Source organism: Pinus tabuliformis, chromosome Q (assembly GCF_031772625.1).
Source record: "Pinus tabuliformis cultivar Carrire ecotype Pingquan chromosome Q, CPIR1, whole genome shotgun sequence".
NCBI lineage: Eukaryota > Viridiplantae > Streptophyta > Pinopsida > Pinales > Pinaceae > Pinus > Pinus tabuliformis.
The window spans coordinates 60,700,323-60,844,501 of record NC_142296.1 but is presented as its reverse complement, the minus strand read 5'-3'; positions in this window follow the sequence as shown (position 1 = coordinate 60,844,501).

Here is a 144,179-nt window from a genome sequence, read left to right as displayed (position 1 = left end):
TTGCACAATAGAATGACTTGCTAACATGAATTTGATTTATATACCATACACTTTAATTTTTTTCATTCTCAACCCACTTTTCTAAAGTCTTAGTCACTTTTATAAAAACTCTGTTTTTTAGTTTGAAGTTTGACTTCTTTTCTTGGCAATTTGATGGACTAATGTCTTGATGCTTTTGTTTTTGCAGTGGCAGGAGTTGGCAAGGTGACCAGGAATAGTTGCTGAGTGCTTATTACATATAGAAACAATTAAATTACATGAAATTTTTACAAAAATGGAAAAACTTTGTTTTCACCTCAAAACAAAGTTTTGAGGTGAAAAGATTTACTGAGCATATTAGAAGTAAACTTATAACTTTATGAACCTTCATGTGCTTGCTGACCTCTTTATTAGGGCATGATTGAAAAACCCTAAAACCTAATGGAACTAAACTCTAGGACTACTTGTTATACATGAAATGAAACAGGATGATTTTGAATGACTAAAAAAAATGTGTAAACAGGTCAGCAGGTGGATGTCATGAAGGAAACTGACAAAAACCACTACCATCCGTTGATCCATGACCTAATGGAATGCAGCTGATCGAATGAGACACCTTATATGCATGAAAAAGATAAATTTGATCATTGATGGAAGTGTGAAGACACTGACACTAACAACTCCAAGCATCATTATTATTTTTTTTCCTTTCCATGAAAAAACATAGAAAAACAGTTTTTCAGTTTGAAACGAAAACAAAATAAAAGGAGGAAAAGGCACCATTAACTTTACCTGAAGCTTACCTACTATCCCTCCATCATTCATCTCCACCTCTGGCATCATTCTTGAGGTCCAAGCATACGGAAATAGCTGAATTTTCGAGGGGAGAATCAGCTACAAGAGCTCCTGTAGGAATTCCTGTAGCAGCTGATCCCATAGAAGTCCAACACCAACAGCAAGGGACAACGCATCTAAAGGTTGAAAAGGCACATGTAGCTCAGCTCCAGCAAAAGAATAACCTGTAAAAACACACAAAAACACATTAGCAAGCAAAGACAGCATGCATGAGGAAAAATGAAGGCATGTAGCAAAGAAAGCCACAACACCTCACAGTCAATGACAACAAATACACTTGGATTACAGGTAAGTAGCTAAGTCACTCCTCTATCTGCATTTGTGTAATTAGGAATCATACAAAGGCAACGAGATGGTTGAAATCAAAAGAGAGGAAGGTGGCCAGTAACTTTTCCACCTTCATTTAGTTGACTCCACTTAACCGAGGTATCACCCACATGTGTGCACAATCAACTCAAGCAAAAGATGCGAAGGACAGGTAGTGGGAGGAAGAGTTAACTCTGATGTAGTAATGAGGGGATGATTACGAGGGGGGTCATGATGACCAAGTAGGTGGGGACCAACGGTCCTAATCTAGGGAACGTACGCCTTGCCAACTCAACACTCATAACCGAAAACAACGATAAAAGGTAATGATCACTCCTTCCCACGCATTCTTACCACCTTTACTTCAATTTCTCCTCATAATGCAGCCACACAGCAGTATTCTTATGCTCCCACAGCCTTATATCCACTATCCTCAATTGATTTCCTCCATATTTTTTCTCTCTGCATCTTCTACAGGAGCCCTACAAGTTTTCTATAGGAGAACCTACAAGGAATCTACAGGAGGGACAACAGGCTTCTACCGGAGGGGTAGTGAGTCATTTTGAAGTGAGGAAACGTGATTTTTGGCACGAATTTCAGTCTGAAGAGGTAGGGTTCATGAATTACCTCTATTGAATATCAAAATGTGAAAGAGTTGGTCTCAAATTGAAGATAAAATGAGTCTTTAAGAGGGTAGAAATACATAAGAAAAAAATTGTTTAAAAAAAAATAAAAATTGTTTTTAAGAAAAAAAACACAATCCCCTCTATTTTTCTATTTCACTCAAAATTCTTTATCTCCACCTCCATATCTTGTTTTTCAAAAGAAGTATAGGTAGTATGACAGGGGGTTTATGAGAAAAGAGCCCACTAACTCCACTAGACTCCATGCACATCCTCAAGTGGTCGAAATATTTACAAGGGCATATTGCATGAATTTCTTTGAGAAGTTTAGAGGGTTTGATGATGAAATTGCCCATGAATTTTCTCTCTCTTTGGTCCCTCACACAATAAATCATGCTACTGTAACCATTAGAGGCCTCTCCATTGAAATAACCCCTGAATTGATCAGTAGGGTCACTACCCTTCCTCTTGGGCTTCCTTGGAGTAAAGATGAGAAAATAATTGGCCAAGCTGCCAAGAGGAAATTTTTCCAAGATAATGAAACCCTTGTTGAAGACAAAAATAGAATTAGGAGGGCTAGTGTACCATATCCCTGGGATGAGGTTAGCTACCAAGTGATCAAATACATTTCTTGTGAGGGGAGGCACAACATTGTTTATGGATATCATTTCAGAATCCTCCAAGAATTGAGATATGGCATGGATACCCCAGCACATCAAAATCTCAGTATCCCTTACTTTCTCCTTCAGTCCCTCATTGAATCCAGCACCAAGGTACAAGAACGAAATTCACAGCAGCTAGCTCACCATGGCCAAATCAATATCCTAGTAGAAGAATCCCTTCATACCCTTACAATCCCTATAGCATGGGAAGTTTTCAGAAATATGACAGCTGAGGATGACATCAAGGCATTAACCTATGATGTCAGTCCTGCTGTCAGTGAGGAGGGAGAACAACAAGGTTGAGAAGGTGAAGCTAGTGGTGACATATCAAAGTAATAGAGGAAGGAGGAAAGAAAAGAAATATAGGAGGGGAGAGTTGAAGAGACATAATAGGAGATAGAAAAAGAGACAGAGAAGGAGGAGGAAAAAGAGATAGAAGAGGGAGAAAAGGAGGCAGAGAGGGTAGAGAAAAGAGAAGAGTCCCCTGAAACTTTGGAAAGAGAAGCAACAGTTGCCCTCACTACCCTCAGTACACCAGTCAAGCAGAAGCAAAAGAGGAAAAGAAAAACCTCCATGTATTTCAGGGCAAGGAAGAGTACCAGAATTAAAACAGGCAAACCTTAGCCCTCATCAAAGGATCCCATTAACATTGAAGATTCACCACCTACCAAGGTGAAAGAATCTCCTTCCAAGAAACCCATAACCTATGAAAGGAGTACTACAAGATATTCTACATGGAAGGGAAAGGCAATTCTACAGGATCCCAAACTAGGCCTACATGAGGCTAAAACAGTCCTACAGGAGACACTGTCCAAACTACAGGAGACACAAAAACTTGAGGAAAATATAGGAGGATAGCCAAAGGTGAAAGAGGAAGCACAAGAGCTACAAGAACCTAACCCCTAGCCTAATATTGACTCCTATTATAGACTACTTGAGGGAGGCAAGATAATCCCACAAAAATTTGCAATTCCACTATTTTTCGAATTGGAAAAAGAAAGAGTGAGAACACATAGGTGGATGCAGATAGCCAAGTCCAAAGGAGTTGAGGATATTGACCACATGGAAGACAAACTCAGGGAAATGGGTAGGGAATTGAGTTCTCTTAGAGACATAGAAGCCATTACAAGAAGCCACCTTGAGAATGAGAATGAATTACTAAGGAGGTAGCTATAGGAGAAAGAGACTCATTTGGCATACATGGCCAACTTATCCATAGAAGCATTACAATGCAGAACACCAGCCAAATCTTATGGCCTCTATCTGAAGGATCAATGGCTTCAATTCCAAATAAAAAATTTGGCACAAAGAGGCCTAATGCCTTTCCAAGACTATAGGTAGTTCATTGATTTGTGTGACCAAAGCACCTCCGACAACAAAGCAAAGATGGCAGAGTTCTATCTACACAACATGGCCCTCACAGACCTGAATGTGTGGGACCCTGATGCCAAGCTAGGGTATCTACAATTAATGGCCATGGCATCATGGATGAACCATGAAGAATTGAGGGCAAAAGAAATGAAAATATTGTTAGTAAAAGAGCAGAATGAACCATTGATGATAAGAGCTGATCCATCAAATCCTATGGCACTCATCAGTACACACAACCTACTTGCAAATGACCCTCATATTTCCCCTAAATATCTAGCCAATCAGGAACAAGCCATTGCACACTTTGAAGATATGATTAGGCTACTTGGGGATGACTATGTGCATACATGCATGAGAAGATGGAACACCCTACCCCACAGCTTGCAGATAAGAGAATACCATTCCCCCATGAGGCTAAAGGAGGCATTGAAAAGATTGCCAATGTACAAGCGCTCCATGCAAAGGATGAAGGTCAACCGTATTGGCCTCAAACTGAGTCCTCCACTGATATTAGGCATGCTGGAAGGCAGAAGAGAAGAAGAAGAGAAGGAGCAGCGGAAGGACATAGACAAAAAGGCAAGATTTTATGGAGAACATGAGCAGACCACATTAAAAGCCTGGAGTTCTAAGGAGGCCACCTGGGCCATGAAATACCTAGAGATTGACTAGGTTCCTCATAAGATAAGAAACACCTTCAGTAGGGGGCTGATGATGAGCCTCAAAAATGGGTAATTATATGGGCTCATTTTACCTCCTAACCTAGTCAAATCAACCATTCTCTAAGCTTATTGTATGATTTTCTAATTATATTTATTCTTATAGGGTGAGTTGAGTTAGTTATTATGCCATGTGGTCTAACATGTATTTAATGCAAATTATTGATGGATTCTAAGGTCAAAGTAAAGGATCTAGTGGTCAAACTACAGCAATAACTCAAAGTAGACAGAGGAGAGGACTTATAGGAGGGAATCCCCCTCATTTATTTCTCCTCACTTTGAATTCCCCTTCATTCAGCTCAGAGTACAAGCAGCGGAATCATTCACTAGAATGTAGCCGAGCAAGTGGAGGATGATTGATAGTTATCTTGAGTTTTTGGAGCCAAGCCTCCCTGATTTTAAGGAAGCTGTTGGTAGCTTCAGATGTATAAGTAGAGAGGCCTAGGGCCTCACTAGGGTCAAAATTGTTTCTTGTGTAAACTCTGCTCAAATTTCAAGCTTACTATTTTATGACAGTTTTTATGTAATCTTGCTATTTTTTGATAATGAAGATGGAATCCTTTTTGAGCTAGCACTAAGTTACCTCAGAGGGATAAAGCTCTTGGTTTAGGGCCCGATCCAAGCATCGAAGCTTCTCTTTACTTGTATTTGTATTCTTTACTTCAGTTTGTAGATTAGTTTGATGTTAGATATATTTCTCTTATGGTTAAGAATAGGTTGCTTTTGATGATTTAGTAGCTTGCTTCCATTTGTGCTTTCTGTAGCAAGTTAAGCAGTGATCAAAGAAGATTCAAAAGGCTAGCAACAGTGGCTTGGCCTCTCTTCCTCCCTCTGGGACCATGATTTGAGGCAAAGACTCTCTTGCTGCCCCAAAAACACAGATTTTCCTCATTCCTAAGACTCCTAGTATTTGCAGCTCTCTAGTAGGTTGATAGTCTAGTTTTCTTTGCTTTAGATCTTCTTTATCATGTTCACTTCCTGATTTGAAATAGTCCTTTTGCATGCTTTCCTTTCTTACAACATTTCCCATCATTTCCTTCTATGCATCGTAGTTTAGGCCATTTTAATGCAAAACTCTGCTTTTCCTAGGATTCACTCATTTCATTGGTTGCTTGATTTTCTTGGTTGATTGTCAGTTTCTATGTAGTAGATATCTTCTAGTAGTAGGCCCGCTTACTAGCAATCACACCATCCATCTGATCCATTCCCTATATGTCTCCCAAGCCTCACCTCAATTCTACCCTAGTTTCCTTCATTTTTCATAGAACTTGTTCCTCTCTCCTTGAACAAAACCAATCATCTTTCTCTCTCTTGCTGATTCATGGTAGACCTTAGGCACCCTAACACCTCATTCCAACCTTCATCCACCTTTCCCACCCACCCTCACACTCTCAAAACAACGAAAATTGCTCTCGGCCTCCTCCTGTAGGCCTCCTGTAGTTTCCCTATTTTCCTCCTGTAGTTTTCCTGTGTCCTGCTGTAGTTCTCCCTGTAGGCTTTCTTTTGAAGGCTGAATGTGGGAAAAGCCTCCAGAAGGACACCTAAGACCTCCTAGGACCTATCCACACCATCCTACATCCTCCAAAGCTCCAAAACCTCCCTCTAATGCCACCTGTTCGCTGCCACACTCACACACAATAAATTAGATGCATGTTAAATTCACGTAAAAACACATAAAAATCAAAAAATATGTTTTTTGCTTATTTACTTCCAGAAATAGCATGGTTAGATGTTTTTTACTTCCTTGAGTAGGTAATGGAATTTCTTTCATGGTTTTCATAGTGTTTTTGGCAAAAGTAGAATTAGCTTGTTAATTAGGGTTTACTAGGTTTTGTTTTACATTCCAGTCTTTGTCCTTTCTGCAGTTAGAATAGCATCTGTAGAGTAATATTTGTTTCTTTTCATCACACATAGAGCTTCTTCTGAGATCTATAGAGGTTGGATTGAGCTCCTAGTGACCTCGTGCCGGTTGACCAAGTGACAACCTGCGGTGAGAACCAGTACTTGTGCATATAGCACCGACACTTCCAAGTTTGTTACGAACTACCAGGTTAATAAAAGTAAAGTTGGAAACCCAAGAGTTGCAGAATTCTTGAAGCAATACTGGCGCTCCCTAAAAAGCTACTGAAGTCTCTACTTTTTTGAGGGAAAAGGAGGAGAGGATTGCACAACTCGAGCAACAACTTGAAGTAGAGAAGGCAAGTGTGAATAGGCAAGCAGTTAAGCAGCTTGCCTAGTTGCAACAGAGCATGGAGGTCCTGAAAATAAGCCATGAAGCAGATATATCGGCTAAAAACATACAACTCCTAGAATTACAACAAGCCATGGAAAGATATAAGGATGTCCCTACTACTGAGGAGTTCGTTAAAGAGGCGCTAGAACTAAATTCCCTCCTGATGAAACAACAAGAACAGTTCTACCAAAAGATGTCACGTATTACTCCTTATCTAGCTACTAGCGATCAACTAACAGACAAGACGATCCACTAGAGAATTAAGATCACTGATCTAAACACTAGAATCTCAGAATTCATTGAATGGCAAGAGACAGAGGATGGAAGGAAAGCCAATTTGCGTGAGACAAAGGAGACACACAATAAAATTCTCTTCATGGATTGGGATGTAAGAATCAAGCATGCTGAGCTAGTAGTGGCAAGGGCAGCCGACATATCAAAGAATATAATCAAGGCAGTGAACCATAATCTATTTGCCACCAACCTGGTAAAGGAAGGCAATGTAAAAGAAATGCCTAATTTAGGTGCTTTTCATAAAAGTTGGCAGGAAAAGGCAGAGGCCGAAAAACAGGAAATCACAAAATTGACCAAGACAGATTAGGATTCGTATTGCCAATACCTCGTGAAGCTGCATAGCCAAATCATGACCCTTAACTGCTCAATTCATTCGACTCAACAGACATTGCCACCTCTCATTGATGCAATTTTCATAGGACATGTTAGGACACATTTCGAGGCACCTCCTCATCTCAAACCAGTGACCGATATATGTGATCTGAAGGACATGCTGGCAGACATCAAATCATCTTCTTAGTTCTACTCACTAAGCCACTGCTTATTTTTAGACTTAGATAACTAGTTAGGAGGAATGTTGTTTGAAACCTCGTCAAATTTTGTATAATCTATTTTTTCACATTAGTTATAATAGTATTTATACCCTTCTCATGCATTTAGAGAAGGGTCCATAATTTTATCAAAAACATTTTCAAATAATTCACTATTGTAAGTTTGTGAATGCTTTGGTGAAATTATGGAACGTGATTGTTTCTTTTAGATATCATACTACTTTCCTTTGTTGATGCACTATTGTGTTCTTGGGATATAATTTGATTTGAAGAAAGCAGTTGATCTGTGTCATTACTCAAATGAGCAAAACATCACACATATGTTACTATTATCTTGTACGATTGTTTCTGTTTTTATTTAATTAATGACAACACTTTATTCTGATGAATTATATCTGAGATTTATCTTTTATGTTAAGCGTTAATTGCATTATTGTATGATGCCTAGCTGAAATTTTTTATTTTCATATATAATTCATCACATATGCGATATATTTTATAAATTCCTTTGACTAACTATTTAGTCAAAGAAGTTATCTTATACGTTATCATCTATGTTTATGCATGATTGATATTTATTATCACATGTTAAACAAATATCTTTGTAGATCACATACCATATGGAAATACCTGGGTTTATATTAGAATAAGTTAGTTGGAGATTTGCATAATAGAATAGATCATTTATATTATCATTATTCTATTGTAATCACTCATCAACTACCCACTCTCATCTTAAAACCCACACTCGGAAAATGGTCCCATTATCCCTAGTTGAAGCCACCACTTTAAATGGAAAACGAGTTGTCTTAATGTCCAGACCAGGTGGTTATCCTCCATGTTGGGACAATAGAAATATGAAGCCGTAACATTTTGGTGCTAGAAGGAGGGTCATCTAACTATGAATGGCATATAAACCTAAATATCAATAAATAAACATTCATAAGAGTCAAAACCCCTCCATAACTTCTACACCCTCTAGGTCTCGTTCATAATCTCCTAATCAAAAATCTAAAGTTGTAGAAACATCTCCCTTGTCTCTTGAAGTAGTAAGACAACCACCTTCCCCAGATTACACTCTCGGGTCTCTCGAAGTCCGTTCTCTGATACAAAAATTGGAACAAATATCCATTTCTGTTGAGAACCCACAAAGGCCCGAAGTTTCTGAAGAAAGTGTTTCTTCATTATTACAAAAAACTGGTGTATTGAATAGATTACAAAGTGAAAGTCTTGGAGTAACCCTTTTTGAGTTCCCCATCCCTCTACGACGTAGGAAAGCTACCTCACCAAGGTCTGAATCAGATACCAGTGAGATCTCATCACCCCTCCATCCTTTCACTTCTACTCAATCCACGACTTCTCAACTATCCACTTCTCCAATTAGTACTGCTACTAGTAGTACTAACCCACTAGTAAGTTCTTTTCCATCTATACCTACTTATGGACTGACCTTTCATATTCTCAGTCTTCAATTCAAGTTATGGCCTATCAACGCGCTCAACCTTGGATAAATCCTGGCACTGTCTTGGTTTCAAATCCAAATGCACTCCCAGCAAACCCAGAAAAATGGCTGCCTAAGTACAATCTTGATGATGCTTTCTTGGGTGAAGAACATCTAAATAACTTTATGTTAGCCATGAATCTTAATGGAGTTGCACATGAAGATGTTGTAATCAGACTGTTCCCTTATACCTTCCAAGGATTTGCTGGATCTTGGAAATTTTCCCTTTCGGGAGGTTCAATAAGGAACTAGGATACTTTTCAAGAAGTATTTCTTGCAAAATTTGGTGATGAGAGGACCATAGCATCCTTGATCAATGATCTTTCTAATTTGAAAGCTAAATCATATGAAAAGATCAAAGACTTCAACTCTAGATTTAACAAGTTGTTAAATAAAATCCCTGCTACCTCAAAACCTACACTAGATGTACAAATAGAATGGTACATATCATCTCTTCCTTCTAATATTGCAATCTTTGTAGATAGAGCCAATGAGGCTACCCTTGTAGAAAACATGAAAGAAGATCTGTCTATAGAAATAAGGATTATAGCTTTGGAAAAGAGATCACAAACAAATGAGAGGAAGTCAAAGAAAGTAACATTTAAAGATGATTCTAAAAACAAAGCTTCAAAGGACCCTTTCAATCTCGAAGGCCTTCAAAAAGTGTTAAAAATGGTGTCTAATGAAATGGTCAAAATCAAGAATCAAGTCACAAAATCCTCTACCCCCAAGAAACCCTTTTGCTCATTTAAAAGAAATTCTCCTTCTACATCTCAACCCCCGAACACCATTTTAAATGTCGAGTCTAATCAAGTAGCAGAGGAAGACCCTCCAGTCGAAGAGGGAGATGAAATAGAAGAAGAAGTTGAATTGAATGGAATGTGGGGTTTCATTCTCCCAAATGAAGAAGAGGCACAATCTACACTAGTAACTAGTAGAAGTAAAAACTCTCCTCACATGTCTATCACAAATCAAAAACAAAAAACTACTACTCCTGTAAAGGAGAAAACAGTAACTGAGAAATCTAATGCTAATCAAACAGATCCTATTCCTCTAGATCCCCCAAATACTTCCAAAACATTGGTAATCTTAGAGACAGTGGAATACAACATAGTCGAAGACATGAAAAATACTAGAGAGAACATCTCATTGCATGAACTCACTAAACTCAAACAACAACATAAAATTTTAATAAGATAATTAAAAGCAGTTCCCATATCTTCTCTACCATCTGTTGTAGTTACTCAAGCTGCCTACGATATGGGAAAGCCTCCATCATCTTCTAACAAAGTAGATCCTTCAGATTTAGTTCTACTTGGTGATAAGTCTATTTCCCATATTCCTCCATTTCTGCTCACTTACAAAATTTTCAACAGGAATGTTCATAACTTCCTAGTTGATTCAGGAGCCTCTTCAAATATTATGCCAAGGGCTGTGTGCATTAAATTGAACATTACCCCTCAAAAATATGAAGTACACATAGTTTAGTTGGACTGGATGAGTGTAGAGGTACTTGGAGAAATAACATGAGTCTTAATTAGGATTTCCTCTAATCCGAAAGTTTCCCAAATAATTGATATTTTATTTGTTGATATCCCTGAATTTTATGGTTTAATCCTAAGTAGGGATTGGTCTGAACAGTTGCATGGTTACTTCACAACTGATTGGTCTCATATTTGGTTTCCACCTAATGGTAAACCAAACCAAATCAGGGTGGACTAAGAAAAGTTCTTGAACTATACAGTCAATGACCTTGAGGGAAGTAATGAGCCTGTTGCCTTCACCAATAACATCATTGGAAATTACTCGACTGAGTCATTTTTGGGATCCTTTAATGCTTAGAGGTATCCCTTTCTAGATAATGTCATAGTGTCTCAAATATGAAAAATTTCACAAACAGATGCTTCCAAGTGTGTAAATTTAGTAGATAAAATTTCAAATAATTCTTTGTTCTAGACTCTCTATTTTGACAGTCCCAAATTTGAAGACAGAGCATGCGCAGGATGTGTTATGATCAATCCACAAGGGAAGAAAACTATGTTATCCCGCAGACTTGAATTTCAGTGCACCAATAATATCGCTAAATATGAAGCATTGATCCAAGTACTGTATAAAGACATTGGACTTAATGTCATATATTTGTGAGTCTATGGCGATTCTAAAATAATTGTGAAGTAGGTAAGAAATACAATTCATTGTGTCTCTGGGCACCTTAAACACTATCAATCATTAGCCCATAACATAACTTCTCATTTCTCTGCTTTTAACATTTCTTCAGTTCCAAGACTGCAAAACCCAATTTCTGATCTAGTTGCTAATGTAGCATCCAAGGTTATACCCTCAAAAGATTTCAGTCCAGATAGATTCTCAATAGAGTTAATATTTAGGCCATATATTCTTGATAATGTAACAAAGTGGAGAGTATTCAATAAAGATGCAGATATAGTTAATATCCTTACATCTGAAGGGTCCTATGAGGAACAGATCATAGACGAACAAGAGCATGATTTGCAAATGAAAAATGATCAGAATCAAAACCCAATTGGGTTACTTCACTTCAAGAATATGATGTACAAATCCAGCCAGCTAAAATTGTCAGGGACGAAGGTTTTGGCAGGATGCTAACATGAGCTTCCCAGTTACCACCTGAAGAAGATCAAGGTAATGAAGCACAAATATCAGAGGTAATCCTCAATGATACAGAATCATAATATGCCGATTTGAAATTTTATTTGAAAAATGGATATGCTCCTATGCATCTTAATTATAAGACGAAACGTGCCTTAAGATTGAAATCAAATCAATATGAACTAGTCAATGATGTATTATTTAGAAAAAATTATGATTTAGTATTGCTAAGATGTTTGGAGAAACCTGAAGCTGAAAAGGTCATGCAGGAATTATATGATGGACCAACTGGAGGACATTTCATAGGAAATACCACAACTCACAAAATCCTACATGCAGGATATTATTGGCCAACGGTATTTAAGGATGCACATGAATATGGAAGAAAGTGTAGAACATGTCAAACCAAAGCTAGAAGAGAAACGAAGCCAGCATTCCCCGTGCAACCAGTAAACATCCAACAACCATTCGAAAAATGGGGACTATACATAATTGGTGAGATTGTTCCTAACTCTTCCAAACTACATAGATTCATCCTTACATCTATTGATTATTTTAAAAAATGGGTAGAAGCTATCCCTTTGAAGGTAGCCAATACAGAAAGCATTATAGACTTCATTGATCAGTACATAATTACTAGATTTGGCTTACCCTCAGCTTTAATGTTTGAAAATGCATCTTACTTTTCTGGAAATGCAATGGTAGAATTTACTCTAAAGAGAGGTTTTAAGTTAAAATATTTAGCCAACTATTATCCACAAGGCAATGGATTAGTAGAATCAACAAACAAAAGCCTCATCAGAATTATCAAAAGGACTATTGACCAAAATCATAGGAATTGGCACAAATCATTGATATTTCCTATATGGGTAGACAGAATTACATAAAAGGCCTCTATCAGTTCTTCTCCTTTTTCTTTAGTTTATGGAAAATAAGTTGTTCTTCCCACAAACATAGCAATCCCATCTCTTGCCCTAGTGAAATTCATCAATGTAAACCCTTCCTCTTCTCTCCAAGCTAGACAATTTTATATGCTTAAGCTTGAAGAAGATTGAGATAAGGCCAGAGTAAACCATTCCCATCATCAACAATTAGTCAAAGCCTCTTTTGTTACAACCTCTGGCTGTCAGAAAACTTTTGAGGTAGGTGATTTAGTTTTGAAATGGGACAAAGCACATGAGGAAAAAGGTAAACATACCAAACTTCAAAGACTACGGCTTCGCCCTTTTCAAATCATTGACAAAATTGGACAATCAACATTTTTCTTACAAGACTTATCAGGTAAGAATGACTATTTTCCCATTAATGGGAAAATTTTGAAAAAAATACTTTTCTTAGAAGATAACATCTTCCAATTTTGTAACATATCACCTTTAAGATTCTTAGGAAAATAAAGGTTAAGTAATATTTACTTTTGGATTTTCAAAATAAAGTATTTGATAATCTTTATGATTTTTCGCGTCTATAAGTAGAGTTAAAAGAAATAATTAGGACATTTGAGTACTAAAGTAAACCCAATTTCTTTGGAAAGACTTGATCTTTCTAAAAAACATTTATTCTATCAACAAACTCTTATCTTTCTAGAATATGAATATTTTGTTATCAGTCAAGAAAAGAATCTTTAATCTAGTAAGGACTTTCTGCAGATGAGTATCTTAAAAACTCTATCATTATCATCCAAAACTCCCAAAAAAGCCAATGGTTCACGCCATCTACTAAAATTTTCCTTTTTGAGAGTGTAATTCTAAAATATAAAAAACTTAGAACATAAAAAGTCTCATTACGAGCTTGTTTACCATGTTCATAGGGAAATAATTAAATTGATATTACCAATACTGCATATCAAAACAGGGTAATAGCTAATGATCTCGTCGATCAAAAGACAAGGGTTCTCATCAAGAGCAAGCTTGTTCAGTTTAGTTACAGCCAGTGAATGGCACTATCATTATTAGGTTACTAAGCCTAGACAATGTCTTTTAAGAAAACTAAAAGAAAAGATTATATTAAAAAAGGAAAAAGGGACAAGATCCAACTGATATTCAAAGCAAGTGAGTATCATTTTGAAATTTGAAAATCGCTTCAAATGGGACAATGAATCATTGTTGGTTAAAATATAACCCTGTCGAGGCTGTGAACGCTTGCTAGCAGCAGAGACTCTATCTATGATAAATGAGTAAACACCAAAAACTAATCTGTAGAAAACACTTGCTATATCACTTTATATCTTATTATTGGTTGATGCAAACATTTATATTTTTATCATTATGTTAGAGTCGGTCTGGTCATCCCTCCGTCAGAGATCAAAACTCTTTTTGCATTTCATGTTTAGGTGTCCCATCTCTCTCGATCAATTGCATTCTGTTAGGAGCATGCCATAAATCTGTCGAAAGGGCTTCTGTCATTCATCCCCCTCATGCTTTGCACTGCTGGCTCAGGTCGCGTCATCAAAATCAAATCTGAAAAGTCATTTGCCCTGTTTTAGTTTCTAGGTCATTACAGCCATTTTAGTCATTAGGTCTAGGGTTAGTCAATTTGGTCTTCGACAAGGTCTAATAAAGCCAGCAGGCTAGAGGGAGGTTCTTGAAAAGTTGTTATTTCAAAGATGTTTATCATCATATAGATGGATTATGAACTTTCTTCAAAACTCTGTTTTGAAGACAAGTCGACATTTTGTTATTTGTAATAATTTTCAAAAAAATTTAGTTCTTGAAATCTTCAAGCGCAGCCCTGGTCTCCTTTTCCAAATTCCATGATAACTATCCTTACAAAAAATTGCCAATAAATTCATCATTTCAACCAAAAATCAAGGAGGAAACAAAAAGTCAGAGTTCTATTAATTGTGAAAAAGTGTCAATTGCAAAACATTACAAAAATGGGTTTTGGAGAACCAAAAATCAAATTGATGTCTTTATAAGGTTTTACTATGAACATGAATGTCATTCTGCATGCCAAGGTTGGAGAAAAGCATTTCAAAGCGAATTTGGGAGAGCAGTGCGTGTTTTGGAGAGAACTTTTTTGCAGCTAGCCGACACGGCACACATAACAGGTGGCGCGGCGCACAGAGAGCGCGCAGTGCACTGGGTTTTTGGCGCAGCGCACATAGTTCAAAGCCAGGAATTGTTTCAAACTTCCCCAAATTTCTCATTCCTTGCGTGGATTTGCCAGGTAGGCTTGCTATCTTGATGTTGCATCAAAATTTATGATAAGAGATGGTGGTGTAAGGGTGATAAAGGTTGAAACAAAAATTCAACCCTCTTTCTATAAACACAAACAAATTTGCTGCCAGGGTTTTAGAGCTCACAGTTTTGCCACCAAAATCATTTCTCCTTCCCCTTGTTCCCTCATCTTCACCAATCCCTAATTCCCTATCACCTAAATTCATTACTCCCTTCTCCTACATACTCTATCCCAAATCCTCTAACCTCACACCTCAAAACCTATACAACTAATCCCAAACCCTAAACCCTATTCCCATACATCAATCCCTCAAACCCTCTCCCATATTTCCCTATTAAATTTCTCCCAATAATTCCCATTCCTCACTATTGTTTCCCCCTCCTAACAGTCCCTATTGCATTTGTTTTTTCCCTTGGTGGCAGAATTTGAATACAACATCAAAAAGAGCAGTCCAAGTACAGTTTATATATAGCAGTAACTTTGTCTTCAAGTTATTTTGTACAACAGTCATGGCATCCGAGCATTCATCAGACTATGATGTAGAAACTCAAAGTGACTCTCCCTTGGAAGAAAAGGCACCCCGGAGGCCTCATATAAGTGGCAGACATGTTAGGGAAGAACCGACCACCTTTACAGAATTGCAGGCCTGCCCTCTTGTTATGCAGTGTTTTCAACATCATTCATGCTACGAGTTTTGTCAAAAGGTGGCTAGTGTCCAATTTCATCATGAGTTGGCTCGTCTTTTTGTGTTGCACTTGCACAGAGATCAAGCTATCTTGGTTGGTGTCACCTTCACACTTACACCAAAATCTGTCTCATTAGCAACCATTATACCGAACATTGGTGAACCATGGCACAAGAAACAAAAGATTGACCAACAGCATTATGAGCCATACATCAAAACCAGTTTCTTGAGGCGGCACAAGAGAGTGTTTCTGTTCTGATATCTGAAAGATGAATATGCTCCACTCATGAGATTGATCATGAAATATTTCAGTTGTGAGGGACGGTTCTCTCGTCTTTATGCTTATCACATCAGGTTGCTCATGCATTTCACCAGGGTACGCATGATGAACATTTCGTATTTCATTTGCCAAAACATAGAGAGGATGACCACCTTTATATAGCATAAAACACCTCGGCAGCAACTTAACAGTGTCTATCATTTTGCTCTTATTAAGATTTTGGTGGTTCATCAGCTTGGATTGCAGGGCATCACTTGGGATGATTTCATCTCTCATGACTTCTTTAGAGCTTCATGAGGATTATCAGAGCTTAAGCATGAGGGTGAACCTTCTCGTCAGTATGAGCGCCATGAGACTGCTAGTTTGCCGGTTTTCATGAGGCACCAGACATTTGTTTGCAGCGGCAAAGCGAGTGTTATCTCCACGTGGGGTGGAAGGGGCCTTGCTTCCTCCATCAGCATCACAGGTATAGGACAAAGGCAAGAGGCCAACATAGGATGAGGGGCCTTTAGGTGAGCCATCAGGTGAAAGAGAGACTGACTTCATTCTCCTTCATGATACAGATACAAATACAGGTCAATAAAGCGCCAAACTTAGGGAGATCATCCAAGAGCAGCAAACAGAGATCGAAGCCTTATCCCTTGACTTGGAGAGGGCTAAGTGGACCATGAAGTACTTGGAGCAGGGGAACAAACAGCTTGAAGATTAGCAGGCAATCATGGAGCTACAAAACATTCGTGAGCATCGCCAAGCTGCACAAAGGAGAAGAGTTGAGCTCATGTCATTGGAGCAAGAGCTTAATGTGGATCGGGAAGCAAATCTTGAGAGAGTTAACATGCACTTAGAGAGGCTGCTGGACAAGTCCAACAAGGACCACGCATTGCTGAGACACATACACATGGATTTCCACTACATGGCGCGAAACAAGGTGTGCAAGGCCCAAATCAGGAATTTGAAGGCGAAATTCAGGAAGGCAATCAAGAAGCAAAAGAGGCAAAGGGAGCTTGATCGTCTTTAGATACTGGCTAAGGCCTCTTTAGCCTAGCATAACACTTGGTAAGGAAGCTCCAGCCCAAATTTCAAGAAATTTGGGGCATTTTTGGTACTTTTGTAAATTTTTGTGCAAAAAATAGGGTTTTTCTCCCTGTGCGTTGCGCCACATGGCGCGCGCTTATGATAGGAGGCTCCAAATGCAAAAAACTTTATAATTTTGTATTTTCCATGAAAAATCATGACTGTTGGTGTGTGGCCAAGAATTTTGGGCAGGTGTTGAGTCCTTAAGAGGTCAAAAACACCCTAAAAATGACCCCTCTGCCCCTATTTTCACACATAGGAAGTAGTCTTGGGAGATTGAAGTTTTGGAGGGGAAAATGGGCACCAAATTCAGAAATTCCACTTGCGTTGGAAAGTAGAGAGGTATGGATTTCCAACAAGCACACTTGAGCTCAATTTGGACTTCAGAAAGTGCCTGAAAATTAGCTCCAAAGTGGTGCGACGCATACAGAAATTGGCGCTGCGCACAGAGGTTTTTTGCCCAATGTTTCACCTTCCAACTCAGAAATTCAGCCAGTTTGACTAGTTTTGCTTTGCGATGTTATTTTTGACTTATCTTGATGTAATTGAGTAAACATGATGTAATTTTGGCACTTGGTTACTTTTTCTAGAAGATTCATTCTCTAAAAGGTGAAAATTTAATGAATGAATCAGTTTCCTACCTTATAGAGGCAAGTTGTTTTGACTACCTAGATTTTAGTGCTTTGTTTAGAATTGGTTGAAACAGCTCCTAGAATGATGAGCTCAACCCCTAGAGGCAAGGGAATAGGTTGGCTTGCCTATATTATGTAATTTCTTATTCATTTTCAGGGTTGGACTCTTGGGAAAAGTTTGGGCACTCTATTGTACATTCACTTCTGCATTTTTGGCTAAGGAAAGACTAGGGTTTTGCAGCACTGTTTGGGATCCATGTGGCTTTATGTTTTGATGGTGTGCTTCTCTAAGTAATTGTAAGTTTATCTAGTGTTATGTGTATCATTTTCTTGCTTCTTCTTCTGAATTTGAAACAAATAAGTGATTAAGGTGGAATCCATAACTGTTATGCTCTGCCTTTGAATTTGTTTAAATTTCCATGTTTTCATCTGTTTAAGGAGAATTCTTGAGACTCTCTTGCTCTCCTTAGCTCCTCACCGGTATGATATATCCATATGACTTGCTTTAAAGCATCAAAATGATTTCTTTCCTTGCCCCAATCGGAACTCTGCAGAAATTGTGCCTCATCCCCGAGCCCAAATTTGCCTTTCCCATTTTTTCAACAAAACCCTTAAAAAACCAAATCAAATCCCTACACTTAATACCTAGCCTAAGATCAGTTGCAAACTTAGTCATCTCGAGCCTTATTGATTACCTTTTGCTGAGATTGACCCAGAGAGAGCCCTCTCCTGTCCTCGTAGGGCTAGCTACGAGGCTGAGCGTGGTTTGATGTGGACCTAGAACCTTGTCTTTTCAACCTGAGACAAATCTAGGCTCTAACATAGTGCCAACCATACTGGGGAGAACATGGTTTGCTTGTTGTTGTCATTTGTTTTATAAGCTACAGATGGAGCTTGAAGTTATGCCAGGTAGCCTTCGAAACGCTTTTGCTTTGCATTAGCGGAAGTAGATAAACGCTGCTTCAGCCAATCTCCGATCCAGCTTGTAAACGTGACATCTAACTTGTTAATTGCCCCAGTACATGTATCAAGTTCAGATTTGATTGTTGATGGTGGAAAATGATCAGGCATAAGAAGGTTGAAATCATTCACCTCGTGACTTCATTCACTGAAAAATCCAGAGATCAATGCTTCATGGTGAATCCACTGCAGGAAGGTCAGTAGTTTTAGGATTTCCAGATGGATCAGGTTGCAAGAACATATGCTCCCATGAGCCGAGATCACATCCCAGGTTTTCCAAATAAAATGCCCAATGTAGATTGGTCAAAGAATTTTCCTATATTCAGAAATATGGAAGGTAATGACGCTGCTCTTCATCTGGTGAAATTTCACATTCATGTGCATAAATTAAAGATTGATTTTCGTGAAGACTATTTCATGAAAATGTTTATCGCTACTCTGGAAGATGAAGCCCAATCTTGGTATGAAAATTTGCCACCTGCTTCCATTTATTGTCTAAAAGATTTTCATATGATGTTCTTTGAAAGGTATAAAGAAACATATCCATCATTGACTTTGGTTAAGAACTGTTGTAGCCATGTTCGTTGTTTTACTGAAGATCTTGAGAATTTTTATGGACATGATAATTTCATGGATGATGAGATCATGGAAGCCTTGTATGAAAATCTGTTTCAGCAGCATACAAAACTCTTAGAGGAAACTTTGTAGCAGGTTGAAGATTTCCATATGGCTGAAAATGATGAAAGAAGAAGTTTTATTTCAGATCTGGTTGAAATAAAAGAGGATACGCAGGAAAATGATGTTCCAATCTCAGAAAATGATGATGATAAATCAGATCGAGAGACAGATTGTGATGAGGAAAAACATGTTGTTCCGGATCTCATAGAAGAGAATTGCATTGTTGAGGCTGCCTCAAATGAAGAAGACAGAGTTACAGACCTAACTGCCCTCATCTCATCAGAACACAACCTTCATAACGAGGTAATCCAGCCAGTTCATGAACAACAAGATGAGATCTTCGCTCAAGTAAGTAACGAGGTTTCTCTGGATGAATTTATGGTAGATGATAGACGCGATAGTGTTGGGTTTCACGAAACATCTGAAGTTTCTTTTCTCATGATTGATGAATGTAATGAGAATCTGGCTATCATACCATATGAAGATGACCTACAATATATTCAGACTACCGAAGATCAGACCATTCAGGATTCCATTTCAGATTCTTCTTCATATGTTTCATGTTTTGAAATGTGTTTTCAAGAGGAGATTCACTCATCAACCTATTCAGAATTTTCTGAGGATCAAGGACATACTCATACTGAAGTACATTATGAAGGAAAATCAGAAGAAAAGGAGAAAGACACTTTGCTCTTTCAGCAGGAGGACAGACTTCATGTTTTTCAAGATCCTCTGGCACATCTGTTGCAGTCCGCAGTGAAGGTGTTTATTACAGTATTCAGTGATGAAGGAGATCATGATCAATTATGTTTTTGGATGCCCAGTTACAAGTATCTATTGTTGACCAGAAGATCTAATCATGAGAATCAATCAAGAAGGCATCTACTTGATTGGTTGTATTGGAATTTTGATATAGTTTGATGGTATATTGCCTTGTAAGAAACACAGGTGGTCATGTACTACCACCAAGTTTAAGTTCAGGTCTTAGTATTTTGAGTTAGTGTGTTACAGTCAAGTTTTTTTAGTCATTTCAGTTTCCAGTCCAATAAATTGAGTCAAAATCTTGTATTGTTTGTCGAAATAATGATTCCATATCCCAATGGACGAAGGCACTGTCTAGCTCTCCCAGGGATCTGCCGTTCTTGGCACCTCCAAGGAGCTACCATCCCCATTGGAGCCAATGTTAGAGTCGGTTTGGTCATCCCTCTGTCAGAGATCAAAACTCTTTTTTCATTTCAAGTTTAAGTGTCCCATCTCTCTCGATCAATTGCATTCTATTAGGAGCATGCCATAAATCTGTCGGAAGGGCTTTTGTCATTCATCCCCCTCATGCTTTGCACTGTTGGCTCAGGTCTCGTCATCAAAATCAAATCTTAAAAGTCATTTGTAGTCCTGTTTTAGTTTCTAGATCATTACAGTCATTTTAGTCATTAGGTCTAGGGTTAGTCAATTTGGTCTTTGACAAGGTCTAATAAAGCTAGCAGGCCAGAGGGAGGTTCTTGATAAGTTGTTATTTCAAAGATGTTTATTGTCATATAGATGGATTATGACTTTTCTTCAAAACTCTGTTTTGAAGACAAGTCGACATTTTGTTATTTGTAATAATTTTCCAAAAATTTTAGTTCTTGAAATCTTCAACCGCAGCCCTGGTCTCCTTTTCCAAATTCCATGATAACTATCCCGGCAAAAAATTGCCAAGAAATTCATCATTTCAACCAAAAATCGAGGAAACAAAAAGTCAGAGTTCTATTAATTGTGAAAAGTGTCAATTGCAAAACATTACCAAAATGGGTTTTGGAGAACCAAAAATCAAATTGATGTCTTTATAAGGTTTTACTATGAACATGAATGTCATTCTGCATGCCAAGGTTGGGTAAAAGCATTTCAAAGCGAATTTGGTAGAGCAATGTGTGTTTTGGAGAGAACTTGTTTGTAGCTAGCCGGCACGACGCACATAACAGGTGGTGTGGCACACAGAGAGTGCGCAGCGCACATGGTGTTTGGCGTGGCGCACACAGTTCAAAGCCTGGAATTGTTTCAAACTTCCCCAAATTTCTCATTCCTTGCATGGATTTTCCAGGTAGGCTTGCGATCTTGATGTTGCATCAAAATTGATGATAAGAGATGGTCGTGTAAGGGTGATAAAGGTTGAAACAAAAATTCAACCCTCTTTCTATAAACACAAACAAATTTACTACCAGGGTTTCAGAGCTCACCGTTTTGCCACCAAAATAATTTCTCCTTCCCCTTGTTCCCTTATCTTCACCAATCCCTAATTCCCTATCACCTAAATTCATTACTCCCTTCTCCTACATACTCTATCCCAAATCCTCTAACCTCACACCTCAAAAACTATACAACTAATCCCAAACCCTAAACCCTATTCCCATACATCAATCCCTCAAACCCTCTCCCATATTTCCCTATTAAATTTCTCCCAATCATTCCCATTCCTCACTATTGTTCCCCCTCCTAACAGTCACTATTGCATTTGTTTTTTCCCTTGGTGGCAGAATTTGAATACAACATCAAAAAGGGCAGTCCAAGTACAGTTTATATATAGCAGTAGCTTTGTCTTCAAGGTATTTTGTACAACAGTCATGCCATCCTAGCATTCATCGGACTATGAGGTAGAAACTCAAAGTGACTCTCCCTTGGAAGAAAAGGCACCCCGGAGGCCTCATAAAAGTGGCAGACATGTTAGGGAAGAATCGACCACCCTTACATAATTGCAGACCTGCCCTCTCGTTATGCAGTGTTTTCAGCATCAGTCATGCTACGACTTTTGTCAAAAGGTGGCTAGTGTCCAATTTCATCATGAGTTGGCTCATCTTTTTGTGTTGCACTTGCATGGAGATCAAGCTATCTTGGCTGGTGTCACCTTCACACTTACACCAGAATCTGTCTCATTAGCAACCAGTATACCGAACATTGGTGAACCATGGCACAAGAAACAGAAGATTGACCGGTAGCATTATGAGCCATACATCAAAACCAGTTTCTTGAGGCAGCTCAAGAGAGTGTTTCTATTCTGATATCTGAAAGATGAATATGCTCCACTCATGAGATTGATCATGAAATATTTCAGTTGTGAGGGACGGTTCTCTCGTCTTTATGCTTATCACATCAGGTTTCTCATGCATTTCACTAGGGTACACATGATGAACATTTTGCATTTCATTTGCCAGAACATAGAGAGGATGACCACCTTTATACAGCATAAAACACCTCAGCAACAACTTAACTGTGTCTATAATTTTTCTCTTATTAAGATTTTGGTGGTTCATCAGCTTGGATTGCAGGGCATCACTTGGGATGATTTCATCTCTCGTGACTTCTTCAGAGCTTCATGAGGATTATCAGAGGTTAAGCATGAAGGTGAACCTTCTCATTAGTATGAGCGCAATGAGACTGCTAGTGTGCCGGTTTTCATTACATATCAGAGAGGGACTAGACATTTGTTTGCAGCGGAAAAGCGAGTGTTATCTCCACCCGGGGTGGAAGGGGTCTCGCTTCCTCCATCAGAATCACAAGTACAGGACAAAGGCAAGAGGCCAATGCAGGATGAGGGGCCTTCAGGTGAGACATCAGGTGAACGAGAGACTGACTTCATTCTCCTTCATGATACAGATACAGATACAGGTCCACAAAGCGCCAAACTTAGAGAGATCATCCAAGAGCAGAAAATAGAGATCAATGCCTTATCCCTTGACTTGGAGAGGGCTAAATGGACCATGAATTACTTGGAGTAGACGAACAAACAGCTTGAAGATCAGCAGGCAATCATGGAGCTACAAAACATTCGTGAGCATCACTAAGCTGCACAAAGGAGAAGACTTGAGCTCACGTCATTGGAGCAAGAGATTAATGAGGATCAGGAGGCCAATCTCGAGAGAGTTAACATGCACTTAGAGAGGCTGTTGGACAAGGCTGACAAGGACCATGAATTGCTGAGACACATGGGTTTCCACTACATGGTGCGAAACAAGGTGTGCAAGGACCGAATCAGGAATTTGAAGGTGAAATTGAGGAAGGCAATCATGAAGCAAAAGAGGCAAAGGAAGCTTGATCGTCTTCAGATATTGGCTGAGTCCTCTTTAGCCCAGCATAACACTTGATAAGGAAGCTCCAGCCGAACTTTCAAGAAATTTGGGGCATTTTTGGTATTTTTGTAAATTTTTGTGCAAAAAACAGGGTTTTTCTCCCTATGCGTCGCGCCACGTGTCGCGCGCTTACGATAGGAGGCTCCAAATGAAAAAAAATATATATTTTTGGATTTTCCATGAAAAATCATGACTTTTGGTGCATGGCCAAGAAGTTTGGGTAGGTTTTGAGTCCTCAGCAGGTCAAAAACACCCTAAACATGACCTCTCTGCCCCTATTTTCACACACAGGAAGCAGTCTTGGGAGATTGAAGTTTTGGAGGGCAAAATGGGCACCAAATTCAGAAATTACACTTGGGTTGGAAAGTAGACAGGCAGGGCTTTCCAACAAGAACACTTGGGCTCAATTTGGACTTCAGAAAGTGCCTCAAAATTAGGTCCATATTGGCGTGATGCATACAGAAATTGGCCCGCCACATAGAGGTTTTTTGCCCAATTTTTCACCTTCGAGCTTAGAAATTCAGCCAGTTTGACTAGTTTTGCTTTGTGATGTTATTTTTGACTTATCTTGATGTAATTGAGTAAACATGATGTAATTTTGGCACTTAGTTACTTGTTCTAGAAGATTCATTCTCTAAAAGGTGAAAATTTAATGAATGAATCAGTTTCCTACCTTATAGAGGCAAGTTGTTTTGACTGCCTAGATTTTAGTGCTTTGTTTAGAATTGGTTGAAATAGCTCCTAGAATGATGAGCTCGACCCCCAGAGGCAAGGGAATAGGTTGGATTTCCTATATTATGTAATTTCTAAGTCATTTTCAAGGTCGGACTCTTGGGAAAAGTTTGGGTACTCTATTGTACATTCACTTCTACATTTTTGGCTAAGGAAAGACTCGGGTTTTACAGCACTGTTTGGGATCCATGTGGCTTTATGTTTTGATGGTGTGCTTCTCTGAGTAATTGTAAGTTTATTTAGTGTTATGTGTATCATTTTCTTGCTTCTTCTTCTGAATTTGAAACAAATGAGTGATTAAGGTGGAATCCATAATTGTTATGCTCTGCCTTTGAATTTGTTTAAATTTCCATGTTTTCATCTGTTTAAGGAGAATTCTTGAGACTTTCTTGCTCTCCTTAGCTCCTCACCGGTCTGATCTATCCATCTCACTTGCTTTAAAGCATCAAAATGATTTCCTTCCTTGCCCCAATCAGAACTCTGCAGAAACTGTGCCTCATCCCCGAATCCAAATTTGCCTTTCCCATTTTTTCAACAAAACACTTAAAAAACCAAATCAAATCCCTGCACTTAGTACGTAGCCTAATATCAGTTGCAAACTTATTCATCTCGAGCCTTATTGATTACCTTTTTCCGAGATTTACCTAGAGAGAGCCCTCTCCTGTCCTCGTAGGGCTAGCTACGAGGCTGAGCGTGATTTGATGTGGACCTAGAACCTTGTGTTTTCAGCCTGAGACAAATCTAGGCTCTATCACATTACAAGAGTAAAGTAATTGAATAAGTAGATTAAGTGCTAATGATTCTAGAGAAATGTTTTTTACTTTATAACTCATGTAATTATCATTCCTATAACTTTAATTACTTTGAGATTCTTAGAAATTTCAGAAAATTACTCAGAGATAACTAGTTCTCCCAACTGAATCACCAATTGTTATACTATGAAACAACCCCCCTTTTATTAATAACAATAACTAAGGATAGAGATATAAATGGGGACCCTTTTTAAATTTTTAGGGTTAGGATAATAATACCTAACTCTAAGAAAATACATAGAAAAAACCTTGCAAAATGACCTAAGGATGAAATCCTCATCGTAAATCGTAAATCACACTTTTCGATGTGGTTGTCATAAAACACCTTTAAATAATTGTGATGAGTGATTAAATCTCCTGTTGTGATATCCCTATCAACAACACCTTGTCATTTCACAAATCGCACTTTGCACATCGCAAACTTCGCAAGTAATTCAGCTATGCCCTTACGATGTCCATTAGCGATTTTCGAAATGTGATATTGCGATATTCGTAATCGCATTTTTCTTTATAGATCTGGTAATGCTATATTGCATCCATTGAAATATTGTGACGTGCCATTAAGAGGGGTTAAGTGTGTGAAATAATTACATTTTTATATCAAAATGAACAAATTGACAGGTTAATAAATATTTAGCGGCCCGAGGAAAGATAATCATTTTCCAAGTTATGGGTAGTTAATGTCGAGTATCTCATTAAACCTTTCTCACGATCCAATGTTGTTTCAGAGAATATTTCAGTCTTAATTACCCAATATCGTCTGCACTCATGTATCTTGTATATTTCAGGCAAGCTACAAAAGACATGTCACTAAGAAAGGTGATGCAGAAATAGGGCAAGCAGAGCATTGATGAATGCAAGTTTACAGAGATGGATCCTATTTTCTCTGATATAGTCTGTGATGCTGCCGGAGGTGCAACAGCTTGGGAGGTCATATACAATAGGCTTGAGGATGAACGTCCTAAAATCACTGTCACAAGAGCAACAACTGACTCAAAAATGCCTTCGAGACTTCAATTCAGGGACACTGCCTATTCTTTCCTTCATAGGATAGGAGAAAGGTCTAAAATCCTCCCATACATGGATATGATCAGGGGGTGATCAAAAATCTGACCATTGTTAATAGGCAATTCAGGAATTCAAGAATGGAGTTGATAGAGTCATTCAGAGCAGAGGACTTGAGGAAACTGTACCACATACCTGACCCTCATGATATCTATGACAAGGCATTCATGGCCAACTTCGCAAAGAAGAACCCAGACCCCTTCAAAACGATTCAAGGTTGGAGAGTATTGGACAACAAATTCAAATATGAAAAATCGTGTATGTATGCTATAGCCTCTTTGGAAAACCCCTACAACTATGCAACAGCTATGTTATGTATATTATATGGGTTACCCAATAATAGTAAGTTTTCCATAAAATGGATTCCTGCGATTGATGCCTACGTTAATTCCCACAACATGAATTGGCCCTCCATCCTATCTGATAACCTAGCTACGATCATTACTGATTATTGACAGAAGAGAGCCTCCTCTCTAGAAAAGCTTCATCCATACTATTTTAGTGCCTACATTATTGATGCCATATGTTTTTGCACGACATTTCCAACCATGGGTTGGAAATGGACCTTACAGGACCCCTACCCAATCCATCTCAGCCATAAGCAAATATGGGAATCGAATTATATACCCCACTTCTATAGAATATGTCATGTTGTTATTCTACCCTTGAATCAAATAATTTTCAATAAGAAAGCCCCTAGGTTTTCCCAAGAAGTCGCAACAGACTTGCTAGCTGTCAGCAAATATTTTATTGAAGAATGGTTCACCCACATTAGGGTTTTTAGTAGCACATCCGATCCACATGTCCTTCCTTTATATGTTTCTGATAAATTATTGGCAAGAGCGATTTCCTACCAGACCATGGCAAAAGACCTAACTAAAGTTCACAATGACAACAAGAAGTTATTATCACCCTGTTTTCCTATCAAGTGCGGTTCTTTTTCTTTAGCAAATTTTGTTCATGCTACTAAGGAGACAACAAACATGGAAGCCCTCAGGCTTTATGTTAAGCCCCTATAATACTAGTGATTCCCCCATTACTATTGTCATTGTATCCCTTATTTTTATTATTGTGTCCCTATTGTCCCCATATTGTTATTAGTATACCCCATAGAAAACCACTATTGTTATTTTTGTGCCCTTATGTTACTACTGTTATGTCAGCCTGATTATATTGTGACCCCTTAGACTCATATATATAGAAGGGAGGTTTATTCATTTGTATCATCCAAGAATTGTCCATTCGTGTAATGTAAAGGAGGTTTCCCCCGTAAATAGGCTGAATTCTAAGGCGTTGATCTATCTTTTCTATCTTTTGTGAGTTGGTTTCCTAACATTTGGTATCAGAGCTTTGGATTCTAGGGTTTTGTTACTCGAAATAGGTCATCATGGTTTTTTCGCTATAACTTTGTTTCTACAACATTTCAGATGCTACGAAAAAACCCGTTTGGTCTGAAATCATTTTGAAATTTGGTTATGAATTTCAAAGCTTTTCTTGCTATATTTGAGGAGATATGATATGAGGAAGTTAGGGTTTCTGCAGACTCCTGAATTACATTCCAAACAGGTGACCTGGGTAAAATCATCATAACTTTTGTTTTCAGCATCAGATTGAAATTTCAGAAGAAGTTTCAGAAATATGACAGCTTGTAGTTTTTTGTGTACCAGTTTCAGGTACTAAGGGCGAAACAGGGACACGTGGCACGTCATACAAGTTCGCTCTAATGAACTAGTCTATAATCAGGTCACCGTGGGAGATTTGGCATAAATCTTCCTTGGAGAATCCAATATTGATCAGACTTGCAGGGTTAGAAAGAGGACTCAAAGAGATACCATAGGATGAGATTTCAAATATTCGAGATCTACCGTTATTAAGATAGAACAGATTCAATATCGAGCTCTTACAAAGTGAAAAAAAGGTTTGTAGTTGTTTTTAAATTTTGCATAAGATTGGTTTGAAAATTTGGTTTGAAGGAATTCAAATGGAATAGCATTAATTAATGCCCCGAGGAAAGAAAATGGAAACACCTAGTAAGAAACCTGAAAGCTCTAGCATGCCTCATGAAGAAGAGGAAGAAATGCAACATGATATATCAAAATTACAAGACCAAGTACAACAAATTTCACTCTCACTAAAGGTAAATGAAGCCAAGATAAATGGCGTGGAAGCTAATATGAATGACATGAAAGTTAAGATGGATGGAGTGGAGGCTAATATGAATGGCATGCAAGTTAAGATGGATGGCATGGAAGCTAAGATGGATGGCATGGAAGCTAAGATGAATGGCATGGATGATAAGATGGAAGAATTGAAGATAAATTTGAATAAGTTGCTACAAGAAATGGTCACTAATGGTGAAAGGGTGGTAAAGGAAACTCATGATGAGAACAAAAGAAATGTTAATTATGATATCATTGACTCTAATGTTGGATTGAAGTCCCACCATGTTCCAAAAATCAATATGAGGAATTTTGATGGCAAGGATCTTCGAACATGGATACTATAGATGGAGCAATTTTTCGATCTCCATAATGTGGAAAACACACTAAAGGTACGTATTGAAGCTTTATATTTGGAACCAAATTAGTTTGTATGGTGTCGATGGCTTTTCTCTCGTGAACAAATTGTCACTTGGGAAATTTTGACAGAAGAAATGATAGCACATTACGAGGATACAAAAAGAAACACCTTTTTTAGCCAATTGATAAATCTCAAACAAAAGGGTTCAATGATGGAGCCAATTGAGGACTTCCAAAAATTGAACATAAGGGTAAAAGATATTCCAGAGAAGCATAGAATGATGTGTTCATAGGGACTTTAAAGGATAATATCCAACATGAGGTTTTCATTTGGGAACTGGATTCATTGGAGAAGGCATTCAGGTTAGCGAGAAAAATGGAAAGCAAAATTATGGCAACCAGGAAGCCTACCACTCACAAAGATGGAAGTGTTGTTTTCCCTAGCCTTCCACAACCTACAAGGTTTACACCACAACAATTGGAAGAAAAAAGAGCAAAAGGGCTTTGTTACAATTGTGATAGAAAATACACTATAGGTCATAAGTGTGCTGAGAAGAAATCATTCTACATAGATTGTGAAGAGGAGGAAGAAAAGGAACAAGAAATGTCAAAAGAAAAGGATATACTCCAGGAACAAACCCTAGATAAAGAAGAAATGAATCCAACCATATCTTGTAATGCATTGGCTGGAATTACCACTCCTCAAACTATCAAGATAGAAGGACATATCAAGAAGAAAAAGCTAATAGTATTGACTGATTCGGGAACTACCCATAATTTTATTCATCGTAAGATAGAAAAGGAATTGAATTGCTTCCTATATCCAACACCAAAGTGTCAAGTGATGGTTGCAAGTGGAGGAACCATAAATTGCTCTGGAAAGTGCCATAATATCAAGCTATCCATGGGAAAATATGTATTGAATAGCCCAATGCTTTCCATTCCAATGGGTGGTGCTGATGTTGTACTAGGAGTCCAATGGATATAATCCTTGGGTACAATAGCTTTTAATTTCAAGAACTTTTCATGAAATTTTGTGTGGAAGGAAAGGAAGTTGAATTAAGGGGTATTGCAGGGAAACTAGGAAATATAATCAACTCTAATGGTATGAAAAAGCTTCTAAAGAAGGAACAACGAGGTGTAATTGCACAATTATGTTCGCTAGAGGTTCCCACATCGAAATCATCTATTTCTCTAGATCTCCAAAAAGCCTTGAAATATCATTCCAAGGTATTTGAGACTCCCAAAGGTCTCCCACCTATTCGTGATCATGATCATGATATTCATTTGATTCCATGAAGTGTTCCTCCAAACATTAGGCCGTACAGATATCCCTATGCCCAAAATTGTGAAATTGAATGTATGGTTGCAGAAATTCTAGAGGCTAGTATAATTCAACCTAGTCAAAGTTCTTTCTCTGCTCCAGTAGTATTGGTGCACAAGAAGGATGGATCATGGCCCATGTGTCTAGATTATAGGGAGCTCAACAAGCTCACTATTAAAGATAAATTTCCCATTCCTTCCATTGATGAATTATTGGATGAATTTCATGGATCAATTTACTTCACCAAGTTGGATCTTCATTCAGGATATCATCAAATCAGAATGAAGACTGAAGACATGCCGAAAATAGAATTTAGAACTCATGAGGGTCATTATGAATTTTTGCTCATGCCTTTTGGCCTTACCAATGCACCTTCTACATTTCAAGGTTTGATGAATTCCATTTTCAAACCCTTAGAAAATTTGTGTTAGTATTTTTTGATGATATACTAATCTACAGCAAGTCTTGGAAGGATCATGTTGAACATGTTGACAGGGCGCTCAAACTATTGGAGGAGAAACAATTATAAGCAAAAAGCTCCAAATGTTTCTTTGGAGTATAAGAGGTGGAATATGTGGGTCATATTATATCTCATGAAGGTGTTAAGGTATACCGTAGCAAAATTAAATCCATTAAGGAATGGAAAATCCCCACATCCATAAAGAGTTTGCGAGGATTTCTTAGGTTGACAAGGTATTATCGCAAGTTTGTTAAGAATTATGCGAGAATAGCAACACCTCTAACAACATTATTGAAGAAATATGCATTTTCATGGACTTGAGAAGCAACAAAGCCCTTCGAACATCTTAAAGAGGCAATGTGCCAAGCACTGGTCTTAGCTACGCCAGACTTCACAAAAACCTTTATTGTGGAATGTGATGCTTCAAGAAATGGAATTGGTGCTGTTTTAATGCAGGATGAAAGACCCATTGCTTTTGAAAGTTGTCCAATCAAGGGAAAGTATTTACACAAAGCTATTTATGAGAAGGAAATGTTGGCAATACTACATGCACTTAAGAAATTGTGACCCTACCTAATGGGAAGACACTTCAAGGTAAAAACAAATCATGATAGTCTTTAATAATTTTTAGAAAAAATATTATCCTCTAAAGAGCAACAAGAATGGGTCACAAAGATGTTGGGTTATGACTTCGAAATCATCTTCAAAAAAGGGAAGCAAAATGTTGTGGCAGATGCACTCTCAAGAAAGGATGAGGATGTGGAAGCATTGTTGTGCGCCATTTCTATTATTCAACCAGATTGGATAAATGAAGTAGGGGAGGAATGGAAGAATGACAAAGAAGTGTGGGCACTCAGTCGAAAGATACAACAATATCCCACTACATCTGATACATTTAGCTGGAAAAATGATTCGTTATGGTACAAAGATCACTTATAACTATGTAAGAATTCTCAACTCAAACAAAATATTCTTATGGAATTGTACACTTCTCCCTTAGGAGGGCACTCAGGATTTTTAAAAACTTACCACAGGGTTAAGAAGGAATTTTTTTGGGATGGCCTTAAATTGGATATTCAAAAGTTTGTGGCGGAATGTTTTCTTTTCCAACAAAATAAAGTTGAAACAATTAATACCCTAGGTCTATTACAACCTTTATTCATTCCAAGCCAACTTTGGGAGGAGGTTTCAATGGATTTTATCACAGGTTTACCCAACTCCAAAGGAAAGAGTGTCATCATGGTGGTAGTTGACAGACTTATCAAGTATGCACACTTTTGTGCATTATCACATCCATTTAAAGCTAGTACATTTTCTACTGCATTTATGGAAACAATTCAAAAGCTACATGGAAACCAAAAGATTATTGCAAGTGACAGAGATCCCATTTTCATTGGAAATTTTTGGACAAAATTATTCTCTTGTCTCGGTACTCAATTAACTCATAGCTCATCTTATCATCGTCAATTTGATGGGAAAACTGAGATAGTAAACAAATGTTTGGAAGGATATCTTTGTTGTTTCGTATCTGATAAATAGAAACAATGGGTCAAATGGTTGCTGCTGGATGAATGGTGGTATAACAATTCCTTCCATACTGCAGTAAAAATGACCCCATTTATGTCACTCTATGGATATCATCCACCATCCATCACATCATATTTAAGAGAAAATTCTAAGGTTCAATTAGTGGAACATCACATCGAGCATCAACAATAAGTTCTCCAACTCTTAAAGGATAACCTCATGTTGGCGCATAATAGAGTGAAACAACAGGCAGATCAACATCGCAGTGAAAGAAGTTTTGATGTAGGTGACTGGGTATTCCCATGGCTACAACCATATAAACAAATGTCCCTCAAGCAAGCTAAGAAGGATAATAAATTATCACCAAAGTATTATGGTCTGTACAGGGTGTTGCAAAAGATTGGTACTATGGCATACAAATTGGAGCTTCCTGCAGCTTCCCAAGTGCACCTAGTTTTCCAGTTTCATGTTTAAATAAGGTTATAGGTGACAAGCTCCCAGTTCAAAAAATATTGCCAGAATTTGATGAGGAAGGAAAAATCATATTGGAACCGGAAGCAGTCACAGAAATAAGAACTCGAAAGCTACAAAATCAATCAATTTCGGAGTATCTCATGAAGTGGAAGAACTTATCCGCTGAAGATTCCACATGGGAGGATGAGAATTTTATATAGAAGCATCTAGAACTACTCAAGCATTGAGGACAATGCTTTTTGGAAGAAGAGGGGCATCTTAGGCCCCTATAATACTAGTGATTCCCCCATTACTATTGTCATTGTATCCCTTATTGTTATTATTGTGCCCCTATTGTCCCCATATTGTTATTGGTATGCCGCATAGAAACCCACTATTGTTATTTTTGCGCCCTTATGTTATTACTGTTATGTCGGCTTGATTATATTGTGACCCCTTAGACTCCTATATATAGAAGGGAGGTTTAGCCATTTTTATCATCCAATAATTGTTCATTTGTGTAATGTAAATAAGATTACCCCCTTGAAGAGGCTAAATTCTAAGGCATTGATCTATATTTTCTATCTTTTGTAAGCTAGTTTCCTAGCACTTCATACATTGCCTAAAAGGTAATTTGATCCAGAAAAGGTGGCATATAAAATCACTACTGCAGTAAAGCTAAAGCCATACAACCATGATGATAACGATTTTGAAGACTTGTTACAGTCGGCCGAATCCTTCGAACAAGCGCTCGAATGGGATAAAGTGAACCTGAGTCCTGAAGGTTTTGATAGATTTCGGGAATTCAGAAATGAATAGCTTGAAGTAGTCCTAATGCACTTATTGAAAATTGAAGATAAGCCCACACCCAGTGTGATTGTTAATAGTGAAGGACCTAGTTCTCGGGTATATTCTTAGATAAATATTGATAAAGTACCAAATACAGGGAAGACTCGAGATATAGATAATATAGATGAGTCTAGCAGGAAGTCAGCTGAGAAATAGGTTATGAGCACCTCGACTACAGAAATTAGTTCAGAGGTCAAAGGCAGTAGTTTGGAGCAGGAGTGGGATCAGTTTCATTAGAAAATGCAAGAAAGTCCCAAAACAACAAATACCCAAGAAACAGTGTAGTGTAAAACTCCTCTGCATGTTCAGGAGGATACAAAGCCCAAGTCTATGGACAAACAACCCAAGCACATGAACGAGTAGTCCCAGCCTATGGATGAGTAGGCAACAACATCCCAACAGACTGATATTATCCCTGCTCTTCCCACATCAAAGATTGTCTTGAAGGTGACTAAAATTCTGCCACTTGATGTGTTCTATAGCCGCCCCACAAGGTTATGGTAAGAAGATAAAGGAAAAGGAAAAGGCCAAAAACACCCATGATCCCACCTAGAAACAAGCCAATGGACATAGTTTGGAGGGACATTTTTTTCAACCCAGCTGAGAACTTGACTAGATTGTCACAGTTCACGAGAGCATATGCAATGGCTACCATGGACAAGGATACTGAAGTCTCTACTTTGTTGAGGGAAAAGGAGGAGAGGATTTCACATCTCAAAGAAGAGAAGGCAAGTGTAAACACACAAGTTGCTGAGCAACTTTCCCAATTGCAACAGAGCATGGAGGTCCTGAAAATAAGCCATGAAGCCGATATATCAGCTAAAAACATGTAGCTCCAAGAATTATAGAAAGCCATGGAAAGATATAAGGATGTCCCTACTACTAAGGAGTTCTTTAAAGAGGCGCTAGAACTAAATTCCCTCTTACTGAAACAACAAGAACACTTCTTCCAAAAGATGTCACGTATTACTCCTTATCTAGCTACTAGCGATCAACTAACAAAAAAGGTGATCGACCAAAGAACTGAGTTCACTGAAATAAACGCCGGAATCTCAAAATTCATCGAATGGAATGAGAAAGAGGACAAAAGGAAAGCCAATCTGCCTAAGATAGAGGAGATATAGAAACACATTCTCTTCACGGATTGGGATGCAAGAATCAAGAAAGCTGAGCTATCGGTGGCAAGGGTAGCCAGTGTATCAAAGAATATAATCAAGGTAGTAAACCATACGCTGTTTGCTAGTAACCTGGTAAAGGAAGGAAATCTAAAAGAACTGTCTGATTTCGGTACTTTGCATACAAGCCTCAGATTCGTATTGGCAATACCTCATGAAGTCACATAGCCAAATCATGACCCTTAACTTCTCAATTCATTTGACTCGGTGGATGTTGCCACATCTCACCGATGCAATTTTTGCAGGATAGCTCAGGACACATTTCAAGGCACCTCCTCAACTCAAACTAATGACCATTATATGTAATCTGAAGGAGAAGCTGGAAGACAACGAATCATCTTCTTAGTTCTGCTCATCAAGCCACTGTTTATTTTTAGAGTTAGTTAACTAGTTAGGAGGAAGGTTGTTTGAAACCTCCTCAAATTTTGTATAATCTATTTTTGCACATTAGTTAGAATAGTATTTATACCCTTCTCATGCATTTAGAGAAGGGTCCAGAATTTTATCAAAAACATTTGCAAAGAATGCACTATTGTAAGTTTGTGAATGCTTTGGTGAAATTATGGAACATGATCGTTTCTTTTAGATATCAGACTACTTTCCTTTGTTGATGCACTATTGTGTTCTTGGGATATAATTTGATTTGAAGAAAGGAGTTGATCCATGTCATTAGTCAAATGAGCAGAACATCGCACATATGGTACTATTATCTTGTATGATTGTTTATGTTTTTATTTAATTAGTCACGACACTTTATTCTCATGAATTATATGTCAGATTTATCTTTTCTGTTAAGTGTTAATTGCACTATTATATGATGCCCAGCTGAAATTGTTGATGTTCATATATAATTCATCATATATGCTATATATTTTATAAATTTCTTTGACTAACTATTTAGTCAAAGAAATTATCTTATACATTATCATCTCTGTTTATGCGTGATTGATCTTTATTATCACATGTTAAACAGATATCTTTGTAGATCACATACCATACAGAAATACCCGGGTTTATATTAGAATAAGTTAGTTAGAGATTTGCATAATAGAATAGATCATTTAGATTATCATTATTCTATTACAATCACTCATCAATCACCCACTCTCATCTTAAAACCCATAATGGGAAATTGGTCCCATTATCCCCAGTTGGAGCCACCACATTAAATGGAAAAGCAGTTGTCTTAAGGTCTAGACCGGGTTGTTATCCCCCATGTTGGGGCTGCAGAAATTTGAAGCCACAATAGCCCAATAGAATCTAATAAAGAACAATATTTAAATAATGAATATATTTGTTGTCACTCATTGCTTCAGCAGTCACTAGTTTTTTCTAAATCCAAACAGCATTCATGTTTGATGCAAAATCTTGAGACAAAAAAGTTATTTGAGCTTGAGGGGACCCACTTCATTTCCAATGGTATATAGAATTCAAAAAATGAACTTCTGGAGCAAAGTTAGAGCCTACTGAATAATCCCTTTGGAAAGCCCAACAAACGAGAAAAAATGGCTAAGTGTTGAAGAAAAATCATAATCAGGGCTTGGGACAGTTCATCGCAATCGCATATCGGCCATTGACGGGGTCAAGGACTCACTCTTAAGGCTTATCAGTGGATGGGAAGGCCGATTGTGATTTATCGTTACAATTGTTGAGCAGGGACGATAAAGGCCTAACATAGGAAATGGCTACAAAACAGGGTCAGGCGGGCCATTTTCTCTCTCCTCCGTGGGGTATATATGTCAAGGCACAAGAAATATCGCACATCACCCATCAGTGAAGGCAAAGGGATCCTAATTAAGAGATATCACATGTTCCATTAGTCGATTGCCATTTTCAATTTCTCACTATTTCACCTGGGGAGGGCCGATGAACTCTGACACAGGAAAGGCATGACAAAATAGGGTTGAGCGGGCCCTTTTCTATCTCCTCCAAGAGACCACTTGGTGGCCTATGACTGGTCCATTGAGCTTACATGATAGCTGACATCAGTGATGACATAGCATCTATGGAAGATGACATGGCAGGTGGACACATTGTACTCATTTTTGGCATTTTGAGGGGTCTTATGGGATTGTTTCCAAGTGCCATGTGGCACCACCCACAAGTTGACATCTGGTAGTGATGACATCAGCAATGACGTGAGTAGTTTATTGGAAATCAATGATCGCAAGTTTCAAGGGGTAAAGAGATAAGGCCATAAAGAGGCACCGATTGCGATATGCAGGATTTCTCTTGGACACGATAAGAGTTTACAATTCAATTTATAAGGGTCCTGCGTCTAGACTATTGAACTTGTCCCAAGAAAAAGGTTGTATTGCACCACTGATTATGATTTGTGTGATTCTCCCATGTGTTGGCATTATGATGCATGTGTTGTACTTGATGGCAACCCTCTCATAGAAGAATATCTCACTTATGTATAACTGGATGAATCTTCAGAAGAGATATCAGATGTGACTGATGGAGGACAACTCAAAGGAATCAGATGATAGTTCTAAGTGTGACAAGTTAGCTTTGCCATCAAGTACAAAGGGGGAGATTGTTGGCATTATGAGATAAGTGTTGTCCTTGATGGCAAACCTCACTGATGACAAATCATAGTACAGAAGGTCAGCAGCAAGGAATTGATGATCAGACTATAAGAAGAAGAGAAAGTTCATACACGCAGGTTCGTTAAGCCCAAGTCGCGTGTACACGCAGGTTGGCTTCAGCAAAAGCGCGTGTATGTGGAAAAGTACCTTTGGTCCATGGCGGTTAGTCCTTGGAAGTTGTGCCTATGGTTTCGGACCATTGTGTCTCGACGGGCGTGTCGATCCCTAGTTTTGAAGTTGATGGTATTGTGTTACTATGGTTTTGGCTCTTGGTATTGAGCAAGGCCTAAGGCTATATAAGGAGAAGGAAATCATTAGGCAAGTGCATCTGAAATGTCTTGAATATCTGATGAAGCATTAGATCCAGTATGCAGGGTTATGGGTTGATGATGCATTGCTTGATCTGAGCTAAGGAGAGATCTCACCGGTTGATGGAGAACTAGATCTAAGGAGAGATCGGGATCAAATGGTTTGAAATGAACTATCTTTATGATGCTTATTCTAGATCTACATACTGACGCATGTATTGTTCTATAAATGTTATGAGTATGACTGATGTCTGGTACAGCTGCAAGTTATGAGAAATTATTTTTAGATCTGTACGCGGGTTGTCTTTGGCAAAAGCGCGTATACACGCGGGTTGTCTTTGGCAAAAGCGCGTATACACGCGGGTTTGATTCATCGAAGTAGCGTATACATTGTAAAGCTTGATATTTGAAGTTGCAGATGGATCTGATGGTTATTACAGAGTTCTGTGTCTGCTCTGTGTTCTGGTGACTGTTGTTAACAGGGTTTCAGTGATTCAGAGTTTGATGATTGTTTTGAGCTTCAATGATAGTTATGGGTCCAGTATGAAAATTGGATGAAAAGTGGCCTTACAGATTATGTGTTGTGCTTCAGTGTATCCAGTCTGAAAATTGATGAAACGTGGTACCTGGAGGAGAGAAGATTGTAGGCAAGCACCTACGTACTAGTATCTAAGCTAGTACAAAAGCTAAAGGAGATCTTTGGAGCATTGTAGCAGGTAGCAGCCTGCGTACTAGTAAATGAATCGGCTAGTACAAGAGCAAAGGGGGTTGTAGCTCCCGTACTGGTATAAGACTGCACCAGTACAAATATTGTAAAAGGATTTTCTTATTAAGAAGAAGATTGAGATGACTTGCAGCAGGTGGTTTTCACCCACATTGGGTTTCCACCTTATATCTTTGTGTTCATGTGTGTGGCTCTTGTGTGATGTTCTGTTATTCTGCACCTGTTTACTGTTAATATGCTTAATAATGATCTGATGCATTTACTGAAGATTAAGCTAACTGAATTATAAGATCTCTGGATATACGCGAGTTTCATTAGACACAGTAGCGTGTACACGCGGGTTCACTTAATTGAAGTAGCGTATATGTTTCTGAGTATGAAATTGAAAAGTTTGATTGATCTGATAATACTGATTCACCCCCCCCCCTCTCAGTATTATTTCCAACAATTGGTATCAGAGCAGGTCCTTTGATAGAAGCTTGATCGCTTGAAGGAGATCCGTGGAACAATGGGAAAGAAGCTTAAGAAGAAAGCTCATAAGAAGAAGAAGACATCTCAGAAGGACTATGACAGTGGGAGAATCGATTGGGGATTAGGTATAAGAGGCTCTTCAGATTCAGAATCAGATTCAGAATCATTATCAGGTATGAATGTGTTACCCTCTGATGTTCCTGCTATATTTCCTTGTGAAAGTGATGGAAGTGATAGTGAAACTACTGAACATGCTTTTATGGGTGAGCAAGAAAAGTATCAAATAGAGGCAGTATTTAGAAGGCTTACAGACAAAGTTAAAGATCAACAAGATCTATTGAACAAAAGGGAATGTGCTTTCAAAGAAGAAGTTACCAAACTAAAGGCCCAACTAGAAGAAGGAAACAAGGTAAGAAAGCTACTCAAGGACAAGGAAGACCAATGTCAAAAATTGCAGCATGAAGTGACATCATTAAGAAAAGAAGTCAACGAAAGAAGCACAACCATCAAGAAACTCAAAGATAGATCCAGCTACTATGAAAATCTTGAAGCTACGATCCTCTCACTAAAGGAAGATCTTGAAGAATCCAAGAAGCAGAATGAAGATCTACACCAAGCAATTGAAAAACAAGACAACGAAGTCATCAGCTTAAAATCACAGTTGGAATGTGCCTTCAGAGTTCGTCAAATTCAGCAGGATCTGTATGAAAAGCAAGAAAAGGAGATACTCAAACTAAGGGAACAAATGGAAGAAGGAAGGAAAGATGAAGAAGATTTGAAAAAGCAATCTCTTGAAAAGGAAGAACAACTTCAGGTTGAGGTAAATATCTTGAAAGGTAAATTAGAAGAAAAGGATAAACTTTTGAGATTTCAAGATAGTACTAAAGCCTTGGATGATATTCTTAGTAGTCAAAGGTCTCCTGCAATCAAGACTGGTCTTGGTTTTCATGAATCTATTGAAGGTGAATCTAGCTCACAAGGTGAGGCAAGGAACTCTAAAGAGAAATTTATAATGATCAACAAGGAGATGAAAGGTCAACCCCATCAACAATCAAGGAAAGAGACTCCTCAAAGAAAATCTTTTACTCCTCCTATGAATAATGTTGAATGTTATGTATGTCATAATCTTGGACATGTTGCAGCTAGATGTGGAAGAAGAAGGGTTCAAGACCATCATGTAGAAAGATCATCACATTCAAGGTACTTTAATGGATATTGTTTTGCTTGCAATACGTTTGGTCACAAAGCTGCTGATTGCTACAGGAGGAACATGAAACATGTTAGATGTTATGCATGTAACAAGCTTGGACATATAGCAAAGGAATGCAGGAACAAAGGATGGACATCACACAAAAGGAAGAAAACCTCATCACACTTGAAGATATGGAGGAAGAAGGAAGTACAGTCAGCACAATGTACTGAGACACAGCACAGCACAGACATATCAGACTCAGGGGGAGCTGAAAGTGTAAAACTTCAGTGTCCTGAATCTCATACGCAAGTTTCTTAAAGGGAAGTCGCGTATATACGCGAGTTAGACACTGAAAAATCGCGTATATATCAGTCTGAGGAAAAGCAGTGGGGACAGGCTCAGAAAAGGGATCTGACATGATTCAGTCCATTATTTGCTCTATTGGTTAATTGTTACAGTCTGTTGAGGATGTGTAAAAATGTTTTGATACCTGTAAGATGTCTAGAAGTGTTTTGATCCTAACTTGATGATGATGATGTCTGGATGCTTATTGCTGATATATGCATGATCAGATCTAACAGATGGCACAGGTTGAGGGGGGGCATATGCCTTTAGTAATTCGTTGTTGGCATTATGGTTAATAATCCTTGGTGATGATTCTTATATGGCTAAATGATATATCTTGCTATGATGTGGTTGTGAGTTGTCTATGATAAACTCTCATATGATTCTTGAAGTTACATAGAAGATGTTCAGATCAGATTTATGGTTGATTCTTTGATGATGCATATATGGTGCTTACATGGTGATCTTCATAAGGACAAGGAGACGTACAAAGCTTGAATACACATCTTCCTCACTTGATGATGAGTCACTCATATTCTGCTGTTGTCATATGCATAAAGATCATACAGTTATGATGCAGGCACTCATGTGGATAAGGATTGTTGCTGATGATGATATCAAGAAGCTTTGTCAAAAGATTTGAGCTCAAGATACATAGTGCTGATACATGGATGACTACTCAAAGTTGCTTTATTGAAGACATGGTGATGAGTTCTTATCTATATGATGATAGGTTGATCCTTACATATGTTAATTGATGCAGATGTTCCCAAGTAATGATACTTGGATCATGTAGAGCTTGATGAAATGGCTATGGTGGTTTCACACATGATACAATGTGAATGACTCTGAATTCTGTTCAAAGGGATGAATTGATGCAGACATACCTTGTTATAGGTTGATGACCTATTCTCTACAGGACATTTACAGGTTGCTGATATGGAAATTTGTGTACGCGTGTTGTTTAAAGGATATCCGCGTGCATACGCCGTTTTACAAGGGGATAGTCGCGTATATGGTGTACGCGTGTTGCGTAAGGGATATCTGCGTATATACGCTTGTTTATGTGGATGCAGACGCGTATATGGAGTTTTTGAAGGAAATCAGCAGGGACAGATGTTGGTTGCAGAAAGTCTGATATGGATCTGACAAAGATCATCTGGCACAGGTTCAGAGGGAGCAGATAATCTTCCAATGATGCATTGTTGGCATTATCTTAAAGCTTTTGGTTCTAGTTCACATTTGATGTTGATTTCAGGAGGAACAAAGGCGAAAGGAGAATAGAAGGATCTCTTGGTTGCTGATCTGAATGGTGATTATCAGATGCTGCTGGTGACTTTCATAAGTCTTGGTCTAGTTATTTCGTCTCTATGTCATATATCTCTTTTGTGGTATCTCTTTCATGGTGTCAAGGTCATGTAACGGCCTATTTTAGTTTCCCCACTATGCCTGGGATGATTGATGCAATGTGATTGGTTTCCATATGTAAACTTTTGATGTATCCCCACTTGGTTGGGTGGATGAGTCAATTTTTGTATATCCTCACTTAGTTGAGAGATGGATGTATGTATGAGTCTTTGGTGATAGGAAGGTCTTTTATGATGTATAGAGTCATGTTCTTCTTGAAGAACATCTTTTGCAGATCTTGCCTAAAGTCAGGAAGAGCATGTACAACACACTTCAGCGGTACAGAGATTCAGCATGTACTCAGGGGGAGCATGGACAGATTGGTACACCTTGGCATATACAAAGGGGGAGACTATTCAGAGATTTCAGTAGGTACTCAGGGGGAGTATGGACAGTGGAATGATTCAGCAAAGGAAGAGAATATCTTGGTCCACCCTTTGCCCTTGATGTCAAAGGGGGAGAGTGATTTGGTGTTGTTGCCATCAAGTCCAAAGGGGGAGATTGTTGGCATTATGATGCATGTGTTGTACTTGATGGCAACCCTCTCATAGAAGAATATCTCACTTATGTATAACTGGATGAATCTTCAGAAGAGATATCAGATGTGACTGATGGAGGACAGCTCAAAGGAATCAGATGATAGTTCTAAGTGTGACAAGTTAGCTTTGCCATCAAGTCCAAAGGGGGAGATTGTTGGCATTATGAGATAAGTGTTGTCCTTGATGGCAAACCTCACTGATGACAAATCATAGTACAGAAGGTCAGCAGCAAGGAATTGATGATCAGACTATAAGAAGAAGAGAAAGTTCATACACGCAGGTTCGTTAAGCCCAAGTCGCGTGTACACGCAGGTTGGCTTCAGCAAAAGCGCGTGTATGTGGAAAAGTACCTTTGGTCCATGGCGGTTAGTCCTTGGAAGTTGTGCCTATGGTTTCGGACCATTGTGTCTCGACGGGCGTGTCGATCCCTAGTTTTGAAGTTGATGGTATTGTGTTACTATGGTTTTGGCTCTTGGTATTGAGCAAGGCCTAAGGCTATATAAGGAGAAGGAAATCATTAGGCAAGTGCATCTGAAATGTCTTGAATATCTGATGAAGCATTAGATCCAGTATGCAGGGTTATGGGTTGATGATGCATTGCTTGATCTGAGCTAAGGAGAGATCTCACCGGTTGATGGAGAACTAGATCTAAGGAGAGATCGGGATCAAATGGTTTGAAATGAACTATCTTTATGATGCTTATTCTAGATCTACATACTGACGCGTGTATTGTTCTATAAATGTTATGAGTATGACTGATGTCTGGTACAGCTGCAAGTTATGAGAAATTATTTTTAGATCTGTACGCGGGTTGTCTTTGGCAAAAGCGCGTATACACGCGGGTTTGATTCATCGAAGTAGCGTATACATTGTAAAGCTTGATATTTGAAGTTGCAGATGGATCTGATGGTTATTACAGAGTTCTGTGTCTGCTCTGTGTTCTGGTGACTGTTGTTAACAGGGTTTCAGTGATTCAGAGTTTGATGATTGTTTTGAGCTTCAATGATAGTTATGGGTCCAGTATGAAAATTGGATGAAAAGTGGCCTTACAGATTATGTGTTGTGCTTCAGTGTATCCAGTCTGAAAATTGATGAAACGTGGTACCTGGAGGAGAGAAGATTGTAGGCAAGCACCTACGTACTAGTATCTAAGCTAGTACAAAAGCTAAAGGAGATCTTTGGAGCATTGTAGCAGGTAGCAGCCTGCGTACTAGTAAATGAATCGGCTAGTACAAGAGCAAAGGGGGTTGTAGCTCCCGTACTGGTATAAGACTGCACCAGTACAAATATTGTAAAAGGATTTTCTTATTAAGAAGAAGATTGAGATGACTTGCAGCAGGTGGTTTTCACCCACATTGGGTTTCCACCTTATATCTTTGTGTTCATGTGTGTGGCTCTTGTGTGATGTTCTGTTATTCTGCACCTGTTTACTGTTAATATGCTTAATAATGATCTGATGCATTTACTGAAGATTAAGCTAACTGAATTATAAGATCTCTGGATATACGCGAGTTTCATTAGACACAGTAGCGTGTACACGCGGGTTCACTTAATTGAAGTAGCGTATATGTTTCTGAGTATGAAATTGAAAAGTTTGATTGATCTGATAATACTGATTCACCCCCCCCTCTCAGTATTATTTCCAACACCATGGACGTGATAAAATATTAAAAGTTAGGTTTATAAAGCCTCTGCATCCAGACTATGGGCTCGCTCTGATAGAAAAGTGAAAAGTGCAGTGGAAGCACCGATATGCGAGATTTTTTTGTCCAGATGCAATAAAGGTTTTCAGTTTGGTATATAAAAGTTGGCATCTAGATTATCGATGATCGCAATGAAAAAGGAAAAAACAGGTTAAAGAGGCAATATGCAAGAAAAAGGCAATATAAAGGAAAAGGTCACCGAGACACACAGCCAACGACCTTAGTGCCTAAGGGCTCAAAACCATGTCTCAACCCCTATTCATATGAAGAAATCCACAAAAAGGGGAATAGTAAAAGGGACCAAGGGGAAAATCAAAATTGGATCGTTTCACTTGTTTTAGAGGAAAAACCCCACAACTATGTGATTACACTGTGAAAAAAAGAACATTTCTCAACCACCATGTTGGGGCATTGCATAAATCATACAGAGGTTAAAGGTGAGAGGGGTCTACAACTGGTTAGTTTAATGAAGGTATGGGGCACACTCAGGGAAGGACTCGACCTGCAGCATGCCTCCACAAGTCAGTGCCATAAGAATTCAAAGTGGAAGAGACAGTTAGCCAACCGAGCAGCATGGGCACACTCCGTGACACAAACAAGGCCTATTCTGAGGCTCTCACAGGGACAGAAAAGGACTCTTCCTCCATTCTTCCTCCCATCCCTCTTGACTTTATGTATTTCTATGTTTTCAAGAAGGGATTCGATCCCTGTTGTAACAGGCATGTAGCAAAGCCTTACAGGGGGGATAGCTAGTCTAGTATGGTAACTCGAGCGTCGACTCTTAGATATTTTTGTAAACTGTAACTCCATCAGCCCCCTCTTCTTATAAATAGGGGGATGAAACATAATACAAAGGTTTCATACTTTCTCACCCGCAAGGGCTAGACTCCGTGATACCATTTTTGGCTCATAAATATGTAAGTGTAGGACTTGTATTTCAAACTGTGTTACTTCACACAGGTAGATCTTTCAGACATAGCAAAGAAATGGTAGTGATTCCCCCTTCTAAGTATTATAGTATGTTATCCTCCTGTTAATTCCATTATGTTCATATTCTTCCCCACATTACTGCTAAATTACCATTGTTAGAAGTATTTCAAGACCTCCTTACAGATTCACTAGTATCAATATGTTATGCTTGTGCCTGTAAGTTCCTCACAAATTCATTTTCATTGACGTTGTTAATGCTAGTGCCTGTATGAATTATTGAAATTATATCTTTAACAGTTTCTCTTCATGAATCACAACACCCAACTTCTCTTGTTCCCATTATATCTTCTTCTGACTTAGATAATATCCCTACGATGAGTTACTATTCCTCCTCATCCTATATCATTTACCCAACAAAGACTATTAATTTGTAATCCCCTTTGAAGTAATCAGCCTTCGATGTTCTATGTGATATTTCTAGGAACTGTGTGTGTGAGGGAATACCTGAAGTACATAACTCATAACTTTGGATGAATGAACCAAACCCCCTCATACCTTTTTTGTGACAGTTGGAGTGCTGCAACCCATCACATATAACCTTATAAGCACTCCTCTATCTAAGATGTCCTATGCACTAGCCTACGATCAACCCATAGGTTGTCTCTAAGGATATTTCCTTCCCTCCTGTTGCACTCGTGATGTATGGTGCAAGATTTGGTGAAAACATCTTTCTGGCATCGTTGTCGGGGAATGGATTAGAATGTTTTTCCCTAGGTATGACAAAGCATTTTATTTCCTCTGTTATGTGATCATGGGAAGTGTGGGTTGAATATCTCTCACCTTGGAAACTCCACTCTCAAATTATGGTAAACAACTCGGCGTCTCCACTGTCAAATTATGATAAAAAACTTGGCGACTCCACTGTCCATATATCTATTTTGATCATCCTAGATTTGAAGTAGCCACATACTCTCTCTGATGCTACAACAATTGAAAACTCTCCCTACTTTCGAAGTTGAAATCAATCACATAGGAAGGTTTTCAAGATGGCCCTTCCTGCATTCCTAGCCAAAAAATTTGATGCACTAGATTTCTCTTCCATTGCTGGTTATCCTAACCATGTTCCTTCATTTCATGAGTGGGATAGCTATTTGCCTAAATTCAGTGGGAACTCAGAGAAAAGACCTGACCAACACCTCGAAGACTTTCATGAATGCATGGAGCAATAAGGTATTTATCTTAAAGATGTACAAATGAAGTTGTTCAAATTGTCTTTAGAGGGGGATGCTAGGGTTTGGTTTAAAACACTACCTCAGGGAAATATATCTTCCTTGAAATATTTTCATACAACATTCCATCAATATTAAAAAATAGTTTACCCCTTGAATGCTTTATTTGAATATTTTTGCACACCTTTTAATGATGAAGAAATTCTCGAGGTTTAATACCTTACTGAAGATGTTTGCAGAGCTCAACTCCAAGAAAACATCTACTTCCATCAGAAAGCATCACCCAATGAGCTAGAAAGTGAAGAAGGAGATATCACTGAGCTGTGAACAAACCCTCAGGGGTTTGATTAAATTGAACTGGATGTTTCTCCTTCCAGTGATAAATACAACTCTGTTGGAGAGTCAAGTGATGTAGAGCCACCATGCTTCCAGTCAAGGGAAGTTGCACAAGAAGAGGAAGCCCATTAGGAAGTCAGCGAAGAGCCTCCAGTTTGCAATGCTCATCTTTCACCTGGAGAACAAGACCAAGACCCTCCTCCAAAGCATGATTCATATTACCTAGAGGAGGAGGAAATGGTCATGGAGGTTCATAAGGAGTTGTTTTCTAGCAAGTGGAGAAAAACATCCCAGTAGCAGGCTTTTCTTGAAAAGGTTGAACTTGAGGAGTTGAATGATGATTGTAGTTGCCCTAGCCAAGAGGATATAAAGCAATACACTGCTCAGGAAAAGGAGGCAGCTGCAAATTTTCATTTTTCATTCCATGACCCTGTGGCTAAGTACATGAGCAGTTTCTTAAGTCAGCAGCAGTGGTTGTGTCCAGAGCATGCTTCAAGCTTTTCATTTGCAGATTTTTCATGTTGCATGCATGTTTAAAACTTTCCTTTTCAGTAGTATGAAGGCATGTGGTACATTACTCTTATGCTGGCCCGACTCTATTGGAGAGTTGAACATATTTAGCTTAATTAAGTACTATGCATAAGTAGGATTGTACATAAATAAGCTCACCAACTGAGCATTTACTTTTCAGTTGTTAGAATTTTTATTTTGCAGTTTAGAGTTAGGAGGAAAGTCCCATGGAGATTTTATAGACTATAAGGATGTATTTATTACTGACTCCATGCCCAATGGTGTAGGATATTGGTCTGCAGGTTATCAACACTTTTCAAGCAAGGCACTATCCCCAGTAGGAGCCAATTTTGTCACTCACTGCTTCATCAGTCACTATTTGCTTCCAAAGCCAAACAACAATGATGTTTGATGCCAAATCCTGAGACAAAAAATATATCTAAGCCGGAGGGGACCCACTCCATTACCTAGTGCTCGGAAAGAGCTTTCAAATGGTATATAGAAGCTTGAAAATGTACTTTCGGAGAAAATGTTAGAACCTACTGAACAACCCCTTTAGAAAGCCCAAAAAACAAGAAAAAATGGTTAAGTGTTGATGATTTGAAATGATCATAAGTTAAAACTAATGTAGAATTGATTAGCCATTATTGAATTGATTGTTAACAGAAAGTGTGGAAATCAAGGAAACTGCTTGAGAAGAAAGAATCGCTGACTAAACATAAGCAAGATGCATAACAGAAGTGAAAATAGTAAAAACATAGTGATACTAGACATCAAAATTGATTACGGAGCTCATCTCTGATGGACTACGTCTCGGGGTCCGCTTTCAAGATGGGTGACTGCTTTATTAGGATTGAAACCAAGGAGATCAATTACACAGAGAATAGACCAGACTGAATGTGCACACAGGCACTTCTGATCACTGTCAATAGGAAGCTCTCTAAACCATATTTCGAATTCCTGTCATGGTTCCCAATTCCAACTCTGGATGCTCCTGTTACATTGAAAACAAAAACAACCTCTAACCTGCAGAATCTGCATACAAAAACCAAAATATCCAATATCCCTTCAATGAAACAAAACTGCCTTTTTAACATCCACCAGTTGCATTCGAACTCCTTAGGCTGAGTTTGGGATGAACATGCTGCAATTTGGGGTGGTTTTGTCTTAGTCTAGTCACCTTGTGACACCTGATGAAGAGGTTACATGGTGGAGGAATTAATAACTGCATATTAAACAATATAAAAACCCAAAAATAGACATTGGATGGGCCTTGAATGCTGGTGGCTTTATTAACTGGGTCGAGGAGGTTAACCACCAATGTGAATAGGCCACAGTCTAATCTCCAATTGCCACCTTTGTAGTCTTCCCAGGTGGTTCTAGTGAGCATTGCGTTGACTATTCACATGTATAATGGTCCCGGTTAACTTCCCTACACGGTTACATAACCCGACGGTCAACTCTACCCTCCATTCACATGTTGTTACTCCGCTGCGGTGAGGAACTGGGTTAAGGTTGACCCAACGGTTACTGCTAACCCCACCGACTGATCTCTGCTCACATGAAAGCTCTGCGGTTTAGAACCCCACGTGGTCAGACCTGATGGTTATACAAACCCCGACGGTTTTCACATCTCCACATGTTCACATGTCACATGTTCTCCGATGTGGTTATAGTTGGCGGTTTAGGACCTATGTATATGTTATTTGTAATGTTTTATTTTTTTTTGTAATGTATTCACATGGCTAATAGTTAATACATGGTCTTTTATGTATTGTTTATTACATAGTTGTAATGTAAAGAGGTTCGGTAGGACTTAGGTAAGGTCTAGAGCTTAGGTTTATGTCTTTAGTGTATGGGTTTAGGTGTAGTTTTAGGTAGTATGGTTTATCATTAGGTTTGTACCATACATCTATTATGTACTAGGTTAGGTATTACATCAAAATAACCTATGTACCTTTTCTTCGTCACAAAGTGACATTTGTACCAACATCACAGGATGATAACCTATGTCGATAATCAAACCTTGAAAAAGGGATGACAAACCCCACATCAATGATCAACTATGGCGGAACTGTCGATGAACACCAATCCCGTGAGGCAAACGACAAACACATGTCGACGACCAAATCCTGGTGAAACTGAGGACAACCGCATGTCGACAACCAGGGACAAAACCATCACCATGAAAACCATTAACATCACCTGAACAACCTGAACCATAATCAACATTGTCAAAACTGAACGACACCGAACTAAATGCTGATGATTACACTGAACCGAATGGTGATGATGACATTGAACACAGACCATGAACCTGTGCAACTGATTTGACGAGATCCTCCTTGATCATTCCTCTCCACTTGAAAACTTTTGTACCACAAAAGTTGACTAAACAAATAGTCGATGAGGGTAGTGCTCCCTCACTTTCCACCTTAACCTGATGATGTACCAATAGGTTCGATAAATCACATGCAAGTGATGACCCCGATGATGCTGGCTGATATAGGTGGATCTCCAGACACCAGTGGCATGGAAAAGTCTCAAAATTCTTATTGGCAGGAAGACTTTGAACTTGACATCAGATCGAAGTGCTCGTCGCCCTGATTCCAATGGTGCAAATGGCACTCCAATCTGAGTCTGAATGAAGGAGATAGAGTCAGTCAAAGTTGGGTTGACTTTTTGATGACTGTGCAGTATTAATGAAGGCACAATTTATGCTCTTTCTGGCAGACAGAATCCAGCCAACTTCGGTCATATTTCAAGCAAAATTGTCGCCTGGATAAAATGACTCCTTCAGTCAAAATCCAAATTTTCAAAAATCTACAATTTGTTTTATTTATACAAAAAATATATATATATAAAAAAAGGAGTGGCGGGACACCAACCCCACCACCCCAATATGTACCATAAAAACAATATACATTGGTGGAGGGGTGGGCCATGAACCCCGACCCCTCACATAGAAACAACAAGAAACATAATGGGGTGGGCGGCGATGATCCCGCCACTTGACAACCCTCATAACTAAGAAACCCCACGACGTGGAGTTTTGGGTAGGGTTAGCCATTGGGGCATAGACCCAATGCCGACACATGCCAAACACTTCCTAAATAAATGTGATAGAGCCAACAGAGGTGGATTGGTGGGCCTAGCCTGAAAAAATTTTGTAATGTAAAAAGGAGGAGGTGGGGTTTGACCACCTGACCTCCTCTGTAATAAACGAATCCTAAACCAACTCAGCACAACTGATTTATTGAGAAATCCACCCGGGATTTAATATAAACTCTCATTTTCAGAGTGTACCCAGCGCAAATGGAGGAACCAGGAGCAGGCATGGCAAACGAGGCAAATTTTTTTTTATTTGATTCTTAATGCAGGTGGAACCATGACTGAGCGAAATTTCCAGGAGGGTGAAATTTTTGCAGTGTCCAAATTGGACAAACTTTATGTCAATCTTACACCTCTTAGTGACATGAACTTGATGGAATAGTCAGTTTCCTAATTTGAGAAACCGATTTGGAAAGGACTCGGAAGAGGGAATCTTTAAGGAATCTAGGGGAATCTAAAAGATTCCTTAAGCCCCAGATTTTCATTTTCTCAAAATTCAGAAATTTGACAGTAGATTTTTCACTATTCGAAGCCAAAAATCTGATGGTGTGTTCAGATTTTCCATTTTCTCATTTCATTTTTCGATCACTTTTCTAAGTGGAGTGTAGGTGTCAGCGTTTATGTGCGAGCATCCATTTCGATGCGATTCGATGCCATGAGATCGATGGTATGAACAACTTCAGTAGTTTGACATCCTCTTCTTTAGATGGCCTCAGGATGTGAGGTATATGCAGTGTATTCATGTACTTCTTTTGCTATGCATTGTGCTGCACAGATCACTATTTGATGTTTGATGTGGGATCTTGTCTCTTACTTGCTTTCATGATTCCTGCTTGATGTGTTGTAGAATCATTTGTGGGATGTACTTGTTGTCATTATTCATAATGTTTTATTTGAGATCCCTTTGTCGTCATGCTGATGGGATATTCATGTTGTCATCATGTATGTTTTCATTGAGATCCCTTTTATGCCATGCTGGCAGGATGCTCATCGTGCATGATTTATGTCATATTGATAGGAGTCCTTTTTTACTGAGTTCCTGTAGCGGAACATCTCTTGGAGGCACTCCTGCATGAGGGAATTTTCCTTGTATGATAGAAACATCACCTCTTATGTACATCATCACTATTGACAACACTTAACGCAGTGACTTACACCATCTTGACATTGGGTTTCGGAGACGTAGCCCCTCCTGGACAAACTCCATTATCAACGACTGATGTTTTCATGTGCTGATGATTGTCATGTTCCTCTTCTTTACAACATGCAGATGTATTCATTTATTTTATTTTAAAAATGCAATTTAACACATCACGAAAGTAAAAGGTCTTGGAAGGGTCCTTTGTCACACCCAGACCTGGATAAGTGGTATCAGAGAAGTATTTGCATGGATGTCAATTTCAAGTGTGAACAATGGAACGTGCAGCGACAGAGGATGAAAAAGTGACATACGAGACCATGCTCAAAATTTCCAAAAGGGTGGAAATATTGTATGAAAAACTATAGAAAGAGACAGAGGAAAAGGAGCGATTGTAGCTTCAGTTGCAAGCCATAGAAGAGGCCCTGGAAGAACTAAAGCAAAACAACCAAAGTCTTCAAACAGATAACATTGAATTGAAGATGCGTATACATGAAGAGAAATAGGAGAAACATAGTTTGCTACAACAGCTGCAAGCAAAGGACAAGGCCTTCGAAGAGCTACAGCGTGACCCATGTGAGGTAAAAAATAATTCTCTGAATTCATGTATGTGTCCTGATGATGATTTCCTTGTTTTTGAAAATCATACCACAGGAATTGGCTCCAAACTGTTGAAGAAAATGGGGTATGAAGGAAAAGTCTTAGGCATTAATGGCCAAGGCATTGTCAACCCCATCAAAGTGGAGGAATTACCCCATCAGATAGGACTTGAGTATGTCAGAAAGGAGGTTGGGGAATGCACCACGATAGTTAGCGAACCACCAACAATAGATGATGAGAAGACCTCATCAATTATTTCCAAATCAACAAAGGAGGTAAAATATGTTGATTTCCTTTCGGTTTCGTCTTCTCATAGTATGATTTCTGTTGGAGATTTTGAGATCCCAATTATAGGGACAAACATGAGGCTCTTTACAAGGATAAGGCACGAGGAGGAAAAATAAATTGGTGTCAATAACCAAGGCATAACTCAACCATTGGAGGTTGTGCAGAGACCTCAATTTGCAGGCTTGAAATACACTGAGGGAGAATTCTCAAAGGTGTTAGATGCTTCTGAGACATTGTTGATATCATTAAGGAAAGAGAATGATGGGAACACATCCCCATCATCCCATGGTAGTTTCCATTGCAGGGAAAGAGCCGAGGCAAGCTCTCATCGCCATACTTATGCCATAGACAGCAAGGAAAGGTATAGCCACTCTTGAAATTTGAATGTTCATTTCAATTATAATCATTTTGTTAATGATGGACATAAACCATGGAATCGAAAAATATGTACCTTTTGTGGATTACATAACCATACATTTTCTAAGTGTTGGGAAAGAATGGTAGCACACAAAAGGAGGAGGCATGAAAGACCCTCTCAACAGTAGGTTAAATAGATCTGGAGAAAGAAGATGTATTGCAGTCATTGCAATAGAAATGGCCATTAAACAGCCACTTTTTGGCGGCTTCATCCATAGTAGCACCTTAAAGACAAAGTGTCGATGCATGAACCAGATGAAATGATTGTTCGACAAGAAAAACCACCACAGGGGTTGAGCCATTCACATTGATAAGTGAAAAATGGTTTCTAAATATGTTGTCTTGTCATGGTCATGCTTTTGTAAATCATCTGTTTCGAGTTGCATGTTGAACTATGAAAGTGATGTCATGTTTCCGTCACTTGTCAAAACAATAATGTTTGGACTTATCTTTGTAAATCATGTGTTGCAGTGATGAAGTGTTTTCCATCTCTTGTTGGAGCAAAAATGATATGTTGGCCTTGTTTTCATAGCTGGGTTATTGTGTCCATCTTGATGTAAACTTGACCACTGAGTATGTGTTATAAAGTTTCGGATACTTGGGTCGTTAGTTGGTCATGTAAGACAAGCATTTAATTTGCAAAACAATGTACTAGAGGTTGCAGGTGTCATGTAATCGCTTAAGGCTCCGAAGAACAAAGGTGAAGGAGATGGAGCAAGACATTTTAGGATGCTTGTGATGCAGACGAGGTACAGAAAAGTTACATATTTTTTTTCATGCTTTTGGAGGACCAAAAGCTCCTCAGTGGGGAGGATTGATCTAGGTGGATCTCCAGACACCATTGTCATGGAAAAGGCTCAAAATTAAAAGTGGTAGGAATATGACGAACTTTACATCAGATCGAAGTGCTCGTCACCCTCATTCTAACTGTGCGAACAACACTCCAATCCGAGTCTGGATGAAGGAGATATAGGCAGTCAAAGTTGGGTTCACTTTTTAATGACTCGGCAAGATTAATGAAGGCACAATTTAGACTTTTTTCGGCATACAAAATCGGCCAACTTTGGCTAGATTTCAGGAAAAATTGTCACCTAGATAAAATGATTCCTTTAGTCAAAATCCAAATTTTAAAAAATCTGCAATTTGTTTTATTTAAACAAATATATATATATATCTATATATATCTATATATCTATATATATATATATATATATATATATATATATATATATATATATATATATATATATATATATATATAGATATATATATATATAAGGGGTGGTGGGCCACCAACCCTGCCACCACAACCCGTACCGTAACAACAATATACATTGGTGGAGGGGTGGGCCACGACCCCTGACCCTCCCACAGAACCAACAACCAACATAACGGGGTGGGCGGCCATGACCCTGCCACCCCACAACCCTCATAACGGAAAAACACCATGGCACAGAGTTTTGGGTAGGGTTGGCCCTTGGGGCATGGACCCAATCCCGACACACGCCAACCACCACCTAAATAAATGGGACAGAGCTAGTAGAGGTGGGGTGGGTGGGCCGCCGAAGGTGGGCCCAACTTGAACCATTTTTAAAATTAACAAATTTTGTTATGTAAAGAGGAGGAGGCAGGGTTTGACTGCCTAACCTCCTCCGTAATAAACGAATCCTAAACCAACTTAGCACAACTGATTTATTGTGAAATCCACCTGGGATTTCATATAAAAGCTCATTTACATAGTGCACCTAGGGCAGATGGAGTAACCAGGAGTAGGCATGGAAAACGAGGCAGAATTTTTTTTAATTGATTTTTAATGTAGGTGGAACCATGACTGAGCGAAATTTCCAGGAGGGTGAAATTTTTATAGTTTCCAAATTGGACAAACTTTATGTCAATCTTACATCTCTCAGTGACACGAACTCGATGGCACAGTTAGTTTCCTGATCTGAGCAGCTGGTTTGTAGAGGACCGAGAGGAGGGAATCTTTGAGGAATCCACGGGGAATCTAAAAGATTCCTTAAGCCCCAGATTTTCATTTTCTTAGAATTTAGAAATTTGACAGTCGATTTTTCACTATTCAATGCCACAAATCTGATGGTGTGTTCATATTTTCCATTTTCTCATTTCATTTTTAGCCACTTTTCTAAGTGGAGTGCAGGTGTCAGCATTTATGTGCAAGTAGCCATTTCCATGGGATTTGACACTGTGAGATCGATGGTACAAACAACTTCAGTAGTTTGACATCCTCTTCTTTAGATGGCCTTAGGATGTGAGGTATATGAAATGTATTCATGTACTTCTTTTGCTATGCCTTGTGCTGAACATATCCCTGTTTGATGTTTGATGTGGGATCTTGTCTCTTAGTTGTTTTGATGATTCTTGCTTGATGTGTTGTGGAATCATTTGTGGGATGTACTTGTTGTCATGATTCGTCATGTTTTATTTGAGATCCCCTTGTCATCATGCTGATGGGATACTCATGTTGTCATCATGTATGTTTGCATTGAGATCCCTTTTATGCCATGTTGGCGGGATGCTCATCGTGCATGAGTTTATGTCATACTAATAGGAGTCATTTTTGACTGAGAGTTCCTGTAGTGGAACATCTCTTGGAGCCACACTTGCATGAGGGAAATTTCCTTGTATGATAGCGACATCACCTCTTATGTACATCATCACTATTGACAGCACTTAATGCAATGACCTAAACCATCTTGACACTGGGGCCTGAAGACGTAGTCCCTCCTGGACGAACTCTGTTATCAATGACATGTTTTTATGTGCTGATGATTGTCATGTTCTTGTTCTTTATAGCATGAAGATGTATTCATTTATGTTCTTTTAAAAATGAAATTTAACACATCACAAAAGTAAAAGGTCTTGGAAGGGTCCTTTGTCACACGCGGGCCCGGATCACTGACCATGGCACATTCTGATTCGGTGACCTGTTACATCCATCTGCAGTGTGAACAACTTGAAATGATGGTCAAACAACCTATTATAACATGGCAATTGATTTCTTTCCATGAAGAGCCATGAGTTAGTGATTCATAATCATATTTGAAAATATTCTCTACTAGATATTGTTTAATAACATCAACATGTATTAACAATATATTTTGCGGAATAACAGAGACAATCAAAGATGTTTTTGACATCAAACCAGCTATACTTTCCTTCCTAATTACTAAGTGAACTTGCTTCCATAAACCCATCAAACTGTAAGGTAAAAACTGCAACTTAATTTGTCTTTGAAAGTATTGAATTACTTGTTGATTTGTGTGAATCAATTTTTCTTTATTCATTAAATGATGTTTCCATTGACTAGCACTTTCCCTTGATGCATAAGTTCCCCTTAGATACTTTGACACTGCTTTAGAAAAGGCTTTGATATGAAAACAAATGGGCTTCCTCTCCACTTGAAAATAGGTTTCCAAATTGTTTGAAACATGAAATGGTGACACAATACAAGAGAAATGTAACATTGATTTTCGCCAATACTGACTTGTATCCTTGTAACTGTTAATTTCCAAACTTGAACTAATTTGATTCATTCTTACATTAGGAAGAGGAGCTTTAGGCACAAACTGTAATTCATGTTGTAGTCCCTACTTATGAGTAAGATGTTTGGTTTTACATAGAACTGGAATAGTTTCTACTTCTTTAATCAAAACATCTTTAAGCTGAGTCTCATAATCTGAACAAAAATCATGTTGTTTCTTATGTTGTTCCTTTACACAAATGATTACAAATATTTTATTTGAACTTATTAATCACTTCATCTGATTAGCATTAATATTCAAATGATTTTTGTTTTGATGTTCCCTAACAATAAATTCAAGCCCATCATTCTTAAGGTGACATTTATGTTCTCTCCTGTAAAATACTGCATCACAATCATAAAGATAAGGACTTCCTAAGAAAACTCCACATATGTCTACTGGAACCACATCTAATTCCACTTCATCAATGTAATTATCTATAATGGAAAATCTTAATTGACACTGTGTGGTGACTTTTATCTAAGTTGATTTAGTTAGCCATCTTAATGGGTAAGGTCTTGGATGATTCTGTGTTTCCAAACCCAAATCATTAACTAAATATTTAGAGATTAAATTCACCTGTGATCCACTGTCAAACATTGTATCTATCTTTTTATGCTTAGACGTTATCCTTATGTTAAACAATTCAACTCTTTTATCCTCATTTGAAGGATTTATGTTTGATGAAGATGCAATAGTTTTTGAACTTGAACCAATGTCAGAAGTTTTGCCTATCGTAACCATGGCAGTTATCCTCCTTTCATCGCTTGAATCTGAAGCTAGATCTTGCTGGATTGCTGCAATTGCCTTCTTTTCATCCTTCTCCTTAAGGATCTTTTTGGGCTTAATTTCTAGATGAAGTTTCCAACACTTGGATTCATCATGACCGATTCTCTGGCAATGAGAACAAGTAGGTCTTTCCTTCTGAGCTATCACCAATTTATTTCTCTTCGAATTGTTCTTCCCCTTAATGTCATTGGAATCTTTGATTTCCAACTCTTTGGATGACTGTGATGAAAACTTGAATGGTCTACCACCTGATTCAATATGTATGGTTTGAACACACACTTAATCAAAATCATCGGGATTAAATATCAATAATGTATGCTACACATATGAATGTAAAATGTCGATGTATTTTAACAAAGTTTCACGCGTATCCAATGAAATACCAAGTGCCAATGCTTTCTTTCTAAATTCCTGAGTAAACTCCTAAACACTCTCCCCTTTACCTTGCCTCAAATGCTACCAATCAATAACATCTTGCTACATGTATCCTAAATGATAGAATTGTTTCCTAAGATCTTTTAAAAGCTTAGACCATGAAGAGATGACTTTTCCTTTTCACTTTACATATATGTGAGTTTTACTTTCCCACCAGATTAAGATTGTTCCCCCATTCTAAGTGTAGCTAACTGAATTTTCGTTTTATCATTAGAAATGTTTTGAATGTGACAATACACTTCTAACTATTTAATTCAGTTATCTAACTTTTCAGGATTCATTTCGCCATCATAAATAGGTAACTCAAATTTAGAATCAAGTTTTAAAAGAGTTGTTTTCTTAGGTTTCTTTTCTGTTTCAAATTCTACACTGGAAGAAGATGATGATGATGATGATGGAGATGATGGAGGTGAAGGTGGTTTATCAGCCTTGCATTTACCTTTGTCCTTCATCGATGGCTTTGAAGAAGACGCTGCATCTCTCATCTTCTTGTCTTCGTACAGTTCTCCCAACATCTGTTGCATAGTCAAGAATGCTTGCTGAAACTATTCATCACTCATCTTAGTTTCGGTGTTTTCACCTACATTAGATCATGTCATGGTCAACTTATGAACAACTCGTCGCTTTTCAATCTGTCGATCAATTTTCTCAAGGATTTATTCTCCTCGTTGTGACTTTGACCTGGTTAACATTTAATGGTAAATCCTACAAATGAAACCTACTCTGATACCAAATTATATGATCTGAAATGATCATAAGTTAAAACTAATGTAGAATTGATTAGCCATTATTGAATTGATTGTTAACTGAAAGTGTGGAAATTGAGGAAACTGTTTGAGAAGAAAGACTTTACGAAAGTTGATTAAACATAAGCAAGATGCATAACAGAAGTGAAAATAGTAAAAACACAGTGATACTAGACAGCAAATTTGATTACTGAGTTCGTCCCTGATGGACTACGTCTCCGGGTGGCTTTCAAGATGGGTGGTCGCTTTATTAGGATTGAAAGCAAGGAGTTCAATTACACAGAGAATAGACCAAATGGAATATGCATGTAGGAAATTCTAATCACTGTCAAAAGTAAGCTCTCTGAACCATATTTCCAACGCTTGTATTGGTTCCCAATTCCGACTCCGTATGCTCCTGTTACACTGAAAACAAAAACAACCTCTAACCTCCAGAATCTGCATACAAAAACTGAAATCTCCAATATCCCTTCAATGAAACAAAACTGCCCTTTTAACATCCACCAGGTGAATTCGAACTCCTTAGGCTAATTTTGGGATGAACATGCTGCAATCTGGGGTGGTTTTGTCTCGTTCTAGTCACCTTGTGACACATAATGAAGATTTTACATGGTGGAGGAATTAATAACTGCATATTAAACAATATAAAAACCCACAAATAGACTTTGGATAGGCCTTAACTACTGGAGGCTTTATTAACTGGGAAGAGGAGGTTGACCACCCATGTGAATAGGCCGCATTCTAACCTCCAATTTCCACCTCCACGGTTTTCCCTAGTAGTTTCGACGACCATTGCATTGATTGTTCACATGTATAATGGTCCTGATTAACTTCCTGAATAGTTACATAACCTGACGATCAACTCCAGGCTCCGTTCACATGTTGTTACTCTGCTGCAGTGAGGAACCGGGTTAAGGTTGAACCGACGATTACTACTAACCTCGCTAGCTGATCTCTTCTCGCATGACAACTCTGGGTTTAGAACCCCGCATGGTTAGGCCTAATGGTTATAGAAACCCTGATGGTTTTCACATGTCCGATTGTTCACATGTCACATGTTCTCCGATGTGGTTAGAGTTGGTAGTTTAGGACCTATAAATATGTTATTTTTAATGTTTTATATTGTTTTGTAATTTATTTACATGGTTGAGATTTAATACATGATCTTTTATGTATTGTTTATTACATAGTTGTAATGTAAAGAGGTTCGATATGACTTAGGTAAGGTCTAGAGCTTGGGTTTATGTCTTTACTATATGGTTTTAGGTGTAGTTTTAGTTAGTGTGGTTTATCATTAGGTCTATACCATATGTTTTATATGTATTAGGTTAGGTCTTATATCAAAATAACCTATGTACCTTTTCTTTGTCACAAAGTGACATTTGTACCAACATCACAGGACGATAACCTATGTCAACAATCAAACTTTGCAAAAGAGATGACCAAACTCACGTCGATGATCAACCCTAGCGGAACTGTCAATGAACACTAGATCCTGCGAGGCGAATGACAAACACATGTTGATGACCAAATCCTAGCGAAATTGATGACACCACATGTCGACATCCAGATACAAAACCATCACCATGAAAACCATTAACATCCCCTGAACAACCTGAACCATAATAAACATTGTCAAAATTGAATGACACCGAATTGAATGCTAATGAAAACACTAAACCGAATGCTGACGACGACACTGAACACTAACGATGAACCTTTGCAACTGATTTGACGAGATCCTCCTGGATCAGTTGAACAAAAATTGCAATCGAGGCTTGGTATAGTTCATCACAATCACATATCTACCATCAACAGCATCAAGGACTCACTCTTAAGGCTTATCAGCGGATGTGAAGGCCGATTGCAATTTATCACTGCAATCATCTAGGAGGACCAATAAAGGTGTAACATAGGAAATGCTTATAAAACAGGGTTTGGTGAGCCCTTTTCTCTCTCCTTCACAGGGTACATGTGTTGAGCCACAAGCAATATCTCACATCAGCCATCAGTGAAGGAAAAGGGCTCTCACTTAAGAGATATTGGTGGTTCCATTAGCCGATTGCAATTTGTGATTTTTCACTATTTGGCTCGGGGAGGGCCGATGGAGGCTAATACTGGAAAGGCATGACAAAACAGGGTTGGGCATGCCCTTTTCTCTCTCCTCCAGGATACCACATGGCGGCTTCTAATTGGTCCTGTGTGCTGACATGGCAGTTGAAGTTAGTGATGATGTGGTAGGTACAGAAGATGGCATGGCAGGCAGACATGTGGCACTCATTTTTAGCATTTTTAGGGGTCCCATGGGGTTGTTTTCAGGTGCCACGTGGCACCACCTATAGGGTGACATGTGTCAATGATGACATCAATAGATTATCCACAATCAGTGATCACAAGTGTCAAGGTGTAAACAGCTAAGGCCATAGAGAGGCACTGATTACAATATGCAAGATTTCTCCTAGATGCGATAAGAGTTTACAGTTCGATTTATAAGGGCCCCACGTCCATACTATTAGATTTCATCCAAGAACAAGGCTGTAGTGCACCATCAATTACGATTCGCCGAAATTTCCTCCAAATGGGATAAAAGATTAAAGTTGGGTTTATAAAGCTCCCATGCCCATATTAATTGTTTGAATGACTTTATTTCAATTATAAAGATAGAGCTTGACTTGGCTGGGAAAGCGTCGGGGAACATCTTTGGGTGGCATCTCGATGAGCATTGCGATCGATCAACAAAGTAATAATAAGGAGATCTTCATATCTAGCACTAATGTACAGAAGTTACCGAAGAATACCCCTTGGTCATTCATTGAGACTTAGAAGTTGATGCCTAGGGAACTTCAAAATCCTTCACACCCCAAGAGAGCATCTAGTGGCAAAGGGTGCCATTACCTAGCCACTTTTACCCCCATACCTATAGCAACCACTAGTATTGGATCTTGGATCGTCAAAAGAACTGCCCTCAGGAGCTACCTACAGCCAGACTCCATATAGTGTACGGACTTGCTTGAGTGGGCCAAATATCGCTATTGACTTTCTTAAACCTACTGGCATTACTTTTGTGTTACTTTTATATACCCACCCCTACTTCACCAACCTAGATTCATTGCCTACGCCTTACTTTAACTTACAACATTGTATTGATTGGATGGAAGGGCTTCACATAGAGCTTCTTGTACGGGCATAGATACAACACCTGCGTTCGATCACACTTCCTGTTGAAATATTCTTACTTTTGGTACCACTATGAACTATATCGTTGAGGAGCTTTACCAATATGATTCAGAATACACCGCATTCTAGGAAAGAATACACCTACCTACCTTTCACATAAATGCCTACACCTTCTAGTTAGTTACCCACCAGACTACCTCAAACTACCTATCCCTGTACACTTGCCTCATCCATGCTTAGTTGCTACTGCTCCATTAATTAAGATAGAAAACATTGCTAGGAAAGAAACTTTAGATCCCTACCTTGCCTGTCATTTTAGTGCCTGCTAATTGGGTACCCACCCTATCCATTCACCTATAGCTTCCAGGAATACTTTGTTGGTGATAGGCACTAGTCTATGAACTACCCTATCCTTTCCTTACCTTAGAAATTATTATGGGTGGGTGGTACCACTATCCAACTTCTGGGTATATAACCTATTCCGCTGAATAACCTATACTCTTCATCCATTAGAACCCACTTGAACCAAGTTTCATGGATCATACAATACTAGTTATTATGGAAAGATAGTATCCTATTACTAGTGTGTTACTTGTAGTGAGCTTATACATGTGGAATACTAGTGAGAAGCATAGTGATTACCATTACCTGTACTTGATTCTTGTATTAACCTTGACATATGACTATTGTGTACAAGCACTGTTCAAGCTATGAGTATTGTACTAGTTATACCAGTTCCATTGAGTGAATACACGTACTATCTCCTTTGTTTAAATCATCAATACTATGAGTGTAATACAAGTAGTGATGCTCATTATGAATAGTAACAAGCAGGAAGCTCCATAACTCTTACCAACTTTCATTACAGTTGGATAAGTAGTACTAGTAAGCATAGTGAAATCGAGACTATTATAGACATGTAAGTTCATCCCATTAGTTGTATCCCTTATATATCAGTAATAAATACCACTTAACTGTCACTTATACAGGTATAGATGTAATGAATCATAGTATCTAAGAGCTATGATTAGGCTTGTTCATGCCTTTGATATGTAATGGACTTACTTCATCTTATATGACTAGCTTGACTATACTATTTGCTTAACTAAGATACCATGTATAGCTACTCTTATCCAGGTTATGATGACATTATATCCATAATATGGAACTAGTATTTATATCAATGTATCCAAGCCATTGAATCGAAGGTAATGACTAGTTAAGCTTATCTGTAATATCACACCAACTAGCTAGCATTGGAACTAAGCTTTGTACTATTCATGTTGTTTTTCTCACCTAGTCAATTTGGATCAATATGGTTATGATTAGGTCATATCTAAGCTACCTGTTATCAACCATGGGTCTCAAACTAGGACATATGACCCACCAGTGGTATCTAGTAAGTCCAATCCCTCCGTCTCACCCTTCTAACATAGGCAAGGATCCTTTATTTAGGTCTTGCCTGAGCAGAGCTAAATCTTCATGTCATGCTTGTAAGATGAAGAAAGGACCCTATATTTCTTCCCCTAAAAGCTGGATGTCATTGAAGAGATTTTTCTCGACCAAGAACAAGCAAGCCTTCCTTCTTTTAGTGGTCAAATGATGTAGTGCACCTAGGGACTTGAGCAGTCTTAGACCTATACGTATGGAAAGCAGATTAATGGGAGGCATTGTTCCCTCTCAACCAACCCTCCCTTATATATATCAAACTCATTTGGGGAAGTTTCATCTTCTTTTTTCTCCCTTCAGCTAGCCTTCCTTGGGGAAAGCATCATAGTAAGATGAGATACGACGTGCGATATCATCCTATGCCGTATGTACTGAGCTTTCTTGGGAGACATGGGGAAAACACCCACATTCAGTATCAATTAGATGGGTGTAGGGAGATCATCGAGCTGGGTCAGGGTTATCAAATCAGTATTGTTGTTAGAGGGTGGATAAATAAACCACCAGTACTAAGTGCTTAGTAGATAGGGTGAGGTAGCTTAAGGTTGTTGGGCATGGAATACGCCCACAACATGTTGTGGGGGTCAAAGCCCGAGTTTTGGTCAAGTGTATTGTAAAACTTCGCGAATTGCGGGTTCGGAGCGCGAAGTATAGGTTGAGTCATAGGGTTGTTTGCCCTAAGTATTGTAAAGTAATGTAATGTCATGTCAGCCTACCCATGGTCCACGGACCATGGGATTATATAAATAGAGCGAGGCTCTAAGTTGTAAATATAACGAGTTAGAGAGATAGAGGAGTATGAATGGTTCAAGCATATAGTAAGAGTTTAAGTGTATTGGGTCATAGTAGTAGGAAGAGGCCTAGTAGAGTTTGCAGTTGAGTGCGTGGACCCTTATAGCTGAGTGTGCAGGGCAATGTCAAGTCTGTAATCTTGAACGAAGAATAATAAAGAGAAGTTGATTCCAATTTCTATGCATCTGCTTGTGTATTACCTTCTTTACATTTATACTATTTTGTTGTGTGCACTTATATGATTACTAGATATACTGTTAATTATCACTAGTCTTACGTAAATAAGTTAAATAATCGGGTAATAACAGGTTAAATAGTAAGGAACTTGGGTATAATACGGACCCCGCCTCGAGTAGGGCTGCACAAAGGCAGCATCACAAGTTGCGAGTGACTAATAGGTGCGCATAGTGACGTGCATGCAATGTCAAGCAGCTGACTGCCAGAAGCTCATCAGACATCCCCAGGGTGTGGAAACCTAGTTCTAGCTACCTCCCATACTACTTCAGGTGAGACCTCAGTCCACGCTCCATGGACTATTACCAAAATGGCCAGTAGTACTGAGATTTGTTTGGCTAAATCACCTCTAAACCTGGGTCATGCCTATACAAGGCAACAAATGGTTCCATTGCTGGGGCCGGGATATGCATAAGGGATGTCTGATGTCATGCCACTGAAATCTAACAAAGAAAGAAACTGAAGGGTGGTTGGATAAGAAAATTCATGAGTTCATGACATAGGAAAACAGAAATCCGTGAGTATCTAAGGAACACTAGTTGGAGTGCTACTTGTATATGGAAATCCATGAAATTTTCTTTGCATCCTTTCCTTCTGAGCTGTATGAGTGGATCATGAAGCTAGCAAATAGTGAGGGAAGGTGTAGGCTCAACAAACCAATCATGTGGACTCTGGAATTAGTGCGTAGAATAGAAGTGTCAAGAGATAAGATCGCGCAAGTTGTGGACCATTGGCTCAACCAAATTAAAGGAGGATTTAGCACTGAGTTCAGGGTAGACACAACTATCATCTACAATGAGGCGGAGTGACGTTTCCTCAAGAGACCACGACGTAAGTATATTAAATCTTTGAACACTTGGATTAAGATGCTATTGTGTGAAAAACGGGTTATGCGAAGAAATTAATGTTTGGGATGACGTGAAGTGGGAAGATCTAGAGAAGCTGAAGTAGTGAAGAATTGGAAACCAGTACCTTAATTTCCCCCTTGCAAGAAAGCGAGGAAGAGCTCGTGAAAGTTTCTCTGAGAAGCATGATCAGTCTGATAAGGCAACGCATTCGACGTTTACCACCTCCACCCACACCGCCTCCCGTCTCACCCTCCTCACCTCCATCTCCACCCACCCCTCCTCTACCACCACCACAATTCAATATGGTGAGTGCGATCAAAATAGCGGTATTTAGAGAAGTGGGGAATGAAGATTCGGACTAATTCTGGTTCTTGGTAAAGCACTATGGGAAGCAGAAGGTGTCGTGGATGACAATATCAAGAAGGCTACACTGGTGAGCACATTGTAGGATCACGCATTAACATGGTACATCAAGCATTCTAATGACCATCCAAATGCAGGAATCGTAGAAATCGAGGCTGTGTTGAATAGGGAATTTAGCAGGCCAAAGTCGGAAACACAATCAATCATTGGGTTTAAGGAGATCATGATGCTCCCAAGCAAGACCCCCTGGGATATAGACCAAAGACTAAAGGGTATGATTCCTGAAGCCAACATGATGTTGACAGATGGACATCACCATGCATGGTTTGTAGCATCACTAACAACACACTTAAGGACGGCGCTGTCACAACAAAAACTTTCCACCGAGGCTAAATCTTTGGAGATGGCGATGAGACTGCATGAGACCCCTATAGAAGACCCTGGTCTGGGAGTCCAACAAATCCATGCCCAGTTGCAAAATCTGTGTTTGGAGATGCAGAGTTTGAAATAGGACAGGACACCTCGGCCAAAGGCGCACAAGGAGGTATGGTGCATAAAATGCAAAGGCCAGGGGCATGACAAGGAGCACTATCCAGTGTTTGTGAATTACTTGGCAGGAGGAGGGAGGAGGGTTGATGCCATTAAGACCTAAGGCACAGGCAAGACCGAGTGTGGTACCTGCATTATGGTGCGTGATCTATCAGATAGGAGGAAAACACACTACGGATAATTATCATCTATTGCAGAAGTATACATAGACGTCCCAACAATTCTTTTGTAACTTCTGCAGATCGATAAGCCATGATTGGTGCACTTGCAAAAGCTACAAACTAATGATGGATCAGACTCCTACCCACAGGGTATAGACAGAAACACGAGCCCTCGACCCAAATGCAGGAATGGCACATGCTGGATTTGCGGCGCGCAATCGAGGTCGAGGTGGAATGGGACCAAAAAGGGGTCGCAGATAGTTAATTTGTTATAATTACAGATGGCCAAGGCACTATGCCCACAATTATACAAACATGACAATGACATCGTGCTTGTACTGTATTCAGTTTGATCATGAAACAGAAGATTGCCCTCCATTGATAGTGAGGCTGCATGAAAAAGGGGTACTTTAGCCCCCTCAAACTCAGAATTTGAAGATGACGAGGTTTGAATCACGTCAAGAAGATTTGAATGTAAACATGATGCTTAGGAGCAATGTGACCACTAGTGATGATAAAGGAAAACGGTCAGAAGAAAGTGTGTGGGTTCGCAAGGCTCCTATAAAGGAACCCGAATTTGATTTAGAACATGTGAAGGAGACATTTATGGAAGCTAAGAAGAGCTTCATGAAGGCCTCCACTTCAGGTAGTAAGGTTCAACTAAAACCAAGGATGGATCCTTCAATGCTCACTACCTTTTTGGAGACGTGCATGAAACTACTACGCGACAACAAGGTAGTAAAAGGAGTACAGAAACTTATCACTAGGTGCATGGGGTTAGGAGATTCGTGCATGGTCTGGAAACTTGAAAAGCATGCATTGCGCATAGGACGGCAAATGAGGTTGACTGCACAATCAACGAATATGAAATGGATCAGGTAATCCTAGATCTTGGATTGAATGCGAATGTACTGCCAAAGCAAACATGGGAATGCATGGGAAGACCTGCACTACAATGATCTCCTATTTAGTTACAAGTGGTGAACCAACAAAATATCTTTCCCATGGGAAGATTGCAAGGGGTAACAGTAGATATTGAAGGTGCAAGCATGCAGGTGAAGTTTGAAGTGACAGAGATTTTCGATGACAGTAATCCCTATCCTGCACCACTAGGAATAGACACGGCCACCGATATGAGCGGAGTCATAAATCTGAAGAAGTGCAAAATGATATTTGAGAAAAATTCACTACGCGTAGTAGTACCACTAGATCCAGCTGAAGGAGCACGATACACTGAACTAGTGCGTAACGATGATAGTGATGATGATCTCGATTGTATTTACAAGATAATTGTGTGAGAAGAGGATTGGGTGAATCCAACTGCAGATGGAAGGATTTTGTGGGAACAAGAGATAAAGCAATGGCAGAATCAGCTTCACGAAGTAACAACGCTTAATTGCAACATGATGTTTAGATCACTGTGCCACGTGACAATAGAAGTAATGGATCTGCTGACATATAATGGGTTGACAAAGGTGGATGAATTCCTGCACAAATTTGAAAGCACAGTACTAGAACAATAGTGGTTCGATGCGATGAAGTGGGCACTGCGATGCCCACACGATGGTGGGGCATGCATCAAGGAAGTTTTAAGGACTCGCGTGGATGTAGAAGGATGATGCACCTATGCTTTGGAAAACCCAAGCTTAAACCAAGAGCCAGTCAGCAGGGGTGGAACAACTTGTGCACCCACCTTTCCCGATGGGTGCGGATATATGTTGTACAACCCGCACAAATGCACACCACTCCCAGAATAGAGAATCATAACAAACCACAGCAGCAGGAAAGGCGATGCATGCTACCAATTATCCATGGAGAAGCATTCGATAGGGTGTGCGAAGTCCTGAACGGAGTTCACCAGGAAAGACGCACTGATTGGGTTTTCGTGTAGGAGTGGTTCAATGGGCCTATAGGACCATGTGCAAAAACTTGACCGCGGAAATGATTCCAAAGGTGCGAAATAGAGTAGAGACTGTAATTTCTGAAGAGAATGAAAAAATGAATTTGCACATAATAGCTCCCGTAGATGTGACGGTGTGCGAAGATCAAGACGAAGAAATTACATAGCTATGTGAGGTCGAACACATAAAGATTCAAGAAGCTATTCGACGAGGGAACATTAGACTTTGTGAACTTGAAAAATAACATGTGTGATTTAGGAAGAAGACAATTTTGATGGATGTTGAGATCAACAGACTGGAAAATGAGATCAAGCAAGCATGTCTCATCAATAAACCAAGGATGACAAAACAAGGTGCGAATGATCATACCACTGGATTAGAATATTATCATCGAGAATTTATGACCCTGTTGCCATGGCTACAACTACACCTCACCAAATGTAGTAACCAAGGGAGCACACTACATATGGTAGAACAGATGGCACCGGCTGTTGCGAAGGCAATTAAGGAATTTTCACGGACTATACTGGAAGGTGAGTTGAAGTCTTGCACAGGTGGTGCGACCACCTGACTAGCCATAGTGAGAACAATCTCAACGCTCCAGGCAGTTCAAAGAGAGCACGGGACTATAAAAGAGTCTATTTGGGAGTTGTGCAATAAGGGAGGTGTGTGCAGAATCAGCATGTCACAAGGTCTGCGCCCATGCATGGGGGGTTGCACTGCCACGTGGGTAGGCTAGGAAGTGACCATTGGTGTCATTGTTCATGATGGGATGTCCAATTTAAGGCAAAAAGGGAGCAAGCAGTGGGCATTTAAGATGTAAATTAAGGGCAAGATTTGGGACAATCTGCCACCAAGAGAGCATTGATGGCCCAGAATTGGGAGGAATGGTTGACTTTCAATTCAAAGGGCGTTATAAAACTCCAGGGGCTAGCCACGAGACAACACATGTTCACTTGATATTTGAGCAGTTGATTAGAGCACAGAGTGTTGCACCTGAGCGATATTCAAGCCCCAAAGTTCGCAAATGACCATAGACAATTCAAACAAGATGGCAGCTACCAAGATAGGTTTGGGCTTTGTAGAAGGAACCACCGAGGAGGCCATGAAAAACCCCACAGTACATGATGTTCCCAAAGATACTGGGGTCGTGCTCGAAATCCCAAAATTACCTTAGACATTGAGGCCCAAGAAAGATAAGCAAGCAGCAGGACTAGTCTGCATGTCCCTGAGGAATCCATGATTTGGAAAGCTCTCAATGGAAGAAAAGGGCAAGGCTATCACCATTGAGACAAATGATGAGGAGGAAGACCTACAGGCTCTTGTCAATGAGATAGAGGAATCAAAGGACATGGAAGAGGATATCCAACCAGTGCGCTCTGTAGCAAAATTGCCCGAGTACGTCCCTCAGTGGGAAGGGAAAACTAAGATACCATTGGATCTGGATGCCACCAAGAGTGCACTCCAGACCTCGCTCCTCCTTGATGGAATTGTGTTTGAGGGCTCGCACCTGGGTCATGTGCCCACAAAAGATTGGGACCTCATGGACAATGAGAAGTTCACACACTTAGAGATGGAGAGCCTTAGGAAGCAGAGCATGGAGGGGCCAGTCACAACATTAGAGCCACAAAAATGGTTACGCGGTGTGCGGAAGGATGGATTGCTTCATCTGTTGTGGATTCCACACTTTCATCACACACCCATCATTATTTTCGTCATCAGGCAGCTGCTTTGCCTGGTGCACGATGGGTACTTATGGCTGGGGGAGCTTATTCCCATCACGGCAGATCTCATCCAAAGAATTTCTCAGCTTCTATGTAAGGGAAAGCACCCCACGACGATAGCATGAAAAATTGAAGATTTGGCTCTCGCAGAGGCCATGAAGAAAAAATATAAGCTTTGGAAGAAAAAGAGGGGTTATGCAATCAGCAACATCAAAGACAAAGGGGTGTGCTTTGCCACCCAACTCCTGGCCAGAAAGGTAATGTGAAAATGCCACGGCGATGAGGTACCAGCATCGGTAGTTGTGTTGGTTGAACAATGCGAAGAGGGGGTCCAATTCAACTGGGCCGAGTTCCTCTGCGAGTAATTCTTGACCAACTGCAAGGAAGCCCAAGAGTAGGGCAAGACCTTCCACTACACGTGGTTTCTCTTGTCATTTTGCTGGTAGCAGGAGAACTGCCAGAGGATAATCAATTTCCAAGCATTGAGTAGGACTTCTAGAGGTCACAAAGTACGCATTGCTTTGGGCTACCAAGGACACAAAGCAGATTCGCGAGACAAAGATCTTATGGGTGCTCATGGAGGTGAGCATCCAAATGTGGATTAATAAGTGGTCGCGCCTATCCCCCGTAGTGCACAGCAGTCTGCGGAGCTTTGCAGACTTCAAGGCGAACATGCACAACATCTACGTCAAGGCACGAAAGGATCCAGCGCAATAATGGACCAAGCTCCCCTTCATCGCCACTGATGATGCAATTTTTACAGTGTTAGAGTCATGGCCTCCTGAGTGGCACACTCCAAATTTGGTGGATCTTGATCCAAAAATGGATCCTGGATAAACCTCTAAGTATAAAAGACTTCATATAAGAGGTAAATATTCAAAAAAATGGCCTAAAAGGCTTTATGAAGAAAATCGCATCAGTGGAGGTCCAAGGCATATTTAAGCGAAAAAGGGAAGCCATCCCCGATCGCTGATCCCCGACATATTGGGTCGGAGGTAGACAGGCAATGTTGCATAAGGACTGAGCTGAGCGATAAGCCAATCGCTGATATTGACGAATCACAATCGGCGATGCCACAAAGGCGGGACCCTGGGCCGAGTGATATCGCGACCGCCGATAACAGCATTGGCGGATTGCGTCGACATAGGCAATACCATATGGACAGACCCCGGAGCTCATGCAATATGGGATTGCAACTAGTTGCATCGCAAAATCATATCACAGCTACACAACATAGCAGGGCAACATATATATATATATATATATATATATATATATATATATATATATATATATATATATATACATATACATATATATATATATATACATATATATATATATAGATATATATATAGATATATATATATATACATATATACATATATATATATATACATATATATAGATATATACATATATATATATACATATATATATAGATATATATCTATATATATATATATATATATATATATATATATATATATATATATATCTGTGTGTGTGTGTGTGCAATTCGATAGCCGAACCCGATGAGGTTATAGGCAATATTTGATATATTTTGAGGTCCATCAAATGACAATTTTCTATGTATTTTTGCATATTTCATTTAATAAAGGAAAAGCAAAGGGAAGCGTTGATGTGATGAAACTGGACCCAAAAGGGTTTGTAAGTGCCAATGTATAATATTTCAAGTCTGTCTCAAGCCATTTTATGGGATTTTGCAGTGTTTCAATGTATTTTTAAATATAAAAGGAAACCACAAAACAAGCGGGATTTCGGGAGGACCGAAGGCAGTAAGAGGTTTTGGCTAGGCTCCGCCTGAGCCCATACATTGGCTGCCATGTGTCTAGGCCCTGGAGAGAGAAAACAACTCTTTTCAAGCAGTTAACTTCCATAAGCATGGGCCGCCCGAAATGAACCATAACTATTGGATCTAGATCTTCCAAATCAATGGTGCAGATGTGATAAGCGACATAAAGGTGGACCCAAAGGAAAATAAGGTGGAATCCATAGTATTTTAAGTCCAATAAACATTGATTCTGCGGTTTTTTGCCATGATTGAATGTATTTCTTTGTGTAAACAGAGAACGACCATTTCAGGAATTCAAAGGCCCGATGATCCATTCCATTACGGAACAGGTGGCCACCATCCTTGAAGGCATTTAACAAATGATTGCTAATGCTCAGAGAGGGGATTTGAGCGGACCGAGGTCGGAAGATAGAGAGCCAAGAGGAAAAACAAACTGATAATGCCAGTTGGCTTAAAATCCATGAATGTCAGATATAAAAAGAGGTTGTTGGAGTTGTTGCTGAAATAGAGCATAAGCAGAAAGCGAAGCCAAAGTAGGAAGCTAAGGCATAAGCGAACAGTGAAGAAAGGCAGCAACAAAACAAGCAGCGTAGAAAGCAAAAGCTAAAGCGCACGTAGCTAGGGGAGTCACTTGGAGTTCAAGTGGGAAGCCAGAGGGATGTAAACTGACAGAGGGCCAAAGAAGCCAGAGCTAAGAGCCAAAGCCAGAGCCAGAGCCAGAGCTAAGAGCCAGAGCCAAGAGCCAGAGTGAGAACCGAGAGCCAGAAAGCCAAGAGCTTCAAGAGCCAGGGATAAAACAGTGTCTAAACCCATTGTTTCTGTGTAAAACAGTGGAGTTGATCCAAGAGCTTGTAAAAGGGACTTTTCCATAATCCCAGAGAGCCTATTTAAGTTAACTAGAGCTCACAGATACGTAGCCCAAGAGTTTTGGGTGAACTCCTAATTAAATTGTTATTTTGAGTGTTTGGTTTATTGCTGCATTAGTATTTATTGTATGTATTTACATATCAACATACATAGCAGATTTTAAAGCACATAAACAGCCAACAATAAATATAAGCATACATCTATAATTTCAATGGTATTATCATTTCCGCATTGGTTAATCAATAAGACTTGGGAATATTTAAAGCTTTGGAAGTGGGAGAGGTTCTTGTAACTTAGACAAGAATCCTAAGTGCCCCATTTTAAGTTCAGGTGGTATAAGATCTTAAGATTGATTAACCCCACCTTCAAGGAAGGTTATATCAGAATGCTTGATTGACAGAGCAAAGATTGCTTGTTTGAAAGGTGTTTGGGTAGTCAATGATTGATTTTGTGATTGATGTATGCTTGTTGTAGATTGACTATTTTGTGAGTTTACAAAGGTGAATGGAAAGCTATAGATAGCTCAGTCCAGGAAGGACAAGAAGGAAAAAGAGCTGAAGGCACTCTTCTTATCGCAAAGGACCTCAAGGCAATCCTTGGAGCCCAAGACGTTTGTTGCAAAAGGTTGTTGAATAAGCTCTTTATTTATCTTGTTAAATTTTTTTTTGTTCATTAGCATAATGACAACTTCTACAAGTGGGTCATCAAATTCTTCTTTCTTCACAAGATTCTTTGATGAAGACATGAAGCAAGAATTGTCCACCACGATGGATGCAGTGAGACAAATGTATGAGGATGGAAGGAAGAGTAGCATGCTTAGAGAGCAGTTGAATTCCATGAAGGAAGAGAAGCATATGCTTTTTGACAAAGTGTAGGAAATGGAGAGGCAACTTCATATTGCAAATATGAACCTGAAAAGGATGCATCAGTAGGAGACACAGCTCTCTGTTGCCCAAGAAGCCTTAGTCAAGTATCAGCTTGAAGAAGAGGTAAACCATTCTAGTTTGTCTTCAAATTCCCCTAAGGATGCCTATATTGGTTCTTTTGAAAAACATACTAGAGGCATAGGTTCCAAGCTATTGTCCAAGATGGGCTATGAAGGAAAGGCCTTGGGAAAGCATGCACAAGGTATTGTTGAACCAATAATGGTTGAGAAAAGGCCTAAGTATTTGGGTCTTAGATATGGACAAGCTCATGGAGAAAGTCCCAAAGCTGCGATGAAGACCATTGAAACAGCCCCAAGACGGAGTTGCATTGCAGGTGTTTAGAAGCACACACTTGAACCAGAGAGTTGGGGAGACTCTAAAAACCTTAAAGAGATTGATGGTGTTCCAAAGGGAGCCACTTCTTCATTTGATTCACCTCCTCATGAAGGAAATAAAAGTGAAAGAGAAAGGTATAAATCTAGTTCTAAACATTTTCCTTTTGATTGTGCAAAGCATGATAAATTTCCACATATGTATGGGAAAATAATTGCATGCTCCTTTTGTGGGTTAGGTAACCATAATGTTTCTAGATGTTGGAAGAGAATGGCCACATAAAGGAAACATTTGAAGGAAAAGAAGCAAGAAGCCAAAGGTCCATTGGGCAAGGCAAATCATGTTGTCAAGAGGGTTCACATGCAATGCACTTACTGCCATAAGCAAGGACATCTTGCTACAAAATGTTGGACTCTGAATCCAGCAATGCTTCCACAAAAGCTGAAGAAAGTGGAACGAGAATATGGAAAAAATGGAAGTGAAGATTCCATGAATGATGTGTCTTATAATGATTCACATGATGATGTTGATGTGCAGACAAAGGTAGTACCTTTGAAAGGGATTGGTAAGGAATAGTTAGAGTTCTTATCCAATTAAGATTGCAAGTCTATTGATGCATCTATATTATATTTCATTTAGCTTCAAAAGTACAGTGTGCTTAAGTAAAAGTTCAAGTATGAAATGCATGCATGAGCAGGAGATGCATGAACACAGGGATGTTGATGATTTCCTTGGTTTTGAACATGTATGTGTAATTAGCATGCAGGGTTGATTGCTTTGACATGCATGTGATGCCATGTTGACTTGGGAGAAGTTAACTTGGTCTCCAAATGGAGATAATGATGAAGTGTTTCATCTTTTGAAAAAGAGGCCTAATGGTCCTTTTCTACACGCTTGAATTGAAGGGTCATTTGTTCAAGGGCATGTTTTGTGGGTTTGTTATCTAGTCCATCATTTGTATGTAAATGTAAGACATGGAGGTGTTCACAAGATGTGAAAATATGTTTCTTTTGTTGAAGCAAGAGTTTAGTCCATCTAGTTGTTGTCTGTGATTCTGTTGTTGTTAACAGTTGTTGTTGACAACTTTTCAAACAGGTATAAACGAAAGTTTTGTGGAGCAGATGTACCTCACATTTGTTTTAGCCACCTTGGATCAATGATCAAGGCAAAGAAGTTCAATCCACCTTCTATGACCATTTCAGCAGAAGTTTTGTAGGAAGGCAAGGAGGAAGACAATTCTTCCCAGGAAGACCAGCCCATCCAAGAAGGGAAGTGGTCAGAGACTTTGGTTTAGAGGCACTATGCAAGGCAAGTGTGTGGAGGCTGAAAGAAGAAGGTGTTGTTACTCTTAGGTATTGTCTAGATTATTATATCACTCTTTTGGAGACCAAAAGTTCTTTTAGTGGGAAGGCGTGATCCAAAAATGGATCCTAGATAGACCTCTAAGTCTAAAATACTTCATATAAGAGGTAAATCTTCAAAAAAATGGCCTAAAAGGCTTTATGAAGAAAATTGCATCAGAGGAGGTCCAAGGCAGATTTAAGTGAAAAAGGGAAGCCACCCCTGATCACCGATCCCTGACATATTGGGTCGGAGGTAGATAGGCGATGTTGCATAAGGACCGGGCCGAGCGATAAGCCGATCGCCAATATTGGCAGATCTGAATCGGTGATGCCACGAGACAAAAGCGGGACCCTAGGCCGAGCGATATCGCAATCGCTGATAACAGCATCAGCCAATCACGTCGGCATAAGCCATACCATATGGATAGACCCCGAAGCTCATGCGATATGCGATTGCGACTAGTCACATCGCAAAATCACATTGGAGCTACACAACGGAGCAGGGAAACATATATATATATATATATATATATATATATATATATATATATATATATATATATATATATATATATATATATATATATAGATATATATATATCTATGTGTGTGTGATGCGACAGCCAGACATGATGAGGCTATAGGCGATATTTGATATATTTTGAGGTCCGTCAAATGACATTTTCTATGTATTTTCACATATTTTACTTAATAAATGAAAAGTGAAGGGAAGCGCCAATGCGACGAAACTGGACCCAAAAGGGTTTGTAAATGCCAATGTATAATATTTCAAGTCCGTCTCAAGCCATTTTACGAGATTTTGCAGTGTTTCAATGTATTTTTAAATATAAAAGGAAACCACGAAACAAGCGGGATTTTGGGAGGACCGAAGGCGGTAAGAGGTTTTGGCCGAGCTCCGCCCGAGCCCATACATTGGCTGCCACGTGTCCAAGCCCTGGAGAGAGAAAACCACTCTTTTCGGGCGGTTAACTCCCATACGCATGGGCCACTCGAAATGAACCATAACTGTTGGAGCTAGATATTCCAAATCAACGGTCCAAATGCGATAGCGACATAAAGGCAGATCCGATGGAAAATAAGGCAGAATCCATAATATTTGAAGTATAATAAACATTGATTCTGTGGATTCTTCCTATGTTTGAATGCATTTCTCTGTCTAAATCGAGAATGGCCATTTCAAGAATTTCAAAGGCCCGATGATCCATTCCGTTATGGAACAGGTGGCCACCATCCCTGAAGGCATTTAACAAATGATTTCTAATGCTCAAAGAGGGGATTTGAGTGGACCGAGGTTGGAAGATAGAGAGTCGAGAGGAAAAACAAATCAATAACACAATTTTGCTTAAAAGCCATGAATGTCAGAGACAAAAAGAGGTTGTTGGAGTTATTGCTGAAACCGAGCATAAGTAGAAAGCGAAGCCAAAGCAGGAAGCTAAGGCCTAAGAGAGCAACACAAAAAGGCAGTAGCAAAACAAGTAGCACGGAAAGCAAAAGCTGAAGTGCACATAGCTAGGGAGTTACTTGGAGTTCAAGTGGGAAGCCAGAGGGCTGTAAACTGATAGAGAGATGAAGAATCCAGAGTCGAGAGCCAGAGCCAGAGCTAGAGCCAAGAGCTAGAGCCAAGAGCCAGAGCCAAGAGCCAGAGTGAGAGCCGAGAGCCAGAAAGCCGAGAGCTTCAAGAGCCATGGATAAAATGGTGTCTAAACCCATTGTTTCTGTGTAAAATAGTGGAGTTGATCCAAGAGCTTGTAAAAAGGACTTTTCCATAATCCCAGAGAGCCTAGTTAAGTTAATTAGAGCTCACGGAGACGTAGCCCAAGAGTTTTGGGTGAATTCCTAATTAAATTGTTGTTCCGTGTGTTTGGTTTATCGCTGCATTAGTATTTATTATATGTATTTACATATCAGCATACACAACAGATTTTAAAGAACATAAACAACCAACAATAAATATAAGCATACATCTATAATTTCAAGCATATTATCATTTCTACGTTGGTTAATCAATAAGACTTGGGAATATTTAAAGCTTTGGAATTGGGAAAGGTTCTTGTAACTTAGACAAGAAGCCTAAGTGCCCCATTTCCATATTAGAGTTGGATAGGACAGAAGCACAAAAACAAAAGGATGAGGCCAGGTTGCACATCACGAAGTTGGCCGAGAAAAGGTACAATGAAAAAGTGGCAGCAAAGGTAAGGGCAGTCTGCGAGGTAGCAAAGGTGGCCGCAGAGTAGGCAAAGGCTGCCAAAGTAGCAACAAAATCGCAGAAAACAGGAACCACAACAACGCAAGATGAGGAGGGCCAGGATTTGTCTACAGGACAGGAAGCAAAGGACATAGACCTCGCAGAAGAAGGCGTAGACCTGGGTACAACTTCCACCCAACTGAAAAGGCCGCACGTCATAGAGATATCCGGTCCATGGAAAAAAGTCAAGGCCTCAAAATTGGCCATCGACCCAATCACGTTAACAAAAGGTGACCTCTACAGCAACAGCGACATGATTCCCGAGATCACTAAGGAAGTGCTCCAAGAATCCATGTCGGAGCAGCAGATTATGTTGGCGGCCCTAAGGGTGTAGCTGCAAGAACTACAAGTGCAGCCCCCATATGAAGGAACCGTAGCCACCTATGGCACAATAGGCACATCAGGAGCAGAGAAACTGCTACGTTCAAAGATTTCCAACACCATAGTGCTACCGAAAGGGGTGCTAACAATAGAGAATGAGGTCGACAAAGCCATGGTGGGCAAGATCAAGGGACTTGGCCTTAATGTGACTACCCTTCCGTCAGACACATTATACCAACTGCAAGATGGCATAACAGTAGAGCTTTGCGCCAGGGAGGGTCATGCGATTCAAGTGATGAGTGAGCAAAAGATTAACATCGAACAGCTCAGCCTGCAGCGTGATGAACTGGTGTCACAAAACTAGAAGATAGTGCAGATAGTTGATGAAGCATGCCAGCAAGTCTTAGATTTTTCCATCACCGTAGACCTACCAACAGAAATGTGGATCCACTATCTGGCAAGTGGAGTCCGAAACGTGTGTGAGGAAACAATGCATGTGCAGTTGGAGCTAAATCTCCAGATTGCCAAGTTGCGGCTGAAGGTGCAGCCTTCCACTCCCCCGAAAGTTAGAGAGACTTGCATTAGTGTTGTCCAAACAGGGCTGGAAGAAATTGGATAGGCAGTACAGGATTGTACCAGTATGTTGGACCAAGCCTTTGGCATCGTCACATCCTTGCAAGAGGAACCCAACATATAGCACCTAGAAATAGAGGAGCGCAAGCTTCAGGAGTAGTACGATAGTGTAAGGGGAACTATGTAGACGGTCATCCTCACTCAACGGCTAGCAAAGATGTAGCAAGCAAGGGCACTAAAAGAGCAGGTGGATGCCACAAGACAGAAAGAGGCACTTCTTAAAGTGCACGTCCAACCATGGATTGATGAGGCCTTCAACATTATGGTAGATATCGAGGGCAAGCTCGCATAGATGTAGGAGCTCTACGTGCTAAGGCAGGGATTTGATCCTCACAAAGAAGCATTGGAAGAGTGCATGCAACAGGTCCAGAAAACTGTAGAACAGTGTGTCACAAACCTTTGAGCAATACGGGACGAGTTAGAGGGGTTCCGCGCCAACAGAGTGACTCGGGGACGAGTCATGATGATTGTGTTAGAGGTCTTTTGGGCATGGAATCCCCCCACAACATGTTTTGCGGCTCAAAGCCCAAGTTTTGGTCAAATTTATTGTAAAACTCCATGAATTTCGGGCACGGAGTGCGAAGTATAGGTTGATTCATAGGGTTGTCTTCCCTAAGTACTGTAAAGTAATGTAATGTCATGTCGCCCTACCCATGGTCCGCAGACCATGGGATTGTATAAATAGAGTGAGGCTCTAAGTTATAAAGATAACGAGTTAGAGAGATAGAGGAATATGTTAGTGCCTAGATTTACCTCAGGCTGAAATGGTAGGATCCAGGGCCAACATCAAACCACGCTCAGCCTGGTAGCTAGCCCTACCAGGTTAGGAGAGGGCTCTGTCTGAGTCAATCTCAGCAAATAATGATCTATGGGGCTTGAGATGACTGAAATATCTTCTAATTTTAGGCTAGGTATATCTACAAAAGAGTTAATTTGATAAAATAGTGTTTTGTTGGCTCAGAGGGAAAGGCACATTTTAGGGTGCAGGGATTGAGGCTCAGTTCTGCAGAGATCTCGATGGGGCAATATAGGCAATCATTTTGGCACTTAAATTTTAGTGAGATGGAAGGAAAAGATAGGTGAGGTGTTGAAAAGGGCAAGAGCAATCTTGAATCCTCTCTAAACAGCTGAAAACATCAAACAACTAAAGCAAACTTCAAGTAGAGCATTGCACTTTCAATGAGTTCTAATTGCACTCTTGTTTGTTTAGTTCAGAATAAATAAGATAGATGATGGCATAGATAAAAAAAATCAAAATTACAAAGAGAAGCACTATACCAATACAAATTCCACATGAATCCCAAAGAGTGCTGCAAATCCTGGTCTCAATTCCTTAGCCAAAATACTGAAAGTGAATGTATAATGAAGCTCAAGGCTTTCACAAGAGTCCAACAATGATAATTACTGAGAAACAACATAATATAGACAAACATAGCTCATCCTTGTTTCTAGGGGTCGAGCTCATGAGTTTAGGAGCTGATCCAACCAATTCGAAACTGAGAACTACAAACTAGGCTACATAACAGCATGCCTCTAAAAACAAGGAAACTGATCCATTCAGTTTGAAACAACCACTAAATTGATGAATCTACCTCTACAAGTGAAAATCCAACATATTTACATCATAATCCATAAATTTTCATCAAATTACATCATAAATTTGCCATTAGGAAAGTGAAAAAGTCAAACTAGGGGAAGCTGGGCGAAAAACAGAGCAAAACTTGGTCAAACTGGCAATTTTTCCTCTATGCGTCGTGCCTGATTCTCTATGCATAGTGCCTGTTTGGAACCACTTTTGGAGGCCTTTCTGATGTCCAAATGAGGTCTAGGTGTGCTTTTTGGAAAGTTCTACCTGTCTACTTTCCAACCCAAGTGGAATTTTTCAATTTGGCGTCCATTTGCACCTCCAAAAGTCCATTCTCCCAACATTGCTTCATGTGTGTCAAAATAGGGGCAGTGAGGTCATTGTTTGAGTGTTTTTTGAGCTTTTGAGGGCTCAAAACCTGCCCAAATTTCTTGGCCATAGGTAGGAAAGCATAGCTTTCCATGAAAAATCCAAAAATGAAAAGTTTTTGTGATTTAGATCGCTCTAGAAAAAGCAAGCGCCACGTGGCACGACGCATAGGGAGGAAAACTCTGTTTTTTGTGCCAAAAATTTACAAAAATGCAAAAATTGCTCCAAATTTCTTGAAATTTGGGCTGAGTCTTCTCTATTAAGTGCTGTGATGGGCCAAGGAAGCCTTAGCCAATATTTGAAGTCCTTCATCCTCTTTTTTCCTCCTTGATGCTCTCTTCAACTTAGCTTTCAAATTCCTGATTCTTGCTTGGCACACCAAATTCCGGGACAAATAATGATATGACAAATTTCTAAGCATGTTCTTCTCATTTATTGCCTTCTCTAGCTTCCTCTCCAAGTGGGTATTGACTCTTTCAAGCCATGACTCTCGATCAGCATTGATCTCTTGCTCCAATGAAGTGAACTCTATCCTCCTCCTTCGGGCACTTTGGCGGTTTTGCCGAATGTTCTGTAACTCCATCACCACCTGCTGATCCTCAAGCTGCTTGTTCCTCTGCTCCAAATACTATATAGTCCACTGGGATCTATCCAAGTTGGTGGATAAGGCATCAATGCCCGCCTGTTTCTCCTTGATGATCTGTCTAAGGTTTGCACTTTGTGGGCCCATGTGAGTATCATCACCCTCAATGAGGATGAAATCAGTCTCTCGCTCACTTGATGGTCCTTCCTCCTGTAGAGGCCTCTTGCCTCGATCCTGAACCTACTGTGCTGATGGAGGAAGCGAGGCCCCTTCCACCCCAGGTGGAGATAACACTCGCTTTGCTGCTGCAAACAACCGTCTAGTGCCCCTCTGATAGGAGATGAACACCGGCATACTAGCGGTCTCATGGCCTTGCTGATAAGAAGGTTCACCTGTCTCATGCCCAACCTCTGAAGGTCCCTATGAAGCTCTAAAAAACTCACGAGAGATGAATTCATCCCAAGTGATGCCTTGTAAACCACACTGATGAACGACCACAATTTTGATGAGAGCAAAATGATAAAGACTGTTAAACTGCTGCTGAGGGGTCTTGTGCTACACAAGAGTGGTCATCCTTTCTATGTTTCGGCATATGAAATAAGGAATGTTCATCATCTGTACCCGAGTGAAATGCATCAGCAGCCTGATGTGATAAGCATACAAGTGGGAGAACTAGCCCTCACAGGTGAAATACTTCATGATGAGTTTCATTAAAGGAGCATACTCATCCTTGAGAAACCGAAAAGGAAACACTCTCTTGAGCTACCTCAGAAAACCAGGTTTGATATATGGTTCATAGTGTTGCCGGTCAATCTTCTGCCTCTTATTCCATGGTTCTCCAATGTTTGGTATGCCAGTTGCCAATGAAATGGTTTCTGGTGTTAATGTGAAAGTAACACCGGCAAGAGTGGCTTGATCACCATGCAAATGCAACACAAATAAGCGGGCCAACTCATGATGAAATTGAATATTAGAAACCTTTCCACAAAATTCATAACATGACTGATGCTGGAAACAAAAGATGGCAAGAGGGCAAGCCTCTAACTCGGCAAGAGTGGTCGGTTCTTCTCTGATATGTCTGCCACCTCTATGAGGCCTCCTGGTTGCATGTCCCTCCATGGGTGAATCACTTTGGGTCTCTTCTTCATAATCATATGAAGGATCATATGCCATAACTGCAGATAGACAAATTGGCTTGGAAAAATAGGTGCTCATGTGTCAAACTATGTTGGACTGACTTTGATGATTGTTTGACCTCTGCTACCAAGGGAAAACGGTGAAACAAGGGACTGTTAGGAGAAGGAAAAATAATGGGAATTTAGGGACTGTTGGGATAGAGTTAGCTAGGGAAAAATGGGACATTATGGGAGTTTTGTATAGGATTAGGGTTTGGGATTTTACAATTAGGATTTTGGGAAAGGGAACTTGGGATAGAGGATTAGTGAATTTAGGGGGCTTGAGGAACTTCGGTAACAATGAAATTCAGGGATAAATGGGATAGGGGAGTAATGGAGGGATGATGAACATGGTGGAAAAATAGGTTTTCAAACCCTAGGTAGCAAGTTTTTTTTTAAATAGTAGGGTTTGATTGCTTCTCACAAGCACCATAAAAAGCACACCATCAAACCATCATCAAACTTAGATGAAATACAGCTTTGAAGATTGTACCTACTTGTATCAAGACCGTTCCAAGCGATTTTGGGCGATTAGAGCGAGTTTGGAAGTTTTTCAGGCTCTTTGGCTATGTGCGCCGCGCAGCACACCCAATGCGCCGCGCCCCACCAGTGCACCGCGCCTGTGCAAAAATACACTAAGTTCGGAGGCCTAGTGCTGCGTGTAAAAATACACTGAGTTCTGAGGCCTAGTGTGCCGCGCCTCACCAATGCGCCGTGCCTCACCAATGCACCGCACCAGTCACCAGGAGCGATTTTCACCCAATTTTTTCCTCTTGCTCAACAAAATCACTTTGCCTTACTTATCTTTTGCAAATGAACTTTACAAATGAAGGCATTGCTTATAAACCAAGAGCTTTTGAAATTTTGGCTCATGAAACCCACTTTTATAATGTTTTGGATTTGACTTTATCTTTAAACTCTGCTTTTGAACTTTTTCACTGCCTTTTTCACTTTGTGATGAATTTACTGACCTGAGCTTTCTTGTTTTTGCAGGTGTTGGGGCTTTTGGGCTAAGAAAAGAAACCAGGATGAAAATGAATGGATTTACAATGAGGAAAACAAAAACTTTCATGATTTTGTACAATAAATGCTAAATACTCTATTTTTTCCTCAAAACAGAGTTTTGAGGAAAAACACATTTTCAAATTCTTGGTGACAAAATTTATTGATGTTGAAACATCCTCATGGCCTGCTGGAAATTATTGGACATTTTAACACATTTTTTGATGAAACCCTAATGAAACGCTAGACCTATTTGACAATGAATCCCTAGAAAAGACTTCTGCAATCTTTAAGACAAAAAGGTGACTGTATACAATTTTTTATGAATAAACATGAGCCAACAGGTAAATGACATGAGGGAAAATGTACAGCAAGCCACTATTGTCAGATGATCATGCTCCTAATGGAATGTAGCTGACTGAGTGAGACACCTAATATGCAATGTAAAAAGAGGATTTGATCTCTGACGGAGGGATGAAGATACCGACACTAACATAATACAAATGGTTCAAGCATAGAGTAAGAGTCTAAGTGTATTGGGTCATAGTAGTAGGAAGAGGCTCTACAGTTAAGTGCATAGAGGCCTAGTAGAGTCTGCAGCTAAGTGCGCAGGGCGGTGTCACTTCTGTAATCTTGAATGAAGAACAATAAAGAGAAGTTGATTCCAAATTATATGCATCTGCTTGTGTTTTGCCTTCTTTACATTTATATTGTTTTGTTGTGTGCACTTATATGATTGTTGGATATACTATTAATTATCACTAGTCTTACACAAATAAGTTAAGTAATCGAGTAATAACATGTTAAATAGTAAGGAACTTGGGAATAATACAGACCTTGCCCTGACTAGGGCTACGCAAAGGAAACATCACAGGTTGCGAGGGAGTAATAGGTGTGCGTAGTGACATGCACATAGGGTCAAACCACGGACCACGAGAAGCTCATTAGACATCCCCAGGGTGCGGAAACCTGGTTCTAGAACCCTCCCATACTACTTTCAGTGAGACCTCAGTCTGTGCTCCGCAGACTATTGCTGAAAGGGCCAGTAGTACCGGGATTTGCTTGGCTAAATCACCTCTGAACCTGGGTCAGGCTCATACAAGCCAACAAGGGTCTACCCTCAAATGTTAGTGATGGAATAACAATAGTAAGGTAAGTGAGATTGTTCGTAAGCTAGCGTGTGTAAGGGAAGGTAGCAGTGAGAGTGCTAGTGAAGGAATGTCAAAAGGTAGCCTAGAGAGAAAGGAACATATTCCTTGTACTAAAAGCCAGATGAGATTTTCCTAGGGTTACCCCTTTCCTCTTCCCTTGGTCGATCTTGCTAACACATCCTCTTTGATTTTTCATCTGTATATTATGTGGCTCGATAAGGAAATAGCTTATAAAGAAGCGTTTCATGAAAAATGTTTTCGTTCGGCCATTCAAAGACTTTCCTGGTGAAGCGGCTGGCTACTCGATAGGTGCTACGCTGGGCCCAGACCTGATCACTTGGGCCATTTAAGGCTTGCTAATCGCTGGGAGCTTCACACGCTCATACCTAAAATGGTCAAATCGATTAAACAGTCAGTCACTGATGGAAAAGCATGGATGGTGGATTCTGACGAACTTTATCCCGAGATGCAGGCCTCGCATTTCACTCACAGAGAGACATGAATGATTTATCTACGTAATGACATATATAGTGAGATAGATTTTTGTATATGATATTAGGTGGCGTAATGTAAGCTCTGCTGGAAAAGGGAAAAGTGTAGTTGAAGCACCGATATGCGGGATTTTTTTCTCCGGATGCAATAAAGGTTTATTGTTTGGTATATAAAGGTTGTGCATCCAGACTAGTGGTGATCGTAATGAAAAAGGGAAAATCAGGTTAAAGCGTTGATATGCACCGAAAAAGGAAATACAAAGGAGAAGGTCGCAAGAGACACATGACTGATGACCTTAGCGCCTAAGGGCTCAGCACCTGGTCTCAACCCCCAGTCATATGAGGAAAGCCACAAAAAAGGGTATAGTAAAAGGGGCCAAGGGGAAAATCAAAATCGGCCCATTTCACTTGTTTTAGAGGAAAAATCCCGCGATTATGCGATTACAGTATTAAACAAAGAACACTGCTCAACCACCGCACTAGGGCATTGGAGACATTGTACAAAGGTTAAAGGCAAGATGGGTATGTAGCTAGGTTTTTTAATTAAGCTATGGGGCACACTTAGGGAAGGACTCGGCCTGCAGCATGCCTCTGTTGGGTTGTGTTATATTCTTTCCACAACTAGTCAATGTAGTTAATCGGGGGTTAGAAGGGGGGCGGAGCCCCCCCTTCATTGCACTGATTGCATAGTGGGGGGGGGGGGGGGGGGGGGGTCACAGGGGGGTTGAGGGGTGTAGGTAACCCCCCTCTATGGGGTCTGGTGTAGTGCCCCAGAAAATTTTCTTTTGGACCCTATATTAGGTTGGGTAGACCTACCTATGGTTTTGTGCATGATTTTCGCACATGGTTTTGGATGCAATGGTTTTTGGTCCATGGTATTGGATGCTTTGGCACGTATAAATATGTATTGTAACATTGAAAGGAACATAATGAAAAATCAAGCTGGTAGTCCCGGTTTTGGGATGTAGGGGAAAATCTTTGTGTATAGGTGTTTTATGTGTTATGCTCTCGCATTGTTTATTTTCTACGTTTTAGAATTCGTATGCAGGTAATTTCTATACGAGGTTAAAACCTACATTTGGTATGAGAGTTGTTTTGGCTTCAAGGGGATGCATTTGTTGCTGAGGGGTTTCACTCGAGCCTGTGGTAGACCCTGTTCAGTGGGAGATCTGCGGGATTGATTTTGGTGGTGAAAGGAGATGGCGAGTATTGGAAAGATAGAGATGGAGAAATTTAATGGTCAGAGTTTTGAGTTATGGACAATCAACATGGAGTATTTGTTGGTGGATAAAGATCAGTGGGTTGTGGTAGATCCAGGTACTAAACCAATGGGAATGTCTGATGAAGAATGGAAGAAGTTGGATCAGAAGGCTAAGAGCACAATATGATTGTCTGTCTCAGATTCAGTATTGCTAAATGTATCAGGGGAAGCTACGGAAAAGGCTTTGTGGGACAAGTTAGGGACTTTGTGCCAATCTATGTCTCTGGTGAATAAACTATTCCTATGGAAAAAAATGTATAACCTAGGATGAAAGATGGAGACTCGATGTTAAAACATTTGAACGCATTTAATACTGTGGTAAGTTAGTTATTATCTATTGATATTAAAATTTCATATGAAGATAAGTGCATTAGTTTGTTTTGTTCTCTACCAGATTTGTGGGATAGTCTGGTTATTGCAATAGGAAGTAATGCAACTGCCTTACACTTTGATGAAGTAGTCTCATCCTTCTGGTGGATGAGATGAGAGGGAAAAATATGGAGAGCCAGAATGGTGATGCTTGTCTATACAAGGACGGTCCCAAAATAGAAACAAAAATAAGTCATCGAGTGGGAGATCTAAATCTAGAGGGAGATATAAATATCCAGGAAAACCTGTAAAGGTGGTTTGCTAGAAATGCGAAAAGGAATGGCACTACAAAAGGGACTGTAAATATAAAGATCCTGACAAAGTAAAGGGATCTGATGATTCTCCTTCTGTAGAGGCGATAACCACCTCAGATGATGGTGGGGATGCACACTTGGCTTCAAGTACACATGTAGATCATGAGGTATGGTTGATTGACTCAGGTGCATCCTTTCACTTCACTCCCCATAGAGAGTGGTTCTGTGAGAATGAGAAATATGATGGTGGTGATGTCTTCTTGGGGGTTGACAGGAAGGCTAGAATCATTGGTCGTGGAAAAGTAAAGTTGAAGTTGCAAGGTGGAATGGTTAGAACACTTCTAAGTGTTTTGCATATTACTGCATTAGCCAAAAATCTCATTTCTATAAGTAAGTTGGATGATGCAGGTGTAAAAAAAGTGTTCGAGAAGCATACCTGCAAGATGGTTCGGGGGGCATTGGTATTGATGCGAGGAGCTCGAATTGGAACTTTGTACAAGCTGCAAGGTAGCATTTTTGTTGATGGGTGCAAGTCTATGTACTATGTATCATTTATAGATGACTTCTCAAGGAATACATGGATATATTTCCTTAAGAAGAAATCTGAATTCTTTGATAGGTTTAAAGAATTTAAGGCTCTGGTGGAAAACCAAACAGAGAAGAAGATAAAGGTGCTAAGGATAGATAATGGTGGAGAGTATTTTAGTAAGGAATTTGAATAACTCTATAAGAAGTATGGTATAGCATGACAGAAGACTATTCCATATACACCTCAGTAAAATGGAGTTACAGAAAGAATGAACAAGACATTTATGGAAAGGGCAAGAAGCATGTTCAGTGGTGGTAGGTTAGGACAAGAATTCTAGGTAGAGGTGGTGGAAACAACATGTTACCTGGTCAACTGATCACCTTCATCAGTGTTGGAGGATAAGACTCCACAAGAGATATGGACTGGTAAGAAACCCTCTCTTTCACATCTGAGGGTATTTGGATGTGATGCATATGTACATGTTCCAAAGGAGAAACAAACCAAGTTGGATAGTAAATTTGAAAAGTGCATCATTATTGGGTATAAGGATGGTTTAAAGGGTTATAAGCTTTGGAACCTAGTAAAAAGGACGGTTGTGTACAACCGAGACGTGGTGTTCAGATAGGTTAAAGATGTTCCTAAACATGAAGTCCAACCAAAGGAACTTGAGAAGATAGAGTTTGAGCTTAAGGAGGAAGATTCAAACTCTACAACAAAGGAGGAATCAGAAGATGAAGAGCCACAAACTTCGGGTGTGAGAAGATTAGTTTGAGAAAGAAGGTGACCAGAAAGGTATAGTCCATCTACTTTCTGTTCAAATTTTACTTTATCTGTTATTGATAATGATCACAAAACTATGAAGGAAGCAGTAGATTCAAAGGATGGAAAACTCTAGAAAGAGGCCATGGTTGAGGAAATGACATCTTTGCACAAAAATAAGGCTTGGGATCTAGTGGAGTTTCCTAATGGAAGGAAACCCATTCGTAGCAAATGGGTGTTCAAAAATAAGAAAAAAGTAGAAGGAAAGGTGGAGAAATACAAAGCTCGGTTGGTAGCAAAAGGTTATTCCCATGTGCCGGGAATTGATTTTGGTGATATTTTTTCTCTTGTTGCCAAGGTAGCTTCTATTAGATTACTTCTATATGTTGTTGCTACTTTTGACTTTGAGGTAGAATAGATGGATGTGAAGACAACATTTCTTCATGGGGATCTGGAAGAGGAGATCTACATGAAGCAACCTGAAGGTTTTGCGGTGAAGGGTAAGAAAGAATTGGTATGCAAGTTAAAGAAGTCTCTATATGGGTTAAAAAATTCACCAAGGACGTGGTATCAGAAATTTGATACATATATACAGGGACTTGGCTTCACCAGAAGCAAAGAAAATCACTGTGTGTATTTTAAATTAATTGGTGACCATGTTATTTATCTGGTCTTGCATGTGGATGATATGTTGTTGGTTGGAAATGACAAAGAAATTATCCAGGATTTGAAGACCCATTTGTCCTCCAAATTTGACATAAAATATCTTGGTGCCACAAACTATATTTTGTGCATGGAGATTAAAAGAGATCGGACAAAGTGGAAGCTCTGGTTAAACCAGAGGAAGTATGTCGATACAATATTGTAGAGGTTTAATATGGAGGATAGTAAACCAGTGAAGGTTCCTATTCCTGTAGGTGTAAAGTTATCTGCTGAACAGTGTCCTAAGGCACAAGAAGAGGAAGAGGACATGTCTCGTGCTCCATAGGCAAGTGAAATTAGTAGCTCGATGTATGTGATGGTCTGTACTAGACTAGACATTGCACATACAGTGGGAGTATCAAGCAAGTTTATGTCAAAACCAGGGAAGGAACACTGGACAACAGTGAAGCAGGTTTTCAGGTATTTTCGTGGCACTAGTGATTATGGTTTGTGCTACCAAGGAAGACCAGGATTGGACAGAGTGTTGGATATTCATGGCTTTGTTGATGCATATTGGTCTGGAGATCTGGATCAAAGAAGATCTACAACTGGGTATTTATTTAACCTATTTGAAGGTGCAGTCAGTTGGATGAGTAAGAAACAATTTGTAGTGGCATTGTCAACTACAGACGCAGAATACATGGTAGCCACTCATGTGAGCAAGGAAGCATATTGGTTGCAGAGATTGTGTTCAAGTATGGGTTAGTATAGGGAGCTATAAGGATAGATTGTGACAGCCAAAGTGTAATTTTCTTGGCAAAGAACCCTGCATATTACTCAAAGACAAAGCAGATTGATGATCATTATCACTTTGTGAGGGATATGATAGAAGACCAAAAGGTGTTGCTGGTAAAGGTGGACACTTTGAAGAACACTGCAAATGCATTGACAAAATCTATGAGCTCTGAGAAGTTCTCTCAGTGTAGAGAAACAATAGGTGTTGGAGGGTTGGATAAATGACTAAGCTCTCTTATGACCCTCTGTGGAGAGAAAACAATAAGTGGGAGAATTTTGGGTTGTGTTATACTCTTTTCACGACTAGCCGACATATTTAACCGGGGGGTTAGAAGGGGGGTAAAGCTCCCCTTCGTTGCACCGATTGCGTAGCGGGGGGGGGGGGGGGGGTGGGTCACAGGGGGTTTGAGGGGTGTAGGTAACCCCACTCTATGGGGTCTGGTGCAGTGCCTCGAAAAATTTTGTTTTTGGACCCTATATTAGATTGGGCAGACCTACCTAAGGTTTTGTGCATGATTTTCACACATGGTTTTGGACGCGATGGTTTTGGTCCATGGTTTTGGACGTGATGGTTTTCGGTCCATGGTATTGGATGATTTGGAATGCATAAATATGTATTGTAAAATTGAAAGGAAAATAATGAAAAATCAAGCTGGTAGTCCCGGTTTTGGGATCTGGGGGAAATCTCTGTGTATATGTGTTTTATGTGTTATGCTCTCACATTGTTTATTTTCTGTGTTTTAGAATTTGTATGCGGGTAATTTCTGTATGAGGTTAAAACTTACAGCCTCCATAAGTCGGTTCCATAAGCATTCAAAGTCGAAGAGATAGTCAACTGACCAAGAAACATGGACACACTCTTTGACATAGACACGGCCTATTTTGAGGCTTTCACAGGGAAAGCAAAGGACTCTTCCTCCATTCTTCCTCCCATCCCTCTTGAATTTTTGTATTTCTCTATTTTGAAGAAGGGATTCAATCCCTATTGTAATAGGCATGTAGCAGAGCCTTACAAGGGGGATGGCTAGTCTAATATGATAACTTGAGCCCTAGATCTTAGATATTTTTGTAAGTTGTAACTCCATCAGCCCCCACTTCTTGTAAATAAGGGGATGAAACATAATAGAAAGGTTCTAGAATTTCTCACCCACAACGGCTCGACTCTGTGATACCGTTTTTGGATCATAAATTTGTAAGTACATGACTTGTATTTTAGACTGTGTTACTTCACACAAGTAGATCTTTCAGACATAGCAAACAAATGGTAGTGATCCCCCCTTCTAAGTATTACAGTATGTTATCCTCCTATTAATTCCATTATCTTCATATTCTTCTTTGCATTCATGCTAAATTACCATTGTTAGAAGTATTTCAAGACGTCCTCACAGATTCACTAGTATCACTATGTTATGATGTGCTTGTAAGTTCCTCACGAATTCATTTACATCAACGTTGTTATTCTAGTGCCTATATAGATTATTGAAATTATATCTTTAATAGTTGCTCTTCATGAATCACAACACCCAACCTCTCTTGTTCCCATTATACCTTCTTCTGACTCAGATAAGTATTGGAATTATTAGAAATGCAAGCTCTATGTGTTATACATAGGGTTCTTAATGATGTAAGATCCCTATGATGAGTTACTCTTCCTCCTCATCCTATATCATTTACCCAACAAAGACTATTAAGTTGTAATCTCCTTTGAAATAATCGTCCTTCGCTGTTCTATGCGATACTTCTAGGAACTATGTGTGTCAGGGAATACCTAAAGCACATAACTCATACCTTTGGACAAATGAACCAAACCCCCTCATACCCTTTTCGTGACAATTGGAGTGCCGCAGCCCCTCACAAATAACCTTAAAAGCACTCCTCTATTTAAGATGTCCTAGGCACTATTCTACAATCAACCCATAGGTTGTCTCTAGGGACCTTTCCTTGCCTCCTGCTACACTCGTGATGTATGGTGCAAGTTTTAGCGACAACAATATCAATCTCTCTTCCCTTAAGGAAATTTCTAAAAAATCAGAACACATTTCTACAACTAAAAGAATTGTTGGGTGTGGAGCCTAATTATCTTCTATATTCAAAGGTATTGCCACATTGGACCCCAGTTCGAAATGAGGCGGCAACGCCGCTTGTAAAATATTTGCTACAGGGGGGGTCCAGGGGGTGCAGCTACAGGTGGGAGTTGTAAGCAGGTACATGAACAATCCAGGAAAGGAACATTGGATGTTAGTGAAATGTATTCTCAAATATTTGAAAGGTACCACAAATCAACCATTATGCTTTGGTGGTTCAAACATTTGTCTACAGGGATATGTTGATGCAAATATGGCAGGTGATGGAGAAAACAAGAGGAGCACTACAGGATATGTATTTACTATTGGTGGAACAACTGTCAGTTGGGTTTCAAAAATCCAAAGTGTTGTTGCACTTTCAACAATAGAAGCAGAGTATGTTGCTGCTACAGAGGCTAATAAAGAAATGATTTGGTTACAAAGGTTTATGGGTGAATTGGGTAAGAAGCATGATATGGGCACATTATATAGTGATAGCCAAAGTGTCATTCATCTTGCAAAGAACTTAGCATTTCATTCCAAGACTAAACACATAGAGCTCAATACCATTTCAAATGATCAATATTGGAAGATGGAGAGTTGAAGCGGGAAAAGATACACACTAGCCAGAATCCTGCAGATATGCTAAGAAAAGTTGTAACTAGGGAGAAACTGAGAATATGCTCAGTTTCAATTGGTCTTCAAGGATGACAATGAAGATGAGAAATAACCAGGACCAAAGAGGAGGCATTATCCAGCAAATGAAGCATCGGTGGAGTTTCTATAATCAGTCTCCAAGTGCGAGATTGTTGGGTGTGGATCCTGATTATCTTCTATATTCAAAGGTGTCGCCACATTGGACCCTAGTTCGAAATGGGGCAGCAACACCACCTATAAAATATTTAGTACAGGGGGGGTCTGGGGGGGGCGGTTGCAACCTTTGGGGAGCCCCCCCCTAGCGGGGAATTTCGGGGGCGCAGCTAAAAACAGATGTAAAATTGCCTTGTAAAAGTATAGTAATTTCTAGTCAATCTGGGCCGTTTATTAGGCAGATGATCTGACGATAGAAATTATGTTTAGTTTAGGTTTTTTTCCCTAGAAGGCAACCCCTCTCTTTGTATGAGGGCATTGTATTGAGTTTTTGGAATATATGTGTATTCTCCGAGCGAGAAACAGAGAGGTGAGAGTGTGAGAGAAAACAAAGGATATTACAGCAGATCTGTTGTAGGTTGTGTCTCTTGATTTTTTTGGATAATAGAAAGGAAGGACTGGCTGTTCGAGGTGAACGTAGCCCAAACTGGGTGAACCACGTATATCTGTGTCTCTCTTATTTTATGTGTTTTCAATGTTTATATTTCTGCAATATTTTATGTGTTCCATTGCTCCGTAATATATAATTTTCTAACAAGAATTTCATTAAGCCAAAATTATGATAATACGGTGAATTTTCGAGATGACTCTTTTTAGCCAATGTTATATTCTAGTAGTCATCATTTTCTTTATCGTGGTATCTTTTTAGATAATAATGACCATTTTAATTTGTCATTTGAAAACAAGTTTATCACTAGTTTTGAAAATTTTGAAATTATTTCTCATTCAAACCATTATTCCTTAGTCATCAACGACGTTTCAAAATCTTCTTCTCTCATATCTTTTAATTCTTTTAGTACAAATCAATCATTTTATTTCCAAGAGAAGGAGGTTGTTGGAAATAATACTGAGAGGGGGGGTGAATCAGTATTATTAAGTTCTTTTAACAAATCTTCCTTATTTATACTTTGAATTATTTTTGCATATCAGTAACATAAAATAATGAGCATGAACAAGAAAGACAGATAGTCACACCAAAGAACACCAGATATAAGGTGGAAACCCAATGTGGGTGAAAACCACCTGCTGCAATATGTCTCTATCTTATTTCAAATTAGAAACTCTTTTTACAATGATTTTGTACTGGTGCAGTCCTTTACCAGTACACAGGCTGCAACCTGCAGAGAGCTACAACTCTCTCTCGTTTTCCAGTCTCTCCTGGAAGGGAGCTACAACCCCCTAAAACATCAAATGATCATCAAGTACATGTAAATTACACAGTCAACTGCAGTAACCAGATCAACAGTAACAGAACTAAACCCAGAACACCTTATCAACAAAAGAATTCAGTCAACAGAAGATCTTGAGACAGATACGTAGTTTTTCTTTCTTTGGCCTGCGTTGCTACGCACTTCACCTTCTGCTTCCCTGCGTATGCCCGCAGAGAGCCTTTTGCTGCACTGCGTGCCCATGCACTGCTTCTTCAATCGTGGTGCGTACTGTTACAGTAGGTACGCACCCAGATACACTTTCGCGCCGCGTTCTGTTACAGTAGGTACGCACCCAAATACACTATCGCGCCGCGTATTTTCACTGTGCGTACGCACCTGAGCCTCTGTCGCACTGCGTACCCACGCAGTTCTCCTTCTTCTGATCTGCGTACCCACGCAGTTTCCCTTCTTCTGCTTTGCGTACACACGCACCTCTCCTATTTCTGCTCTGCATACCCATGTACTTGCACCGTTTAGTACCTGCGTACTTTTGATTAGGGCCGAATTGACAGTTCACCAGAGTGCTGCAGTTAGTCGGATGCCCAAATCTGATCATGCGCTCGAGAGATCACCCTTCACAGATTCGCTTTCAACTTCACTTTCATATAGATCAAGCTTTTAAAATAATAACCCAATATTTCAGATCTTAAGATATTCAAATTTCAAAAGATACCTAGCCAAGTGATCTCCTTTGCTTTATATAGGCAGGCTCCTCCTAAAATCAGGGATCAATACCATAGATAACCAATACCAGGGGCCCAAAAACATGGGGCTCAATAATAATAATAATATAAAACAATACCACGGGCCAAAACCATAGAATCAAGAGCGGCGGGCTAAATACCACGGGCCAAACATAAAACCCCACGTGAACGCGCTTCTCTGCCTTGAAGTAAGTGAAACTGGGGGTATGCACCCACTGAACGGGTGACCTGTGTAGGTGGCCGCAGTTCCTTCACGATGTACCTGCGTGTACGCATCTTCTGAACTGTTCTCCTGCGTACTTCTTAATTTTCAACATTTTGAGGGCCTGATCAGAGCATTGCCACATGAGGGTGTTGCCATCAAGTACAACATCTGTAACATAGAGCCATACCAGAATCATAATGCCAACAATCTCCCCCTTTGGACTTGATGGCAACCTCAAAATCTTGCCACATGAGGGTGTTGCCATCAAGTACAACATCTGTAACATAGAGCCATACCAGAATCATAATGCCAACAATCTCCCCCTTTGGACTTGATGGCAACCTCAAAATCTTCAGCTTCATTCTCCCCCTTTGACATCAAGGGCAAAGGGTTATGCTCCCCCTAAGAACATGCTCCCCCTAAATATGAACCGGATCTGCAAAGAAGAACCGTAATCCACCAAACACCATAAATGACCATGAAAGAGATAGAGACATATTGCAGCTATAATCAGATCAGCATCCATGATCTCCTTTTGTACATCCTCCATAATGCCAACAATGCATTATATGCTCCCCCTGAACCTGTGCCATTCGATCTTTAACCAATCCGCAATCCAGCATATGTAACCATTAGAAGAGATTCAACAAGATGATGCATCAACAACCCCCAGCTTTTGCCTGAGGTATTCAAAAGTCTCCCTGGGCAATGGTTTGGTGAGTATATCAGCAACTTGTTCCTTAGAAGGAACATACTCCAACTTGACCTTCTGTTCAAGCACTTGTTCTCAGAGAAAATGATATTTGATTGGTATGTGCTTGGTCTTTGAATGCATGACTGGGTTCTTTGAAATGCTGATTGAACTTGTGTTATCACATAAGATGGAGATAGGTGGTGTACAAGTGATTTGAAAGTCCTGCAAGGTCTGCATCATCCAAAGGAGTTGAGTGCAGCAAGATGCAACAGCAACATATTCTGCTTCAGCTGTAGACAAGGCAATCGAACTCTGTTTCTTGCTGAACCAAGATACCAATCTGGAGCCCATAAAGAACGCACCACCACTTGTGCTCTTTCTGTCATCCACGCTTCCGGCCCAATCTGCATCTGTATAAGCATGAAGTGTGAGATCTGTATCTCTAGGATACCATAAGCCATAATTTTGAGTCCCTTGAAGATATTTGAAAATTCTCTTCACAACCTGAAGATGAGTCTCCTTCGGATTTGCCTGAAATCTTCCAACTATTCCAACTGCATGCATGATGTCCGGTCGGGTACCTGTCAAATAAAGTAAACTTCCAATCATAGATCTGTAGGTTGGTTGATGCACTGCTGCAGATTCATCATTTGCACTGAGGCTACATCCTGTGACCATGGGTGTGCATACTGGTTTTGCATCTTCCATGCCATATTTCTTCAAAATCTGTTTGAGATACTTGGTTTGAGACAAAAGGATCCCTCCTTCCTTTTGTTGGATTTGTAAACCAAGAAAATATGTTAGTTCTCCCAGCAAGGACATTTCGAATTCTTTCTGCATCACCAAGGCAAAGTTTTGACTCACAGCTTCTTCATTGCTGCCAAAGATAATGTCATCTACATACACAACAAGTATTAGCAATTTGTCATTTTCAACTTTTATATATAGATTGCTATCTGCTGATCCTTTTGAAAAACCTTGTTGATGAAGATATTTGTCCAACCGATAGTACCAAGCCCTTGGAGCTTGTTTGAGACTATAGAGAGCCTTTTTCAATCTGCATACAAGATTTGGATCATTTCCAAGAATGAACCCATCTGGCTGCTCAATGTATACTTCTTCTTCCAAATCTCCATTCAGAAAGGCTGATTTCACGTCCATTTGAAATACTTTGAAGTTTTGAAAGCTTGAAAGAGCAAGGAACATTTGGATGGCCTCAAGTCTTGCAACAGGAGCAAAGGTTTCTTCAAAGTCTATTCCTTCTTGCTGCGCATACCCTTTACAAACAAGTCTGGCCTTGTTTCTAATTACTTCTCCATTTTCATTCAATTTGTTTTTGAAGATCCATTTTGTTCCGATAACATTCTTATCCTTTGATCTAGGAACCAGCTACCAAGTGTTGTTCTTTTCGATCTGCTCAAGTTCTTCATCCATTGCTTTCATCCAACATTCATCTTTGCATGCCTCTTTCACATTTTGTGGTTCAGTGGAGGAGAGTAATGCCAAATAGCTTGAAGCTTCTGCAACTGTTCTTCTTGTTTGTACACCTGCTTCTTTCTGCCCCACAATCTGAGATTCTGGATGATTCTTCTGAACATATCTGGATGGAGTCTTCTCTTCTATTCTTGTCTGCTCCTCTGGTTCTTCTTGAGGTTCTTCTTCTTCATCATTCTATCTTTGAGGGTAGCCTTCATCTTCTTCGATGTCTTCATGATGTACTTGCCTAGGAATGTATCCCTTCTCATCAACCACTACATCAATGCTGTCAACGATTCTGCCAAGTCTTTTATTGTAGCATTTGTATGCTTTGCTATGTGGAGAATAACCAAGAAGAATACCTTCATTTGCTCTAGGTTCAAGTTTTCCAAGTTTCTCATCAGTATTCTTAATATAACATTTGCTCCCAAAGATTTTGAAGTGCTTTACCGAAGGAGTCTCACCACACCAGAGCTCATGAGGGGTTTGAGAGCTGTTCACCTGGACATTTGTTTTGTTGAGAATAACAACCGCAGCATGTGCAGCTTCACCCCCGAAAGTTGCGGGAGTTCCCGACTCATCAAGCATAGCACGGGCCATTTGTTGGACTGTTCTGTTCATTCTTTCCACAACTCCATTTTGCTGAGGAGTTCTAGCTATAGAAAATTCTCTTCTTATTCCATGTTCTTCACAGAAATCGAAAAATTCATTTGAGGTAAACTCCCCACCTCTGTCAGATCTGAGGCACTTAATTTTGTGTCCTGATTCGTTTTCAACCAAGGCTTTGAAGGATTTGAATTTTTCGAATGCTTCATCTTTGTGCTTCATAAGTCCTAACCAGACAAACCAGGAGAAATCGTCAATGAATAATATCAAGTATTCTTCTCCTCGAGGTGTTCTTTTCCTGAATGGACCACATGTATCTGTATGTACTAGCTCAAGAGGCATGCTAGCTGATCCTTCCTTCTCTGGAAAGTTAGTTCTGGTTTGCTTTCCAAACTGACATGATTTGCATATGGTGTTGTCTGGAATTTTGATATCTGGAAGATCGCGAACTGCCTGATATTTGCATGCTTTCCTTATTTGTGAAAAGCTTAGATGCCCCAACCTCTGATGCCATAACCAGTGCTCATCATCCTTGCTCAGATAGAATTGTTGTTGTCCTTCTTCAAATATGTATAGATTATTTGGAGTCCTTTTACCTTTGATCACTGTTTTACCTGTATCAAGATCATGAACAAGACATCCATTTGATCTAAATATCACTTCGGTTCTTTGATCACACATATGGCTGACGCTTAGAAGATTATGCTTCAATCCATCAACATACAAAACATTTCCAGCCTTGACCTTTTCTTTTAACTGAGCAATGCCTTTTCCTTTTATGGTTGCAGGAGTATCGTTTCCAAAAGAAACTTTATTTCCTTTTTCTAGAGCAGAATATGATTCAAGTTTTTCTTTATCACCTGTCATATGCTTCGAACATCCACTATCAATGTACCATAGATTTTCCTGTCCTTCTGCATAAAATGTTATCCCACATCTTTCTGTTTGTGGTTCCTTTATTCTCCATGTTTTGGTGCTTGAGGCTTGCTCCTTTTTCTGCTGAAACCTGCTCCTGCATTCAGAATCTTTATGACCAAAGTTAATGCAAATAGAACATTCAACTTCATTTTCAAGAGCTAAAAAGTTGTTATAGGTCCTTTTTGTAATCCCGGTCATACTTCTTTGTTTTTGAGCTTCTCTAGTCATGATTGTTTTATATGCAACACATTGAGCTGCTTTGTGACCAAAGTTATGGCAAGAGAAACAATGTCCATTGAAGAAACTTCTGCGGTTATCAAATCTACCGGCCAAATGATTGTAATTTCTATTGTCATCCATTCTTGAACCAAATTGAGAAGATTTTACCTGTGGCTGGTTGTAGCTTTTGTTCGCCCTTATGACGGATTGCCCCTGATAGTCTCTGTTTGCAATTTGTTCCTGCTTTACCTGATGGTCTCCATTGTGCTTTTGCTCATTCCTTCTTGCTGCATCAAGATAGCTTTTTGAGGTGGATGCTTGAGAAGTTTCTCCATTATAGCCCAGACCTGTCCTATTTAGTGGAGAATGTTGTACATTGATAATCTCATCCAAAGTTTCAGATCCTTTGACAAACTTAAGATTAATAGCTTTTGTTTTCTCAATCTCTTTTCTAAGACCAACAATTTCACCTTCTAATTTTTCAAGATGTTTTTCCTTTTCATCAATTTGAAATTGTAGAGTATCAATGATCATATTCCTTTCTTCTATACATCTCTTGAGTTTAGTAATTTCTTCATAAAGGCTATCCACATCTATAGAATCCATATAATCATCATCTTCAAATGCCATTAACAGTTTATAGTCATTACCTCGTTCATCTTCATCACTATTTGATAGAACATCACTATCTTCATGAGTGTAGTAGCTTTTCTTATCTGCACTATGTTTCTTGTTCCATCTAGCAGGTTCCTTTCCTTTATCCTTATAAGGACATTTTGCAACATAATGACCTACTCTTCCACAAGCAAAGCATTTAAAAGGTAACTTACCTCTAAACCTTCCAGAACCCCTTTGAAGATTTCTGACAAAATTTGATTCTTCTTCTTCTTCTTCTGGCACATGACTTGCTTCATAATAATCTCCTTTGCCTGAAGCCTTGAAAGCAGCTTCTCTTCTATTTGATGGACCTCCCTTTCTCATTTCATAAGCAGTTAGAATTCCGTGTAGCTGAGACATAGTAAGAATTCGTAGATTTTCCTTTTCTTCTATTGCAGACACTTTAGATTCAAACTTGGGGGACAATGATCTTAGAACTTTTTCAACCACAATCGCCTCTTTTATTTCTTCACCCAAGTTTTTCATGCAATTAACAATCTCATCTACCCGAAGAAAATAGTTAGCCACACTTTCATCATTATACATCCTGAGATTTTCATACTGAATCCTGAGAGTTTGAAGTTTAGCACGCTTTACCTGTTCATCTCCTTCGTAGCTCAAGACAATATTGTCCCATATTTCTTTTGCGGATTTATATTGCATAACCTTTACGAATTCTGTTTGAGATAAGCATCCCAGCAAGGTATTGACCACTTTGGCATTTGTTTCATATTTCTTCTTTTCGGCCGCATCTGTAGGAGTAGCTGAAGGAAAAGTGTAGCCTGTATCTATGATATCCCAAACTTCTGTACCAAGAGATTGAAGATAGGCAGTGACTCTTACCTTCCAATAATTGAAGTTTGTCCCATCAAAAATTGGTGGCCTGATTGATGCTTCCCTCTCGTAGTTGCTCATGATGAATGATCTTCCTTCAAGCGATCAAGCTTCTCCGAAGGACCTGCTCTGATACCAATTGTTGGAAATAATACTGAGAGGGGGGGTGAATCAGTATTATCAAGTTCTTTTAACAAATCTTCCTTATTTATACTTTGAATTATTTTTTCATATCAGTACCATAAAATAATGAGCATGAACAAGAAAGACAGATAGTCACACCAAAGAACACCAGATATAAGGTGGAAACCCAATGTGGGTGAAAACCACCTGCTGCAATATGTCTCTATCTTCTTTCAAATTAGAAACTCTTTTTACAATGATTTTGTACTGGTGCAGTCCTTTACCAGTACACAGGCTGCAACCTGCAGAGAGCTACAACTCTCTCTCGTTTTCCAGTCTCTCCTGGAAGGGAGCTACAACCCCCTAAAACATCAAATGATCATCAAGTACATGTAAATTACACAGTCAACTGCAGTAACCAGATCAACAGTAATAGAACTAAACCCAGAACACCTTATCAACAAAAGAATTCAGTCAACAGAAGATCTTGAGACAGATACGCAGTTTTTCTTTCTTTGGCCTGCGTTGCTACGCACTTCACCTTCTGCTTCCCTACGTATGCCCGCAGAGAGCCTTCTGCTGCACTGCGTGCCCACGCACTGCTTCTTCAATCGTGCTGCGTACTGTTACAGTAGGTACGCACCCAGATACACTATCGCGCCGCGTTCTGTTACAGTAGGTACGCACCCAGATACACTATCGCGCCGCGTATTTTTACTGTGCGTACGCACCTGAGCCTCTGTCGCACTGCGTACCCACGCAGTTCTCCTTCTTCTGATCTGCGTACCCACGCAATTTCCCTTCTTCTGCTCTGCATACACACGCACCTCTCCTATTTCTGCTCTGCGTACCCACGTACTTGCACCGTTTAGTACCTGTGTACTTTTGATTAGGGCCGAATTGACAGTTCACCAGAGTGCTGCAGTTAGTTGGATGCCCAAATCTGATCATGCGCTCGAGAGATCACCCTTCACAGATTCGCTTTCAACTTCACTTTCATATAGATCAAGCTTTTAAAATAATAACCCAATATTTCAGATCTTAAGATATTCAAATTTCAAAAGATACCTAGCCAAGTGATCTCCTTTGCTTTATATAGGCAGGCTCCTCCTAAAATCAGGGATCAATACCATAGATAACCAATACCAGGGGCCCAAAAACATGGGGCTCAATAATAATAATAATATAAAACAATACTACGGGCCAAAACCATAGAATCAAGAGCGGCGGGCTAAATACCACGGGCCAAACATAGGAAACCCCACGTGAACGCGCTTCTCTGCCTTGAAGTAAGTGAAACTGGGGGTACGCACCCACTGAACGGGTGACCTACGTAGGTGGCCGCAGTTCCTTCATGATGTACCTGCGAGTACGCATCTTCTGAACTGTTCTCCTGCGTATTTCTTAATTTTCAACATTTTGAGGGCCTGATCGGAGCATTACCACATGAGGGTGTTGCCATCAAGTACAACATCTGTAACATAGAGCCATACCAGAATCATAATGCCAATAGAGGTAATTTATGATGAATACAATGATGATGATGATAATTTTTTTTATCCTATACAAAGTGCACTAATTTCAAAAATTGATTTCTCTCATGGAGATTCACGTGCTATGATTTTGTCTCCTATTATTGAACATCAATTTTATCCTCAATGTTTTGATGACTTAGTTTTGCAGGTTTCTAACGCTTTTCATTCTGATTTTATATGGGAAACTTTCATCTATAGAATTTTTTTGGAATTCCCTTTTAGTGGGAATTCAATCACCGAGTTTAATGATAGGTTCCAGAGTTTTCCTGTAACATTATGTTGTAATTTTAATGTCCATAGCGATTTGGTTATGATTGCTTTATTTTGATTCTTTCATTATGTTTACTTTTCTGATTTTTTATGTAGACATGTTCAATATCTTAGCATTGAACACCCTCAAGATGCATTAACTAAAGACAATGAATATGTTATTCAAAATTTTAATCCTGAATATCAAAAAACTTTTCTATTTCAAATTAATTTAATGTTCATTTCACTTCAATTATATCATTGTCAAAAAAATTTAACTCTTGAGAGTCTTCCTTCACAATCTACCTTGCTACCTTCTCCTTCAGTTAGTTTTGAATCTCTCACAAATATACATCCATAATTTTACAATCCAATAGATATTTGTTTGGAGACAACTCTCCAAGAGAGATGGTTTTCAAATAAATTATTTGTAAATAAGTTGTTCTTTGTACATAATTTAGTTTTAGATGTACATAATGAATTCAGAATTATTTTTCTTGGTTTAATTACAATTGTGCTTTTGCTACTAATTTTTGACTTGTATGTACACACAGTAAATAAAGCACCTGAATATCTACACTAGAAGTTTGATCCTACATAATCTTAATCTACTTTTTTAAAATTAGGATTAGGAATAGATTAGATTGATTTATGTTAATGATTTGTAGATTGAATAAAAGGATGATTTTAAACATTCTAAAGAAATACATGGAAGAATATTAAGACCCATGAGGTAAAATTATTATCAATTTCTTCCAAGTATGCATTTTTATGTTCATTATCATCTGTTTGTGCACTTTTATTTCAATTTGTTGTTTTCTGCTTCAGTTTTTATTTCTTCTATTTTGCCGTCTTTTTGAAGGTTATGGTTTAATCCAACTTTTGTGAATAAGATAGTTTTGATAAACATAAATTATAAATGGAGCATCTTTCCAACCTTACTCAAGCAGATTTTCTTAACTTCAAATATTTCTTATCATTTTTGTGATATGTTTTAAAGCAATATTTGAGTAAGGAAATAAAATTATGTTAATCTCTCAAATGCAATTGTTAATCACAACACTTCATTGGTTAGTTTTTAATAAACTCATGAATAATAAAGGTCATTTTAAGAAGACAACATTTTACTTGACAAATACATAACAAGATCTTAATGCCTTATGTCAAGATATTACTTTTATTTTGTTTGAGTGGTATCTTTTTCATGAGTTTTCTTGCAGTAGTTTGCTTTTATTTTTCATTTGATTATATTTCTCTTTGCTCCTGTTTCTGGATATGATTTCATGACATTTCATTTTGTTTCCCTTTGAAAATCCCCTTCTGTTCTTTTGGTGATTTTACCAAATATTTTAGTTAAAGGGATTTTTTTACTGTTGGCATTATGACACAGGTTTGGCACTATGGCACAGGTGTTGTCCTTGATGGCAACTCACTCAAAGGGCAGATCATAGTTCAGGCTCTCAGAATGAAAGAAAATGAGGTATACGCAAGTTCCTCTTAACAAAATCGCGTATACACGCGGGTGTACCGATCAAAACGCACGTATACGTATGCATGCACTTTCATGCAAATAAAAGTGCGTACATGTGGGAAAACTTAGGGTTGGTCCATGGTATTTAGTCCGACATATTTGAACCTATGGTTTTCGTCCTTGGTATTGCATCCAAAGTGTTGAACCCAGGTATTGAGTCCTTAGTATTAGATCTCTATCATTTTCGACCATGTTTTGAGTAAGGCCTAAGTCTATTAAAAGGGAAGGAGATCATTTGGCAAGAGAATGAACTGAAGCATTGAATATCTGATGAAGAGCAAGATCTAGAATATTGTCATTGGGTTATGGTGCATAACTAGATCTGAATCAAGGAGGAACTTGAGCGCAAGGAGAAGGATAAGTTCTATTGATGGGTCAAGATCTTAAGGTGGTTTGAAGAGAAGTATCTTTGTGTAATTTTTGATCTGTTATATTTGGTGCATGACGTGATCTATAAATATGATAATCTGGGTATAACTAATGTATGAATAAGTAAAAAGGATAAATTATCTTTTATAGATCTGTACACAGGTTCAGCGCAGCAGAGGCGCGTATACACGCTGGTTCACTAACTTAAAATAGCGTATATGCAGGATGGTCTTGATACAGAAGCGTATGCACACAGGTTCCACATATTGAAGTAGCGTATATCTCATGAAATATGTTTTAGCTACTTCTGTTTATTGCTACAGTGTTCTGGGTTCAGAATTGGTGTTTGGTTACTGGTACTATTTTCTGCTTACAACATTTTGAGAAGTTATTGGTTGATTCAGTATTTGTTTGTACAAAGGATATTGGTTAATGCAGATATACTTGATGTTTGATTGATATTCATGGATCCAGTCTGAAAATTTATGAAACGTGGTCCCTGGAAGAAAAGAGAAGGTTGTAGCCTTCTGTAGGTCAGCACCTACGTACTAGTACCTCAACTAGTACAAGAGAAAAGGGGGTTGTAGCTCCCTTCCAGGAGAAGCTGGAGAACGAGAGAAGGTTGTAGCCTTCTACAGGTAGTAGCCTGCGTACTGGTATAAGACTGCACCAGTACAAAATCATTGTAAAAGGAAGTTTCTAATTTAAAAGAATATAGAGACAAATTGCAGCAGGTGGTTTTCACCCACATTGGGTTTCCACCTTACATCTTGGTGTTCATGTGTGTTGATTATGTGTGATGATTTGCTCTACTTTACTGCTCCTGTTTATTGATCATATGGTTAAATAATGTTTCGATGCACTCATTAAGAAGCAACTAATTGATTTATAAGTTTACTGCATATACGCTGGTTGCATTATACACAGTTGCGTATACACGTTGTTTTACTTAACTGAAGTAGCGTATATGAATATGAATATGGAAATGAAAAAGCTTTATTGATTAGATAATACTAATTCACCCCCCCCCCCCTCTCAGTATTATTTCCAACATTAACATCCATCTTTGGTTTGAGACATGGGAAATGTTTACTCTTAGATAATAAAATTCATTGGTAAAAGGAATAATATAAAAAAAAATCATCAAATTTATATCTTTCATATTCAGATTTGAAACCCTTATTGTGTTTCCTTGTCATTTTAATAATCTCACTTTATAATATAAGATAATTCTATTTTATGACAATGTATCTTATAAACATCTCTTGCTAAAGCTATTGTTAATTAAATATTTGTTTTCAAACATGAATCTTATAATCAATACTGGAGATACACAAAATGATAAAACAATGTTATTCTTTATTGGGATTTCATTGAAAACCTGAATCCTAGCACTTTGATTGATTTAACCTTATTCCTTTTTCTTAGAATTTCATCATTTTTCCAAAGATAACGATTTCTTCCTATTGTGCCGCCATTGTTGAGGAAAAAACACAACCCCCCCATTATTCACTTAATTCTCATTATGGGAACCCTTTGATTGAATGGTTAGTCATATTACTATCTGATTTTAAGAATTTAGATTGCTTCAATGAGTTCAATCTGTTCCCATCTTCCTATCATAACTTTTTTATTTCATTTGGTTGTTTGGTTTGTAAATGGCACCTAATTGAAAAATGAGTACTTTTCACTACCTTTTCCTATTAAAATGTATAAATTGTACATTACTTTCTCTTTTATAAATTTATTTATTTGTAAAGAATTAATTTTCAATTGTAAATATTAATTTATATTTTATAGATAGCCCCAAAGACCAAGATTGATATAATTAAGTGGCTTTAGGTTAGGTAGTAACAATTAAACAAGTGGTTCTTTTTATGTAAATTAAATAATGGAGATATTGAAATTCTGACATTGGAGGAATCCTTTTAGAATTACTTGATGTCAAAACCCTGATCAATGTTATAAGTGGCATGGAGAGCATATCAAATTCGAAATATATATGTGGAAAACCATTTTTATAAACTTCGGAGTATTAAAAAAACATATCATATAACCAAAGCTTGACCATTATATAAATGCACTATAATTTACAAGAGGTTGTCAGAGGGCCCACCTGCCACATCATTAATCCCCCTCTTATCAGGGCTAACACTTTTTGTATATTTTCAACTGAGAAAGCTTTTAAAAACTTTGATACAACACTCCCTCTGATCTCTAACTTTTGATAATCATATCCCTCTGATATCTAACTTCCAATATTCATATCCCTTCGATCTTCGATTTATGATACCTTCCAGGCTCCGATAAGTCGGACCCGATATGCATATTAATGATGGTCGAATCGGAATATTGCGTCCGCTTGTATATCAGAACTTTTAAATGGAAACAACTGTAAAACCCTTGATATCAACTCTCCGATACAAGGCTCCAATATAATGGACCAATAAAGTTATTAAAGGGAGTTGAATATGATATCACATTTGCTCCATATCGGAGCTGCCCAACATTGCAACTATTTCATGTTATCTCATTTTAAAAGTTCGGATATCCATTTATTTGATACCTGTTAACATCTTTGACTTGCCACCTCCTATGGGCTGTTGTTGTATAAATTTTAAAATATGTGATTTATATGGTTTTGGGGCATAAATATAGTTCTTCACATTTTATGGTTTAAGTTTGTTTTTCGACATTTAAAAAAGAAAAATCTTGTGACAAAAAAAACTAATTATGTTTTCTTTTAATAGAGAAGCTTCCATGGCTAATGATGGTGAATAGATCCAGTCAAGATTTTCGAAGAAACCCCTCCAGGTGGATTTTTTTTTAATAAACAGAAGCTGTTGAAGAAGTTGAATTCCACCTATCAGTTCGAAACAAGATGGACAAAGGCCATCTACATTTGACCAAAACCCCAATAGAAGGAATCATTTTGTTTCAATTTCTTTTAATTAACTCAGTTGTTGAGAAATAGAGGGGGACTTTTAATATTTCCACTATGTATAAATACCCATTCTAATTCTGAGAAAGGGGATTTGAACATGAGAGAAAAGAGACATAGTAATATTAGAGCTTTCAACCTATTTGTAGAGGAGTTTTAATTCTCATTCACACTATTGTGGTGGGGTTGAAGCCATTCTTTACAGACAAGGACCAAGTTGCTGGAAGCAAGAGATTTGCACTACTGCAATATTTTGAGGTTCATGTAACTAGATTCATATTTTTAATAATATTTGTTTCTATAATTGTATGCATAACACTACTATTTGCGTCCATTATAGAAAATGAATTCTTCAGTTTTCAATTACATTTTTGTTGTATGAGTATATTAGTTGGCTTTAGCACTATTGTTAAATATTACTTGTTATCTCATTTAAAACATGATTAAGCTATCTATAGGATTAATCATCAATGCGCCTTGAAAACTAGAAATTGTATAAGAACAAACTTTTATTTTTTAGGTTGGTTAGCTATCTAACAATTTAAATTTATAAATGTCCTTATTTCCTACATGTCATTTTATTAGAACTATTTCAATATTATGGCATGAATATTTTGTTTATTTTTCATATGTTTATTAGGAGTTGGAGCTATTTACAATTAAGTGTCTGGTAACTATTTATTAGGAATTTAGTTGTTTATATCTACTTTAACAAGGATTATCCCTTGTGAACTATTTCCCTGATCTAATTCCTTTATTTTATTCCAATTCCAATATGCTTATTTTCCCATCCTTTTAGCTTGCTCTCGATTGAAAGAAATACTATTCTTTTCTTGAAACGAGATAGGTCTAGGATAAGTGCATCATAGATTAAGTTTTTCATTTTAATTCTTATTTATGCATCTTAGAAGTCCTCTTCCCGAAGAGAAAAAATTTAGAGTGGTTTTCCTGAGCCACAAAGTTAGCTTAAGGATCATTCTCTTTCCTGATCAACAAGGAGAATTGATCTGATTTCTCTTATCTGTTGGTAATTAAAATATGTATCTTAAGCGAATAGAGAATGAGAAAAGGTAACTAGACCTAGTCTAACGAGTCGGAACCACCATTTCAATGGAAAATGAATTGGTTTAAGTTCCCAACTGGGTGGTCTCCCTTAGAATGTTGAAATGGTCATTTTTCTTGATCAACAGAACCACATAAAAGTTGCACCCATCTATAACAATATTATTCAGAATCTTTTACAGAGTTCCAAACCGAACTCACCACATCAATACTAATGCTCCCCAAACCATCTTGCAGGTACCTTTCTCGAACATTGATTTTACACCTGCATCATCCATCTTGCTTACAAAATCATATTTCACGGGAACGCATGAATATGTAGAACACCTGAAAGTGTTCTAATCCTTCCACCTTGCAACTTCATCTTGACTTTTCTACGTCCAACGATTCTAGCCTTCTTGTCATATCCTAAGAAGATATCATCGCCATCATATTTCTCATACTCTGAGAACCACTCCCTATGGGAAGTGAAGTTAAAGGATGCACCTGAGTCAATCAACCATGCCTCATGATCTACATGTGCACTTGAAGAAGAAGCTCAGTACACATCCCTGCCTTCATCTGAGGTAGTTTTCGCTTGTATAGAAGGAGCATCATAAGATCCCTTTCCTTTCTCAAGAGTTTTATGTCTACAGTCCTTTCTAAAGTTCCCTTCCTTTCTACATTTCCTACATACCTTTATAAGTCTTCCTCAAGATTTCGATATCCCTCTAGATTTATATCTCCCACTCGGGGACTTATTTTTATTTATGTTCTCAAACTGTCCTTATACATACAAGGCATCTACATTTTGTCCCTCCATATTTTTCCATCTCAACTTCTCTGGTAGTAAGGATGAGATTATTTCATCAAGCTTCAAGGTAGTTGTAATGCTACCATTTGAAACAACCATATTATCCCACGAATCTGGTAGAGAACACAGTAAATTAATGCACTTATCCTCATCTAAGATTTTAATATCAACAGATAACAATTGACTTACCACAATATTAAAGGCATTCATATTCTATCACTGAGTCTCCATCCTTCATCCTTAGATTATATAAATTTTTCCATAGGAGCAATTTGTCCACCAAATACTTAGATTCGTACAATTCCCTAACTTGTCCCACAAAGCCTTTGTCGTAGCTTCCCCTGATACCTTCAACAATACTAAATCTAAGATACACAATCGTATTGTGCTCTTTGATTTCTGATCCAACTTTGTCCAATCTTCATCTGACATTGTCGTTGCTTTAGTACCGAGGTCTACTTTGATCCACTGGTCTTTATTTTCCATCTTGATTTTCCACAACTCAAAACTCTGACCATTAAATTTTTTGATCTCTATCTTTCCACTACTCGCCATCTTCTTTCACCGCAAGAATAAATCCCACACATTTCTCATTGAATAGGTTCTACCATGGGCCCACTAAACCCCTCATCAGCGAAGGTGTCCCCTTGAAGCTGAAACAACTCTAATACCAAATGTAGGTTTTAACCCTCTCCATAAACTACCTGCTTATGAATTCTAGAAACATAAAATAAAAAATGGTGAGAGAATAAAACATAAAATAGATATACATAGAGATTTCCCCTTGATCCCAAAACCATGACTACCAGATTGATTTTTCATTATATTCCTTTCAATGTTACAACACATATATATACATGGTGAAGCATTCGTAAACCTCAATCCATTAACCCTAGATTAGAACATAATTGTAGTTCCTTTGACCAAATCTACAAGATACCATGGGAAGAAAACCATCATGCCTAAAACCATGTGCAAAATCCATGCACAAAATCATAGGTAGGTTCGCCCAGCTAACATAGGGTCCAAAAAAAATCTTGAGGCACTGCACTAGACCCCGAAGAAGGGGGCTGCCTCTCCCCCGTGTCATGTGTGGGACTAGTCGTGGAAAGAATATAACACACACCCACCATTGTGGAGTCATTTTGTAGGAATATTTGTTTGGCAGGTTTGTTCTAGGAATTAACTCAATATGGTGACTTATACTTCTCATAGGTGGTAACTCATTAGGAGAATCAATAACTATGAAATCAATGTGCTCATTTAATAGGTCTTGAATCTCTATTAGAAAATTATGAAATAATGGTATTTTTTAGAATTACCTTGGGTTTACAAATTATATTAAAACCCACCTCAAATTCCCCCATTTGTTGAAAAACGCCTTTCCACTCATCATGAGTTCTTTTGAACTATCATCCTTTGATGTGTTTTATTATTGTAGTGATACAAGTGTATGTTTCATACCATATTTCTCAAACTTGTAGAGGTTATTTCTCCCATTATGCATGGAATTCCTATCAAACTACCATGGTCTTTTGAGAAAAATACGACACACATCCATAGGCATCACATCATACATAACCTTATCCTTATAGATACCAATCTATATCTCTACCTCACATTGTTCATTCACTAACAGGTAATGAACTTTTTGTAGCCAAGAGACCTTATATGACAATGGGTGTTTAATCTTCTTCATCTCTAATTTTTCTACCACCTTTGTATATATTGTTGACGGTGGTGGAAATCCATCAACCAAGGGGGTCTCCACAATGTGAAGTCCCAATTTGACCTCACACCATTTGTAATAGGAGCCCCATCTAATGTGTCAACCTTACTGCCATATATTCTTACAGGTTTTCCTTGGCTCTAACTGTCAATAAGAGAGAGGAGTGAAAATGTGCCTTCAAAAAGCAAGGGGGTGTACCTAGTGTGTCTTCGATCGTATGTGTGTCAAATTTATTTTACTACGAAGGGGGAAGAGAAGTGAGCCTCTAAGGGAGACTTAATAGTACCACCCTAGTAGAGACACACATAAACAAAAATAATCCGTTCAACATCCAGTAGAATAGTCCACAAAGATGTGATGGTCATTGCAACCATTACAAAAAGAAAGATCTATCTAATATCCAGTGGAATAATCCACAATGATGCAATAACGATAATTACCACTACAAAATATTCTCAATATGATAAGTACAAAAATAACCAAAATAGTTCAACTAATTTAGCACAGATGAAAGAAAACATGAATTACAAACATTTACAGAATAATCTTACAAATATTCATAATACATGCATGAAGAACGTGTTGGCAATTAGGCTTCTGATATTAAGTAAAAGTTCCAAGACACATGTATATAATGAACACCACTAGCTTCAATAGTGGAGCATTGAAGCCACTCCTTGCTCCCAAAAAGAACTAGTCTGTCTCTCTAATTCCTTGCGGGAGGAGCCAAGGTGAAAATTCATTTTCTCATACAATATGGGTGTATATATAATCAAGAGGTGATGGTTCAACTTCCTTGTGACTCTTTGACTACCCTAAAGATTGTTTGACTTCCTATCACTTTTCAACTTTACATGAAACTTCATATTTTGAACTTGACCTTTGAACTTCCACTTTACAATACATTTTGAATAGATAATTACATAATCCACAATAATGATGTGGCATAGTATGACTCGTGACGAGACCTGACATGAAAATGATGACATGGACTGCATGATGATATGGCAATGCCAAACCGTCCTTCTTGTTTCTTCTTTCTTTGTGTCTTGAATAGGAGATGTATCCAATGCTTCGTCTTCATGTGAGATTTGTTTCATTCTTCATATCTACCCTCCAAAGGGTTGTCAATCATATGGAGTCTCCATATGGTCGTGATCTTTGGTCTTCTATTGTAATCCAGTGTTATTTCATCTTCTTGCCTAATGATCATCCTTTCTCCTTAGATCTTTAGGTGTCTTCTAACATTTCCTCCTTCTCCATATCCTTCTTCATAATCTTTCCATAGCATGATAGGGTTCTTGCAACTAAAAATCCACTCAAGACAAGATGAAATTAGTCTAATAAACCCATATTCTAAGATGTTGCATGATGATCTATTGAATGAGCCAGATCCAGGTGGTATTCTAATGGAGAGGCTTAGTGACTGTGTAGTTGCGCAAATCAGTCAGTCAAGGGTCATGGTTGAGCCTTGAGACTACGAAATGCATAGTTTAGGCTAGACTAAGGAAGAAGATTATGCAGTTTGGGTACGGAGTGAGGGAGACTGATGGTTTGGGCACTGTTTGAGCCAACTTCATAGTTCTGGAAGATAGAGGAGACTGATTGATTGCGTAATTGTGCAGTTCAGGATCTCAAGGCTCAGGCTTAAGCCTTCAAACTACATAGTGCACAATTCTAACTGGGCACGGGAGAGAAATTGTGCAGTTTTAGGAGTGAGTGAGGCAGGCTGAGGGGTTTTTCACTTTTTTAGCTAACTACACAGTTCTTGGAGGTAAAGTATGCATGGTGATTACACATTTGTGCATTAAAGAGCTTAAGGTTTGAGCTTGAGTTTAGGGATTGTTCAGTGCGGAATTGGGGCCAGGCAAGAGGGCCGAATTGTGCAATTTTGGAGGCCAAGGCTTGAGCTTGAGCACTAAAACTGCACAATGCATAGTCATGGGAGGAAGGAACTATAGATTCGTAGTGTTAAGAGGCAAGTTTGTTACATGAGGGTTGGCAGTGCACAATGTGCAGTTCAGGAAGGTCGAATGAGGCTAAGTTGTAGGGAATTTTCTAAAATTTGGCTAAGTGTGGGATCAGTGAAACTAATGTGAACAATGACAGAACTTGATTGTGATAACACACTTAGACACTTGAAGAAACAAAATATATCATCTTAAAAACATGAACACATACTTCCCTTAGTGTGACAACCTTTGTGAAAATTTACAATAACTGCGACACTAAAGACACACTTTGTGACGAAAATGACGACACTTGTGTGATAGTGCATGAAACTTTGGAAATGAGTGTGAAACATGCCTAAATGATAAGAAAAAATCATTATCACAAATATTTCCCCTTGGAACAAACCAAAACTCCACTCTACATGATAAGTGGAAATTCTCATGCTAAAAGACGACACTTTCTATATGAAAATAAAAGTGCAAATGATACTTGTGATATGCGAATGAAGGTGAAAACAACACATGTCACGAGAAAAATAACATGAAAATAATAGTAATTAAAAGAAAATCAAGCAAAATTGACATTCATAAAAATAAAAGGAAAATTTGCGACAGTGAAAGTGCGTAAAAGAAAAAGTTGGAGAAACTCACCAAAATAGAAGTACAATCACAAAAAAAGTGAGGGACTGGTGATGTGATTGTAAACTGACTGTCGAAATGAATTGGACATCTCACAACAACAATCCTAATGGATTGTGCTATGATTTTTCAAGCTTGCATATAATCATGCGTTTATGGACTTGTTGCAGACTAAACATGTGTGAGAAAGTGACTTCGACACTTCTTATCCAAGGAGGGAGCTCAAAAATCATTAGCTAACCAAGAAATGATTACGGACTATCCAATCGAAAGATCCAAAATAGGTTGCAACATTCGAGTGTATGTGAAATTTTGGTGGGTGTTTGTCACTACAAAAATACTTGGCAACACACTTGTAGAACTCCAGCTTCTCTTCCTTGGTCAATTCCATCCTGCAGGGTCTAGTTCTTCAGGAAGTATTGATTCATCATTGAGATTACCATGGCTTCCCCACTTACCCTATGCATAAACATAGTCCCCTTCATTCCTTTACTCGGTTAAGAAAAAACATAAGATCAACGATCACACAATGTTTCGAATTAGGATAGGGTAATGAATTTCATGAGATTTATATTTTCAGAGTATAGTTTTTCACCTCTGGTGTTGTTTTGCTACCAGCAGGCCTAGATAGTACCCCGATGGAGTTGCCTGTTTCACCTCTCTATACATGAAGCCTTTCTCTTCTTTCACCTTTATTTATTTATTTTATATAGAACTATGCATTAATACTTATTTATTTCATCAATGTAAGAGGAATCCTGACTTATTGAGAGCAAGAGAGGTTGCCCCTTCAAACAAGCGTAAATAAGACCTCTAATATTGGTTTTCTCGTTTATTTTTCCCCTTTTCCTTATCTACTTGATTGGATCAGCTTGAAAACACCGAAACATAAAAACCCAAGTGTAGGCATGATGTTTCCAAAATAGACATGCAAATCATGGTTCGACATAAGGCTTTCTTAATGTAAGGATCGTGTTTTCCATCAGAACACCGTCGACCAAAAGATGTAACCAAGAGAAGGAAGAGGGATATAGAGTTAGCCAAATGTTGTAGTGTCACAAAGTCCTTTTCTATTTTCCCACATTCCCTTTTGAGCCAACGAAGCATGTTCATTTAAGGTTTGAAAAGATGAGAGGAAAGACAACACACAACAAGAAAACAAAACCAAAAGACAAGACAGAAAGTCGCTAAACCAAACATGATGGGAAACCAAAACTAGAAAACAAAAACAAACCACAAGAAGCAATGCAGGATGAATGTGAAAGTAAACTAAGATGCAAATATACCTACACCTAACTTAACGATCTAGAAGGTTGGGGTTGTTGGATACCTATACCAATAGGTTTCATATTTCATGATTGGCAAGAGAAAATCCAAATATGCTCTGCTTTGAGTTCACAAAGATCCCATATTTCCTAGAGAGCAAGAGGGTGTGTAAAGTGTTTTCAATGTTGATGACCTTATTTCAATTTTGATGGATGATTCAACAGTTTAATCTGGATCATGCCATGTGTTCAATTTTATGCTATAGACTAGAGAAAGAAGTCTGTCCAAACAGCTGAATCTTGGCAGACAACTAGTTTAGGTAGAGAAGAAAAGGCTCCCAACAGCCTAATCTGGGACCTTGGAAGAGATAAGGGTCGAAGTAGATAGAGAAAGCAAAAGAAAAAGCCAAAGAAAAGAAAAGGCAAGTAAGGGTCTGCAAGTCCAAGTGCACCCTCCAAGAAGAAGTAAAAATGCTAGGTAAGTAGCTGGGTAGGTAGTTGGGGTTGCAGAAAGGTTATCCCTATCATTGCAAGAATGGTGATGGTGGGCAGCAAGGCAAAAGATCACAGCAGGAAGTATGACTAACTTCCCTCACTCCCCTCCAATTTCATTTCTAACATTCCTCATCAGCTTAGACTCTTGGAAAAGACTAAGGTTTCATGGTGGTTCTTAATCTTTAAAAAGCCACATTTCTTGTCTAAAGATCTTTTCATTTTGATCTACTCTTAAAACCAAGTTTGTTTCACATAAACTCAATGGTTTCCCCTCCACCTACCCTCTCATCCATGCTAACACTAACCCTACTATATAAATCCCTTATATCCCCTTTTTCCCTAATATTACTAACACCAAGGTGTGTAAATCCCAAAATCTTATAAATACCCACCCCCTTTGGCATTATAGCCAATAAAGTCTCGAGTCAGGGATCAAATGACACCAGGTCATGTTGATGAACCTATGCCAACTACCCCTTCCCCTTCATGAGCTAATTTCCCTATTTTTACCCCTTTTGCGCATAAAAAACCCATAAAAAGCCCTAAATCCCCACCCTTACCCGCTTCAAAGGGCAAAAGCATCAAAAACCCACTTTCCGCCATATAACCAAGGTTTGGCGCATATAATTGTTTTCAAAATACATTGGAAAATCATTCAAAACACCAATTTTTATGCCCCCGCCCGCTTCCGTATGTGCCGCCCATGTCGCCTCTCCGACGACCGTTAGATCAGGCCCTCCAGATCTGACGGCCCTGATCGCGTCGGAGCCTGTCCGACGCCTGACAGTTAAGCGTACTATCCCCCTGTCATCTCAGTCGTCCAACCACCGTCCGATTATCCGCTGCAGATCCAACGGTCACCCTGACGTCGGACCTCATCCGCTGTACGAGGCTTATCTCCCGACGTCCGTATTTTGAGGACGTCACTCCGCTGCCACGCGCCCTCACCACGATGCGTCGGAGGTACAACTGACCGATACCGCCCCCGTACAGGAAGTGGTGCGATACGAAACCACTGTTGGTTCCGGTTTCCCCATCCCGCCTGCTCACGTCATCGCCGCGTCAGCAACATGTCAGCGCCCCGTCACCCAGGTACGCTGCCCCGTCAGCCCCTTGCCCTGCCATTGGTCCACCTGTCCTGCCATCTCACTGCCCCTGTGGACCAACCAGACCCCGCCACGTCACCCGATGACGTCAGCATGACGTCATCCGACCTTGACCCCACCAATGACGTCCTGCTGACGTCATCGTAAAAAAGGCGCCAAAGTATTAAAAAGTCTATATTATGGCCAAAATCACGTTTTTACATTCTTTTTTCACTCATTCGTCGTTATTTCTGCCTCATGCGCTCGCGTCCAAGTTCGCTGTCAACCTGCTAAATCAACCAGGAGACCTCCAGCGCACGAGTTCAACCTGCATTCACGACCTTTGCTCACTACTTCACCAGGTATTCTTCATCGTCCGTCCTCTGTGCGCCTGCAATTCTCTGTTAAACACTCTGAAAGCTTAAAGAGAGTCCAAAATTAGAAATTCACCACTGAATTCCTCGGCAGAGCTTTAAACTTCCAATTATCACCTCGAAAAACACCAGCCGAGCCTTTTCCCAGCTACAATTTATTGAAAAACTAGGCCCTGTCTGCATAATCGCAGCAGGCGCATTTGAAACCAAATTTCACCATTAAAAAACGCCAGAGAAAGCTAAACTTTGGTCTTAACTGCTATCAAACAGTATTTGAACTGCTATAGACCTTGCATTCACCTTTTTCCCAGGCATTTTCATTTCTGTGCAAAGAAATCTTGTTGGTGTTACTCTGCATAGTAACACAGTTCTTGAGCAAGTAGAAACAAGTAGAAATCTTAAAGAAGAGTCATGGATCCCCCTGTAGCTCCTATAGCCCTCAATGTGGCTCCCTTGAATGTCCCTAACAAAACATTGGACACCAGAGCATTAGCAGACTTGGACTACAAGATATCAGAGGAGATGTTGAGCAGAAGCAGGTTTCATTTGCAAATCCTAAATGAAATAAAGATCAAACATGAGAGGGGGACAGACATCCTGGGAATTTGGGATTCATTCCTCCCAATATTCAAGCTTCCTCAGGTTAATCAATTCCCTGAGCTTGTGCACATAGTTGCTGAACACTATGATGCATCCCAGAGGGCAGTGCTAGACTCTGCAGGCTCAATTCTGTTCCTCATTACCCCTGAAGCCATCAGGGAGATGTTGCAGTTCCAGACAGATCAAAAGTTGGTCCCTCTGTCATTAGCTGATTTAATAGTACAGGGAGCCAGGATAACAGAGGCACAAATCACAAAGCTTAATCAGATTTTCATCAAAGCTGATACTGTGCAAATTCCTCCCATCCATTATCTCTACCTCAACCAGTTGGGCTTAGACCTTGTTGACATGATCAGTCCCATCTTGGGATATGATTCAGTGGAGTATGTGGATGAAACTGTTCTACAAATGATGCTTATGTTTTCCCCAGGAAAGAAGCCAATCCACTATGATTATGCCACATACATATCAGATAAGATGCATGATCAATTGATGAATTTATCAAGAGAAAGGGTATTTAGATACACCTCGTACCTATATCATCTGCTCCTATACTTCCAGCATGATAAGTTCTCCTTCCCAAAGAAGAGAGTAGATGCACAGGGCAATCTGAGATCAGTAGTGTATTGGACATCCGTTTTTCACATAGTAAGCTGTTCTCCATACACCTACTGCGAATTTATTGATCTTTTCATCCATCCAGCCTTGACTCTACTGTTGGGTTCACCTCCTCCCAGATTGACAGACGAAATGCAAAGACTCGTGCATTTATCAAAAGCATACAGTATTGGGATTGGTATTTCTACCAACACCACACCGTTATCAGGCTATATGGGTGTGAGTTGCCCCCATTTAAACTACCTAGATTTGTGCCTATGAGGCTACTTGCCTTGGAATACTTCAGGCAGTTTGGTTATGTGGATATGCTCCACTTTTCAGGAAAAGGTAAGAAGGCACAGTTAAAAATCAGAAATCAACTTGGCCATTTAATTCTCAATGAGAGGGATGAAGGGTGGAGAGAGGCAGATAGAATACTTCTGTGCCTTGGTCTCAAATACAGCTTCGTATGGAAACCCTATGACCCCAATAACTTCATTACAATGAGGAGGCTCAAATACAAATTATCTGCTTATGGACATTATAGCCTTCCTAACTTAGAAAAATATGCCAACCAAAGCAAGTGGAAAAGAGGAACTTTAGAAGAAGATGTGACCCAAGAAGAGCTTAATCAAAGAGCTCTAAGAAACCTCAAGAAGATGGCTGACCTTGAGTTTTATTCACAGGTCCCCTCACTGCCAAGCACACAAACTGGAGCAGCAGCCTCCTCCTCAACTGCCCAACATCAAGCTACAAGAACTGGTGAAAACATCACAGAAAAAGGCAAAGAGATGGAGCAGCAAGAGCAGCAAGGGCAGCAGGAACAGCAGGAACAGCAGGAACAGCAACAAAACCAACAGCAGCAAGCAGAAGGGCTGCAGCAAGGGCAGCAAGAAGAATCAGAACAGCAAGATCAACAACAGCAAGAAGAGCAAGGGCAGGAGCAGCCTGCCCAGCAAAAGAAAACAGTGGAGACTCCTCAGACCACTGAAAGAACATTGCCTACAAGACAAGACACCACATTTGATGCCTCGGTCCTCCAAACCCCTCAAAAGGAGGATACATTTGTCTTTAGAAAAAGAGACAGAGAGACTCCCCTGACATCCTCTATAGACCAGGGAGAGAAAAGGCAGAGACTCAATGATTTTCCAGAGGAGGATATAGCAATAAGAGAGGCATTGGGCATGGGCCCACCCAGCAGAGAAACTTCAGCAAGTTCCTTCCAGCAGGAACAAGACAGGACCATGGGAGGGGAGGTCAGCTCCTCCAGCCAGCAGAAAGAGGGACAAGTAAGCATTAAGCAGCAGTTCATAGACATCAAGAGAAGGAGTGACCCTATCAAGGTACAATTGTACAATCACCTGCTAAACATGGCTCCTTCCAATCAGCAGAGACTTATGTCTGCTTTTGATGTAAGTGAAGGCAAATTGACAATGAGTCACTTTATGCCTACAGCACTCCGGCCACAATCCACTGCTGACTACCTTAGGACCAATCTAGAGGTACTTGCCAAAGACATACACCCTATGGACAAAATTGAGCTGCATAAGCAAACTGGAGAAATGGTGTATGCTTCATTGGCCGACAAAACTTTGGATAATTATAAATTAACAAGCAGTCTGAATGCCACAGCTTCCCAGCTAGAACTGGAGAGGGCCTCTTCTCAGGCCAAAGACAACAGGATAAGAGCCCTGGAGGAAATCATTGTAGAAATTGGGCACAATCCCAATGACATCAAAGGGATACAAGAGATCCTGAAACTTAGAGATGCTGACATGGCTGCACTGAGAAAGAAGATCAAAATTCCAGCCACTATCCACCCACAGACTGATGAGGTAGCTAAGCAAAGGTATGAGCAGGATTCTACTGACCTGCTAATTTCCATTTACAAAGAGCTTATCAAGGCACAAGAAAAATTGGGGCAATATGAAGCTGCACAAGCACCTCCACAAACATCATCAAAACAAGCACAAGAAGGGCAAACATCTCAGCCCCCTCCACAGGTCATAAATCTTGAGGAGACTGTTCCTACTACGGTGCCTCCACCTCAGCAGGCTGAACAAACAGCCACATCTACCTCAGCAGCACCCATCAGCACAGATCAGAGCCTAGATATGCAGAAGTTAAAGAATGAAATACAAATTTTGGAAGCCCAGATGACAGAGCTGAACGAAACTAAGGAAAAGCTGGCCAAGGTAAATGAAAGGCATGATAAGACAAAGAGAGAGGTGGGAGAAAAGGCCAAGGAAATCAAAGCTCTTAAAGACAGGATCAAGGAGCTTGAGAATGAGCTCAAGCTAGATAAAATCATAGCAGAAATCAGAGCAATGATATGGTCCAATATTGGTAAATCCATCAACAACCAATGGCCATACATCGAGACAATCCATGAGCAACTAGAGCTCATTCCAAAGGCACAGAGAGAAATCCGAACATCAAGGGCCTTATTGGGAAACATGCCTGAAGTTGCTACAAGAATGATCAATGTGCTCAATCACAAGACAAGTTCTCAGTTGGCCATCATGGGGATTGCAAATAGAACTGAGACTATCCAAATGATCAAGAGGGTTCTTACTCTTAGAAGTCTAGTGCAGACATTGGACAGGAGAACCCAGGATATGCAGACAGAGGTAAATAAGTTCATGGAGAAGTTTCAAGTGTTGCAGAGTAGAGGACTCCCTAGCTTACTGAACAGCGGAGGGAAATTATTCACCCATGAACAGTATGCTAAAAGAGTAAATGTTTTTGCCTCAGCACAGGTCAATGAGAAGGCCAGCACTTCAGAAGACACAGGGCCTATTACAGGACAGATTTTCTATAGTAAGATAGAAAATCTACTTTTTATAATGAATGAAATTAATCACTTGTTTGATGTAGCCCCAACTTTTTTCAAATACACAGAAGCTGAAGAGACAATGGAGGCCATCCTCAAGCATCAGCTCCCTACACAGGAATGGTGGACAGATGCTATCCAGAGAATTTTGTAAACAGTGACTCAGTCATCAAATTCTGTTTCTTCTACCAATTTTGATGAAAAGAACAGTCAATAAAGTCCGCGGGCATCATAAATTCAAAACTGAGCCAACTCAGCGCATGAAGCGGCCAACAAAGCAGAAAAGGAGAACCACAGCTGGCAAAGCCAAGAACTCATTACGCAGGCAAAAGTAAATGCGTACCTACAGGATTAATGCAGAGTAATGCAACCGACTCAGTGACTCCTTAAAGTCAAACAATCCTCTGACAGATATAAATGGCATTTACGCTGCATTTAACATTGTAATAACTTCTTGCCTACTTTCTGAACACTACTGAAGATATTTTCTCTCTCTCAGATGACTCAATACCTGGGATATTTTGTAGACATATTTCTATATAAACCCCTTCGCATGATATAGCAAGGGTTGTTGGAAATTTCTCCTGAAAAGTCTCTTATGCTGTAATTGTTTTCTGAAAGTCAATAAAGGAAAGCAATGGAATTTCGTGGATGCTTGATGTGTTGAAGATGTTCTGTGCCTGTTCATGATTGCTGGATCCCTGCGTATCTTATCATACAATAAGTCTCTGTAACTTTCTCCATGTTTATTTTGTTTTGTTATAGGTCCATACACGCTATCTGATTTCCCATATTAAGCAACACAGAAAAAGAATAACTCCCAGGATTTGCTCACTGAGCACCCTGAGTTCAGTCTATGTTGTTTATTAAGTGTTTTCTTCAGGTGTAATCTACATAAAGTGTGATTCTTAAATTGCTGCACTTTCAAATACACCCTTCATATTGACCACTGTCACAGGAATTCATACTTTGCTCCTGTGCTCTGCGTCCTCTTTCATTTCACCAACATAACAGAAAATTCTTAACAGATTTCTGCTAGTTGACATATATCATCACTCAAATTTTAACTTGTCTGTTAAATACACAATAGGCCTTGCAGTTAGGACACTACTCAACATCTGAGATCATCTCACAGCATCTAGACTCCATTGCCCAATGGAAACTCATCATCAAAGTATTACATCATAAGACCTGAAAGAGATCCTTCAACCAAAACACAAACAAAACCTAAGCATCATAGCTAGCCTAAAACACAATTATAACAGAGATAAATCATAAAGAGAGAGCCCTCTCTGGTTGCAGTTGGGCTAGGAACTGTAACCCAAAGATTGGTTAGTGGTTACCCCGGCCGTATTCCCTTGGGAGTCATAGGGAACAACCTGGGTGTTAACATAATTGGCGACTCCACTGGGGACTTCTTAAATTTTTTTCAATTACTATCTATCTTCCAAAGCTACCAGCAAGCCTGAAACCAGCCAAGAGGCCTTAGAAACTGTTTCTGTAATACAGGGACAGCTTTAGGGAAGAGCTAGTTAGGGAATCTTCATCCTAGCTTTGGAACATATATAGCCATTCCAAAACTTTCATCCAGTCCTTGCATGTATAGAGCTTCCTGTACAAGTTCTAAAGAAAAATTAGAAGCTGGCTCCCAAAAGAAACCCAAGGCACACTAGGGCAAACCCTGACCCTAATCAACCCATCATTGTTGATAATCCGAATATCATTCCAAAGAACATTAGGAGACAGCAAAAGCAGGAGAAGCCTGCTGATTCAGATATAAGTTCAGATCAACCTATCCTCATTCCCACTCCCTGCAAAGTTCTTTTCCGGTCCACCCCTAGTTCCCCTAGTTCATCATCAACACCTCAAAGTCCTCCTCTCACATCTTCACCCACCACACATACCCTTTCAACCACTCCCCCATTTGTTACCCATCCCATTAACCCTGTTACACCAGTAATCCCTGCTGTCCCATTTGTTCCTGTCAACCCTATAAATCCCATAAACATGGCCAACAGGTATGCACCTCTGCAGATACCAGCTAATGCTGTGGCCTTACCTCAAGATTATCAAAGTAAAATCTCATATTTTGACTCAAATGGCTCTCTAACAGCTATCCAGCATGCCAAGAAGATGCAAGACCACTTTGAGACCTATGAAATAGATGATGACACTGTCAGAATGAGAATTTTTGTTCAAAGTTTAACTGGGGATGTTAGAACTTGGTTCAGATCTCTCAATGCAAACTCCATCACAACACCTGATCAGCTTTACGAAGCTTTTACTGAGAGATGGGAAAAGAAGAAAGATCCTCTCCACGTACTTGGTGAATATGACACTATTAAGAGAGGTCCCCAAGAAACAGTTCTGGAATATTGTGCTAGGTTTAACAACGTATATAATGCTATTCCACAGAACTTAAGGCCTCCTCCTGATTTAGCCCTGTATAAATTCCCTGATGGTTTTGACCCTGATATGGCCTATCAGTTGAAGGAAAGAAATCCTCCAACCCTTCAAGAAGCTCAAAGGGTTGCTGTCACAGTGGAAGCTAACCTAATTGCCAAAAGAAATAGGGCAAAATTGGAGAAAAGGACTGCCTTCAAAGAAGAAACTTCGGGCTTTGATCAAAAGCTGGATGCAATACTAAATAGTATGAAGAGATTGGGTGAAAGAGTGGAATCAGTTGAAAGAAAATCATCATGGGAAGCATCACAAAGCAACCCTCCTAGAAATCCGAATTTTAGGAGAACTCAGAACCCAAACATAGGAAAGACAAGTGCTGACCAAGACATTAGACCCCCTTTTCAAGAAAATTACGCAGAAACTTCCACATCTAACGAACTTAACGAAGATCCGGAGATTAACTTAATGGGTCTGGATGGTAAAAGCCATGTCTTCTTAACACAAGAGGACCATGAGGAGAATGAAATCAAAACATTCCAAACCAAGTCAGGAGAATCTTTTGACTTCAAACAAGGATATGATACTGCTGTCTATGAAGTCCATAAACAGTACAAACTAAGGAGTCGGACTGTGAATGTAAATCAGCCAGACAAGATAAAGGATAAACAGAGGTCTAAAGAAACCATGATCACAGAACCTAATGACAAAATAAACTTGCCTGCAGAAGAAATTGTAGTTGAAGAAGTTACTGAACTACTGTCCCCACTACAACAGCCCATGGCAACTTCGTCCTCTCACCCTGATCCAAATTTTACCCCTCAAGACATGAGTAAAAGGGGCAGGTCTCGAAGTCAAGATGAAATCCAACAAGAAGATCTAATGAACAAAGAAAGGTCTGCTATCCGTGACTCCAAAGCCCAAGTTGACAAACCTTTTGACCTAGCCACAGAGATTGGCAAGCTAAAAATAGCAATTCCCCTCTCAGAGCTAGCCAAGCATGACATCTATAAGCAACAGATCAAGAAATCCCTTCAACTCACTAATAGCAAAGATGATGTAAATGTGCTAGATGACACTCCAGAATTACTGTTTGGCCCAGAGGTAGATGGAAAAACAATAGTCACAGGGGTTTTACCTTTTTATGTCAGCTTGCATGTTCATGATAAAATACTGCATAATGCAATGTTCGATTCAGGCGCCTCTCACAACCTGATGCCAAAAGCAGTCATGGAAAGATTAAATTTGGATATAACAAGACCATACAAAGACCTGTTTTCCTTTGATTCTAGCCAAGTCAAATGTTTGGGCCTAATAAAAGATTTATGTGTGTCTCTGGTTCAATATCCCAACAAAACCATTCTAATGGATGTTGTAGTCGCTGATATCCCACCTAAATATGGGATGCTGTTATCAAGATCATGGGGAGCCAAGCTCCAAGGCTCCCTGCAATTAGATATGTCATATGCCACTATCTCTGTCTTTGGGCAACCAAAAAGACTTTACAGGGAAACACTCATGAAGTATATGGTCAGCAGTGAAGAAAAGCCTCAAAATTTTCCAATATATGCTGTCCATTCGGACATAGACTCCTTCATCCTCTTCAATGACAGCACAAGCATCTCAAACAATGACATTAGCACCGAAACACTCATACAAGAACAAAACATTGATCAAACAAGTATCACCTGCCAAACATCAATCAGCCCAACAATACACATTATCCCTCCTCTAGTTGTCAAAGATTGTCAAACAAGTGATGAAATTGTCCTAGAAAACAAATGGGAGAAGAAACCCCAACTCATGCTCACATTGCCATCCCATGAACAGAATTTTAAATCTCCTGTTCAGCAAGATATCCTGTGGGTCCTAGAATTTGATGGCTCAGTTAACAAGTTAGGGGCAGGAGCTGGAATTTGGATACATAACAAAGAGAAAGGCTATGCAGAAGGCAGGGCTTACAGATTAAATTTTAGATGCACTAATAACATGGCAGAATATGAAGCTCTGTTACTAGGTCTCAAACTAGCAAAGTCATTACAAGCTCCTAGGCTTTCCATCATGGGAGATTCTGATCTAGTAATTCAACAAGTGAAAGGAAGTTTTGTCACCAATGACAAAAGGTTGAGATCTTACAGGTCTGCTGTAATTGAAATATTGGAGACTTTCTCTGAGTTCTTTATCACAAAAATTTCAAGGGGCCACAATCTCCACGCACACAGTTTGGCAACATTTGCCAGCACCTTCAAATTCCCATTAGAACCCAATAACTGTTTCACAGCCGAGGTCAGATACAGACCCTCTATTCCAAACAATGTCAAAGAATGGCAAGTATTTGAGGATGACATGCAAATAAACAATTTCTTAACTTTGCAACAAGAGTTCACAGGATTAAATATTGACAATGATGGAGCAAGTCAATCACAAATACTTGAATCAGCAAGTCAATCACAAATGCTTAATGGAACAAGTCCATCACAAATACAGTTCCAACAGTCTGCTCACCCAATGTCACCTAGAACAGCAAAACAATTACTGAGTCCAACCATTTTCAACAATGAAAACATTCAGCAAATTCACCAAATTGACTGTGAAGAGGTGAGCAACGCTGAAGCTGAAATCATACAACTCAAAGACAACTTCCTTCCAGTAGGCCTTACCCCACTAGAGGACATTTTTGATTCAAATGATGTCCCCAGGAAACCAAAGATGCAGCCATTAGATGCAGCAGTTGAAGAATGCAACATTGGTACTATTGACAAGCCTAAAATAATAAAGCTATCTGCTTCTTTGCCCCCTGATCAAAAACCCAAATACATCGACCTCTTTAAAGAGTTTCAAGATGTTTTTGCATGGGGTTATGAGGATCTAAAGTCCTATGACACCTCTGTCATCCAGCATACCATTCCCCTCAAGCCTAATCAAAAACCATTCAAACAGAAATTGAGAAGGATCAATCCTGTGCTCCTTCCTTCCATTGAAAAGGAATTACATAAAATGTTCAAAGCTGGTATCATAGCACCAATCAGGTTCTCTGAGTGGATTTCAAATTTGGTCCCTACAAGAAAGAAAACTGGTGAGATTAGACTTTGTGTAGACTTAAGGAATTTGAATCAAGTATCACTCAAAGATAACTATCCTTTACCCAAAATGGATCACATTCTTCAAAGAGTAGTAGGGGCTTCAAGGATATCATTGCTTGATGGGTTCTCAGGCTTCAATCAAATCCTAGTACACCCTGATGATCAAGACAAAACTGCATTTACAACCCCATGGGGAACTTTCAAGTATGTAAAAATGCCCTTTGGATTGAAAAACGCAGGGGCAACTTTTCAAAGAGCAATGGATATTGCTTTTGCAAAAGAGATTCATGACTTCTTGGTCATTTACTTAGATGATCTTACACCCTTTTCAAAATCTGACCAAGAACACTTGAAACATTTGAGACAGATTTTCATAACATGCAGAAAATATGGCATCTCCTTAAATCCCAAGAAGTCATTATTTGGCTTGGAAGAAGGGAAACTCTTAGGGCACATTATTTCAAAAGATGGCATAAGAATTGATCCAGACAGGATACAAGCTATCCTACAAATGCCTCACCCAAGGAATGTCAAGGAGTTGCAGGGATTCTTAGGAAAAATTAACTTTTTAAGAAGGTTTATCCCGAATTTAGCAGAACTAATCAGATTATTAAACAATATGCTAAAGAAAGATTCAAAGGTCAAATGGACTGTTGAAGCAAAACAAGCCTTTGAGAGTATAAAATTGGCATTAACTCAAACCCCAGTGTTAACCAATCCTCAGTTTGACAGAGACTTTATCATTTTCTCCTTTGCCTCCCAACATACTATTGCTGCTGTTTTATTACAGAAAGATGACCAAGGTAGTGAGAAGCCTATTGCTTTCTTCAGCAGAGCTCTTAGAGATGCCCCTCTAAAGTACCAAATTATGGAGAAACAAGCCTATGCTTTGATCAAAGCTATTAAGGACTTTAGGATTTACATCCTTTACTCCCATGTTGTGGCTTATGTACCAAGTCCTATTGTCAAAGACATTCTCACCCAAGAAAACTTAGAGGGCAGGAGAGGAAAATGGATTGCCAATATACTAGAATTTGACATCGAAATTAAACCTACAAAGCTGATAAAAGGGCAAGGTTTGGCCAAATTAATGACAGAAGCAAATTTCCAAGCCTTAGATATCAATCAACTGGACAGTGAAACAGAGCTGGCGACTCCAAAGATCAATGTAGCCTTTGAACAATCTCCTTGGTACTCTGATATCTGTTATGTGTTACAAAACCTGTGTGCTCCCCCAGGACTGTCCAGAACTAAGTGTAGGTTCCTAAAAATGAAAACATCTAGATTTTGTGTGATGGACGGAAATTTACTTTGGAAAAACCATGAGGGTATATTGCTGCACTGTCTAATGGAGAATGAAACTAACAATATCATGCAAGATTTCCATGCTGGAGACTGTGGTGGACATTTGTACTGGAAGTCCACTGTGGACAAGATATTGAGAGCTGGTTATTACTGGCCCACCATGTTCTCTGATGTTAAGAAATTCACAGCCTCATGCCACAAATGCCAACTGTTTGAAGGCAAAAGACAGTTGCTGCCACTTCCTTTGAAGCCCATTGCAACAGAGAGACCTTTCCAACAATGGGGCTTGGATTTCATTGGGGAAATTCATCCCTCATCTTCAGGGCAACACAGATGGATTTTAACAGCAACAGACTACTTCACCAAGTGGATTGAAGCTGCCCCATGCAGACAAGCAAATGATTCAGTAATTATTCAGTTTTTGGAAAACAATATACTGGCTAGATTTGGCTGTCCGGACAAGATAATAACAGACAATGCTGCTGCCTTCAGATCCAAGAAAATGGTGAACTTCTGCCATAAATTTCACATTACTTTGGGCCATTCTACTGCTTACTATCCCCAAGGAAATGGCCTTGCTGAATCATCAAACAAAAGTCTAATAAACATCATAAAGAAGGTGCTTGAAGAGAACAAAAAGAATTGGCATAAGAAACTGGTCAATGCTTTATGGGCAGATAGACTAACAACAAAAAGATCAATTGGGACCAGCCCATATGAGTTAGTCTATGGATTAGAAGCCAAATTTCCTTCATCACTAGGAGTGCCGGTTATGAAGCTCCTGCAAGAAAGTCAAGCAGAGCCAAACGACATGCAAAGGAGGATCAATCAGATAATCTGTTTACAGCAAACTAGAGAACAAGTTTTCAGCAGAGTGCAAATATTACAAGAAAAATTAAAAAAAGCCTTTGATAGAAGAACCAAAGCAGAAGATTTCAATGTGGGAGACAAAGTTTTAAGATGGGATGCAAGAAGAGAAGAGAAAGGAAAACATGGAAAATTTGATTCTTTATGGAGAGGACCATTTGCTGTCCAAGCAGTACAAGGTAACAACACTTACTTCCTTAAAGGTCTGACTGAAACTGACTTGGATGAAGGTCCTGTCAATGGCAGGATGCTGAAGCATTATTTTGACTGTTTCCCATGATTGCAACATCAGGTTCCCTTGTATATATACAGATGTACATATTATTTCTATTTAGATTGTAAAAATGCAGTTTCCTAAGTGATTCACCAAACAGCAAAAGGCAAATAGAATCAGAGGTCTTCCAAGGAAGAAACACACAATTTTGACACATTAATGCAGCAAATTTCAAAGATTGGCATGGGCAGCTAAAGAGTAAGGCAATCTGACCTGCTGTTCTTGGTCTTTCAAAAGAAAAACCATCCCCGTGTGGAGCCACTGTTGGATACCTATACCAATAGGTTTCATATTTCATGATTGGCAAGAGAAAATCCAAATATGCTCTGCTTTGAGTTCACAAAGATCCCATATTTCCTAGAGAGCAAGAGGGTGTGTAAAGTGTTTTCAATGTTGATGACCTTATTTCAATTTTGATGGATGATCCAACAGTTTAATCTGGATCATGCCATGTGTTCAATTTTATGCTATAGACTAGAGAAAGAAGTCTGTCCAAACAGCTGAATCTTGGCAGACAACTAGTTTAGGTAGAGAAGAAAAGGCTCCCAACAGCCTAATCTGGGACCTTGGAAGAGATAAGGGTCGAAGTAGATAGAGAAAGCAAAAGAAAAAGCCAAAGAAAAGAAAAGGCAAGTAAGGGTCTGCAAGTCCAAGTGCACCCTCCAAGAAGAAGTAAAAATGCTAGGTAAGTAGCTGGGTAGGTAGTTGGGGTTGCAGAAAGGTTATCCCTATCATTGCAAGAATGGTGATGGTGGGCAGCAAGGCAAAAGATCACAGCAGGAAGCATGACTAATTTCCCTCACTCCCCTCCAATTTCATTTCTAACATTCCCCATCAGCTTAGACTCTTGGAAAAGACTAAGGTTTCATGGTGGTTCTTAATCTTTAAAAAGCCACATTTCTTGTCTAAAGATCTTTTCATTTTGATCTACTCTTAAAACCAAGTTTGTTTCACATAAACTCAATGGTTTCCCCTCCACCTACCCTCTCATCCATGCTAACACTAACCCTACTATATAAATCCCTTATATCCCCTTTTTCCCTAATATTACTAACACCAAGGTGTATAAATCCCAAAATCTTATAAATACCCACCCCCTTTGGCATTATAGCCAATAAAGTCTCGAGTCAGGGATCAAATGACACCAGGTCATGTTGATGAACCTATGCCAACTACCCCTTCCCCTTCATGAGCTAATTTCCCTATTTTTACCCCTTTTGCGCATAAAAAACCCATAAAAAGCCCTAAATCCCCACCCTTACCCGCTTCAAAGGGCAAAAGCATCAAAAACCCACTTTCCGCCATATAACCAAGGTTTGGCGCATATAATTGTTTTCAAAATACATTGGAAAATCGTTCAAAACACCAATTTTTATGCCCCCGCCCGCTTCCGTATGTGCCGCCCATGTCACCTCTCCGACGACCGTTAGATCAGGCCCTCCAGATCTGACGGCCCTGATCGCGTCGGAGCCTGTCCGACGCCTGACAGTTAAGCGTACTATCCCCCTGTCATCTCAGTCGTCCAACCACCGTCCGATTATCCGCTGCAGATCCAACGGTCACCCTGACGTCGGACCTCATCCGCTGTACGAGGCTTATCTCCCGACGTCCGTATTTTGAGGACGTCACTCCGCTGCCACGCGCCCTCACCACGATGCGTCGGAGGTACAACTGACCGATACCGCCCCCGTACAGGAAGTGGTGCGATACGAAACCACTGTTGGTTCCGGTTTCCCCATCCCGCCTGCTCACGTCATCGCCGCGTCAGCAACATGTCAGCGCCCCGTCACCCAGGTACGCTGCCCCGTCAGCCCCTTGCCCTGCCATTGGTCCACCTGTCCTGCCATCTCACTGCCCCTGTGGACCAACCAGACCCCGCCACGTCACCCGATGACGTCAGCATGACGTCATCCGACCTTGACCCCACCAATGACGTCCTGCTGACGTCATCGTAAAAAGGCGCCAAAGTATTAAAAAGTCTATATTATGGCCAAAATCGCGTTTTTACGTTCTTTTTTCACTCATTCGTCGTTATTTCTGCCTCATGCGCTCGCGTCCAAGTTCGCTGTCAACCTGCTAAATCAACCAGGAGACCTCCAGCGCACGAGTTCAACCTGCATTCACGACCTTTGCTCACTACTTCACCAGGTATTCTTCATCGTCTGTCCTCTGTGCGCCTGCAATTCTCTGTTAAACACTCTGAAAGCTTAAAGAGAGTCCAAAATTAGAAATTCACCACTGAATTCCTCGGCAGAGCTTTAAACTTCCAATTATCACCTCGAAAAACACCAGCCGAGCCTTTTCCCAGCTACAATTTATTGAAAAACTAGGCCCTGTCTGCATAATCGCAGCAGGCGCATTTGAAACCAAATTTCACCATTAAAAAACGCCAGAGAAAGCTAAACTTTGGTCTTAACTGCTATCAAACAGTATTTGAACTGCTATAGACCTTGCATTCACCTTTTTCCCAGGCATTTTCATTTCTGTGCAAAGAAATCTTGTTGGTGTTACTCTGCATAGTAACACAGTTCTTGAGCAAGTAGAAACAAGTAGAAATCCTAAAGAAGAGTCATGGATCCCCCTGTAGCTCCTATAGCCCTCAATGTGGCTCCCTTGAATGTCCCTAACAAAACATTGGACACCAGAGCATTAGCAGACTTGGACTACAAGATATCAGAGGAGATGTTGAGCAGAAGCAGGTTTCATTTGCAAATCCTAAATGAAATAAAGATCAAACATGAGAGGGGGACAGACATCCTGGGAATTTGGGATTCATTCCTCCCAATATTCAAGCTTCCTCAGGTTAATCAATTCCCTGAGCTTGTGCACATAGTTGCTGAACACTATGATGCATCCCAGAGGGCAGTGCTAGACTCTGCAGGCTCAATTCTGTTCCTCATTACCCCTGAAGCCATCAGGGAGATGTTGCAGTTCCAGACAGATCAAAAGTTGGTCCCTCTGTCATTAGCTGATTTAATAGTACAGGGAGCCAGGATAACAGAGGCACAAATCACAAAGCTTAATCAGATTTTCATCAAAGCTGATACTGTGCAAATTCCTCCCATCCATTATCTCTACCTCAACCAGTTGGGCTTAGACCTTGTTGACATGATCAGTCCCATCTTGGGATATGATTCAGTGGAGTATGTGGATGAAACTGTTCTACAAATGATGCTTATGTTTTCCCCAGGAAAGAAGCCAATCCACTATGATTATGCCACATACATATCAGATAAGATGCATGATCAATTGATGAATTTATCAAGAGAAAGGGTATTTAGATACACCTCGTACCTATATCATCTGCTCCTATACTTCCAGCATGATAAGTTCTCCTTCCCAAAGAAGAGAGTAGATGCACAGGGCAATCTGAGATCAGTAGTGTATTGGACATCCGTTTTTCACATAGTAAGCTGTTCTCCATACACCTACTGCGAATTTATTGATCTTTTCATCCATCCAGCCTTGACTCTACTGTTGGGTTCACCTCCTCCCAGATTGACAGACGAAATGCAAAGACTCCTGCATTTATCAAAAGCATACAGTATTGGGGATTGGTATTTCTACCAACACCACACCGTTATCAGGCTATATGGGTGTGAGTTGCCCCCATTTAAACTACCTAGATTTGTGCCTATGAGGCTACTTGCCTTGGAATACTTCAGGCAGTTTGGTTATGTGGATATGCTCCACTTTTCAGGAAAAGGTAAGAAGGCACAGTTAAAAATCAGAAATCAACTTGGCCATTTAATTCTCAATGAGAGGGATGAAGGGTGGAGAGAGGCAGATAGAATACTTCTGTGCCTTGGTCTCAAATACAGCTTCGTATGGAAACCCTATGACCCCAATAACTTCATTACAATGAGGAGGCTCAAATACAAATTATCTGCTTATGGACATTATAGCCTTCCTAACTTAGAAAAATATGCCAACCAAAGCAAGTGGAAAAGAGGAACTTTAGAAGAAGATGTGACCCAAGAAGAGCTTAATCAAAGAGCTCTAAGAAACCTCAAGAAGATGGCTGACCTTGAGTTTTATTCACAGGTCCCCTCACTGCCAAGCACACAAACTGGAGCAGCAGCCTCCTCCTCAACTGCCCAACATCAAGCTACAAGAACTGGTGAAAACATCGCAGAAAAAGGCAAAGAGATGGAGCAGCAAGAGCAGCAAGGGCAGCAGGAAGAGCAGGAACAGCAGGAACAGCAACAAAACCAACAGCAGCAAGCAGAAGGGCTGCAGCAAGGGCAGCAAGAAGAATCAGAACAGCAAGATCAACAACATCAAGAAGAGCAAGGGCAGGAGCAGCCTGCCCAGCAAAAGAAAACAGTGGAGACTCCTCAGACCACTGAAAGAACATTGCCTACAAGACAAGACACCACATTTGATGCCTCGGTCCTCCAAACCCCTCAAAAGGAGGATACATTTGTCTTTAGAAAAAGAGACAGAGAGACTCCCCTGACATCCTCTATAGACCAGGGAGAGAAAAGGCAGAGACTCAATGATTTTCCAGAGGAGGATATAGCAATAAGAGAGGCATTGGGCATGGGCCCACCCAGCAGAGAAACTTCAGCAAGTTCCTTCCAGCAGGAACAAGACAGGACCATGGGAGGGGAGGTCAGCTCCTCCAGCCAGCAGAAAGAGGGACAAGTAAGCATTAAGCAGCAGTTCATAGACATCAAGAGAAGGAGTGACCCTATCAAGGTACAATTGTACAATCACCTGCTAAACATGGCTCCTTCCAATCAGCAGAGACTTATGTCTGCTTTTGATGTAAGTGAAGGCAAATTGACAATGAGTCACTTTATGCCTACAGCACTCCGGCCACAATCCACTGCTGACTACCTTAGGACCAATCTAGAGGTACTTGCCAAAGACATACACCCTATGGACAAAATTGAGCTGCATAAGCAAACTGGAGAAATGGTGTATGCTTCATTGGCCGACAAAACTTTGGATAATTATAAATTAACAAGCAGTCTGAATGCCACAGCTTCCCAGCTAGAACTGGAGAGGGCCTCTTCTCAGGCCAAAGACAACAGGATAAGAGCCCTGGAGGAAATCATTGTAGAAATTGGGCACAATCCCAATGACATCAAAGGGATACAAGAGATCCTGAAACTTAGAGATGCTGACATGGCTGCACTGAGAAAGAAGATCAAAATTCCAGCCACTATCCACCCACAGACTGATGAGGTAGCTAAGCAAAGGTATGAGCAGGATTCTACTGACCTGCTAATTTCCATTTACAAAGAGCTTATCAAGGCACAAGAAAAATTGGGGCAATATGAAGCTGCACAAGCACCTCCACAAACATCATCAAAACAAGCACAAGAAGGGCAAACATCTCAGCCCCTCCACAGGTCATAAATCTTGAGGAGACTGTTCCTACTACGGTGCCTCCACCTCAGCAGGCTGAACAAACAGCCACATCTACCTCAGCAGCACCCATCAGCACAGATCAGAGCCTAGATATGCAGAAGTTAAAGAATGAAATACAAATTTTGGAAGCCCAGATGACAGAGCTGAACGAAACTAAGGAAAAGCTGGCCAAGGTAAATGAAAGGCATGATAAGACAAAGAGAGAGGTGGGAGAAAAGGCCAAGGAAATCAAAGCTCTTAAAGACAGGATCAAGGAGCTTGAGAATGAGCTCAAGCTAGATAAAATCATAGCAGAAATCAGAGCAATGATATGGTCCAATATTGGTAAATCCATCAACAACCAATGGCCATACATCGAGACAATCCATGAGCAACTAGAGCTCATTCCAAAGGCACAGAGAGAAATCCGAACATCAAGGGCCTTATTGGGAAACATGCCTGAAGTTGCTACAAGAATGATCAATGTGCTCAATCACAAGACAAGTTCTCAGTTGGCCATCATGGGGATTGCAAATAGAACTGAGACTATCCAAATGATCAAGAGGGTTCTTACTCTTAGAAGTCTAGTGCAGACATTGGACAGGAGAACCCAGGATATGCAGACAGAGGTAAATAAGTTCATGGAGAAGTTTCAAGTGTTGCAGAGTAGAGGACTCCCTAGCTTACTGAACAGCGGAGGGAAATTATTCACCCATGAACAGTATGCTAAAAGAGTAAATGTTTTTGCCTCAGCACAGGTCAATGAGAAGGCCAGCACTTCAGAAGACACAGGGCCTATTACAGGACAGATTTTCTATAGTAAGATAGAAAATCTACTTTTTATAATGAATGAAATTAATCACTTGTTTGATGTAGCCCCAACTTTTTTCAAATACACAGAAGCTGAAGAGACAATGGAGGCCATCCTCAAGCATCAGCTCCCTACACAGGAATGGTGGACAGATGCTATCCAGAGAATTTTGTAAACAGTGACTCAGTCATCAAATTCTGTTTCTTCTACCAATTTTGATGAAAAGAACAGTCAATAAAGTCCGCGGGCATCATAAATTCAAAACTGAGCCAACTCAGCGCATGAAGCGGCCAACAAAGCAGAAAAGGAGAACCACAGCTGGCAAAGCCAAGAACTCATTACGCAGGCAAAAGTAAATGCGTACCTACAGGATTAATGCAGAGTAATGCAACCGACTCAGTGACTCCTTAAAGTCAAACAATCCTCTGACAGATATAAATGGCATTTACGCTGCATTTAACATTGTAATAACTTCTTGCCTACTTTCTGAACACTACTGAAGATATTTTCTCTCTCTCAGATGACTCAATACCTGGGATATTTTGTATACATATTTCTATATAAACCCCTTCGCATGATATAGCAAGGGTTGTTGGAAATTTCTCCTGAAAAGTCTCTTATGCTGTAATTGTTTTCTGAAAGTCAATAAAGGAAAGCAATGGAATTTCGTGGATGCTTGATGTGTTGAAGATGTTCTGTGCCTGTTCATGATTGCTGGATCCCTGCGTATCTTATCATACAATAAGTCTCTGTAACTTTCTCCATGTTTATTTTGTTTTGTTATAGGTCCATACACGCTATCTGATTTCCCATATTAAGCAACACAGAAAAAGAATAACTCCCAGGATTTGCTCACTGAGCACCCTGAGTTCAGTCTATGTTGTTTATTAAGTGTTTTCTTCAGGTGTAATCTACATAAAGTGTGATTCTTAAAATGCTGCACTTTCAAATACACCCTTCACATTGACCACTGTCACAGGAATTCATACTTTGCTCCTGTGCTCTGCGTCCTCTTTCATTTCACCAACATAACAGAAAATTCCTAACAGATTTCTGCTAGTTGACATATATCATCACTCAAATTTTAACTTGTCTGTTAAATACACAACAGGCCTTGCAGTTAGGACACTACTCAACATCTGAGATCATCTCACAGCATCTAGACTCCATTGCCCAATGGAAACTCATCATCAAAGTATTACATCATAAGACCTGAAAGAGATCCTTCAACCAAAACACAAACAAAACCTAAGCGTCATAGCTAGCCTAAAACACAATTATAACAGAGATAAATCATAAAGAGAGAGCCCTCTCTGGTTGCAGTTGGGCTAGGAACTGTAACCCAAAGATTGGTTAGTGGTTACCCCGGCCGTATTCCCTTGGGAGTCATAGGGAACAACCTGGGTGTTAACATAATTGGCGACTCCACTGGGGACTTCTTAAATTTTTTTCAATTACTATCTATCTTCCAAAGCTACCAGCAAGCCTGAAACCAGCCAAGAGGCCTTAGAAACTGTTTCTGTAATACAGGGACAGCTTTAGGGAAGAGCTAGTTAGGGAATCTTCATCCTAGCTTTGGAACATATATAGCCATTCCAAAACTTTCATCCAGTCCTTGCATGTATAGAGCTTCCTGTACAAGTTCTAAAGAAAAATTAGAAGCTGGCTCCCAAAAGAAACCCAAGGCACACTAGGGCAAACCCTGACCCTAATCAACCCATCATTGTTGATAATCCGAATATCATTCCAAAGAACATTAGGAGACAGCAAAAGCAGGAGAAGCCTGCTGATTCAGATATAAGTTCAGATCAACCTATCCTCATTCCCACTCCCTGCAAAGTTCTTTTCCGGTCCACCCCTAGTTCCCCTAGTTCATCATCAACACCTCAAAGTCCTCCTCTCACATCTTCACCCACCACACATACCCTTTCAACCACTCCCCCATTTGTTACCCATCCCATTAACCCTGTTACACCAGTAATCCCTGCTGTCCCATTTGTTCCTGTCAACCCTATAAATCCCATAAACATGGCCAACAGGTATGCACCTCTGCAGATACCAGCTAATGCTGTGGCCTTACCTCAAGATTATCAAAGTAAAATCTCATATTTTGACTCAAATGGCTCTCTAACAGCTATCCAGCATGCCAAGAAGATGCAAGACCACTTTGAGACCTATGAAATAGATGATGACACTGTCAGAATGAGAATTTTTGTTCAAAGTTTAACTGGGGATGTTAGAACTTGGTTCAGATCTCTCAATGCAAACTCCATCACAACACCTGATCAGCTTTACGAAGCTTTTACTGAGAGATGGGAAAAGAAGAAAGATCCTCTCCACGTACTTGGTGAATATGACACTATTAAGAGAGGTCCCCAAGAAACAGTTCTGGAATATTGTGCTAGGTTTAACAACGTATATAATGCTATTCCACAGAACTTAAGGCCTCCTCCTGATTTAGCCCTGTATAAATTCCCTGATGGTTTTGACCCTGATATGGCCTATCAGTTGAAGGAAAGAAATCCTCCAACCCTTCAAGAAGCTCAAAGGGTTGCTGTCACAGTGGAAGCTAACCTAATTGCCAAAAGAAATAGGGCAAAATTGGAGAAAAGGACTGCCTTCAAAGAAGAAACTTCGGGCTTTGATCAAAAGCTGGATGCAATACTAAATAGTATGAAGAGATTGGGTGAAAGAGTGGAATCAGTTGAAAGAAAATCATCATGGGAAGCATCACAAAGCAACCCTCCTAGAAATCCGAATTTTAGGAGAACTCAGAACCCAAACATAGGAAAGACAAGTGCTGACCAAGACATTAGACCCCCTTTTCAAGAAAATTACGCAGAAACTTCCACATCTAACGAACTTAACGAAGATCCGGAGATTAACTTAATGGGTCTGGATGGTAAAAGCCATGTCTTCTTAACACAAGAGGACCATGAGGAGAATGAAATCAAAACATTCCAAACCAAGTCAGGAGAATCTTTTGACTTCAAACAAGGATATGATACTGCTGTCTATGAAGTCCATAAACAGTACAAACTAAGGAGTCGGACTGTGAATGTAAATCAGCCAGACAAGATAAAGGATAAACAGAGGTCTAAAGAAACCATGATCACAGAACCTAATGACAAAATAAACTTGCCTGCAGAAGAAATTGTAGTTGAAGAAGTTACTGAACTACTGTCCCCACTACAACAGCCCATGGCAACTTCGTCCTCTCACCCTGATCCAAATTTTACCCCTCAAGACATGAGTAAAAGGGGCAGGTCTCGAAGTCAAGATGAAATCCAACAAGAAGATCTAATGAACAAAGAAAGGTCTGCTATCCGTGACTCCAAAGCCCAAGTTGACAAACCTTTTGACCTAGCCACAGAGATTGGCAAGCTAAAAATAGCAATTCCCCTCTCAGAGCTAGCCAAGCATGACATCTATAAGCAACAGATCAAGAAATCCCTTCAACTCACTAATAGCAAAGATGATGTAAATGTGCTAGATGACACTCCAGAATTACTGTTTGGCCCAGAGGTAGATGGAAAAACAATAGTCACAGGGGTTTTACCTTTTTATGTCAGCTTGCATGTTCATGATAAAATACTGCATAATGCAATGTTCGATTCAGGCGCCTCTCACAACCTGATGCCAAAAGCAGTCATGGAAAGATTAAATTTGGATATAACAAGACCATACAAAGACCTGTTTTCCTTTGATTCTAGCCAAGTCAAATGTTTGGGCCTAATAAAAGATTTATGTGTGTCTCTGGTTCAATATCCCAACAAAACCATTCTAATGGATGTTGTAGTCGCTGATATCCCACCTAAATATGGGATGCTGTTATCAAGATCATGGGGAGCCAAGCTCCAAGGCTCCCTGCAATTAGATATGTCATATGCCACTATCTCTGTCTTTGGGCAACCAAAAAGACTTTACAGGGAAACACTCATGAAGTATATGGTCAGCAGTGAAGAAAAGCCTCAAAATTTTCCAATATATGCTGTCCATTCGGACATAGACTCCTTCATCCTCTTCAATGACAGCACAAGCATCTCAAACAATGACATTAGCACCGAAACACTCATACAAGAACAAAACATTGATCAAACAAGTATCACCTGCCAAACATCAATCAGCCCAACAATACACATTATCCCTCCTCTAGTTGTCAAAGATTGTCAAACAAGTGATGAAATTGTCCTAGAAAACAAATGGGAGAAGAAACCCCAACTCATGCTCACATTGCCATCCCATGAACAGAATTTTAAATCTCCTGTTCAGCAAGATATCCTGTGGGTCCTAGAATTTGATGGCTCAGTTAACAAGTTAGGGGCAGGAGCTGGAATTTGGATACATAACAAAGAGAAAGGCTATGCAGAAGGCAGGGCTTACAGATTAAATTTTAGATGCACTAATAACATGGCAGAATATGAAGCTCTGTTACTAGGTCTCAAACTAGCAAAGTCATTACAAGCTCCTAGGCTTTCCATCATGGGAGATTCTGATCTAGTAATTCAACAAGTGAAAGGAAGTTTTGTCACCAATGACAAAAGGTTGAGATCTTACAGGTCTGCTGTAATTGAAATATTGGAGACTTTCTCTGAGTTCTTTATCACAAAAATTTCAAGGGGCCACAATCTCCACGCACACAGTTTGGCAACATTTGCCAGCACCTTCAAATTCCCATTAGAACCCAATAACTGTTTCACAGCCGAGGTCAGATACAGACCCTCTATTCCAAACAATGTCAAAGAATGGCAAGTATTTGAGGATGACATGCAAATAAACAATTTCTTAACTTTGCAACAAGAGTTCACAGGATTAAATATTGACAATGATGGAGCAAGTCAATCACAAATACTTGAATCAGCAAGTCAATCACAAATGCTTAATGGAACAAGTCCATCACAAATACAGTTCCAACAGTCTGCTCACCCAATGTCACCTAGAACAGCAAAACAATTACTGAGTCCAACCATTTTCAACAATGAAAACATTCAGCAAATTCACCAAATTGACTGTGAAGAGGTGAGCAACGCTGAAGCTGAAATCATACAACTCAAAGACAACTTCCTTCCAGTAGGCCTTACCCCACTAGAGGACATTTTTGATTCAAATGATGTCCCCAGGAAACCAAAGATGCAGCCATTAGATGCAGCAGTTGAAGAATGCAACATTGGTACTATTGACAAGCCTAAAATAATAAAGCTATCTGCTTCTTTGCCCCCTGATCAAAAACCCAAATACATCGACCTCTTTAAAGAGTTTCAAGATGTTTTTGCATGGGGTTATGAGGATCTAAAGTCCTATGACACCTCTGTCATCCAGCATACCATTCCCCTCAAGCCTAATCAAAAACCATTCAAACAGAAATTGAGAAGGATCAATCCTGTGCTCCTTCCTTCCATTGAAAAAGAATTACATAAAATGTTCAAAGCTGGTATCATAGCACCAATCAGGTTCTCTGAGTGGATTTCAAATTTGGTCCCTACAAGAAAGAAAACTGGTGAGATTAGACTTTGTGTAGACTTAAGGAATTTGAATCAAGTATCACTCAAAGATAACTATCCTTTACCCAAAATGGATCACATTCTTCAAAGAGTAGTAGGGGCTTCAAGGATATCATTGCTTGATGGATTCTCAGGCTTCAATCAAATCCTAGTACACCCTGATGATCAAGACAAAACTGCATTTACAACCCCATGGGGAACTTTCAAGTATGTAAAAATGCCCTTTGGATTGAAAAACGCAGGGGCAACTTTTCAAAGAGCAATGGATATTGCTTTTGCAAAAGAGATTCATGACTTCTTGGTCATTTACTTAGATGATCTTACACCCTTTTCAAAATCTGACCAAGAACACTTGAAACATTTGAGACAGATTTTCATAACATGCAGAAAATATGGCATTTCCTTAAATCCCAAGAAGTCATTATTTGGCTTGGAAGAAGGGAAACTCTTAGGGCACATTATTTCAAAAGATGGCATAAGAATTGATCCAGACAGGATACAAGCTATCCTACAAATGCCTCACCCAAGGAATGTCAAGGAGTTGCAGGGATTCTTAGGAAAAATTAACTTTTTAAGAAGGTTTATCCCGAATTTAGCAGAACTAATCAGATTATTAAACAATATGCTAAAGAAAGATTCAAAGGTCAAATGGACTGTTGAAGCAAAACAAGCCTTTGAAAGTATAAAATTGGCATTAACTCAAACCCCAGTGTTAACCAATCCTCAGTTTGACAGAGACTTTATCATTTTCTCCTTTGCCTCCCAACATACTATTGCTGCTGTTTTATTACAGAAAGATGACCAAGGTAGTGAGAAGCCTATTGCTTTCTTCAGCAGAGCTCTTAGAGATGCCCCTCTAAAGTACCAAATTATGGAGAAACAAGCCTATGCTTTGATCAAAGCTATTAAGGACTTTAGGATTTACATCCTTTACTCCCATGTTGTGGCTTATGTACCAAGTCCTATTGTCAAAGACATTCTCACCCAAGAAAACTTAGAGGGCAGGAGAGGAAAATGGATTGCCAATATACTAGAATTTGACATCGAAATTAAACCTACAAAGCTGATAAAAGGGCAAGGTTTGGCCAAATTAATGACAGAAGCAAATTTCCAAGCCTTAGATATCAATCAACTGGACAGTGAAACAGAGCTGGCGACTCCAAAGATCAATGTAGCCTTTGAACAATCTCCTTGGTACTCTGATATCTGTTATGTGTTACAAAACCTGTGTGCTCCCCCAGGACTGTCCAGAACTAAGTGTAGGTTCCTAAAAATGAAAACATCTAGATTTTGTGTGATGGACGGAAATTTACTTTGGAAAAACCATGAGGGTATATTGCTGCACTGTCTAATGGAGAATGAAACTAACAATATCATGCAAGATTTCCATGCTGGAGACTGTGGTGGACATTTGTACTGGAAGTCCACTGTGGACAAGATATTGAGAGCTGGTTATTACTGGCCCACCATGTTCTCTGATGTTAAGAAATTCACAGCCTCATGCCACAAATGCCAACTGTTTGAAGGCAAAAGACAGTTGCTGCCACTTCCTTTGAAGCCCATTGCAACAGAGAGACCTTTCCAACAATGGGGCTTGGATTTCATTGGGGAAATTCATCCCTCATCTTCAGGGCAACACAGATGGATTTTAACAGCAACAGACTACTTCACCAAGTGGATTGAAGCTGCCCCATGCAGACAAGCAAATGATTCAGTAATTATTCAGTTTTTGGAAAACAATATACTGGCTAGATTTGGCTGTCCGGACAAGATAATAACAGACAATGCTGCTGCCTTCAGATCCAAGAAAATGGTGAACTTCTGCCATAAATTTCACATTACTTTGGGCCATTCTACTGCTTACTATCCCCAAGGAAATGGCCTTGCTGAATCATCAAACAAAAGTCTAATAAACATCATAAAGAAGGTGCTTGAAGAGAACAAAAAGAATTGGCATAAGAAACTAGTAAATGCTTTATGGGCAGATAGACTAACAACAAAAAGATCAATTGGGACCAGCCCATATGAGTTAGTCTATGGATTAGAAGCCAAATTTCCTTCATCACTAGGAGTGCCGGTTATGAAGCTTCTGCAAGAAAGTCAAGCAGAGCCAAATGATATGCAAAGGAGGATCAATCAGATAATCTGTTTACAGCAAACTAGAGAACAAGTTTTCAGCAGAGTGCAAATATTACAAGAAAAATTAAAAAAAGCCTTTGATAGAAGAACCAAAGCAGAAGATTTCAATGTGGGAGACAAAGTTTTAAGATGGGATGCAAGAAGAGAAGAGAAAGGAAAACATGGAAAATTTGATTCTTTATGGAGAGGACCATTTGCTGTCCAAGCAGTACAAGGTAACAACACTTACTTCCTTAAAGGTCTGACTGAAACTGACTTGGATGAAGGTCCTGTCAATGGCAGGATGCTGAAGCATTATTTTGACTATTTCCCATGATTGCAACATCAGGTTCCCTTGTATATATACAGATGTACATATTATTTCTATTTAGATTGTAAAAATGCAGTTTCCTAAGTGATTCACCAAACAGCAAAAGGCAAATAGAATCAGAGGTCTTCCAAGGAAGAAACACACAATTTTGACACATTAATGCAGCAAATTTCAAAGATTGGCATGGGCAGCTAAAGAGTAAGGCAATCTGACCTGCTGTTCTTGGTCTTTCAAAAGAAAAACCATCCCCATGTGGAGCCACTGTTGGATACCTATACCAATAGGTTTCATATTTCATGATTGGCAAGAGAAAATCCAAATATGCTCTGCTTTGAGTTCACAAAGATCCCATATTTCCTAGAGAGCAAGAGGGTGTGTAAAGTGTTTTCAATGTTGATGACCTTATTTCAATTTTGATGGATGATCCAACAGTTTAATCTGGATCATGCCATGTGTTCAATTTTATGCTATAGACTAGAGAAAGAAGTCTGTCCAAACAGCTGAATCTTGGCAGACAACTAGTTTAGGTAGAGAAGAAAAGGCTCCCAACAGCCTAATCTGGGACCTTGGAAGAGATAAGGGTCGAAGTAGATAGAGAAAGCAAAAGAAAAAGCCAAAGAAAAGAAAAGGCAAGTAAGGGTCTGCAAGTCCAAGTGCACCCTCCAAGAAGAAGTAAAAATGCTAGGTAAGTAGCTGGGTAGGTAGTTGGGGTTGCAGAAAGGTTATCCCTATCATTGCAAGAATGGTGATGGTGGGCAGCAAGGCAAAAGATCACAGCAGGAAGCATGACTAACTTCCCTCACTCCCCTCCAATTTCATTTCTAACATTCCCCATCAGCTTAGACTCTTGGAAAAGACTAAGGTTTCATGGTGGTTCTTAATCTTTAAAAAGCCACATTTCTTGTCTAAAGATCTTTTCATTTTGATCTACTCTTAAAACCAAGTTTGTTTCACATAAACTCAATGGTTTCCCCTCCACCTACCCTCTCATCCATGCTAACACTAACCCTACTATATAAATCCCTTATATCCCCTTTTTCCCTAATATTACTAACACCAAGGTGTATAAATCCCAAAATCTTATAAATACCCACCCCCTTTGGCATTATAGCCAATAAAGTCTCGAGTCAGGGATCAAATGACACCAGGTCATGTTGATGAACCTATGCCAACTACCCCTTCCCCTTCATGAGCTAATTTCCCTATTTTTACCCCTTTTGCAAAAAAACCCATAAAAAGCCCTAAATCCCCACCCTTACCCGCTTCAAAGGGCAAAAAGCATCAAAAACCCACTTTCCGCCATATAACCAAGGTTTGGCGCATATAATTGTTTTCAAAATACATTGGAAAATCGTTCAAAACACCAATTTTTATGCCCCCGCCCGCTTCCGTATGTGCCGCCCATGTCACCTCCCCGACGACCGTTAGATCAGGCCCTCCAGATCTGACGGCCCTGATCGCGTCGGAGCCTGTCCGACGCCTGACAGTTAAGCGTACTATCCCCCTGTCATCTCAGTCGTCCAACCACCGTCCGATTATCCGCTGCAGATCCAACGGTCACCCTGACGTCGGACCTCATCCGCTGTACGAGGCTTATCTCCCGACGTCCGTATTTTGAGGACGTCACTCCGCTGCCACGCGCCCTCACCACGATGCGTCGGAGGTACAACTGACCGATACCGCCCCCGTACAGGAAGTGGTGCGATACGAAACCACTGTTGGTTCCGGTTTCCCCATCCCGCCTGCTCACGTCATCGCCGTGTCATCAACATGTCATCGCTCCGTCACCCAGGTACGCTGTCCCGTCAGTCTCTTGCCCTGCCATTGGTCCACCTGTCCTGCCATCTCACTGCCCCTGTGGACCAACCAGACCCCGCCACGTCACCCGATGACGTCAGCATGACGTCATCCGACCTTGACCCCACCAATGACGTCCTGCTGACGTCATCGTAAAAAGGCGCCAAAGTATTAAAAAGTCTATATTATGGCCAAAATCGCGTTTTTACGTTCTTTTTTCACTCATTCGTCGTTATTTCTGCCTCATGCGCTCGCGTCCAAGTTCGCTGTCAACCTGCTAAATCGACCAGGAGACCTCCAGCGCACGAGTTCAACCTGCATTCACGACCTTTGCTCACTACTTTACCAGGTATTCTTCATCGTCTGTCCTCTGTGCGCCTGCAATTCTCTGTTAAACACTCTGAAAGCTTAAAGAGAGTCCAAAATTAGAAATTCACCACTGAATTCCTCGGCAGAGCCTTAAACTTCCAATTATCACCTCGAAAAACACCAGCCGAGCCTTTCCCAGCTACATTTTATTGAAAAACCAGGCCCTGTCTGCATAATCGCGGCAGGCGCATTTGAAACCAAATTTCACCATTAAAAGACACCAGAGAAAGCTAAACTTTGGTCTTAGTTGCTATCAAACAGCATTTGAACTGCTATAGACCCTGCATTCACCTTTTTCCAGGCATTTTCATTTTGCTGCAAACAAATCTTGTTGGCGTTACTCTGCACAGTAACACAGTCCCTGAGCAAGCAGAAATCCTAAAAGAAGAGTCATGGAACCCCCTGTAGCTCCTATAGCCCTCAATGTGGCTCCCTTGAATGTCCCTAACAAAACATTGGACACCAGAGCATTAGCAGACTTGGACTACAAGATATCAGAGGAGATGTTGAGCAGAAGCAGGTTCATTTGCAAATCCTAAATGAAATAAAGATCAAACATGAGAGGGGGACAGACATCCTGGGAATTTGGGATTCATTCCTCCCAATATTCAAGCTTCCTCAGGTTAATCAATTCCCTGAGCTTGTGCACATAGTTGCTGAACACTATGATGCATCCCAGAGGGCAGTGCTAGACTCTGCAGGCTCAATTCTGTTCCTCATTACCCCTGAAGCCATCAGGGAGATGTTGCAGTTCCAGACAGATCAAAAGTTGGTCCCTCTGTCATTAGCTGATTTAATAGTACAGGGAGCCAGGATAACAGAGGCACAAATCACAAAGCTTAATCAGATTTTCATCAAAGCTGATACTGTGCAAATTCCTCCCATCCATTATCTCTACCTCAACCAGTTGGGCTTAGACCTTGTTGACATGATCAGTCCCATCTTGGGATATGATTCAGTGGAGTATGTGGATGAAACTGTTCTACAAATGATGCTTATGTTTTCCCCAGGAAAGAAGCCAATCCACTATGATTATGCCACATACATATCAGATAAGATGCATGATCAATTGATGAATTTATCAAGAGAAAGGGTA